The sequence below is a fragment of the Xiphophorus maculatus genome, chromosome 14, assembly GCF_002775205.1.
Source record: "Xiphophorus maculatus strain JP 163 A chromosome 14, X_maculatus-5.0-male, whole genome shotgun sequence".
Lineage (NCBI taxonomy): Eukaryota > Metazoa > Chordata > Actinopteri > Cyprinodontiformes > Poeciliidae > Xiphophorus > Xiphophorus maculatus.
Window position 1 is genome coordinate 20,659,747 of NC_036456.1, and position 136,812 is coordinate 20,796,558.

The 136,812-nt window shown below is 46.2% G+C and overlaps 13 protein-coding genes, 2 long non-coding RNA genes and 1 pseudogene across 16 annotated transcripts in view; 6 read left to right on the top strand and 10 right to left on the bottom strand.

Moving 5' to 3' along the window:
• The window catches only part of LOC102232936 (C-type lectin domain family 10 member A-like), a 3,440-nt gene extending 2,649 nt beyond the window's left edge, over window positions 1–791 (bottom strand). The window contains exons 1-3 of the mRNA XM_014475271.2: window positions 304–791; window positions 138–226; window positions 1–37 (exon numbers count right to left, since the gene is read on the bottom strand). The exon at window positions 1–37 is cut by the window's left edge and continues 71 nt beyond it. Of these exons, the coding sequence (XP_014330757.2) occupies window positions 1–37; window positions 138–192 (92 nt within the window). The 5' untranslated portion in view covers window positions 193–226; window positions 304–791. The remainder of the gene's footprint in view (window positions 38–137; window positions 227–303) is intronic.
• A 417-nt stretch (window positions 792–1,208) lies between these two features.
• LOC102233887 (cytochrome b5 domain-containing protein 1) lies at window positions 1,209–3,778 on the bottom strand. The gene is made up of 4 exons (XM_005815933.2): window positions 3,432–3,778; window positions 2,521–2,597; window positions 2,160–2,378; window positions 1,209–1,722 (listed from the first exon to the last, which is right to left on the bottom strand). Exons 1-4 carry the CDS (start codon window positions 3,553–3,555, stop codon window positions 1,492–1,494), a joined length of 651 nt encoding a protein of 216 aa, XP_005815990.1. The 5' UTR covers window positions 3,556–3,778; the 3' UTR covers window positions 1,209–1,491.
• A 1,112-nt stretch (window positions 3,779–4,890) lies between these two features.
• LOC111610941 lies at window positions 4,891–7,503 on the bottom strand. The gene is made up of 4 exons (XR_002753824.1): window positions 6,934–7,503; window positions 6,590–6,691; window positions 6,071–6,224; window positions 4,891–5,992 (listed from the first exon to the last, which is right to left on the bottom strand). It is a non-coding gene; the product is annotated as an uncharacterized LOC111610941 (long non-coding RNA).
• Window positions 7,504–7,902: 399 nt separating this feature from the next.
• LOC102223949 (procollagen-lysine,2-oxoglutarate 5-dioxygenase 3-like) lies at window positions 7,903–13,727 on the top strand. Its single transcript, XM_005814114.2, has 19 exons — window positions 7,903–7,984; window positions 9,307–9,398; window positions 9,465–9,601; window positions 10,001–10,164; window positions 10,232–10,344; window positions 10,419–10,482; window positions 10,618–10,715; window positions 10,819–10,920; window positions 10,992–11,123; window positions 11,227–11,348; window positions 11,423–11,527; window positions 11,594–11,719; window positions 12,130–12,271; window positions 12,350–12,463; window positions 12,540–12,611; window positions 12,704–12,808; window positions 12,877–13,023; window positions 13,373–13,498; window positions 13,572–13,727. The coding sequence occupies exons 1-19, from the start codon at window positions 7,903–7,905 to the stop codon at window positions 13,725–13,727; spliced, it is 2,199 nt and encodes a 732-aa protein (XP_005814171.1).
• Window positions 13,728–15,640: 1,913 nt separating this feature from the next.
• Window positions 15,641–18,308, top strand: znhit1 (zinc finger HIT-type containing 1). Its single transcript, XM_014474565.2, has 6 exons — window positions 15,641–15,736; window positions 16,249–16,346; window positions 16,590–16,665; window positions 17,260–17,339; window positions 17,420–17,589; window positions 17,658–18,308. Exons 1-6 carry the CDS (start codon window positions 15,712–15,714, stop codon window positions 17,677–17,679), a joined length of 471 nt encoding a protein of 156 aa, XP_014330051.1. The 5' UTR covers window positions 15,641–15,711; the 3' UTR covers window positions 17,680–18,308.
• A 45-nt stretch (window positions 18,309–18,353) lies between these two features.
• On the top strand, window positions 18,354–21,876 carry LOC111611097 (pectinesterase inhibitor 10-like). Its single transcript, XM_023346727.1, has 4 exons — window positions 18,354–18,495; window positions 21,474–21,589; window positions 21,658–21,807; window positions 21,860–21,876. Exons 2-4 carry the CDS (start codon window positions 21,481–21,483, stop codon window positions 21,874–21,876), a joined length of 276 nt encoding a protein of 91 aa, XP_023202495.1. The 5' UTR covers window positions 18,354–18,495; window positions 21,474–21,480.
• A 1-nt stretch (window position 21,877) lies between these two features.
• On the top strand, window positions 21,878–23,466 carry LOC111610939. The gene is made up of 3 exons (XR_002753820.1): window positions 21,878–21,930; window positions 22,400–22,518; window positions 22,620–23,466. It is a non-coding gene; the product is annotated as an uncharacterized LOC111610939 (long non-coding RNA).
• A 139-nt stretch (window positions 23,467–23,605) lies between these two features.
• Window positions 23,606–33,316, top strand: LOC102224459 (serrate RNA effector molecule homolog). Its single transcript, XM_023346068.1, has 21 exons — window positions 23,606–23,712; window positions 24,469–24,587; window positions 25,286–25,396; window positions 25,472–25,615; window positions 25,704–25,764; window positions 25,828–26,125; window positions 26,202–26,398; window positions 28,716–28,781; window positions 29,868–29,970; window positions 30,041–30,153; window positions 30,298–30,359; window positions 30,444–30,522; window positions 30,596–30,760; window positions 30,832–30,987; window positions 31,089–31,242; window positions 32,097–32,209; window positions 32,310–32,390; window positions 32,455–32,605; window positions 32,696–32,797; window positions 32,866–32,977; window positions 33,054–33,316. The coding sequence occupies exons 2-21, from the start codon at window positions 24,469–24,471 to the stop codon at window positions 33,127–33,129; spliced, it is 2,463 nt and encodes an 820-aa protein (XP_023201836.1). The 5' UTR covers window positions 23,606–23,712; the 3' UTR covers window positions 33,130–33,316.
• A 592-nt stretch (window positions 33,317–33,908) lies between these two features.
• LOC111610934 (gastrula zinc finger protein XlCGF49.1-like) lies at window positions 33,909–35,515 on the bottom strand. Its single transcript, XM_023346085.1, has 2 exons — window positions 35,378–35,515; window positions 33,909–34,531 (listed from the first exon to the last, which is right to left on the bottom strand). Exons 1-2 carry the CDS (start codon window positions 35,447–35,449, stop codon window positions 33,971–33,973), a joined length of 633 nt encoding a protein of 210 aa, XP_023201853.1. The 5' UTR covers window positions 35,450–35,515; the 3' UTR covers window positions 33,909–33,970.
• A 2,537-nt stretch (window positions 35,516–38,052) lies between these two features.
• Window positions 38,053–49,402, bottom strand: LOC111610931 (neural cell adhesion molecule 1-like). Its single transcript, XM_023346072.1, has 9 exons — window positions 49,261–49,402; window positions 49,091–49,135; window positions 43,901–44,030; window positions 43,628–43,773; window positions 42,787–43,020; window positions 42,440–42,715; window positions 40,629–40,865; window positions 39,321–39,473; window positions 38,053–39,250 (listed from the first exon to the last, which is right to left on the bottom strand). Exons 1-9 carry the CDS (start codon window positions 49,292–49,294, stop codon window positions 39,123–39,125), a joined length of 1,383 nt encoding a protein of 460 aa, XP_023201840.1. The 5' UTR covers window positions 49,295–49,402; the 3' UTR covers window positions 38,053–39,122.
• Window positions 49,403–51,057: 1,655 nt separating this feature from the next.
• On the bottom strand, window positions 51,058–60,794 carry LOC102224713 (sodium/hydrogen exchanger 9B2-like). Its single transcript, XM_023346071.1, has 15 exons — window positions 60,777–60,794; window positions 59,877–59,942; window positions 58,923–58,994; window positions 58,047–58,140; window positions 56,705–56,875; window positions 56,480–56,622; window positions 56,273–56,400; window positions 56,003–56,084; window positions 54,903–54,996; window positions 54,731–54,837; window positions 54,505–54,654; window positions 53,914–54,022; window positions 53,703–53,839; window positions 52,802–52,976; window positions 51,058–51,926 (listed from the first exon to the last, which is right to left on the bottom strand). Exons 2-15 carry the CDS (start codon window positions 59,940–59,942, stop codon window positions 51,841–51,843), a joined length of 1,614 nt encoding a protein of 537 aa, XP_023201839.1. The 5' UTR covers window positions 60,777–60,794; the 3' UTR covers window positions 51,058–51,840.
• A 1,525-nt stretch (window positions 60,795–62,319) lies between these two features.
• corin (corin, serine peptidase) lies at window positions 62,320–85,935 on the bottom strand. Its single transcript, XM_023346058.1, has 24 exons — window positions 85,711–85,935; window positions 84,003–84,144; window positions 81,376–81,633; window positions 80,042–80,153; window positions 79,420–79,524; window positions 76,076–76,317; window positions 75,870–75,983; window positions 75,283–75,390; window positions 74,842–74,952; window positions 74,629–74,751; window positions 72,774–72,875; window positions 72,315–72,546; window positions 72,101–72,243; window positions 71,914–72,021; window positions 71,728–71,841; window positions 70,788–70,898; window positions 70,487–70,610; window positions 70,246–70,374; window positions 68,722–68,771; window positions 68,468–68,654; window positions 68,232–68,394; window positions 68,053–68,161; window positions 64,875–65,008; window positions 62,320–64,806 (listed from the first exon to the last, which is right to left on the bottom strand). The coding sequence occupies exons 1-24, from the start codon at window positions 85,765–85,767 to the stop codon at window positions 64,621–64,623; spliced, it is 3,264 nt and encodes a 1,087-aa protein (XP_023201826.1). The 5' UTR covers window positions 85,768–85,935; the 3' UTR covers window positions 62,320–64,620.
• Window positions 85,936–87,911: 1,976 nt separating this feature from the next.
• nfxl1 (nuclear transcription factor, X-box binding like 1) lies at window positions 87,912–98,998 on the bottom strand. Of its 2 annotated transcripts, XM_023346064.1 has the most exons (25): window positions 98,909–98,998; window positions 98,369–98,531; window positions 98,113–98,298; window positions 97,933–98,042; window positions 97,708–97,838; window positions 97,540–97,584; window positions 97,324–97,457; window positions 97,129–97,214; window positions 96,913–96,988; window positions 96,023–96,120; window positions 95,703–95,817; window positions 95,503–95,627; window positions 95,177–95,299; window positions 95,001–95,091; window positions 93,730–93,850; window positions 93,507–93,663; window positions 93,332–93,423; window positions 92,486–92,507; window positions 92,095–92,217; window positions 91,871–92,025; window positions 91,729–91,798; window positions 90,892–90,996; window positions 88,698–88,778; window positions 88,564–88,617; window positions 87,912–88,422 (listed from the first exon to the last, which is right to left on the bottom strand). In XM_023346064.1, exons 1-25 carry the CDS (start codon window positions 98,954–98,956, stop codon window positions 88,228–88,230), a joined length of 2,706 nt encoding a protein of 901 aa, XP_023201832.1. In that variant the 5' UTR covers window positions 98,957–98,998; the 3' UTR covers window positions 87,912–88,227. The 2 variants fall into 2 exon arrangements, with proteins under 2 accessions (XP_023201832.1, XP_023201831.1); XM_023346063.1 differs by having other exon boundaries at window positions 91,871–92,217.
• A 506-nt stretch (window positions 98,999–99,504) lies between these two features.
• Window positions 99,505–108,365, bottom strand: LOC102227575 (cyclic nucleotide-gated channel rod photoreceptor subunit alpha-like). Its single transcript, XM_005815830.2, has 15 exons — window positions 108,062–108,365; window positions 105,076–105,206; window positions 104,872–104,943; window positions 104,739–104,792; window positions 104,531–104,653; window positions 104,346–104,450; window positions 102,881–102,987; window positions 102,629–102,803; window positions 102,088–102,224; window positions 101,834–102,006; window positions 101,421–101,546; window positions 101,053–101,205; window positions 100,740–100,971; window positions 100,492–100,667; window positions 99,505–100,411 (listed from the first exon to the last, which is right to left on the bottom strand). Exons 2-15 carry the CDS (start codon window positions 105,189–105,191, stop codon window positions 100,169–100,171), a joined length of 1,992 nt encoding a protein of 663 aa, XP_005815887.1. The 5' UTR covers window positions 105,192–105,206; window positions 108,062–108,365; the 3' UTR covers window positions 99,505–100,168.
• Window positions 108,366–109,721: 1,356 nt separating this feature from the next.
• LOC102227313 lies at window positions 109,722–111,911 on the bottom strand (annotated as a pseudogene).
• Window positions 111,912–115,626: 3,715 nt separating this feature from the next.
• On the top strand, window positions 115,627–120,809 carry LOC106700229 (SLIT and NTRK-like protein 5). Its single transcript, XM_014475233.2, has 7 exons — window positions 115,627–115,841; window positions 115,956–116,051; window positions 116,912–117,103; window positions 117,211–117,306; window positions 117,880–118,059; window positions 119,063–120,153; window positions 120,241–120,809. Exons 1-7 carry the CDS (start codon window positions 115,680–115,682, stop codon window positions 120,473–120,475), a joined length of 2,052 nt encoding a protein of 683 aa, XP_014330719.2. The 5' UTR covers window positions 115,627–115,679; the 3' UTR covers window positions 120,476–120,809.
• The last annotated feature ends 16,003 nt before the right edge of the window (window positions 120,810–136,812 follow it).

Sequence of the window (136,812 nt, forward strand, 5' to 3'; positions counted from 1 at the left end):
AACCTGAAGAGACCGGAGACAGAGCCAGGAGGACTCTCTGGGACGGGGACAGACAGGAGGACAGACAGGAGGACAGGCAGGTCATTGGAGGCAGGAAAAGCAGAAACCATCCTCCACCCTCTCTGTCCCCCTCTGACCTTTGACCCAGAGGGTGCAGGTGTCCATGTCCTTGTCCCTGAAGCTGTTGAACATGGCGGAGACGCTCTTCTGTCTTCAGTCTTTGGAGCTGCATTGGCAGAACAATCAGAACGTTACAGCAGGAGGACAGGAGGACAGGACCGGCGCCTCCTGCTGGTGTCTCACCTGTTGAACACCTGGAGATGAGCGAGACGCAGCGTCTCTTCGGTCCGTCTCTGGAGGAATCTGACCGGCCGAGTCCAGAACCTCCTGCAGCTCCTCCTCCTCCCAGCAGGAACCGTCTGCTCAGCACTTTGTGGTTTTGTAACGTCTCTGTTTTTCTCTCTCTCTGTCACTCTCTCGCCCTCTCTCTCTCCCCCTCTCTCTCGCCCGCTGTGTGGCCAGAGTTTCTCCTTCCACTGAATCTCCTCAGCTTCTCGTTTTCAGCAGGACAGATTGCAGAGGAAGGAAACGTTCTGCAGGCCTCGCTTCCCTAAACCACCCGGAGGTTCTGCAGAGACACGCCCTGACCTCTGACCCCTGGCTCAGTACAGAGCTTCCTGACCTGGAGAAGCCAGGCCTGCAGACGGAGGGGGCCACGAGGGGCCCGGACCCCCAGCATGTTTTAATCCATCAGCTCAGCTTTGGGTTCCCTTCATGTTTTCACACAGAAACCAGGTGAAGTTCTCCAGCTGTTGAGTTTCATGTCAGAATATAATCTAAATGTTTTTGATTTTATTTTGTTGCGATTTCAGGTTTTGACCATTTTACACGTCTGGTTAAATTTTTAAAATGATACTAAACTTGTTTAATATCAGTGTTTGTCTGCTGATTGTGCCTCCACATTCATCACCACTCCGCCTCAGAAAGCTGATTACAGCATTTTACTAGTTTGTTTTTCCTGCACTGTAAAAACACAAAATCTTACCAAGTATTAAGTTTAGTTTCTAGTCTGAGTACATTTGAAATAAGACAAAACTTATTATTTAATTATTTCACTTATAAAACTTCTTATCAGTGAAAAAATTAAGAGGTTATTTGTAAGTTAATTTTGTTTTATTCTAAGTGTGCTGAGATATTTGCAATAGAAATCAAACTAAAAAGCTTTTTATTGAGTGTTTTTGCAGTGCATTATGCTAACACCAACACCGTTATGATGTCAGCTAATCATGGATGATGCTAACAGTAGCAGGTTAGCTGCATGGTGTGAGGAGTGATGGAGCATCTGGTGTGAACATGCTGGTCTGGGGCCAGATTAAAATCTGCCTGGGCCCCAGAGAGCCTGGGGCCGGCCCTGGAAGGCCTGGAGGTTGAGATGACAGGACCTGCCAGGTGCAGCAGCAGGAAGTTTAATGTGATGTCACAGCGATGAGGTCATCCCTCGGTGAGGTCGTCGTTGAAGTAGAGCAGGATAGCGGGGACGAAGAGGTCGCGGTCCATCCTGAGCTGCTCCAGCTCCTGGTCGTCATCCGTGACGCCGTTATTGCTCAGCGTCTTCTGCATGTCCAGGACGACTCCGTGGTACTTCCAGGTGTAGCTGTTGGCGTGGGCGTTGTGGCGCAGGTAGCGCTGCAGGATCTCCTCCAGGGTCTCCTCCGAGCACACCTGAAGAGGGCAGGCCGGCTGAGCTTCACTACGTTACCCAGGATGCACTGAGAGCTTCGCTATGTTACCCAGGATGCACTGAGCTTCACTACGTTACCCAGGATGCACTGAGAGCTTCACTACGTTACCCAGGATGCACTGAGAGCTTCACTACGTTACCCAGGATGCACTGAGAGCTTCACTACGTTACCCAGGATGCACTGAGAGCTTCACTACATTACCCAGGATGCACTGAGCTTCGCTATGTTACCCAGGATGCACTGAGAGCTTCACTACGTTACCCAGGATGCACTGAGCTTCACTACGTTACCCAGGATGCACTGAGAGCTTCGCTATGTTACCCAGGATGCACTGAGAGCTTCACTACGTTACCCAGGATGCACTGTGAGCTTCACAGGACAGACTCCATTACCCATAGTGCACTGGGCCTCTCTCACCTCCAGCAGCTGCTCCTGTGACGTCAGCGTGTTGACCACGCGGATCCAGCGCGTCTTGGCCGACAGCAGCCCCACCTCGTAGCGGCGTTCCTTCCACCAGGGCTGGCCCAGGTCCGTGTCCCAGTCGGAGCTCGGCCCGCTGGGCGGCGTGTGCACGAAGCGCCCCCTGGGGGTGTAGTACCGCTCGCAGCACGTCACAGGGTCCACAAACCTCAGGATCTGGAAAAACCAGGAACAGCTCAGCTCCCAGCAGGGTCAAAGGTCACTGCTGAAATACATCCATGATGGAAGCCAAACCAGCGACTTCAGCTGGTTTCACTGAAGGTATCAGAGTAAAGGGGCTGGACAAAATAAAACTCACGTCTCTGGTTTTTGGGTCGAACCAGCTGCTGATGTCCTTCCCAGCACACTCCATGATGGGCAGCAGCAGCACGTCACCTGCAGAGGGGAACACCGCCAAGGTCAACCAAGGTCAACCGGGGTCAGCTGGGGTCAACCGGGGTCAACCAAGGTCCATGACTCAGATGGTCGACAAAACAAAATATTCATATCAACATAAATTCAATCAAATCTCCTCATAATTATAAAATATTCCATCTGTTAACATGTCAAGTAAAACAAGTTTTAGGTTATGGATTCCTTTAAAAAGAATAAATAAACATATCTGTACACCACAGGAGCAGAAATATAAATAAAACAGAATTATTAATAAACTACATGGAGAGAGGCTTACGTTAACTGGGAAGTGATGAAAACGATTTTTGGTTTTTAAACTTTGTCCAAGGAAAGTTTCAAAAGATGAAGTTCCTGTTTAGCAATAAATCATAAATGCTTACATTAGCCACATTTTCAAATCCTCATGTTATTAATAAAATATTCAACTGTTTATCAGATTTCTTTCCCTATAAAACCATTTGAGAGGAGAAGAGATGTGAAGGTCAGAAAGTTTGAGTTTTCAAATTTGTTTCTTTATATTTTGGTGGGAGAACAAACCTGAAAATGTAGATATTAATTTTATTTTCCATTAATTTTCTTCTTATGAGACCAGGATAAATTTGTTTTGTCAAAAATTTAAAAAGTTATAATCACATTACTACTACTAATCCAGTAATTGATATTCTGTAACGTAGCTGTTTGTTTTCTTTATGAGCTGAACACATTTTGTATTATTTTATTATTTTCTCACAGGTTCACCGTCACATCCGGTCTGAGCTCGGCCTGGGGCCCAGTTTGAACCAGAACACCCATCCAACACCTGCAGCCGGAACTCACCTGAGTGCTGCTTCATCAGCGGGGTCAGGTCGCACACTTTGCCCAGGAAGGACACCCACAGGTCGCCCGCCGTGAAGTGAGAGGCCACCTCCGCGGGGGTGAAGAACCGGGGCCGCTTCTTCATCTGAACGGGCTGAAACCAAACGGATAAACTGGGACAAACCGGGTTGAACTGGGACAAACCGGGCAGTTCGGGCTCGGTTAAACTGTCAGGAAGAAGTTTTCGCTCTCAGCAGTTGCGTTGCCATGACAACAGGAGGTACGGCGGTTGCCAAGTACACCTCGCTGCAGCAAACAGAATGGGGCGGGGTCGGACAACTGTCAGTCTCATACCTTATATGGAAATGGTGGGGACGGACCACTGTCCGTCTCATACCTTATATGGAAATGGGACTATTTCATTCCGGAAATGAAGGGGGCGCTAGTGACACTATTTCCTGTACCGATCGTGTTATAATAATTATACTAATAATAACGTATTTTATTTGACAACGCCTTTTAAAACACCCAAGAACACTTTCAACATTAAAAATACAAATTAAATAGTAAAAAAATGGCTACAAAACGTGATATGTCACGTGGTATGTCTGTCACGTGGTAAGTCACTTTTTTATTTCCAAATCTTTATTAAACCTTTATTTAAAATTATATTAGTAACAAACAATCTAGAATAAGCAATAAGGAAACATTATGGAGATGTATTTATCTATCCTTACACCCAATCTATCTCAAACAAAAGTAATAAAACATGAATCAAATCAATATTTTGGAGACAAATGTACATTACATTAAGAGCACATTTATCCATCCATTAATTATCATGAATTATCCCTATAGTGGGTCATGAGGGCTGCTGACCCTGGACAGATCGCCAGTCCATCGCAGATTAAGAAAACAGATATAAACAAATGAAGTTCAAATAATATATTTTGATGTTGTGAATGGTACTCTTAAAATAAATAAGTTAAAATCTAAAATATAATAGCCTCTGGCTTATTAAATAAGAACTAGATGGTAAAGAGGTTTGGTCTGTAAAACATTTAGTCAACAATTTTGGCCAACTTAGTACGTCCATTCCCAGCGCACTTTTATTGTTTATTTGCCAAATATTTTTCTTATTATTCACATTGTGAATATAATTTACAAACAAACCAAAGGACTTTTGAACTTCTAACAAGTGAAGTTCAGAAAACTAGAATATTTTTGGTTGCAGGTGACCTGGCTCAGCTATTATCATTGTTTACCATAATGTCTCATTGGAAACTTTTGCTATAAGGACTCCAGTTCAACCAGTAAACTGATTGGTGTCCCACTATTCCATTTATAAATTCCATATCAATTCTATCAATTGCAATCGATTCATAAAATAAAGCCCTTAAATATCCAATTGTTGCAAAACCCAAAGAGATTAATTAAAACTTTAAATGTAGCTTCAACCTGGAAAGACTCACACAGAGAGAAAGTTTTAGAAAGTTTATTTGACAAGAAATAATCTTTGGCGCTCGGACCCCGGCAGTAGACACTGCACTGGTAACTGCCAGAGAGAATGATCTTTGTTCTATATGAAAACCTTTTTGAATAAAGTCACTGGTTACATAAATTAAACCAATGTGTAAATTCTAACTATAACTGTCTTCATCTCAGCTGCTCAGCCAATCACCTGATCATGTGTCTCCATCCCAGCCTAACGGCGCCGGGCTCATCTCCTCCACCCTTCATAAAGTCCGGCTTGATGTGTGCAACTGCTCCTCATCTGAGCTTCCATCACCTCCACCCCGACTACACCTTCGCTCTGCTCGTTTAATCTTGTTTGTAACCGAACAATATGTTTCTGTATGTGCTACTTTATTACAAAAAACCCCAACAGTTGATTCTGACTGTTAAAACATAAACAACTTGGCTGTATGTCAGGTTTGTAAAAAAATTTGTATTGATTCCAGTCATTGTTCAAAATGTATAGGAAACATTGTATTTACACATATAAAATATTGCAAGTTATTAGCTTTGCTTGCATTTAAAATTTTTAAAACAAGGTTATCCTATTGTTAAACAACGCTGTTACAATATATTTACAACTACTTTATTGGTTCTACTCTCTCCAACAAATTACAGCCACAATGTAACTTTGTGTGGAAACGGCACCATTTCTATGAAAACTAAATAATGCAAATCAACTGAGCTACAACAAAAGGAACATTCAAAAATGTAAATAATATTGAAAGAACACATTATTAAAAAGGATGACTGCACAAGTCAAAAATTATTTAGCAGAAATGATTTAAAATGGCATGTCACAAAAAAAACGAACAATGTGTGACAACTGAAATGTGTGAAAGACTGAGGAAAGCAACTAATATTCTCCTTGCATTCAGTATTGACAGTCAGTGCAGTGTCCAGGTCGGCCATCACAGTAGTAACCAGGGTACTCTCCTCGTCTTCCATCGCCGGTGAAGCCCACAGTCTTTATATTACCGGTTGCAGGAAGAACACGTTACAACCGCAAAAGGAATCCGGTTTTCTGCCGTGAATGTTTTTTGAAAATTTGCCCCAGTTGATCTCACCTGTTAATGAAAAATCGATTTCATGTAGTTGAAATCTAATTTCACATGTTTTAGGTGAAAAAAGTCAAAGGTCCTTACCATCCAGCCAAGCAAAGTGAGTCTTCTTCCTGAAAACTGGCTCAGACTCAACGGCTTCAAAGCACTTGCAGGTCAATGCCAAGGTGAGATAAGCTGAGTCTCCCTGTGCTAGCGCCACCTCCTGGAGAACAGCTTCAAGAACATTCAGAGGCATCTGAAAATAACAAAAAACCAAACAAAATAAAAAATCACATTGCACATTATGATCAGTAAAACAGTAGTTAATAATATCCATTTCACCAAATACTTTGTTACTCTTACTTGTGTAGTTTATTGCAGTTACTTACTAAAACTATATTGAAGTAGTGCTACTCGTCATTAGAGTATCACATCTGGGTACTACACCCAACTATAATGGCTGCTGTTAGTTTATAAAATATATTAGACTTTCCAGAAATTTAACATTGGTGTACAAAACATATTTAAAAAAGATCAACCTTTAAAAATAAAAGAGAAACACTAGAAAACTGGTAAGTATGTAAAACATATTTTATATTTTTCAAGTGTAGTTATACATACCGTTATGTTGAACTATAGCAGTTTGTGCTAAATGGTTCTGTAGCTTGTATTAGCAAAAGGGACAGCAGTATTTATGTTCATGTTGCAAATAGATACGTGGATCTGTATAATGAAAATAAAAAACAGTTTGAGCATAAAATACATTTCTCAATTATACATGTTATCTACTTTTCTATTTTTATCTAATGGTGCCCTGCGGGATAATAATTAGCTATGCTACATGCTAAAATTAGCCTTCCCCTGTATGAATTACGAATTTCACTTGCTCTTAATTATATTTTCAACCTAATCTAGAAAAGCGTATTGATTTACTATGTGAAAAAATGTTAAGAAGATAAAAATACCTTTTGTTGACTTTGTGAGTTTTGCATTGTTGATCGTGAGCCGAACACCAGAGGAAGAACCTCTCAAACTTCTTTCTTTCTTCTTCTGTTCCTCTTAACTCCGCGTCTTAAGGTATTTATACTAGTGATTATGAAAATAGCGCCCCCTTCATTTCCGGAATGCAATAGTCCCATTTCCAAATAAGGTATGGGACTGACGGAAAGGTCCGTCCCCGCCCCTTTCTGTTTGCTGCAGCGAGGTCCTTCTCGCGGTTGCCACTCGGTTTGTTTACCTTCCTGGCTGCAGACCGAGGGGGCTGATGGGAGTTGTAGTGAAACACCAGAACCCACCAAAATTAAACAAAAAAAATATGTCATTGATCCGAAAGGGGAATTAAATGTTGTTCCAGCTCGTATTAATTCAGAATTGTTAGTTATTGTGGATAGTGATGCCTGTTTCCCTTCTCACCTCTTTGTTTTATTTATAAAATCTTAAATTATTGCTGATAAACTGATGTCTATTTCTTCATTAACTGTAAGCCAGAATCATCTCAAACTGAAATAAACACTATAAATAATAAATAATCAATGTTCCTCTACGTATTGGTGTTTTACGGTCTCATTTTAACCCCCTCTCTCCTTGTCTCCCTTTCCGTGGAATGTCACACACGTGGCACAGATTCAGATCTTTTTCACGAAGTTTCTCCAGTTGGACAAATCTGAACAAAACCCCTCTCTCCCACCAATTCCATCTGTCGACTGCTGATTGGCTCAGCACCGTGTCACTCAAACATTCTGGGCTGCTGATTGGCTGAACCCCGAGAACTGCTGTCCGCTGCGGTCTGTGTTGATGTTGGGACATCTCGTTGCTGATTCATCGCGATATTTGGACCGTAGGAAGCTGACAGAGTCTGAGAGAAGAAGCGGATAAACTAACGGTTCTGTTCTGCCAAACCGAACGGGTTCTAACCGGGTCACCAAGCGGAACACATGGCGTCCTGTCGGCTTCTCTGGCTCACTGCCGTCTGCTTCCTCAGCTCCGCGTGGGCCGAACAGCGGAGGCTCTCAGCAGGTAAGGCCGCTCCGCAGGCTGCTCTAGTCGGCCAGGAGGAGGACGGTGGGCCGCTGGAGCTCCGGAGCTAAACAGATAAACTGCTGGTGAAACTGTGAAAAATGAGAATATTATTATTAATAAATCAGAAATAAACTGTGACATCAGCAGGAATGTGAGGGGAAAATACGTTAAGTATTCAGAACTGAATAAAAATGGAGGAATTTTATGATCAGGATGTAGAACCTGGAAAGTTCTGGTTTTAGGATGAATCACGGCTCTTCAGAACCATTCTGGACCTTTTCAGAACCGGTCCGGTTCACATGCAGCCAGTTGTTAACGCTGCTGGTCTATTTAGTATTTAATCTTAATTTATTACATGAATTTTCCTAAAAGTCTTCATTGTTTCAAACCGGATCGATCCGGAACTTTTGGGTCTTTAAAACTTCATCACTTAAACTGTTATAGAGATCTATAACAAAATGGATTATTGGTAAAGACTGTTACCATGGCAACCCACAGGTGTGCATGATTCAGAGATGAAATGTTTCTTATTCTGTTGTTTTAAATCTGAGAGTCTCTTTAATCATGTTTCAGTTGTTTTAACTGATGATGATAATAAATATTATTATTATTATTATTATTATTATTATTATTATTATTATTATCCAGTGAATGATAAGTGAGGAGCAGAATAGAACTGCATGAGTTATTGATGCCCAGCTGCTGAGCAGGGGTCCGTCTGGTTCTGGTTCTACTGGTTCTGGTTCTACTGGTTCCCAGCAGATCACCTGGAGGACAGTAGAGGAGCTGATTCTGGGTCAGATCAGCCTTCCTCCTCCTCCTCCTCCTCTTCCTCTGCAGGTTTCTGGTTTCAGACATTCAGAGAAACTGGAGCTGCAGGACAACCAGCAGGTTTATTCACCTCAGCTCCACCTTCATCCTCCTCCTCCTCCTCCTCCTCCTCTTCCTCCTCTTCCTCCTCCTCCTGCAGGAGGAGGTTGAGCCGTTCCTGACTTGCAGCTGGTGTTCTCCTGGTTCAGAAGTATTCATACCCCCTGACTGCTCAGCCGTGTCGCCTCCTCACACGCTGCCCCCTACTGGGCAACATGGTGGCAGTTGGACTGATACCAGATATTGAAAACAGATCAATAATTATCAGTATTGACCGATATTAAATGCTGATGTCATAAGTTCCTCCTCCGTGTCGTCCAGCCAGACGTTCAGGTCAGAGGTCGGGGATCAGCTCCAGGTGTGGGCGGGGCCTCCAGCAGCCAATCAGAGGGAGGATCAGCTCTAGATCTGCAGCATCTAGACTGACTCTATGTGTGTCTCTGGTGTAGAAAATCTGCTGGTCGTTACCGCGGCAACAGAGAAGACAGACGGCTTCAGGCGCTTCGTGAAGACGGCGGCTCAGTTCAACTACAGCCTGAAGGTGAGACCAGAACCAGAACTCTTTGTCTGGGCCGGCTAACCCCCGCTGACCTCTGACCTCTGGCAGGTGCTGGGCCTGGGGGAGGAGTGGAAGGGCGGAGACGTGGCCCGGACGGTGGGCGGAGGTCAGAAGGTCAGGTGGCTGAAGGAGGAGCTGCTGAAGCACTCGGAGGAGCAGCAGCTGGTGGTCATGTTCGTAGACAGGTAGCCTTCATCCTGCTCCTCCTCTTCCTCTCTGCTGACTCACCTGTGCAGGTGGATCAGTGACTTCATGATGTTTATTACTTATTGATTAACAGAGGGGGCGGGGCTTAGAAATGCTCTGATCGTTCTCACTGTGGCGGTGGCAGCATCATGCTGTGGGAACCTGGTCAGAAGAGCTGAGACTGGGGTCACCATGGCAACCAGCCTGCAGCCAGAGGCATTATGGGATGGTTTAGATCAAAGTGGCAGCGACTCGTTAAAATACAAAAAAAGATTTAATATTTATTTAGAGACAAATAATTTAATTTATTTAAATATTCCTGATATCAGGTCAAACCGGGTCAGACTCGGTTCTGGCTAACCGGACCTCCTAACCGGGCCTCTGTTCCGTCTCTGCAGCTACGATGTGATCCTGGCGGCCGGTCCAGATGAGCTGCTGACCCGGTTCTCCTCTCTGGGCCACTGGGTCGTTTTCTCTGCCGAGGGGTTCTGCTGGCCCGACCAGCGCCTGGCCTCCAAGTACCCCCAGGTGCATTCTGGGAAGCGCTACCTGAACTCTGGAGGTGAGGTTCTGCTGTCCTGGGGTTCTGTGGTCCCGGTGCCGGTCCGCTGACCTGCGGTTCTGTCCAGGATTCATCGGGTTCTCCTCGGACCTGGCCGCCATCGTCCAGCAGTGGAAGTTCAGGGACAACGACGACGACCAGCTGTTCTACACCCGGATCTACCTGGACCAGAAGCAGAGGGTAACCGGGTCAGAACCGGGCCGGGAGGCGGGAGCAGTCGGACAGAACCCGACTGATGTTGTGGTGTGTTTCAGACCCGGTTCAACATGACTCTGGACCACCGATCCAGGATCTTCCAGAACCTCAACGGAGCCATCGGTGAGTCTCTGGACGGTTCTGTACCGGTTCTGGACCCTTCCAGACTGGACCTCAGTGGTTCTGGTGGAGAGTCATTGGGCCTGGAACCGGGTCAGAGCTGCTGGTTCTGGTTCTGACCCGGCTCTCTCTCCCCAGACGAGGTCGTCTTGAAGTTTGAGAGGTCAAAGGTCAGAGTGAGGAACGTGGCCTACGACACGCTTCCTGTGGTCATCCACGGCAACGGACCCACCAAGGTAACGGCCAATCAGAGGGCTCCGCTCGCCCCATGTGACAGCAACAGGAAGTGCAGCCGGTGTACCGTTCAGTTGCCATAGCAACACCTGTCTCCATCCTCAGCTGCAGCTCAACTACCTGGGAAACTACGTCCCAACGGCCTGGACCTACGAACACGGCTGTGGAGGCTGCGACGACGACCTGCTGTTGCTAGGCGACCAACAGGTAAGGGGGGGGGGGGTTGATGGGGGGATTAGAGCCAGTCTGACTCTCTCTCCCCCCCTCTCTCTCTCCAGGATGTAGACCTCCCTCTGGTCTTCCTGTCGGTCTTCATCGAACATCCGACTCCCTTCCTGGACGAGTTCCTGCAGCGTCTGGTCACCATGAACTACCCCAAGACTCGGATCCGCCTCTTCATCCACAACAACGTACGGCCCGCCGGACCCGGCTCTGGTTCTGGTTCTGGACCCGGCTCTGGTTCTGGTTCTGGACCCGGTTCTGGTTCTGGTTCTGACCCGTCCTGTCCTGCAGGTGGTGTACCATGAGCAACACATCCAGCGGTTCTGGGAGCGCCACAGGGTTCTGTTCCCGGATGCGGTTCTGGTGGGACCTGAGGAGAACCTGCCGGAGGAGAAGGCCAGAACCATGGCGATGTGAGTCCTGAACCAGAGCCGGGTCTGGACCGGTTCTGGTTCTGGACGGCTCTAACCCCTCCCTGTGTGTGCAGCGAGGCGTGCCAGAAGAACCCGGGCTGCGATTACTTCTTCAGCATCGACTCGGACGTGGCGCTGACCAACCCGGACACGCTGCGGATCCTCATGGAGGAGAACAAGTAGGTTCTGGTTCGGCCCGGTTCTGTCTGGGTCGGGGGCCGCTCTAACTCCGTGTTCTGCCCCAGGTCCGTCATCGCCCCCATGCTGTCCAAACACGGCAAACTGTGGAGTAACTTCTGGGGCGCTCTGAGTCCGGACGGGTTCTACTCGCGCTCCGAGGATTACATCGAGATCGTCCAGGGCAAGAGGGTGTAAGTCCTGCTGCTGTCGCCACGGTAACGGACCCGGACCTCACCGCTGGGAGGTTCTGGTCAGGTCTGGATCATACGATCAGGTTCTGATGGTCCAGTCAGAACCAGAGTGGGCGGGACAGGAAGTGATGTCAGTTCTGACCTGTGTTTGTACCGGTTCTGTTCTGTTTGGACCGGTTCTATTTGGACCGGTTCTGTTCTGTCTCTGACCCGGTCTCTGTGTTGGGACTGGTTCTGTTTGGACCGGTTCTGTTCTGTCTCTGACCTGGTCTCTGTTGGGATTGGTTCTGTTTGGACCGGTTCTTACCCGGTCTCTGTGTTGGGACCGGTTCTGTTTGGACCGGTTCTGACCCGTCTCTGTGTTGGGACCGGTTCTGTTTGGACCGGTTCTGACCCGTCTCTGTCCCCAGCGGGCTCTGGAACGTCCCCTACATCACCCAGGTCTACCTGGTGAAGGGCAGCGTCCTGCGGTCCAAACTCTCCCAGGTCAGCCTGTTTGTGGACGAAGGAATGGACCCGGACATGGTGTTCTGCAGAACCATCAGAGACCAGGTAACGCCACGGGCTTTGTACCAGAACCCGGTCTGATTCCTCTGGACCGGACTCACCGGCGCCACCGTGTGTCCTCAGGGCATCTTCATGTTCGTCTCCAACCGAGACGAGTTCGGCCGGCTGGTGGCGTCCGCCACCTTCAACACCTCCAGACTCCATCCGGACATGTGGCAGATCTTCGACAACCCGCTGGTCAGAACTGGACCGGAGGTCCACCGGGTTCTGGTGGGACGGCTGGGACTGAGTCTGTCTGTCTCTGTCCCTGCAGGACTGGAGGGAGAAGTACGTCCACGAGAACTACTCCAAGATCTTTGAGGAGGCCAGCGGCATGGTGGAGCAGGTACCGGAGCGGGAACTGGACCGGGCTGTGGGCCAGAGCCAGGCGGTTCTGGTGTCATCTGGGTCTCTAACGTCCTCTGTTGTGTCCTCCAGCCCTGTCCAGATGTCTACTGGTTCCCGGCCTTCTCTGAAAAGATGTGTGACCATCTGGTGGAGACCATGGAGGACAACGGCCAGTGGTCCGGAGGGTCCCACAAGGTACCGCCGCTTCCTGAGAGCCATGAGGTTCCTCAGGGGCCTGACCGGTTCTGGTTCTGTCCCTCCAGGACGAGCGTCTGGCCGGCGGCTATGAGAACGTCCCCACCGTGGACATCCACATGAACCAGATCGGCTTCGAGAAGGAATGGCTCAAGTTCCTCAAGGATTACATCGCCCCCGTCACCGAGAAGCTGTACCCTGGATACTACCCCAAGGTAGGAACCCAACCGGGCCTGGAGGTGGTACCCCAAGGTAGGAACCCAACCGGGCCTGGAGGTGGTACTGTAAGGTTAGAACCCAACCAGGCCTGGGGCTGCTACCCTGAGGTCGGACCGGAGCCAGTTCTGGGGAACCTTTAGGTTTATAGTTTTCTGATCCTCCCAGAACCAGAAACTTTTCTGTTATGTTTATTTTTTAATCACTTTTATTGAGTTTTTTTCCTTTCCTGCATTCAGTTTGTGAAAACATTAGCATGCTGATGTTAGCATGAAAGTAAAACTAATTCTTTATAAATGCTAGCATTGTAGTGCAAACTTTAAGCTAGCATGCTAATCCCCCCCCCAGGCCCACTCCATCATGAACTTTGTGGTCCGGTACCGTCCAAACGAGCAGCCGTCTCTGCGGCCGCATCACGACTCGTCCACCTTCACCATCAACATCGCCCTGAACAGGAAGGGCGTCGACTACCAGGTACCCCTCTGTCTGACCCCTACCTGACCTCTACCTGACCCCTACCTGACCTCTACCTACCTGTGTTTTCCAGGGTGGAGGCTGCAGGTTCCTGCGCTACGACTGTAAGGTGGAGTCTCCCAGGAAGGGCTGGTCCTTCATGCATCCCGGCCGCCTCACCCACTACCACGAGGGCCTGCCCACCACCCAGGGCACCCGCTACATCATGGTGGCCTTCGTCGACCCCTGATGACCTCGGGGGGGTGTGAATGTGTGATGGTGGACCTGAACGCGTCATACGGGTTTCTGCTTTTCCGCTGTTCATGGTTCTCCGACTGGAACCTGAACGCATCATCAGCATCAAACAGACAGAAAAACACGTCACACTTCCTGGCCCTGAACACATCGTGGCCGGGCTTTTCACAATAAGAGTCTTTAATTAGAGGTCACCATGATGCCTTACCTGAGTCTATGCAAGAAGACACTCCAGGTGTGTGTGTGTGTTCAGATGCACATCGGGACTTGAACTCATCACTGCAGCTCCCTCTGTCCAGCAGGGGTGCTCCGTCACCATGGTAACCTGCAGCAGGTTACCATGGTGACGCTCCAGGATCCAATCACCATTCAACCCGACCGGATTGAACCAATCAGAAGCCTGAGACTCTGATTTTAAAATCTTTATTATTTATGGGACTTTTAGACTTTGTGGTTACCGGGGCAACGCTAGAGGGTTTTATACTGTTGTAAATGTTTAGCTGTGAGGTTCTGGTTCTGGACTGGTTCTGTCTGAAGGAAGCAGAACAAACCGCTCTAAGTTATTTGTTTCAAGGAACTGAATAAAGTTTTAGTAAACTGAGCTCTGATTGGTCGGTTTCGTCCCGACAGTTAACCGTCTCCAGTTTGTCCTCCATGTTTTCTGCTGGAATATTTCTGGTTTCAGAACCGACCCGCCGGATCTGCTGGTGGAGAATGGAGCAGCAGCCGGGTCCAGTTTGGTCCTCTGGTTCCCTCTGCTCAGCACATGGATCCAGACTGGACCTGCGGTTCTGGTCCAACTCCAATTCTGGTTCTGGTTCTGTCCAGGAGTCCGGCTAGCAGCAGATATCCAGCTGCTAATATGTCTGTCCATTAAAATCAGGGGTGTCCAAACTGTGGTTCTGGGGCCATTTGTGGCCCAGATCGCAATATAAACGGCCTGTTTATATTGTAAAGTTGGTTTTCAGGTCAAAGTTTAAAATGTAAAAAAAAAAAGCCAGAAGCAGCTTAGAAATCATTAAATATTTGTTTGATTAGTTAATTTTCATTTTGAGACTGTTTTAGCTCCATAACTTTATGGAGTTATAGAAACTCCATAAAGTTACTATGGAGTTACTCCATAGTAACTCAAATTCACTGAGTTAAAGTGAATTGAACTCAAATAGCCTCTTGACGCACCGCAGGTTTCTGGTTTACTCAGTTCCAAAAAGATCAAAAATGCAGTTCTCTGTTTATTCCACAGTTGCAGGTAAAGCGTGGCACAAGCACAGGAACCCTGGCGGTGTTGTTTGGATACCTGACTGTCTCACCTGCTGACTGACTGGCTGAGTAAACTGCTAGAAAACCATGTGACCACCCACATGCATAAAGAGCCACCAATAACCTACATGAAACACCCAACTGAAATTAACTAATCAAACAAATTACTAGCCAACAAACTAAATGTTTTTTCTCCATGTTTGGTGAGATTATTGAGGCATAAAACTAAATGTTGGTCCCAGTTCTGGGTTGAGTTCTAGATTTGTACATTAAAAAGCTTTTAAACTTTAGTTTTTCCCCATTTGGCTTAAGGTTTTTAACATTACTGCTGTAAATGTGGCCCACCCATGGAAATGATGGAGTTATTTAATATATTTACAAGGCAAGCATGTTTCAGAGACTAATATTTGTAGAGAAGCAGAATCTGTGTAATGTTTGTATCTGTTGTCTCTCTAATGACGATCTGCAGATCGACCACCAGGGGGCGGCAGAGAAGCTACAAACGCGCCCGAATAATTCTTAAGTAAATATTCGTAAATTATGTAACTTCATCATCTCTGTAGGTGGTAAATGTTCCGGATAGAGAGGAGTTTTCATTTAACTGTTCAAAGTATATTTAGGTTTTGTTTTTATTTATTTTTTCCTCATTGGGTCAGTAACAGTTCCTGGGACATTCGCGTTTCGTTTAGTTTGACCCCTGCGACTGCCGTTCAGTCAAGATGGTGCTGGAGAAGAAAAGCTCCGGTGAGTTGGTCTCTTTTTATCCTGATTAATGAGTAAACGTGACCCTGCAGCTGCAGCCTGGTGTCCGTTAGACCCACCGGCTGGAGGACGGAGCGGATCCCCGCTGCTGTCCCCTTCATGCGGGGTTCCGGCTGAAAACAGCCGCTCCGCTGCGGACTCCACTAAGAAAACCACCAGTTTGAGCTCAACAGCGGTTTAGTAAATCATTATAATGGTTGTATAAACTAATTTTACATCGTAACTATTATTTTTTGTTATTCTACCATACGGCTGGTTTATAGTGTTTATAAACTGTACATTTATTGAAATAGTCTAACTTTAAACCCCCAGGGCTGCATGTAGGTGTTTAACTTCAGAATGTTTACAGACTAAATTCAGCCAAACAGTTTGACCCGCTAGACTTTTAGTTTAAAATGAACAGTTAAATATGAGGGTCTTATGGGACGTTTGGTCCAGTTAATGGGAAACGGTGGTCCAGTCCAGAACCTGTAACCGGTTCCTGTGTGTTTCAGCCCGGGTCGAAGCGGGTCAGCGCAGGGTTCTGGATGAGGCGACCCGGCAGAGGAGGCTGACCCGGCAGCTGGAGGCTCTGGAGAAAGACAACTTCCAGGTTGGTTATGGGACTGGGCCCAGCAGGGGTTCTGGTGGATCTCAATGGTTCCAATGAATCCAGAACCGGACAATAACCGGCTTATACCGAACCGGGTCAGTCATTGATGTAACAGACTAGGATCTGATTAGTGACATCATCATCAGCTGACATCAGGACAAACTGAGGGGTCAGAGGTCAGATGAGGTCTCGATGATGATGATGATGCTCTTCCTCACTCTCTCTACCTGTCTCCGTCTCCAGGACGACCCTCTGTCCTCCCTGCCCCCCCCTGGTCCCACGGCCCGACTCCCAGCCTTCAGTGAGACGGAGGAGCCAGGTGAGTGTCCTCCTGATGGACGTTCTGTCCTCCTGATGGACGTTCTGTCCTCCTCTCTGTCCTCCTGATGGACATTCTGTCCTCCTGATGGACGTTCTGTCCTCCTCTCTGTCCTCCTGATGGATACTCTGTCCTCCTCTCTGTCCTCCTGATGGATACTCTGTCCTCCTCTCTGTCCTCCTGACGGACGTTCTGTCCTCCTGATGGACGCTCTGTCCTCCTCTCTGTCCTCCTGATGGATACTCTGTCCTCCTCTCTGTCCTCCTGATGGACGCTCTGTCCTCCTCTCTGTCCTCCTGATGGACGTTCTGTCCTCCTGATGGACGCTCTGTCCTCCTCTCTGTCCTCCTGATGGACGCTCTGTCCTCCTCTCTGTCCTCCTGATGGACGTTCTGTCCTCCTGATGGACGCTCTGTCCTCCTCTTTGTCCTCCTGATGGATACTCTGTCCTCCTCTCTGTCCTCCTGATGGACGCTCTGTCCTCCTCTCTGTCCTCCTGATGGACGTTCTGTCCTCCTGATGGACGCTCTGTCCTCCTCTCTGTCCTCCTCTCTGTCCTCCTGTCCATTCAGCTCAGTGTCTCTTTGTCCTCAGAGAAGAAGAGGAGGAAGACGAGGGGCGATCATTTCAAGCAGCGCTTCAGGAAGAACTTCACCACCCTGCTGGAGGAGGAGGTAGCTGCTCTCTGATTGGCTGATGGTCACCTGCTGCTCTCTGATTGGCTGATGGTTTCATGCTGCTCTCTGATTGGCAGAACCTGTCGGAGAGGGCGGAGCCTAACTACCTGTCAGCTGCGGCCCCGCCCTCCTCTCTGCCGCCACGTCTCTTCTGCTGCGTCTGCGGCTTCCCGTCCCACTACACCTGCACCACCTGCGGGGGGCGCTACTGCAGCAGCAGGTGTCTGCTCACGCACAGGGAGACCAGGTAGGGGGCGCTGCAGAGAGGGACACCTGGTGTCCTCTGTCCTGCTCACCTGTCCACTGTCTCTGCAGGTGTCTGAAGTGGACGCTCTGAGGACGCTTTGGACCGGACTGGACCAGATCGGACCGCAGGACATGTTGGACTGCTGCTGCTGGACGGAGACGCTGCTCTCTGGGTCAGGAAGCTCCAGAACCTAGACGACCCGGTTGGTTCTGATGGTTGGTCTCAGTGTGGACCCATCTCTGCCTTCACTGCAGAACCAGAACCAGCAGAACCAGAACCAGCAGAACACTGAGGTTCCACAGGAGGACACCTGAGTTTGTTCCAATTTTCAGGAACCAGAACCAGAACCGACCCGGATCTCCTGGATGTTTTAATTTCATTTTGTTCTGAAACTGAAATAAATGTTGTTTTTCTGACCTTTCAAAATAAAATGTTCTGTCTCTAAACCTGCACTTCCTGTTAGCGCTGCTGCAGCTACTGACTGACCTCTGACCTTTAACCCTCAGCCACTCACAGGTCAGAGGTCAGCTCCCAGGTTCAGATCTCCTGAGGTGTTTACGTCTGTGCAGCGTCCTCAAAGTCCAGCCGTCCTGGTCGCCATGGCAACCGCACCATAAACACCAGTCAATCATTACAGTGGACTTTAGATTCATCTGAGCCTTTACCTGCACACACACACACACACAGACACACACTCACTGCTCACACACACACACACTGCTCTCACACACACACCTCACACACTCTACTCACACACACTCACTGCTCACACACACACCTCACACACTCTGCTCACACACACACACACTCACTGCTCACACACACACCTCACACTCTCTCCAGCCGCTCGCCTCTCCGGCTGCAGGACGCCGTCGCTGTGAGGAGCCGCCGCCTCTCAACCAGTCAGTGAGTACCAACTGGGAGCACTGGGCTGGTTCTGGTTCTGGGATTAACTGTAGGTCGGATCCAATCCGGTCTCTGGTTCTGGTTGTTGCTCACCTTAGGGCCGTGAGGCTGGTGTGGAACCAGCAACCCGGAGACTGGTTCTGGTTTTGAACCGGGTCATGAAGGTCAACTCTGATGTGGGAGCGGTTCCGACCCAGATCAGTCTGTAGGCAGTCCAGAGAGGTCCAACGTCTTTCAGAGGTTCTCCTCCATCTCAGTGACCTTTAACCCTAAAGTTTCTGATTGACCCAGGTTTTCAGAACCATCAAGTTCTGCTGGGTTCTACTGCAGAACCATTTACTCTGCTGCTCTGGGTCCAGTTTAACCAGGCTTGACTCTTGGTGTGCATCAGAGCCGTAACTTAGATTTAATCCTTCAGGCTTCTAGAAGAACCATCCAGAACCAGAACCTGGTTATCCTCCAGAACTGAGGTTCTCCTGTCATCAGGTCTGGGTTCAGGTTCTGGAGAACTTCTGATGTCAAACTGCCTGAACCTGAGATCCAGCTGCTCTACTGTCTGACTGAAGAAGCAAATAGCATTAATGGAGCAACAGCTAAGCTAACAGAAACAGCAGCTAACTTTCCTTTTTGTTTTGTTGGCCTTTATTTGAAAGTAGTCAGACAGGAAAGATGTTGAAGACGTGCAGCAAATGTCACCAGGCCGGGAATCGAACCTACAACCACCGCGAGGACTAAGGCCTCCATACGTGGGTGGTGCTTTGCCCCTGTGCCACCAGAGCGCCCCGACAGCATCAGAGCAGTTAGCTAGCAGAAACAGAGCAGTTAGCAGCTAGCTAACAGAAACAGAGCAGTTAGCAGTTAGCTAGCAGGAACAGCTAGCTAGCAGCTGCTGGAACATGGGCTAGCCGCTGTGTTCCTCTGCATCCTGGCCCAGATGTTGCAGCCTCAGGATTTTAATAAGGAGCTGCGGATTATAGAGGACGGATTTACTGATTCCTAATTCAGTGCATCATCTTAACTGTTGGATAATAAATCATAACCTCTCAGGTTTGTTTTGAACCATGAGGACTGATGGATTTCAGAGTTTTGTATTCAGTTATCATATTGTTTCATTTCAGCTGCAGCAGAACTGCCTTTTCTACAGTTTTGATATTTTTTATGATTCTAGAAATAACTTGACAGAAAAAAAAGTTAAATTGATGAAATTATCTTTTTATGGTGTTGCTTCCCATAAAACCCGGAGAACAGGAAGTAAACTTTCTCTGTTTCCTGTTCCCAATAACACATGGACTATCCTCACACACACACATCACGGACTGTTTTCTTCACACACACATACAACCTGTAAATTTTATCTGCCATTATTTATCTATAATCCATTCCCTAACATTCTGTATATTCTATATAATCTGTATAATCTGTGCATATAGCTCCCATATTTATATTTATACACAATATCTATATCTCTTGCTATAACCCCTTATAGTCCATACATACATAGTCTTGTACATCTGTAAATAAATATCTATATCTCGTAGAGCACAGCTGGATAGATGCAAACTACATCTTGTTGCTTGTACTTGTGACAGTGCAATGACAATAAAGTTGAATTCTATTCTATTCATTATTAACAATCAAACTCAGGTTATTAAGAGTTAAACTCAGGTTAGAACAAGTGGACCGGTTACCAGACGGATTCAGAACCAGAACCTGTCCTGCAGGTGAGGAAGACTCGGTCCTTCATCGGGTTCAGACCTGCTGATAATCTGAGACAGATTTTAGTTTGTTGTTTGATTCTCTATTCATTAGTTTGATCTCCTGACCTTTACCCTTTCACCCCGTCTCTGTTCATGACTCCACGTTAGTTTCCTCTGCGGTTCTGATCCGGTTTCATTTTCTGCCAGTAATCAGGATTTTGAACTTTAACCTTCAGCTATCAGTGGAGTTATCTCTGTGTTTTGATTATGAAGATAAAAACTCATAAAATCTAATGTAACTCTTTATTTAGTTATTATTCTCTGAAGACCTTTTGTTGGACTTGTGTTCTGGTCCGGATCAGTTGGTACTGGTCGGTTCTGATCCGATGGTAGAGGAACCTCCTCCTGCAGAACCAGAACCGTTTAATAACGAAACCAGTTTAATATTTAATGAACCTGAACACCAAACTTTCTGTTAGGAGAAATTCATTAATATTTACTGTATTTAGTTTTGGATTTCCGTCTCTGCTTTCCTTCCTGATTTGGTTCTTCTCTTCAGAACCGGTTCTGGATGATCAGCCTGTTAACATGAAGCCCAGAAATTAACAGGCTGATAAATGATTTATTAAATCTGGTCATTTAAAGAAAATTACAAATATATTTTTCATATTTTTTGTAAGTATATTTTGAAAACCTCATTTTGTTATTAAGTTAAATTAAATACACTTTTTAAAAATAACTTCTCATGTCATGAATGAGATAATTGAAATGATTAAAGTTTTCTAATAACAAGTCCTCTCATCTGATTGGTCGACCCGCCCAGCAGCTCAGCTGTGGACCAATCAGCTTCCCTGCTGAGTGACCTGGAAGGCGGAGCCAAAATAAATCAGGATGTTTGCATAAAATCATCAAATGAACACGAAATAGTTTCTAATAATTTACATTTATTTACGATAAATAAGGTTTATCTATTTGATGCATATAAAGTTAAAACATTTATTAATTTACATTAATAATCATTTACTGTATTGAGTTTTGGCCCTTTTGGCTTTCCGTACCTCTAAGCTTCTGCCTATGTCAGAGGTTTGGACTGTCCTGACCTTTGACCTCCAGCCCAGGTTCTGTTCATATGGTGAGACACTGTAATACCGGCATCCAGCTGGTTCTGATCGGTTCTGATCTGCTCTACTACTGGACCTTTAACCTTTAACCTGAACCCAGCAGGTCGGTTCAGGCTGGTTCTGATCCGGTCTGTCTGACCCGACCTTTCTTCTTCTGCAGCGCCACCATGAGGTCTGTGGGAGGCCCTTCCTCGCCCGTCTCCTCTTCCTCAGAGGAAGCTCCGCCCCCGCTCTTCTCCATCACCAGCCGGCGGCTCCAGGACGAGTTTCTGAAAGGTGAGAACCGGACCGGACCGGAACCAGAACCTCCGTCCTGGCCCTGACCTCCGTCTCCTTCCTTCCAGAGCGCCTGAGGAGGCTGGAGTCCCGGAGCGACGCCTCCTCCACGCTAAGCTCCTCCCCCTCCTCCGGAAGCCCCGCCTCCCCGGCTGCCTCCCCACTACGCTCCCCCTCCCCGCAGGCTCCGCCCCCTCCCTCCCCCTGCTCCCCCGGAAGCACCGCCTCCCCGCTGACCCCGCCCCCTCACTCCCCCTGCTCCCCCGGAAGCCCCGCCTCCCCGCTGACCCCGCCCCCTCACTCCCCCTGCTCCCCCCCCAGGCAGCCCGACGCCTCCACAGGTGAGTTTAGACCAGGTGATCAGAACAACTTTGACCTCTGACCCCACAGACCAAACATTGAAACAAACTTTACTGTTTATATTCAATAATTATTACATTTAATCAGCATAAATATTATCTTTGGAGAGAAACGTTCCATTTCTAGCTAGCTAAGCTAACCGGAGGAACCGGCAGCCAATCAGGAAATGAGCTTCAGAAAAACATTTTAATTTATATTTTAGTTAAAAGAACGATTGAGAAACAGAAAACAAAAACTAGAATACAAGATAAAGAAATTATAGGATTCAAATTTTATTATTTTTGCTTTAATTTTTTTTCTCTCATCTTCCACCTCCTGAGCCTCCACAGCGCCCCCTGGCGGCTCCCCACGTTGGAAAACACTGGTTTAGACCCTGATGATCCCAGATAGAGGGGCCAGTGGGTTCTGGTTCTGTTGGACCCCAACTGGTTCTGACCCGTCTCTGTCCAGGTCTGTCCCTGTCCAGTCCAGAGCTGCTGTCGGAGCTGACAAGGAGACAGACTTATCCTCTGAGACGCGTCCAGAAGCACAGCGGACTGACCACCGTCTTCTCTGGACGAGGACGACAGGTCTGACCCGCTGCAGGGCGTCCATCTGTGTCTCTGCTGTCCATCTGTGTCTCACTGTCCCTCTTTGTCTCTCACTGTCCCTCTGCTCCTCCCTCCTCCAGGTCTCAGGCTCCTCCCCCTAGGCTGAGCCAGCCAATAGGAGAGCTGCTGCTCCTCTTTCTACCTCCACATCAGGCTGAACAACTTGAGCCAGAAAACTGAACCACTGAGTCCATGGAGCTTCGCACACAGAAGCCCCGCCCCGTTTATGACCACGCCCAGTTTAAACCCCGCCCCTCTAATTCCGCCTCGTCTCAAGCCCCGCCCCCTGCGCTGCAGAAGAGCTGCGGATGTTTTTGATCCGAAGAGATAAAGATCATAAAGTTTAATTTAAACATCAACTTGCTAATTTCAGATGAAATTTGAAATGAATATCTAAAAGTAAAGTTTAAACGACGGCGATTAGTGGATGCTGTTCCAGTTTAGCTTCCAGAATCGGGTCATGTGACTGCTGTCATGTTTCCACCAACCCAGAACCAAGATGGTGGTTCAGCAGAACCTCAGGCCCAGTTCAGAACCCTACAGATCCAAACTGTTCAGTTACGCTTTTAATAACTCTGCCAATTCAGTCTGATTTGATTCATTTATGAATAAATTGGCTCAATAAATAGTTTAGCTAATTAATTAATGAGTTTATAAATGAAACAATATGAAAAGAAAATAATAAAATATACTTATCTGGCATAAATGTATTTTTTCAGGTTATTTTCAGATATTATAATTTATCTTTGCGCGGTCATTGTGGTTTGATTTTGTAGATATTGTAAATCTATATAGATTTACAATATTAAATCTATGTAGGCTGAAAAAAATGCACATGTTGGACACTTAAAATGATAAAAGCCTTTTAAAAATGTATGAGTTTTTATGGAAACTTGTTTAATTGTGTAATAAATATGTAAAATAAAACGCCCTGGGGAAATACATTTCTTTTTAAAATCCCATCTGTCTAAAATGAAGCCGCAGAGGAAGGTTTACTGTTTGTAGTTCATCAGCCAGCTTGTAGTTCCTGATTTTACCGCTAGGTGCTAAGCTAACTTTCGTACGCAGCTTAGCTCAACCGGAAGTGTCGTTGGTCCACAGTGATCTGTGGCGGCACTCTGTTAGCTTAGCGGCTAGTTTGTGCTTCTGGGAGTCGAAGTGGAGCTTTTCCAGGTAAACTGAACTGAAACCTCCTGATAAAGTTTGATTCTAATCAGGAGAAAATGCTGATGAACGCAGATAAACGCATGAATCCCGCATGGAGAAGTTTATTCAGTTAGCTCTGATGCTAAGCAGCCTGTTAGCCTCAGATCTAAACTGATGCTAACATTCTGCAGCGGGAATCTCCCTCTTAATAAATGATTTTATGAAATATTATTTGTTACTTTTTATATAAAATCTGCTGTTAGTTATTGGATGTTTCTAGTTTAACACCTTAACAAAAACAGCCGCGGCTCGCGAGGAGCTAACAGGCTAACAGAGCTAGCAGAGGAGAAGAAGAGCTCAGATCTGTTTATTCATTATGATCACAGATTAATAATCTGCTTCAGTTTATTGGAACATCTCAGGATATTCTAGATGAGAAGTTTCTCCGTTGTCTTGGTTCCAGGTTGATTCATCTGCAGCTCCTCAAACTGAATCTTTCAGATAATCGAACAATAATCATAAATATTAGTTTCAGTCCGTTCGCTGTGTGCAGCTGCTGTTGATGCTAAAGCAGTGAATTAGTTCACCTGCTGCAGCTCCTGCTGATCACTGATTAGCTATGATCAATATGTTGGAATCCACATATCAATAAATAATAATAAATCTTTATGTTTCTGCTGGTGTCTGAAACCTCAGAGTTTGTTTTGGTTTGAACAGTCAACAGGCCAGAGTTTCTGGTTCTGATCCGGTTCTGGTCCGGTTCTAACTGTGTGTCTCCCTCAGATGGGCGACAGCGATGACGAGTTGGACCGTCGGAGACGGGACAAGTTCAGGCGGGAACGCAGCGACATGGAGCGGTCCAGAGAGAGGGAGGAGCGCCGCAGGGACGACTGGGCCGACAGGTCCGAACGCTGCAGAACCAGAACCAGGCTGTGACTCCTGTTCCTGGTTCTGGTTCTGACCCGTTTAGTTTACTCTGTGGAGAACCAGAACCAGTTAAAGTCATTTACTGATCCGGAGCAGAGTGAATGAACAGAACCGTTTCCTGTTTGGGTCAGCGTCGTCATGGTGACGGTACTGCTGGGCGATACGGACTCAAAGTTTATTGTTGTGGTAACGATCAGTGATAATAAGACATATTGATGATTGATTTGTCAGTAGCTGTGTCACACTGATTCCAGTCCCACCAACACAAATGCTGCTCAGTAGAAACGTTCCGCGTTCCTCAGGTTCTTCATCAGGTTCTTCCTCAGGTTCTTCATCAGGTTCTTCCTCAGGTTCTTCATCAGGTTCTTCCTCAGGTTCACCATCATAGTGACTTTATTTAAAATGTATTTTATTGAGGATAAAATGCTAAAACTGTCCTGACAGTAAAACAGTTCAGACATTAATTTTGATTTATTGTTGAAACGAAGAATCAAAATTGACGTCATGATGAAAAATAAAGACCTTCAGGTTCCAGTTAGACTAAAGAACCTGGTGGTTCTGATTGGACCAGTGGGTGACTCTGGTACCGGCTCAGTCTGGCTCTGCAGTTCTTTCAGTGTTCTGTGTTGCGTTGTTGTGGACCCTCTGATGGTTCTGGTTCTGTCGGTCTCAGGGAGTGGGAGCGCGGCAGGGAGAGGAGGCGGGACTACGACCGCGGCCGCAGGGACCGCTTCTCCCCGCCGCGACACATCAGCCCGCAGCACAAACGGCTGAGGAGAGACTGGTGAGGTTCTGACCCGGTTCTGATCCGGTTCTGATCCGATGTGACCCAGCATGCTAAGAGTCCGAGTGTTTCCAGGGACGACCACCGGGGGGAGCCGTACCGCTACGAGCCGCCCTACGGAGGAGGCGGGGTTCCGTTTCCGGGGGCGGGGCCTCAGACCTGGCACCATGACTTCCCCCACCTGCACCCCCACCCTGGAGGGCTCCCCCTGCAGGGCAGGTGAGCTACTGCATCGGGTCAGAACCACTGGGCCGGACCGGGTCAGAACCGGGTCGCAGGTCAGCTCATGGTTTTGTGTTGTTTGCAGGTTGGGGCTGCTGGACCCGGACCTGCCGCCTCCAGGACCGCCCAGCATGAGGAGCTTCAAGGTGAGGAACAGAACACAGAGGTGACCTCTGTGTGACCTCTGTATGACCTCTGTGTGACCCCAGGAGTTCCTGCTGAACATGGAGGACAGCGTGGACGAGACGGAGGCGGTGAAGCGCTACAATCAGTACAAACTGGACTTCCGGCGCCAGCAGCTGCAGGACTTCTTCATCCAGCACAAAGAGCACGAGTGGTTCCGGTCCAAGTACCACCCTGATGACATCACAGCCAAGAGGGCGGAGTCTCTGGGCGCCCTGCAGACCCGGCTGGCCGTCTTCCTGTTCCTGCTGGACAACCGCTGGCTGGACGGCGTCTCTCTGGACATGCAGCACGAGGCGGCCATCATCAAGCTGCTGGACGCAGGTAGGGAGGGGCATTCTGGGTAATGTGGTCCTGACTGGGCTTCTGGGTAACGCGGTCCTGTTGGTTTCTTGATCAGCTGTGATCAAGATGGAGGGAGGGACGGACTTTGACCTGCAGGTCCTGGAGGCTCCAGCAGGGGGCGGCGGAGACGCAGCAGAGAAGAGCCAGGCGGCTCCAAAGGAGGGAAGCAGTGGCGCTCAGAGCGGATCGGAGGCGGCCGGCGGTCAGAGGGACGGGTCAGACGGCGCTGAGGGAACCAAGGAACCCGACAAGGTCAGAACCAGAACCAGAACCAGAACCATGAGGCGGTTCACTGCTGACTTAGCAGAATCTGAAACCAGTAGACAACCTGAAACCAGTAGACAAAATTGAAATTAAGGAAATAGTTAATCAATGCAACAATAAAAAATCAATGGACTGGAAGGACATTAACATGTCACTTATAAAACAGATAATTGATGATGTGGCAGATCCTCTAACTTACATCTGCAACTTGTCATTCATATCTGGAACATTTCCAAATGCAATGAAAATAGCGAAGGTTATTCCTCTATTTAAATCTGGAGATAAGAATATAATTAGCAACTATAGACCAGTGTCACTTCTCTGTCAATTTTCAAAAATACTAGAAAAAGTTTTTAGTAAAAGGTTGGATAATTTCATTGAAAAGCAAAACATTCTGACTGATTGTCAGTACGGTTTTAGAGAAAAAAGATCAACTTCGATGGCACTGATGGCATTAACAGAAGAAATTATAGACAATATGGATAAAAAGAAATGTGCAATTGGTGTATTTCTGGATCTCAAAAAAGCTTTTGATACCATCAATCATGACATGTTATTAAAAAAACTGGAAAGGTATGGCATTAGAGGGGTGCCATTAAACTGGATTAGGAGCTACATTGGAGAAAGGAAACAATTTGTAGAATTAGATGGTCAGAAATCAGACGTACTCAACATAACTTGTGGAGTTCCGCAGGGATCAGTTTTGGGACCCAAATTGTTCATTTTGTATATAAATGACATAGTCAAAATATCAAATCTTATAAAATACATTATATTTGCAGATGATACAAGTATCTTCTGTACCGGAGAAAACATTCAACAACTCTCTAAAGTGATCAACACAGAAATAGAAAAATTACAGCATTGGCTCAAAAACAATAAATTATTTGTAAATTTAGATAAAACCAAATTTATGATATTCGGAAACAATAAAAAACAGGAAAATAATCCAATTAAAATATCAATTGACAGTGTTAATTTAGAAGAAGTACATGAAATAAAATTCTTGGGTGTCACATTAGATAATAAATTCAGCTGGAAAACACACATCGGACAAGTAAAATCTAAAATAGCCAAGAGTGTTGCTGTTATAAGAAGAATTAACTTCGTACTAGACTATAAATCTTTGTTTACTCTATATAATACACTCATTGCACCACATCTGACATATTGTGTGGAAGTCTGGGGGAATACATACAAAACAAATTTACAGCCATTATACCTCTTACAAAAACAATCCATCCGAATATTACATAAAGTGGGATACTGGGATCACACAAACCAGTTATTTATTAAATCAAATATACTGAAATTCTGGGACCTGGTAACATTTAAAACTACACAATTCATGTTTAAGGTCAGACATCAAAAACTTCCACACAGTATACAGGAAATGTTTGCTGACAGAGAGGGTGGTTATTATCTAAGAGGTGAAGGATATTTTAAAAAACAACATATTAGAACAACCAGGAAGAGTTTTTGTTTATCTGTGTGTGGAGTAAATGTCTGGAATGGATTGAATGATGAGTTAAAACAAATTACAAATGTAAACCAATTTAAAAAGCTGATTAAAGCAGAGCTCATTTCAAAATATGCTGTATAAGATGTTTAATATCCAATAGGCTATAATGTAATTGATGATATAAATAGTACTTAAAATAATTTTGTATAGTTATACATGATGAAAAAATGGAAAAAATTTTCTTTTTGATGTTATGACAGTTCATTGTAAATACATTGACAAGTAGGAAAGGGGCAGGACATTATAAGATGTATCTTCTACCTGCTCCTTTTCGAACAGAAAATTTTGCATGTCACATGGGCATAATAATTTGTTTCATATTTTATTTCTTAAGTTTGTTTCATTCCATTTTATTTTATTTTCTTTTTGATTGTTTTAAAGTCTGTTCGAAATAAATAAATAAATAAATAAATAAATAAATAAATAAATCTCTTCTTCTGTTGTTGAGTTTTCTATAGAACTATAAGCTGAGTTAGTCAGGCTGTCTGCTCCGGTCCAGTTCTGTTTATCAGTTTAAATGATTCTGTTGGACCACAAGAAACCAACGTCTGGTTTTCATTCATTCTATTATTTATCATTTATTATCATTTATTAATGTTTTCTATTGTTATTTATCAAGTTATTTCAGAGAACGTTGAGATTCAGTCAGAGGAGCTAAAACTTTAGACCCCGAGTCCAACGGGACGAACCGGGCCGGGTTTCAGAACCAGATCCAGCTGGTTCTGATCCGGTTGGTTCTGCTGGGTCCATCAGAACCTCCTGACGGTCTCATGTCGTCTCCAGAACCACGAGGATCCCGGCGGCCTGAAGGAGGAGAGAGAGGAAGAGGAGGAGAAGACGATGAAGAAGGTGAGTTTCATCATCGTCATCATCAGTTGTTCTGGTTCTGACCCGCGGATCCTCCTGGTTCTGAAGGTTCTGTTCCTGATGGCTGTGAAGATCATCTGTAGATGATTTTATTCATTGACTAGAAATAAACAAATTAGATTTAAACTAAACTTATATTTACACATTTAACTCAACTGATCCAGATCTACTGATCTATTGATCCAGATCTACTGATTTATTGATCCAGATCTACTGATCCAGATCTACTGATTTATTGATCCAGATCTATTGATTTATTGATCCAGATCTATTGATCCAGATCTACTGATTTATTGATCCAGATCTATTGATTTATTGATCCAGATCTATTGATCCAGATCTACTGATTTATTGATCCAGATCTATTGATCTATTGATCCAGATCTACTGATTTATTGATCCAGATCTACTGATCCAGATCTACTGATTTATTGATCCAGATCTACTGATTTATTGATCCAGATCTATTGATCCAGATCTACTGATTTATTGATCCAGATCTACTGATTTATTGATCCAGATCTACTGATCTATTGATCCAGATCTACTGATCCAGATCTACTGATTTATTGATCCAGATCTATTGATTTATTGATCCAGATCTATTGATCCAGATCTACTGATTTATTGATCCAGATCTATTGATTTATTGATCCAGATCTACTGATCCAGATTTAACAACATAAAATAAACTTGTTTATTGAAATGTCTGTTTTATAAATAAAAATAGAAAAATTTACTCCAGGTTTTAAGTTGTTTTGTAGTTTGTTAAACTAAAGCAGATTAAAAAAAGTTGAATATATAAAAAATATCCTGAAACTTATAAATATTTTAAATGTTTGATTTATGCATCTGAAGCTCTGCTTGGTGGTTTAATCTGAGCTGAATGGTCACAGCGCCCCCTGCTGTCCTGGCGCACTCATTACCCAGAATGCACTGCTGCTTCTGCTCAGCTGAGAAACAAAACGATTCTGTGAATCAGTTTTACTCCAAATGTCTGCAGTTATTAAAGGATTTTCCTTCATCGTCATGGCAACCACTGTCAGTAACCCCGCCTCTTCCTCTCAGGGCAGGAAGAGGAAGCGCAGCCTGTCGGCGGACAGCGGCGAGGGCAGCGGCTCCGACTCCGACTCCTCCCACTCTGACAAGGAGGAAGAGGAGGAGGAAGAGGGTCAGTACCCCAGAGACACGCCGGAGCTCCGCTCTAAAGGTCAGAGGTCACAGTGCTCCTGTTGTTTCAGAGCGCCATCAGGAGAGAGAGGAGGCTCCGCCCACGCCCCGCCCCCTGCACCTGACCACCTCCCTGTTCATCAGGAGCATCGCTCCAGAGGTCGCCAAGGACGAGGTCACCGCCGTAAGAACCGGAACCGGACCAGAACCCAGACCAGACTAAAACCAGAACCAGAGTTATCTGGCTCAGACTGACCTCTGACCTCCGACCCTGTCCTGTCTCAGCATCTTGTTGACCTCTGACCTCTAACCCACTTCCTGTCTGCAGCTGTGTCGCAGGTACCCCGGCTTCCTGCGGGTGGCGCTGTCGGACCCTCAGCCAGAGCGGAGGTACTGGTTGTCTCAGCTGGTCAACTCGGTTCTTGCCAGGCCAGAACCGGATCAGAACCGGCGTCCTGACTGTCTGTGTTGCAGGTTCTTCCGGCGGTGCTGGGTGACCTTTGACCGCAGCGTCAACATCAAGGAGACCTGCTGGAACCTGCAGAACGTCAGGGTAACCCAGAGCTCCGTCAGAACCGTCAGAACCTCCAGAACCGGGCCGCTAACAGCCGGTTCTGCTGTCTCAGCTCAGGGACTGTGAGCTGGCGCCGGTGGTGAACCGGGACCTGAGCCGGCGGGTCCGGACCGTCAACGGCCTGACGCACCACCGGCCCGTGGCGAGGAACGACGTCCGGCTGGCGGCGCGGCTCGTCCACAGCCTGGACCAGCGGGGGGCGCTGTGGACCACACAGGTACGGAACTGTCTGGACCCGACCGGAACCAGAACCCGACCCGCTCACCCAGAACGCCTCTGTTCCTGCAGGCGGAGACCAACCCGGTTCTGCAGAACATCACCGACTATCTGATCGAGGAGGTCAGCGCCGAGGAGGAGGAGCTTATCGGGGCCGCGGGGGCCGGCGCCGACGACGACCCCAAGGCCGCCGACGTTCCCGTGGAAACGGACCAGAACCTGCTGCAGGTGGGCGGGGCCTGTGGCGGTGTGTGTTGTGTTCAGGTTCTGATTGAGTTCAGGTTCTGGACCGGTGCTGTGTTCAGGTTCTGACCCGGTGCTGTGTTCAGGTTCTGGACCGGTTGCTGCTCTACCTGCGTCTCGTTCACTCTGTGGATTACTATAACTTCTGCGAGTATCCTGCTGAGGACGAGATGCCGCACCGCTGCGGCCTCATCCACGTCCGGGGCCCGCTGCCGGTGGCCCGCATCACTCCAGCAGAGGGTGAGCCGCACCACAGCACGGCCTAGTTAAAGTACGGGATCAACTCCACATTTTTCCCTGGAGTTTTGATTCTTTCATGTTTCAGAAATCCTTTCATCTCCATGACAACCATTCAGCTGTTGAAAACACCTCGGTGGACCTAGCCCCGCCTCCGAGCCGCAGCTCCTCCCCTCAGCTCCTTCAGACTAGCCAGCAGCAATTAGCAAACATCTGCTGAGCTCATTACAGGAGCTGCTGCTCAGAGCAGCTGGTAAAAACCTTAAAGGGTTAATAGAGGAGCCATGTTGGGAACGACTTCCTTGAGGCGGAGCTTCAGAGAGAGCAGGAGCTTCTTAAAGAGACAGAGGTCCAATTTACAAAATTAATTTTCTGTTAAGTCATGTTTGATATATACATCATTTAACTCAGTGTTTCTCAGTTCCGGTCCTCAGGCCTCCTGCCCTGCATGTTTTAGGTGTTCCCCTTCTGCTACACACCTGGGTTGAATCTGTGGGTCATTAACAGGTTTCTGCAGTTCTTGATGCAATCATTTGGATCAGCTGCTCTAAAATAGAGACACATATAAAACAAGCAGAGCAGGGGGGCCTGAGGACCGGAATTGAGAAGCGCTGATTCAACTGAAGGTGACCTAGTTACTGATTATGCAATAAAATGGAGCTGTGTGTCTGAAAAACACATAAATAAATAAATGTAACACCGGCCCTTTAAAGTACAGGGAGGCTACAGGAGAAAACAGCAGGAGGTTGTTTACCCACCCTGAGGTTTTCCACTGATCAGAGCTTAAGACCTCACCTGAACAGTTAATGTGATGATGATGATGATGATGAAGGTGGTGCTGTGCTCTGATTGGACAGTGACTGAACACCTGAGGATGTGTGAGGAGCGTCTGGCTCCTCTGTTCTCACCGACGGAGACGCTGAGCGAAGAGGAAGCAGTTCGGCTCGGAAAGAAAGACCCGGAACAGGAGGTACTGTACCTGTCCACCTGTCTGTCTCTCTACCTGTCCACCTGTCTGTCTCTCTACCTGTCCACCTGTCTGTCTCTCCTGATGCGTCTCCTGTCCCCAGGTGGAGACGTTCCTGGCGTCCAACACCCAGGAGCTCAGTAAGGACAAGTGGCTCTGTCCTCTGAGTGGGAAGAAGTTCAAGGTGAGGCCCCGCCCCTCTCTGGTTGCCACGGTAACGGTGCCTGACGGTGTTGTTGTTGTTTTAGGCCCCAGAGTTCGTCCGTAAACACATCCTGAACAAACATGGCGAGAAGGTGACCGCCGTCAGACAGGAAGTGGAGTTCTTCAACAACTTCCTGTTGGACGCCAAGAGACCCGCCCTCCCTGAGCACAAGCCCCTCCCACCGCCTGCTCAAGGTACCTGATTGGCCTCTGATGGAGGCTAGGCTAACGTTAGCATGCTGTTGGCTGGTTGACCTCTGACCCCTCCTCTGGCTCCGCCCCCAGCCGGTCCTCCAGGCATGGCGGCGTTTCCTGGTCAGTCTCCGCAGCAGCAAAGCCTTCTGGGATACCCTCCAGGCGTCAGGCCGCCGCTGCCCGGATTCCCAGGTAGGTGAGGCTCCGGGTCGGAGCCCGCAGGGGGCGGAGCCGGGCTGACGCTCTGTTTGGACCTACAGGTGTGGGACCCCACCTGGCGCCGGGCCAGTTCGGGCCGGGCCGCGGTCACTATGACAACTTCAGAGGAGGAGGAGGAGGAGGAGCGTTTCCAGGGAAACAAAGGAGCAGCAGGTACATAGAACCGGGCCGGTGGTCCAATCAAAACCTCTGTCTGTTTGGACCAATCAGAACCTCTGTCTGTGTTTAGGGGCCTGAGGGGCGACCCGCGGTCCATCATCGAGTACCGAGACCTGGACGCTCCGGACGACCTGGACTTCTTCTAGCACAGCTTTCTACTTTTTTATTCCTGTATGAGAGACAGAGAGAGTGTGTGTGTGTGTGTGTGTGTCAGGGTGTGTGTATGTCTGTGTGTGTGTGTCAGGGTGTGTGTGTGTGTGTCTGTGAGCAGGACCAACATCATGATCTGATCCAGGAGAGTTTTTCCAATAAAGAACAAAAACTCCAGACCAACTCCTCGTTTTCTTCCTCTGGACTTCCTGTCCATCATCTTCATCATCGTTTCTTTACCAACCAGTTGGCTGAATTAGAAATAGATCAGAAATTAGAAATCAATACCCTTTTGGCTCATTGATTGATCTATTTAGTACCATGAAAACAGTTTAAATGAACATCCAATAATCCAAAGTTTTGATGTTTTAATATTGTTTGATCTTTACTGAATCACTGCAGCCCAGAGCTACGTCCAGTTAGCTACCGTTAGCTTTAAGAAGACGGGACGTTTATTTTATGTAACTCAGTGGCAAGAAAAAGAAGGAAAATGAGAGCAGCTCACCTGAAACACTCAGACTGAAGTCTGAACTGGAGTTAGCTTTAGCTGCTCTGTTTGTAATAATTCTGTAAAAACACAAAGAATAATAAAACAGATAATGTTTTTATCTGTCCAGAGTTCTGATAAACAAGGAGAATTAGCTGCTCTGCTAGCTACGTCTGTTAGTTGCTAGGCTAACAGCCTGCACTGTGTTTTCAGCTGGGCTACAGTTAGCAGGAGCTACATGTACCTGCAGGTTCTGATCTGGAAACAGAAGACTTGGAGAATAAAATCTGAGATTTTAAATCTTTATTTTGGTTCAGGATGTTGTCCTCTTTGGGTCAGAACAGAACATTTCATCTGCAGAACATGTCGCAGCAGTACGGTCTGTCCCTGGTGTGGCTCCTCTGGTGTTTCCTCAGGGAACCGGGCCGGGTGAACGTCTTCCCACACTCCTCGCACCAGAAGGGTTTCTCCCCGCTGTGGGTGACCCGGTGGTTCCTCAGGTGGCTGCGGTCCCTGAACCTCTTCCCACAGGCCTCACATGCGTGTGGCTTTTCTCCGCTGTGCAGCAGCTGGTGGACCTTGAGGTTGCTGCGCTTGGAGAAGCGTTTCCCGCAGTCCTGACAGCCGTAGGGCTGCAGGCGGCCGTGGACACGCTCCAGGTGCAGCTTCAGGGTTTCCTTCTGGGTGAAGGTGTTCCCACACTGCGGGCAGAGGAAGCTCTGCTCCGCGCTGTGGATGTTCTGGTGCCGCTTCAGGTGGGCCGCCTGGCCGAACGTCTTCCCACACTCACCACAGCCATACGGCTTCTCTCCTCTGTGGATCTTCTGGTGTCTCCACAGGCCACAGGCTCTGCTGAAGACCTTCCCACAGTGGGGACAGCAGTGGCGTTTCCCCTCCTGGTTCTCAGGTTTCTGGAGGAGACAGAACAAAGAGCGTGATGGTTTCCATACATCAGAGCCTGGTTGGTATTATCAAGCTGAAGTTGGTGTCTGATTCCACCTCATTTTGTTTACTACTTTGAGCATATTTAATGTGCTCTACTTTATAAAATGTGTAACGATGGTGGGTCGCCTTCAACCCCCCTGACCTGAGCAGGAACCTTCCAGCTGCAGCCTGTGGATCACAGCAGGGAGCCATGATCTGAGAGGAGCGAACGTCAACAAGAACCATTCAGTCAGGCTGCGATGTTTTAATCAGGCATCAGCGCAGACAACCCTCATAAACCCTGACAGCAGCAGATAAACTGATGACTAAAATCACTACAACACCAGTTCTACTGATAACCTGATCAGCTACAAGGTCAACCTGACTACCAAGCGAACTAAAACACCAGTCAGACTGTTATCAGTGTTTTAATATGCAGATAAACTGATGTCCAGATCAACTAAAACACTAATCTGACCCTAAATCCGCTAGAGCATCAGTTAAACTGGTTACCATTTTAACTAAAACACCAGTAGAAATTATCAGTGGTTTGAAGCTCGTGATTTAATCAGGCATCAGAAGGACACCTACAAGCACCAGGTAACCTGAAGACCAGATTAACTTTAACACTAGTTCCCCTGATAACCAGCTGATCTGGAACACCAGTGAGCGCGTTGCTCGCTGTGACTCTGATGTTTTCATCAGGCATCGGCGCAGACACCTACATTCTGTCGGTAGCAGCGTTTTAACCAGAGCCTCAGTTAATCTGATGACCAGTGCAGCTAATGAGCTCCTTGTTTGCCCACAGAGCTCCCAGTGTGATGAACTCTGACCTTTGGGTCGGTGGGACCAGAGGAGGAGACCCATCTGGTTCTGGTGGAGCGGTTCCGGTTCGGCGGGTCCATTCCGCGGTATGAAATAAAGCAGCTAATCCAGTCTGAGGTTTCCCAGCTGAGTTTAGAGGTGTGAATGCGCATGCGCACGGAGCGAAGGAAGCTGTTTATATTTTCACAATAAAAGCCTCTAGCTGGTTAACAGATTTTCAGAACTACAGAGAAAAGTTTAATCAGGAGAAAATAGCAAAATAATAAATATTGTTTACAATTAAGAAATAAGAAAAAAACACGTAAATTTAGGAACACAACTATAAATATACAAAACAATTAATTTATTTAAAGATAAAATGCGAGGGAGAGATTTTATAGATTTTCACTCCATAATAAAGCAGGAAGAGTTTAACAGATTTAATTACATTAAATTAATTTTTAATTTAATGTAATTTAATGACTGTTCTGGTTGAATCCATGCGGGACAGGATGGATGACTTCCTGTTTATTATACAGATATCAGATATTATTGCCCATAAGGTTATTATTCCTGTTATTGATATTAATTTATTTCTTGGTCTTTCTGAGAATAAATCACTTTAAAATTTGAATTTTCTGTAATTAAAATCCACCAAATAAATTTCATCAGACGGATGAAATTTATCTTTTAAAGGAAACGTGAATAAATGTCAGAGGAATCAGATCCAACTGTTGATGGAGAATGAGTGATGATATCAACCAGAACCCGACCAGAACCCAAACAGAACCTGAACAGAACTTGACCAGAACCCAAACAGAACCCGAACAGAACCCAACAGAACCCGACCAGAACCCAAAGAGAACCCGAACAGAACCCGACAGAACCCCATAACCCGACAGAACTCCAGAACCCAACCAGAACCCGACCAGAACCCCATAACCCGACAGAACTCCAGAACCCAACCAGAACCCGACCAGAACCCGACACAACCCCATAACCCGACAGAACCCAACCAGAACCCGACAGAACTCAATCAGAACCCGACCAGAACCTGACAGAACCGCATAACCTGACAGAACTCCAGAACCCAACCAGAACCCGACCAGTACCTGACCGGAACCTGACCAGAAACTTGAACTTGGTTCTGATCCGATCTTCTCTCTAACTGACCCCTGTGACCTCAGTGACCTCAGGGGTCAAAGGGTTCAGGTTCTGGACCCTGGATCCAGGTTCTGGATCAGAGCCTCAGGTTCTGGTTCCAGCGACTCGTCTCTCACCAGTCCTCCCAGTAGATGCCACTGGTTTGTTCCTGGTTGGATTCTGGTCTCTTCCATCCAACCAGTGGCTCCAGTCCTCCCAGTTTCCTGTCTGGGTTTAATTTCTCACAGGTTGGTGGTCATAATGTTCTGCTGCTGTTCTGGTGGGTCCGGTTCTTCTCCGGTTCTCCAGTTTGATTAAACCTGATCGATCGATGATTTTCAGAAAGAATCTGATGATTTAAGACGCAGTACCTCGAGTGGCCGCTGGGTGTCGCTGTGGTTCAATAATAAATGAGAAGAGGAAACAGTTTATCTGCGTTTTATGAAACATTTTGAACAACGTGGCAAGTTGTACAAGAAGAAGGTTTACAGGCTGAAGGCAAACATGAAAATATAAGATGACAGTAAAAAAAAAGTCAGACATCAAACAGGGAAAAGAAAAACAACAAAAGCAAACAGAAAAGGTCAGAGGTCAACTAGTTCTCATCAGATAGACTCAGTTCATTATCAGCTGATTTCCTGCTTGTTTCCCATCAGTTTTAAGGGTTTTGTCCATTTTTACAAGCTGAAGTCAGGTTTTCTATTTCAGCAGGTTGTTCAGAACCAGGTTCTTCTGTCCAAATATTACATCGTCTCTGTTGAAGGGACGCGGAACCAGATCCAGACCTGAACGTTCCCCAAAACGTTCCAGTGAGAAAACGATCAAAAAGATGATCTGTTGTTGGAAAAAGTCCAGCTGTTGGTGTCAAAGTTGAAACTTTGAGGTAAAAGTTCCCTGGATGGAAAAACATTACTGAGGATTTTAAATGAACTTCTTCAGCTTTAGGACTCAGAGGAGATTTAAGGTCAGCGGTTCTGACCTCTGAGTCAGGAAACGAATTTAAAATGGAGTTTTTATTTGGTCGGACAGGAAAGATAAAGTTAGTTAGATCCGTCTGTTAGAAATACAAATCCAAAAGTTGAAGTAACTGAAGATTAGCTGGTTGAATGTTTATATTGAACCAGATATTTGACCTCAGAGGGGTCAGAGGTCATTACTGTTAAACTGAGAGCGAGTGGTCCAGATTATACAATAAACAAAGTTTATCATAAAACAATAAATCTCCATTATCATTAAGAAAATGTCTAATGGACCAGATTCCTTTTTCCATCCAAACACAGAGATTTATTTTACTGTGGATAAAATCTGTTCCAGTTTGATGAGGACCAAAATTATTTGTTCACAAGTTTCCAACACAACAAAACCTGCTGGTGACAGGAAGTCTGTCGACACCAGAGTCACATCTAGGAACAAAATCTCTATATGACCTTTCAAGCACATGGTGGCGCTGTCCCGTTCTTCCATAAAAATATCTGTCTCAGTTTTCAGAGAGACGAAGATTTGACCAGCAGAAGGTTTCAGTCTGGGCTTGAAAAGGAGCAACAGAGGTTAAAATAAAAGTTTAAGGTTTTGATAAAAGTTTCTAATTAATTTTCCAGTAGCAGTTTGGTTTGTTAATAAGGGACTGATTGTGTTTTTAACTTGCTATATAAACTAGTTTTTCTCTTTTCCTTCACAGATTGAATCTAATTTAGATTTTAGGTCAGAAGGTTATTATTGTTTAACACACAACAGGTTTAACTCTTTAACTAACTTTACTTCTGCAGGTCATTGATTCTTTAAGGTTTTGCTAAACGATACAGAGTAAGCTTGTATCTTATATTTTAGGTGTAGGTTATTATTGAATCTTTTTCACTAGTTCTTTGATTTTCCTGCTCATATTTTTAAAAGATTTGCATTAAATTTCCAGAACCCTTCATGTCTCAAACTGTCAGGAAAAGGAATAATTAATAAATTAAAGCTGCAGTGAGTTGGAGACATATTACAGTCTGATGTTAGTTTGAGAATATTATCTGTTCCCAGCCATAAATCTATTCTAGATCTGCTCAATGCGTCTGATTTAAACCAAGAAAACTGATTTATTTTAATGTTTGTCTCTCCATAAGTCAATAATTCCCAAATCGTTACAGAAATCAGATCAAATCGGGTTTTTGTGAATTTGTTTGTGGTCAATAATCAGATTCTAATCCCACCAAATATTTATTCTGTTTAGTAGGAAAAACTAAAATGCTTAAGTTGTTTGATATTTAATTCAATAATTGAAGCTCTTTATGTTTGGAAATGTTACAGTAAGCATAAATATTACCTAGGATTATTAATGAGTCTGGAAACTGGATGTCAACCAGACTGGAGCCAGACTGGTTCTGATGGTCCACCTGGACCGGACCGGTTCTGTTTTTATCCCTTTAGCTCCACAAAGTTAAACCGTTTTTCATAATTTAGTTATGAAACTGAACTTTAAGCATTTATTAATGAACATGAACATTTCTAGGAACGTTTTGGCCTCAGTTTCCTTCCTGAACCATGAAAGTTAAGAAACTAATAAAAAAATAATTTTATTCTTTGTTCTTCATACAGATTATATAGAAACAAACGACACAGACAGGAAAACGTTCAGAGATTAAACCAGATTCAGAAATGATGCTGAGTGGTGACAGGAGCCATGGCGTCGTCATAGTCGTCTCCACCTGCTGCTGCTTCTTCTTCTTCTGCGGCTCGTCTGGGTCCAGAGGTTCTGGTCCGGCCCGCTGGGCTCCAGCCTGCAGACAGGAGGTTTTACTGAGACTGGGTTTGTTCCTGCAGACAGGCAGCAGGGGGCGCTGTGGTCACCTGTGGCTCTGTGTCTGAGCTTGTAGATGAAGACGCAGGTGGGGATGAAATAAAAGATGGAAACCGGAGCGTAGAGGATTTTCCACAGGATGGAGCGAAGAGGAGAAGAAGAAGAAGAATCTGGATCTGGATCTGGATCTGGATCTGGAGGAGCTGAAAACATGAAACATCAGAAATAAACCTTCTGATCTCAGAGATGATGATGAAAATCTGTTTATTTTGATTATTAAAACTCTGAATGATCTGTTATTATTGATAATAACTTCAATCATTACAGATTAATTATCTAAAACTTTCTGTAGAAACGTTTTTAACGTCTGAAGAGAAACTTCTGGTTCTGATCTCCATTCCTGAGATCAGAGGAGATTCTGCAGAATAAACCCGAGTCGCCCTGCTGCTGCTGGGATTAACTGGTTCCGGTCCGGTTCCAGTCCGGTCCCAGTCTGGTCCGGTCTGGGTCCAGTCTGGTTCCAGTCCAGTTCCGGTCCAGTTCCAGTCTGGTTACAGTCCGGTCCAGTTACAGTTTGGTACCAGTCCGTTCCGGTTCCAATCTGGCTCTATTCCAGTTCCAATCCGGTTCCGGTCCGGTTCCAGTCTGGTTCCATTACAGTTCCAGTTCGGTCCAGTTCCGGCCTGGGTCCGGTCCGGTTCCAGTCCGGTCCGGTTCCGGCCTGGTTCCGGTCCGGTTCCAGTCTGGTTCCATTCCAGTTACAGTCCTGTTCTGGTCTGGTCCCGGTCCTGTTCCAGTCCGCTTCCGGCCTGGTTCCGGTCCAGTTTCAGTCTGGTCCCGGTTCCGGTCCGGTTCCGGCCTGGTTCCGGTCCAGTTTCAGTCTGGTCCCGGTTCCGGTCCGGTTCCGGCCTGGTTCTGGTCCGGTCCGGCTCTGACTCTCTGCTCTGTTAAACTCGGTGATTTTTCAGATAAATGAATTTACAGATTCATCGCCGTCTGATGGAAACCAGACGCTGATGAATCTTCAGTCTCTGATTTTACATCCAGTTTATTAAATATGATGTTAAATTACTGACAGATTATAAAGTTGAGCATCACAGCCTCCACTAGTGAAAATGTAGCTGTGATGCTAATTAGCGACACTCAGCATTTAGGGAATGAAACTGTTATATTTAACTTTGCTGATTATTTTATTATTATTATATTTTTGATCATAAACTTAAATTAATTCACTTTCTTGTTTCTGAACATTTTAAACTAAATCCTGAAGAATTTGCTGAGCAGCTTTTCTGTTTTATTCACCAGCTGCACAGAGAAACACAGAAATCAGCAGTTTCTCCTTCATGTTGACCTCTGACCTCTGACCGACAGCCAGCCAGGCGGAGAGACTCCGCCTCCCGTCCTGCAGCTGTAGGAACCTTCATCGTCCGTGGAAACGGATCTCAGGATGAAGGACCAGGATCCCGACCCGATGAAGGAATCGTTTCTATAGAAATCAGCCGAGGCAGCAGACGGGCTCCTGGTCAGGCAGGTCAGATTAACGTTTCGTCCAGACGCCACAGGCAGAGCCGGGATCAGCAGAACCACCGGTCGGTCTGCAGACAGACAGAATCTGGGTTTGGTTCTGGTGGAGGGAAACATCATCCTGCAGGGTTTCTGCTTTACTAAAGAGTTAAAGACATAAGATTTAAGATGAAATGTTTAGACACATTTTTACTGTACAGCAGTAAAACGACGAGGGAACAGAGAACCAAAGTTTAGGGAACAGAGAACCAAAGTTTAGGGAACAGAGAACCAAGGTTTAGGGAACAGAGAACCAAGGTTTAGGGAACAGAGAACCAAAGTTTAGGGAACAGAGAACCAAGGTTTAGGGAACAGAGAACCAAAGTTTAGGGAACAGAGAACCAAAGTTTAGGGAACAGAGAACCAAAGTTTAGGGAACAGAGAACCAAAGTTTAGGGAACAGAGAACCAAAGTTTAGGGAACAGAGAACCAAGGTTTAGGGAACAGAGAACCAAGGTTTAGGGAACAGAGAACCAAAGTTTAGGGAACAGAGAACCAAGGTTTAGGGAACAGAGAACCAAAGTTTAGGGAACAGAGAACCAAAGTTTAGGGAACAGAGAACCAAAGTTTAGGGAACAGAGAACCGAGGTTTAGGGAACAGATCAAACACCAAATATACATTAATATGCATCAAAACCACAACAGAAACCATCACAGCATCAGAAGCTCTTCCTCTGTGGCTCAGCCAATCAGCTCCAAGTTAAATAAATGAAGCTCCTGGATTGGCTGCTTTGTAAAGTGGCTAATGGCTCCTTTATGCTAGCCATTAGCATAAAGGAGCATTTATCTGAGAATAGAATAAACTAACCTCCATGTGAAGCCAAGCCCCACCCAGTGGGCGGAGCCAGGAGCCTGAGGTTCTCCTCCCTGTAGCTCCTCCCTGTAGCTCCACCTTGTAGCTCCACCCTGTAGCTCTTCCCTGTAGTTCCTCCCTGTAGCTCCTCCGTGCAGCTCCACCCTGTAGCTCCTCCCTGTAGCTCCTCCCTGTAGCTCCTCCCTGTAGCTCCTCCCTGTAGCTCCACCTTGCAGCTCCACCCTGCAGCTCTACCCTCAGCTGTCCATTAACGATCACTATTCCACCTCCTGACTCGCCACCAGGGGGCGTGTCTGAGTGAAAATGACCTGAACTGGTTCCAGTGACATAAAGCTGAACTTTTGGGAACAGAAATAATCGGCTGCAGTAACTGCTGTTCATCCTCAGGGGGCAGCACTGAGACTGCAGTCTGCAGTCAAATATTTCACTACTAAACAAATTTTCACAAAACATCAAAGTATAATCCTAAACAACATTTAGACAGTTTATCTTTATAAAAACTTGTTAGTTAGACTTTAAATGAACTTTAAACCAGGAACTAAATGTTTCAGAGTAAAGCAGCCGTTTCTCTGTCGCCTCAGGATGGTGAAAATTAAAATCTTTCTGAGAACATCAGCAGAGTTTCTTCCACTCATTTGCTGCATTAAACTCTGAAATCTTACAGGAAGTGGACCTGTGTTTGGATTGGTTCCTTTGTGGCCAATCAGAGCAGACTGAGCGTTGTGGGAGGAGCCTTAAAGCGACAGCACGGTTTGTGCTAATGGTGTAGCTAGTTCCAGCTGTGGTACCTACCATACACGGTAATCTGAACCGTGTTGCTCCGCTGCATGGTGGGAGACTCACACCAGTAGAGGGCGCTGTCAGACTTCTTGGCCGTCTGCAGCCTGCAGACAGAGGAAGACAGGACGCCCCAGTCCCCCCCACAGCTGGACGTCTTCCTGGTGTTCTCAGAGAAGCGTCTGATGGTCCATCCTGGAGCCGAGCTGCTGCAGCTCAGACTGAAGGACTGATACTCCAGAACCTGAGACGAGTCCGGACTCACGCTCAGAGACGCCGGCTTGGACACATCTGGGGACAAACATGGACACTCAGTGGAAACAGTTCTACTGTAGATGTAAAACACATAGAAGGTGACGGACCTTTGATGAGCAGCCAGCTGGTCTCAGATGAAACGCCGTTGACTCTACAGGTGTAGCCTCCTTCATGGGCCCTGGAGACGTTACGGAGGATCAGGCCACCTTCAGACGCCATCTTGGATCCGTCTTTGAAGAACTCAGCGTTTGAACCTGGAGCGCTCTTATGTTGACAGGTCAGAGTGATGTCATCTCCCTCCGTCACAGGAAGGACCGGACCGATCAGGACCACCTGTCCAACTCCACAGAGACACAGAGGGACGATCAGCCGATTCCTGTCCAACCAGCGTCTCCTAAACGTCCAGAAGACGTTTTGATCTTCAGTCCGATCGTTTGGTCTGAACCTCCAGCAGACGGGATTCTTTCCATCTGGTACCGTTTTCTTTTACTTTAAAGTTTCATTGCTCCTATTGGACAGAAATGATGTGGGCGGGACAGAGACACAGGACGTAAACAAACATGGCCGCCCTGCTTGCTGCATTGTCTGTTGTTCTCATTTGATCTGTTATTAAAACTGTAATATGATTTGAATGCTAAAGCAGCTCATTGTGATGTTTCTAATCTTGGTCAGTAAATCTGCTTCAAGCTAAACAACAGAACCTTCTGAGTTCTGCTTCAGGCTGATGGACCCGTCGTTCTCTGAGACCGTCTGACCCTGAAACACCAGGATGTCTGGAAGTGAAGCGTCAGATAAACGTGACCACCAGGAGAGCCGACCGTCACAGCCCCAACCTGTGGATCATTCAGCTGGAGGTTTCTAGGCTGATGGTTTGGTCCCAGTAAGCTGGATGGTCTGACTGGTCTGACTGTGGTTCCCTGAACATCAACATGCGATTCTGACTCTTACTGGTGACGGTGATGTTGACGGTGTGGCTGCTGTCTCGGTGTCTGGACTCGCACCAGTACACGCCGCTGTCCGTCTTCTTCAGGGTGCTGATGGTGCAGGTGGAGGAGGTTTGACTTCCCCACACAGAACATGGAGACACCTGCAACCTGGACACACAGCGGACATTTCCCTCACACCTGGAGCCACGCTGAGGCTTCAGCTTCCAGACGAAGGTCCATTCACCATGAAGGACGTTCCTTTAACTGGGACTGAGGAGGATGAAGGTGAACTCACCCCGATGCGGTTTGTCTCCACACCGTCCATCCGTCCGGTCCAAACTGCTCACAGCTGAGGGAGACAGAACCGTACTCATAGAACTGAGACTGGTTGGGGGAGACGACCAGGGAGGAGAGACGGGGCGCGTCTGTTTCAGAAGGACGCAACGTTAGCAACGTTAGCAATATTAACAATGTTAGCAACGTTAGCAACATTACCAGTGTAAGCAAAGTTAGCAACATTAGCAGTGTTAACAAAGTAAGCAGTGTTAGCAATGTTAGCAATGGTAACAATGTTAGCATCATTACCAATATTAGCAAAGTTGGCAATGTTAGCAACATTAGCAGTGTTAGCAAAGTAAGCAGTGTTAGCAATGTTAGCAACATTACCAACATTAGCAATGCTAACAATGTTAGTAACATTAGCAACATTAACAACATTAGTAACATTAGCAGCACTAGGAACATTAGCATTGTTAGGAACATTAGCAGCATTAGTAACATTAGCACTGTTAGTAACATTAGCAGCGTTAAGAACATTAGCAGTGTTAGTAACATTAGCAGCGTTAAGAACATTAGCAGTGTTAGTAACATTAGCAGTGTTAGGAACATTAGCAGCGTTAGGAACATTAGCAGTGTTAGGAACATTAGCAGTGTTAGGAACATTAGCAGCATTAGGAACATTAGCAGCATTAGTAACATTAGCAGTGTTAGTAACATTAGCAGCATTAGGAACATTAGCAGTGTTAGGAACATTAGCAGCATTAGGAACATTAGCAGTGTTAGTAACATTAGCATTGTTAGGAACATTAGCAGTGTTAGTAACATTAGCAGTGTTAGGAACATTAGCAGTGTTAAGAACATTAGCAGCATTAGGAACATTAGCAGTGTTAGTAACATTAGCAGCATTAGGAACATTAGCATTGTTAGTAACATTAGCAGCGTTAGGAACATTAGCAGCATTAGGAACATTAGCATTGTTAGTAACATTAGCAGCGTTAGGAACATTAGCAGCATTAGGAACATTAGCATTGTTAGTAACATTAGCAGCGTTAGGAACATTAGCAGTATTAGTAACATTAGCAGTGTTAGTAACATTAGCAGTGTTAGGAACATTAGCATTGTTAGGAACATTAGCATTGTTAGTAACATTAGCAGTGTTAGGAACATTAGCAGTGTTAGTAACATTAGCAGTGTTAGGAACATTAGCAGCATTAGGAACATTAGCATTGTTAGTAACATTAGCAGCGTTAGGAACATTAGCAGTGTTAAGAACATTAGCAGCATTAGGAACATTAGCAGTGTTAGTAACATTAGCAGCGTTAGGAACATTAGCAGCATTAGGAACATTAGCATTGTTAGTAACATTAGCAGCGTTAGGAACATTAGCAGCATTAGGAACATTAGCAGTGTTAAGAACATTAGCAGCATTAGGAACATTAGCATTGTTAGTAACATTAGCAGCGTTAGGAACATTAGCAGCATTAGGAACATTAGCAGGATTAGTAACATTAGCAGCGTTAGGAACATTAGCAGCGTTATTAACATTAGCAGTGTTAGCCACAGGTTGGCACTTGAGTCATTAAAATTCAGACTTTAGGTTTGACTGGAAAAAATGTTCAAAGACTCGGACTTGGCTTTTACGCCAATAACTTGGGATTTGAATTGGACTTGAAGCTGTTTATGTCATGAAATGCGGTTGGTGAGTATTGAGGCAGATGCAGTGGATCCAGGATATGGAGAGAAAATTATGAGTTAATGATGAAAATACAAGAATCCAGTCGGCACATAGTGAGCAAAGGCTAGGAGCTAATCTCTGATAGCAACTGGTGTAGCAAAGACAGGAACAGACAACAAGATGGGAAAACATGAGACTAAAAACGCTTGAAGCAGATATGATCTGCCAGTAATTTATTTTGGTTCATCAATTATTAAATATCTATCTATAAACAGAGCAACATGTAAAACCTGTAAGAAGAGAAACTCGGCTGGAGATTCAACTTCCAACTGATTCAGCGCTACTTTTCTTTTGCTGTCACATAGCTTTAGCTAACTTCCTGTTATTAGCAGGTGAACTCCAGGCTACTTTGGTGAGCATGAAGCTTAGCTTTCACCTGTGTGCTGTGTTTAGTCATGCTGGATAAATCCGGGGCTTCAAAGCCAGATATGTGCAGCCTGTTAGCTCTGGATTAAATGTAGCCTGTTAGCTATGGATTAAATGTAGCCTGTTAGCTCTGGATTAAATGTAGCCTGTTAGCTCTGGATTAAATGTAGCCTGTTAGCTCTGGATTAAATGTAGCCTGTTAGCTATGGATTAAATGTAGCCTGTTAGCTCTGGATTAAATGTAGCCTGTTAGCTCTGGATTAAATGTAGCCTGTTAGCTATGGATTAAATGTAGCCTGTTAGCTATGGATTAAATGTAGCCTGTTAGCTCTGGATTAAATGTAGCCTGTTAGCTCTAGATTAGGGTTTTTACAGTGTACAGTTTGACATTACCAGCAGCTACATTTCAATGAACTGTGATATAGGGTTAGGGTAGGGTTACCCTAAGCTGCATGCTGCATGTTTTATCAAGATTAGAGATAAATACACATTTAAAAAAGACACATGGTTTATTATTTACATTTAACATATAAATGTAACATTGTTAAAAAAATTATTCAAAAAGACTTGAAAGTAAAACTTTCAGACTTGACTTTGACTTGTCCTGACTTGAGACTTGCAAAACACTGACTTGGTCCCACCTCTGGCAACATTAGCAATGTTAGCAACATTAGCCACATTAGCTATGTTAGCAATGTTAGCAACATTAGCCACATTAGCTATGTTAGCAATGTTAGCAACATTAGCCACATTAGCTATGTTAGCAATGTTAGTAACATTAGCAACATTAGCTATGTTAGCAATGTTAGTAACATTAGCAACATTAGCCACGGTTAACATCAGAAGTGAACCTCAGAGGTTCAGCATCAGATCTGCAGCTGATCGTTTAAAAAGCTCATAAACTAGAAATGAAATATTTAACCTTCCAGGTTTTTTATCTCAACAGAGGATCAGAAGTTTCTCCTCATCATTTTATCACACATTGAATGTTTCTTCACAACATGGACGTTTGCTTGTTCATCTGCAGTAAAACTAAACAGTTTTATCACATCATATTTTAGAGAAATATACCGTCTTAGGTTTTGAGAGTATTTAACAATATCTTAATAAATCTTTAATGGTAACCGGCCGTGGAGGATTTTATTAAAAAGCTACAGGATTTACTGACAGTCGTTATGATTCAGCAGCTGGAGGAAACGAAACCTGAACCTGATGTGAACAGAAATAAACACGAATCTAAAGGTAGAAATCAAAAACACAAAGAGAACAAAACGAACCAACACAGGAATAAAACTGAAAAATGGTCAAATATAATAATATTTTATCTATAAAACTTTTTAAAACAACAACAAAAAGCTGGACGGAAAAAAATTGGTGAAGTTTAGAGGTAAAAATCGGTTTTTAAAAAAAATCTAGTTTAGTGACGGTCGGTTTCCTGAGAGGCTCCCGCTCAAGGTCTAGATCTCGATCTAGATCTAGATCTAGATCTAGATCAGCCTCTCAAGATTAGATGTGGAAAACATTTTCCCCTTCCTCCTTTTTTTCTTTTTCTTTTTTGAGTTTTATTATATTTTATTGTAATGCTGTAAATAGCAAACAGGCTTCTGTGACACTGTTTTGGTTCCAGTGTTCCAAAACACTGGAACCAACCGAGGCAGAACAGAACCACCAGCAGAACCTGACGGGTCAAAATGTTCAGCTGGACTTTAAAAAGCTCAGAGTCACTGAATCACAAGATCAAACTGATCAATCAGCTGCTGATCGATCAGTTTGATCAGGAGATCCAACAAGAAGCTCATCAACATGACGACTCAATAAACTGTAAAAATATGAATAAATAAATAAAAGAACTGAAGCTAAACATGTTAATGTTTAAATCATGACGGATCCAGAATCAGAGCCATGAGCTCACCGATAATCTGGGATTAAACTGATTGATGAGGATTAATCTGGGATTGAAGCTTCAGTCGACACCTGACAGAAACACGAACCAGATGTACAGACCAGCCTGAAGCAGCGGAGCAGAAAATGGCTCTGCACTGAACGCAAGGGCGCCATGATGGAGGGGGCGCCATGATGAAGGGGGCGCCATGATGAAGGGGGCGCCATGATGGAGGGGCGCCATGATGGAGGGGCGCCATGATAGAGGGGGCGCCATGATGGAGGGGCGCCATGATAGAGGGGCGCCATGATAGAGGGGCGCCATGATGGATGGGCGCCATGATAGAGGGGCGCCATGATGGAGGGGCGCCATGATAGAGGGGCGCCATGATGGAGGGGCGCCATGATGGAGGGGGCGCCACGATGGAGGGAAAAGCCAAAGCCACACACAGTAAAGGGTAAAGGTCGTACGCTGGGCGGCCCTTTTGACACTGGACCTCCATCTTTACCCCCATCAGAGGACGGGGGGTAAAGACGGAGGGGCAGAAAACAGAAAACATCAGATCAAAAGTATAAAGGTGTTTTAAGGATGAAAAATGTTTTCAAAGAGAAGAAACTTTAAATATTCATCTGAAATGTTCAGTCACTGTAAAAATACAGGAAGTAGTTTCTGGTTATTTCCTGTGAAGCTTTTAATCTTTTAGAAAAGATCCAACAGTCAAACATTAATGTTCTCCCGCTGAGTCCAGGTTCTGATCCAAAACCCAGAATGCATCTCTGGCTGGTTCTGGTCCAGCTGGACTGGATCCTCAGAGTCCAGAACCGTCCTGGACTAATAGTTACAGATAGATACAGGTTCTGATCAGCCAGACTGTAAACCGCTGGGTGTCATTTCTGTGCTCCGTCAGGTAGTTAGTTAGTTAGTTTGTTTGTTTGTTTGTTTTCTTTTTTTTTTGTCTGAGTTCAGTTTTTGTTTCTTTGATCTCTTTTAGTTTTCAGTTTATTTTTTAGTCATTTATAATCTTTGTGTTAAAATAAAAAACAAAACTATTTTTCTGTCCTGTGACTGTTTTTAACTCGGTCCATCACAACCCATTAGAAGGTTCTGAACCTGTCAGAACCGGGTCCAGACAGGATGTATTGTGTCGGTTCTGCTCATTCTAACTCTCTGATGACTCAGCAGTAAACAAGTTGTGTTTGTGAGGCCGGTTCTGTTGGACTCACCGTGGCAGGAAACCGTCTGGCAGCAGCTGAAGCTCAGAGATAAACCTGTGGAAACACGAGGAGCCGGAACACGTTACTCTGAAACCTTCCTGAGTTACGCTGAAATGTTCCTGAAATGTTTTAAGTTTCTCTGAAACGGCTCAGAAAAGCTGCGGTTGTTTTGAACTCACAGAGCAGCAGCGGCGGCGCGGCGGCGGCGTTCATCTCGTCTGCAGCTGAAGCCGTTCTGTCCGTCCGTCTCAGAGCGAAGTTAAGAACATCCTGTTGAGCCAAACCGCAGCAGGAGGATGTGAGACTGAGACACGACAGAATCAGCCTGTTGGCACCAAACTGCTGCTTTTACACAGCAGCTTCATCTGATGAACGATAAAAGTGAGCAGAACTCAGAACTGCAGCCTGGAAACAAACCAACATTTCTGAACGTTATCAGAGCTCAAGAACCACAGATAATGTAACTGATCAAACCTGGAGTCCCTCAGGGCTGAGAGCTCAACTCACTGATGTTCATGTTGAAAACTCCTCAGCAGGAAAACCTGACGACCAGAGAAACGTTGGAGTCTCCATGGAAACGAAGAGGAAATAAAACTGAGCCTGAGAAACGATCAGCCAGGATGAAGGCAGAGAGTTTATGAATTTAAATATGTTTCTAAGGCCTGAAGGGGCCAGAGGAATGCTGGGAGTTAATTTAATAATAATATAATAATAATAATAATAATAATAATAATAATAAAATAATAATAATAATAATATAATAATAATAATAATATAATAATAATAATAATATAATAATAATAATAATAATATAATAATAATAATAATATAATAATAATAATAATAATCATTTTGACTCGTCCCACTGCAGCTGCTGGAGCCTCCAGCTGTCCAGTTGTGAGAGGTGGAGTCACCTCCAGGTGACCTGCCATTTTTCCGGTTCTGGTCTGGTTCTGGTTCTGTGGTTCTGGTGGCTCAGAGCCGCCTCTCTGTGTGACGTTGGTTGATTTCTGCTGACTCTGTTTTTGTGGCTTCGTGATGTGAAGCTTTTCCACAAAGTGAGTTTCACTCTGATGGTTTGAGGATGAAGAACCTGAACTCTGGTTCTGGTTCTGGTTCTCAGCTGCATGTTGAAACCAGAAGCTTCAGCTCTGAGGCGAAACTGAACTTTAGTTTAAATTTGTTTCAGGTTCTGGTCCCGTTGGTTCTGGACCTTCTGGCCGGTTCTGGTTCAGATGGAGGTGAAGCAGCTTCTCTCCCTGCAGAGCCCAGTTCAGGTCCAGACTGGGTTCAGCTGCAGAACCAGAACCAGAACCAGGTCAGGGTCAGCGGTTCTGAGCGGTTCTGTGGTTTCTGAAAGCGTCGCTGTGGAAAATCTGAGTTAAAAGCAAAAACAGGAAACTGAGACGAGAGGCTGAAGGTCCGACGGTTCTGTTCTGTTCTGTTCAGATGTTTACAGGATGTGATGAGCTGCAGGAGACGGTCCGGTCCAAACCACAGCCCGACCCGGTACTGTAGGCTGCAGAACTTCACGGGTACCAACCTGATGGACCTGATCTGGTCTGGATTCAGTGGAAGGATGAAGAATCTGAACACGTCTCTTCCTGAGGACACGTCCTCTCCTCAGGGGGACGGGTTGGACCAGAGAGGACGTGTCCTCCTGTCCGGCATGGCAGCCATGTTGGAGTGTCAGTTATTTGTTGCCGTGGAAACCTGCAGGAGCTGCAGGTGTGTTAGAAACTGTCCAGCTCTGATTGGTCCATTTCCAGCTGGATCAGCAGTTTGTTTCGTCAGACAGTTTCTAAATGTTTTCACGGTTGCTATAGCAACAGGAAGGAGAGTTATCAGCGCATCGTTTCTGTTCAATTATGAATAATAAATGAAGATATAATCTGTTTAATTTAACCGTTAAACACGGTTAATTAAAATATGTTGCACTGTAAAACAATAACTGGTCAGATTAGATTAAATTCAGATTTTATTGCTGCAGCATCAAAAGGTCCAGTTCTGGTTACAAGAGCAGAACTTTGATCTCTGACAGAAACACACAGAACCTGTTAGGAGGAGCCGGTTCTGGTGGAACCGGGCCCGGTGCAGGCTGAGGAACAGAACTGCAGGTCCAAACATCTGGACCTATAAACATCTGGACCTGCAGGATTTCCTATAATAACCTGAGTTCATGTTTTATGAAATAAAGTTACATTAACTCAGATTTATTTTGATGTGAAGGAAAAGTTACAACCTGCTCCTCCCACCAGCCCCAGACCTGAACATGGTACCAGTTTGACCCGGTTCTGATCTCAGAGTGTTTGAAATGAGGTGTTGGTCTGGTGGACGGAGCGGTTCTGACCCAGAATCGGTTCCTGTAGACGCCTGCAGCTTCAGCCTCAGCCTGACCGCAGAGCGACTTCACTTCCTGTAGTTCCCTCCACAATAAAACATCAAACTATAACAAAGTTCATTTCTATCCACAGCAGAAATAATAAAGTTAAAAACATCAATAATATCCACTAAAACTGAAACTATTAGTAACTTTTTACTGACAGCAGAATAAATCTTTATATAAAACAATAAAAATCAAACAGAGATGAAAACATCCAGGAAATGAAGAAGCTTCTTTTCATTTTCAGCCATTTTGTTTCTGCTTCTGTTTTTTCTAACATGTCAAAACTTCATCCTAACGTTCAGGAACCAGCAGTTTGGGTTTGTCCTGCTGGGAGAACTGGGCTGGTTCTGATCGGTTGGACCGGTCAGAACCGTTACACTTTGGTCTCATTGATCACGTGACTCTTTTCCTCAGCAGGTGCGTCAGGGCTGGTGGGCGGGGCTTCTCTCTCCGTCTCACCTGCTGGGTTTAGAGAAAACAACGTAAACATCCAGAGCAGAGGAGGTACTGATGGTCAGAGGTCAGAGGTCAGAACCCTGCAAACAGCACACAGAGGTGGGCACTGCTAGCTAAAAGGTTAGCTATGCTAACTCTAAGGCGCTAATCATAAATATTAGTTCTGCTAACGTTAAAGCAGTATATTAACATGGTACTTAACAGATGCTAACGCTAAACCTCTGTACCAATGTAACATTTAGCAGAAGCTAATGTACTAAATTCATTAGCTACCCAACATGTGTCTCCCTCTACGGGTCTAATGTGTCATTACAGCTGAACGGGTTCAGGAAGTGATTCCTGTAGTTTCAGGTTTATATTGGTTGAGTTTTTTCACGCTGTTGCTGATTTTAGCTAACCGACAGGGCAGGTGTTCGGCCAGAACGCACTCAGGTGGACGGTAAACAGAAATGCATTCTGGGTACAGAATAAACGTCATTGGGTGGATAAAATGAGGAAAAGAAAAGGAAGTGAAAGTTTTCAAAACAGACGAGAAAACTTTAGAATTGATCTAAAATTAATTTAGCATAAAGTCAGCGCACGAAACATTTTAAATTAGCTAAACAAAGTTAGCTGTGCTGTTAGCATTAGTGTTTAGCCCACAATTTGGTACATAATCAGTGGTTGGTCTCATACCAGCTGAATTCGACCCGACTGGACCTTCTCCTGGTTCTGAAGGACGTTTCTACTCCTTTAGGGTCTTTAGTTCTGACCCACTGACCTTGGGTTGACCTTCTCATCAGTTTCACTGAAGAACCAGTTCAAAGTCCAGTCAAACCAGAACCAATGGACTGGGTTGTCCTTTGGGTTCAGTAAAAACCTCCAGACCGTGAGCTGACCTTTGACCTGTCGGGCCAGGAGGCGCGGCCCAGCCAGTCCAATCCCCAGCGCCCCGATGGGAGCCGTGATCAGGATAGCTAGCACCGCTAGCGTTAGCACGTCCAGACCAAACTGGATCAAAGTCTCATCGCCTTTGTCCCGCGCCAGGTCCAACGCCTTGGAGCCGATCGCCGCCTGGAGGACAGACAGACGGACAGAGGGTCAGTCTGGGAGTTCTGGTGGACCAGACCGGTTCTGATGGACCAGACCGGTTCTGGTGGAGCAGACCGGTTCTGGTGGACCAGACCGGTTCTGATGGTTCTGATAGACCAGACTGGTTCTGATGGACCAGACCGGTTCTGATGGTTCTGATAGACCAGACTGGTTCTGATGGAGCAGATCGGTTCTGATGGACCAGACTGGTACTGATGGAGCAGACCGGGTCTGGTGGTAGTTTGGATGTGGGGGTCAAGAGGTCAAGGTCACTCCAGAGGGTTCAGATGTTCCCACTTTACCTTCCAGGTTCATCATCAACTCATCATGAAAAAGTTTTAAATGTTTATAATGAAAAAAATTTCTGATATTTTTCGTCTGCAGTAAAAGTTTCTTGGCTGATCAATTGATCAATCGATCAGTCGATCAATCGATCAGTCGATCAATCGATCGACTGATCGATCTGAATCTGCTCCTGGTTTTTCTCCAATGTCTCTGATAAAATGTATTTTATTGAGACTTTATAATATCTAAATGTTCTCATGTCTTCTGGTTTATTGGTTTATTGGATAAGATGATTATTAACTTTTTATTATTTTATGTTCATATGATGATATGACAGCAGGAACATGAGGACATAAAACCATCTGAACCAGCAGTTCTCAGGCCAGAGGTCAGAGGTCATTGACGTCAGTCGGCTGGTTAGACCTGAACGGTGGCTTTAGGCAGCCAGGCCACGGCGATGAAGAGCTTCTCCTTCAGGGTGAAACCTCCCAGATGGACCAACAGGAAGGTGACGAGAAGACGGACCAGCAGACCAATCAGGATGCAGGCCACGCCCAGCCCTGACAGGAAACAGGAAGTGAGGTGCAGCTGGGAGGATCAGAAACATGGCCGCCGTAACCCTGAGCGTTCTTACCCACAGTGCTGGGGTTGAGCGACGTGACGGTGATCTCAGCTCCGATCAGACCAAACAGGAGCGGCTGGAAAACGTCCCAGCAGCGGCCGACCATGGCCGCCACCGGCGCCTGGAGACACGAACATCCATCATCAGCTCAGGTCCGACTGGAGGACGGCTGACTGGGAACACTGGGAAGGTTTGAACTGGGATCTATTCGATCTTTTTCCATCACTTCCTCTTCCATCCTTCAGGAGGCGGAGTTACGTTAGCTTTAGCTCCTGGATGAAGAGACTCCAGGGTCGGGTTGAAGGTCACAACAAGGTGACATCAGGATTCAGAGGTAGGAACCGCTAACCACAGAGCTAGCTGCACTAACCATAAACATTAGCTACACCAATGCTAAAGCGCTATAGCAGTAGCTAGCAGTAGCTAATGCTAAAGCGCTAACTTCCACCATAATGATATGACTCAACATGTTGCAACATTTATCAAAAAATGCTAAACTGCAAAACTAAACATTAGCTTTGTAATTAGCGGATTAGCGAAGCGTTTCCCTCCCTGTCAGTGCGTAACGTCTGCAGAGGAGCAAAACGTCTGGATGTTCGTCACCTTGTCCGTTTTCCAGCCCAGAGCAGCCAGGAAGGACAGCACCAGCGTGCAGAGGCCGCCGGCGCCGGCGAAGCCAACAACATGGCTGAAGAAGACCGAGAACACGGAGAGCCCCACCAGCAGGAGCGTCCGCCGCAGCACCAGGTCCTCCTGCAGAGACACCGACAGCTTCACACTGGTCTGATCTTATTATGGTCTGTCTGGGTTGTTTCTGAGCAGGACGGACCTGGTCGCTGCTGGGGAAGAGGCACAGGAACAGACCCAGGATCAGTCCGGCTGCGACTCCACCCACCACCTCCAGCAGACCTTTCAGGATGTTCATCCAGGTGGAACCTGAACAACAGACAGGGTCAGAAAACAGCACAACCGAGCAGAACGCTACAGGAAACGGGTCTGACCCGTGGAGAAGGCGATTCCCAGGCAGGTGGAGAACCCGGTGATGGCCAGGATGTCATCAAAACTCCCAGCAGCCATCAGCAGCGTCGGGATTCCCTGGAAGGAGACAGAATCTCAGCATCGGCTCGTAGGAGCGTAACCTGCTTCTTCAGGTTCTCCTGGCTCCTCATCGGATCGTCCACCAACAGATCCGGTTCCACTTCGTCCCTGTTATGGTCCAGAACCTTCACTTTATTCTGAGGATGTGTCTGGTGGGGTCAGAGGTCGTCACCGGACCGCAGTGTTTACCTGCTGCAGGCGGGTCCAGGTTCCTCGTGTGGTTTGGCTGGTTCACAGAAACTCAGAGCTTTTAAAGGTTCAAAGGTTATAGAGAGCAGAAAACCTAAAGGTTCCTGGATCCTTTCATGACTGAAGTCCTTCTGGGAGGGTGAAGATGTTACAGAGGAAGTTTTAAAGTGTTAAAGCGTTAAAGTGTTAAAGTTTTAAAGTTTTAAAGTGTTAAAATGTTAAAGAGTTAAAGTTTTAAAGTTTTAAAGTTTTAAAGTTTTAAAGTGTTAAAGTTTTAAAGTTTTAAAGCGTTAAAGCGTTAAAGTTTTTAAGTGTTAAAGTTTTAAAGCGTTAAAGTGTTAAAGTTTTAAAGTGTTAAAGCGTTAAAGTTTTTAAGTGTTAAAGTTTTAAAGCGTTAAAGTTTTAAAGTGTTAAAGTTTTAAAGTTTTTAAGTGTTAAAGTTTTAAAGAGTTAAAGTTTTAAAGTGTTAAAGTGTTAAAGTTTTTAAGTGTTAAAGTTTTAAAGCGTTAAAGTTTTAAAGTTTTAAAGTGTTAAAGTTTTAAAGTGTTAAAGTTTTAAAGCGTTAAAGTTTTAAAGTGTTAAAGTTTTAAAGTGTTAAAGTTTTAAAGCGTTAAAGTTTTAAAGTGTTAAAGTTTTAAAGTTTTAAAGTGTTAAAAACACGGCTGTTCTTAGAAACCAGAGGAAGTTTATCACTAAAGAGGAACCAAAGGTCTCTTTGGGACCCCGATGACTTTGACTCCTGTGTCGATGTTGAACCTAAAGGTCGGGTTTTAATTGTTCTGGCGGGTCGGTGTGTCCAGAACCGAGACGTTACCTTCTCCACTCCGTATCCGTCCCTCTGCAGCAGCAGCATCGAAGGAACAACGACCGCCGGAGACACCGCGGCCAGAACGAAGCTGCACAAACACACACCGACTCAGAGCTGCAGGCCTCACACACCGCTGCAGACGTGTGTGTGTGTGGGTGTGTGTGTGTGTGGGTGTGGGTGTGTGTGTGTGTGTCTGTGTGTGTGTGTGTGTGTGTGTCTGTGTGTGTGTGTGTGTATGGGTGTGTGTGTGTGTGGGTGTGTGTGTGTGTGTTTTACCCCAGGATGAAGCCCCAGATCCAGGGCAGGTGAAGCAGGAAGTGAGAAACCACAGCCACGACGCAGGCCTCCAGCACGCAGGGCCCCACCGCCACTCGCACACACACCGCTTTGAGGCGGCGCAGCGCCTGCAAGGACACACACACTGACAGCTGAGGGCGAGCCGGGCTGAACGGAGACGGGTCGGGGCGGTTCTGATGGCGGTACCGAGGGGTTGAGGCCCAGGCCGGCTCTGGTCAGGATGACGGACAGGGCCACGTTCCTCAGAGCCGCAGACCAGTGGGGGCTGATGAAGACGGCGTCGCTGACGTAGGGGACGTTTCGCAGCAGCAGGCCGGCCAGCAGCATTCCTGCAAACACACACGGTCAGGCCGGCGGCGCCGGGTCCAGCAGGGACCGGTCAGGGTCAGAACCGGAGAGCGGTGGGTTCACCCAGCAGTGGAGGGAAGGGAGGCAGCGTGGGCAGCTGGATCAGACCCAACAGCTTCCCTCCCAGGACGGAGCAGATGAACAGGATGATGATCCCAAACAGATTCCCTCCAGGAAGACACTCCTGACCCGTTATGGACCAGACGGTTCCGAACAGCAGAACCAGCAGGAACGCTGCGGCAGAGACCCGACATGGTGAGAACACCGAGTCAGTCAGGAGAATTTAATCTGGAGCCCAGCAGCAGGAAGAACGATCAATATTTTACCACAAATGATCACTGATTAATAACTGATCAGAATCATAAATAAATAAAACTTTATGGTTTTATTTTATACAAATTATGACATGAAACAGGAGCAAACATGAAACAAGTATTTCATCCTTCAGATAAACCACCAGAATTATGGAAATAAATAATATTATTCATCATCATGGAGGAAAATGACCAGATTATAAGGGAGATTAAAACAAACAAATCCAATAAATTAAACATAAAAACATTTAATCCAGAACCAGAACTCACTGCTGTTTGAATAAAACTTTATTTTTCATCTGTTTTCACTTTTCAGTTTAATTCAAACCTTCAAAAACACCAAAAGGAGAAAACTGAGCAGATAATTATGATTCATTAGGAGGATTTTATTAAACCAGGAAATCATCAAGACTTTTAAATTCAAGTTAAATAATTATTTTAAATGAACCGATTTAAACTGAATCATTAAATCAGGACAAACTGAATCATTTCTCATAACTTTCATTCCTTCATGGAGATTTAATGTTTCTTCAGTGGTGAACATGGAAAATCAGGCTTTGCTGTTTTTTTTTGTCTACAACAGTAAAATAATTCAGTTAGTTTTTCTCTGCAGCTCAAACTGAGAAACTTTCATCAGAGACAAACTGTCAGGAAATGAAACAGCAGAAACACAGAAGGAAGTAAAACATCAACTGGTTAAATCAACTCCATTAAAATGAAAGTTAAAGTTTGATCAGCAGTTAAACTGACAAACTGTAAAATATGAGTTTAGTTTCATTACTGGATGATAAATGATCATATAATCATTTAGTGACTCAGGTTTTCTCTCTGAAAGATCAATAAACTTTAACTTTGTAAAAAAAATCTTAAACCTGAAACTAGAAAATATTTTAAATATTTTAAAGATAAAAACTAATAAATAAACTGAAATAAAAACAGAAATAAAATGGATCATGAAGCTCTTATCAAAATGAGCAACTTGATTTTAATCGATCAGCTGATTAATTGATTATTGTGACATCATGGCTCTTACAGCCGATCGGTGCTGGTTAGTGCGGCTGGAAGCCGTTTTACTGTCCAGGTGTTTTTACCTTTAGTGAGCAGCAGGTTGAGGAATCCTTTTGGTCGCGGACATCGATCCTTCACTCTGAGGCAGCAGGACGAAGACGAGTCCAACGTCCTCATCTGAGGACACAGAGGGACAGACAGACTGAGGTCCGGCTGGACTTTGTCTTCTGACTTTGACTGAAATAAATTAAAATGAATCTGAGCCTGAAGGATGTTCAGCAGAGAAAACATTCAGATAGCTAATCTATAATCATCTATAATCATCTATAATCATCTATAATCATATCGTATTTAGAAACAGTTTGACGGTAAAACCAGAATATCTGAGAACATTTAGACATCCTGTGGAGACATGTTGGACATTTAGACATGTCCAACATGTCCAACCCTAACTTCACATCCAGCCTGGGATCAAACTGAAAACCCAAAGAATTGCAGTAGAAACCTGGACTGTCCTCACCAGAGGACACAGTCAGGACTGTCCTCACCAGAGGACACTGTACTGTCCTCACCAGAGGACACTGGACTGTCCTCACCAGAGGACACAGTCAGGACTGTCCTCACCAGAGGACACAGTCAGGACTGTCCTCACCAGAGGACACTGGACTGTCCTCACCAGAGGACACAGTCAGGACTGTCTTCACCAGAGGACAGTGGACTGTCTTCACCAGAGGACACAGTCAGGACTGTCCTCTCCAGAGGACACAGTCATTGTCCTGATAATCAGACTGTACTGGTATCAATACTAAATATGATAAATAATGTCTAATGATGATTTATATGGAAAAAGCAGAAGCTCCTGGATCTTTACTCTGATCTGATTAGAATAAATTCTGGTTTCATGGATCATCTGAACTTATCTGAGCCGAAGGAGTCCAGATGTCCTCCAGCTGTCTCACCTCGTCCTCGTCCGTCCTCCTGCTTGGCAGAATGCTGATCTCTCTCTCCTCCTGGTGACCCTGAGCTTTAGTCTGGACACACACACACACAGTCAGAGTGTGTGTCAGTAAAGTTGGACTTTGACCCGTTCTGGTTCAGCCTAACCAGCCGGTCCCTTCAGCAGAACCGGTCCAAGAGGTTTGGAGAAGAACCAGACCTGGTTCTGGTGGTGAAACATGGTGGAGACTCTCCAGAACCCAGCGGGTCCTGAACAGGTCCAGACTGGTGAACCGGGCCTGCAGGAGGTTTCAGGCTAATAGAACCAGTTAGACTGAGGAGCTGAGAGGAAAGTGGAACTACAGCTGGTCGGGTTCTGGATTCCTGGTTTTTGTTCTTCTGGTTTTCTAGGTTTGTAATTTTAATCAGGTTTTACAGAAATTTAAATAATTCCTCTTTATTTATTATTGTATAATGTATTAATTGGTCATTAAGTTGTTTATTCTCACCATTCAGTTATTATTTTACTCATAAAAAGTAAAATATGATTGCGTCTCAAATGAGACACAGAGCGCTGTGCGCAGGCGCCCCCTGGTGGACAAACTACCAGCTGTGACTTTCTGACGTCATTATTCAGCAATAAATAATAAATAAAATGTTAAACTGGTTTGTATCCAGTTAGTAAATCTGTAAACATTTCCTGATAAAGATTTTATATCTTTGTGCAAATAATGATGTATTTCAGGTAAAATTATGATCCTGATTTTAACATTTTATAAAATTTTATACTTTATTTTATAACTGATTCATGTTTTCATTAAATGTTTCTGCATCAGGAATAAATTCAGTTTTCTGTTGCTTTAATTACATAAACTGTTACTGTCGGTCCGGGAACGCAGTGAGGCTGCTGTTGTCATGGCAACAGCCGGTTCCGGTGGTGGGCGGGGCCTCAGGGTTCTGGTGGGTTCGGGTTTTACCTGAGCCGGGTTCTGCCCGTCCTCCGTGGGCCGGACGTAGCGCTTTGTAGCTTCTTCATCCATCATCTGAAACACAAGCAGACAGTTTGGACCTCAACCGGGATGAACCAGAACCAGATGCAGAACCAGAACCATCTGGTTCTGGTGGAAACATGAAGGTGATTTATCTCCCCACTGCAGCCAGTCACGTCCTGCTTTCTGCAGGAATCACTGGTTCTGAAGGTTCTGATGGGCTTTTATTCCCTGTTCCTGTCAGACTGGGAAAGTCCAAACTGGACCCAGTAGAGAGTAGATCGGTTCCTGAGGTCCAAAATGTTCTGATAAAGTTTAATTTAATCATGTAATTCTTGTATTTAATAATTCATTTCTGTATTTTTTTCTTGTTCTTTATTCTTCGGGTTCTTCTGGACCTTTCAGTGAAACGGATCAGGAAGTTTTTAAAGATCAGAATAAAAATCCCATTTCAGAACCATAAAACATAAAATCCATTTAATAAAAGACTGAAGTCGGATCAGAACCAGAGCCATACACGTCTTAATAAAAATGTTTTTCATAAGCAAAAGTTTATAAATTTACCAAAAACTCCAGCAAAAAATTAGATAAATGTGTAAAAGTCGGTTTTTACTTGTTATAAAATGTAAATTTACACAATTTTATGACTGATTTTGTGTTGATATTGTGACTAAGTTGCTTCATTCTAGAGATTTATTAAATATAAATTAAAATGGAGCTGAAGTAGATTATTTTAATTTGTTGACTTTCCTCTAAATTTCCTATTTCAGCAGCTAAACAGAATTAATGTTGAGTTTTATTCAGATTTAAAACATTTATCTGATTTGATTCTCAATCTAATCATTTAAATATTTCAGGTGTTTTTCTCTAGTTGGTTTGTTTTCTTACCTTCGCTGGTTTGATGCGTCCGGAACCGACAGGAGAGCAGAACTGAGTCAGAGAGCCGGACGCAGCGAGAGAGAGTGTGTGAGCAGGGTGTGTGTGTGTGAGCAGTGTGTGAGCAGTGCGTTTGTTTGTAGTACCTTGTGGGGACCATTTCCTGACACTACGTTGTGGGGACTCACTGCTCCTTGTGGGACCGAAGCCTGGGGGGAAACACTGTTTTTGGGTCAGGGGTCAGATTTAGGACTAAGGTGTGAATTGAGTTTTGGTTAGGGTTAGAGGTTAGGGTTAGGTATATAATTGTTAAGGTTAGGTTATGGGTAAGGTTCAGGCTGTAGAAATGAATGGAAGTCAATGGAAAGTCCCCACAAATATAGCCTCACAAACATATGTGTGTGTGTGTGAGCTGTGAGCAGTGTGTGAACAGCATGCGTGTGTGTGTGTGTGTGTGTGTGTGTGTGTGTGTGTGTGTGTGTGTGTGTGTGTGTGTGCGCTAGCAGCTGGTTGTCGCCCGTTGTGTTTGTCGCTGTGCTAAATCCCAGGTATCAAACCTGGCATTACCTCTCAGTATTAACGGCCTGCAGACAAACAACCTCCATAATGGCAGGTTTTCCTGTCTGAGCTCAGAGATTCTGACGTCGGCAGAACCGCTCTGCGTCTGGGTCAGCACCAGACACAACGCGGGTCCACCGGTAAGGTTCTCCAGAACCTCCTCCTGCTGGCCGGGTCACCTGGTTCCTCCTGGTTCTTACTGCCCACCGTCGCCCAGAACTTGGTCAGGATGAGTCATCGATCCATCTGGAACCGGGTCTGGACTGTTCTGGATGAACAGATGGAGCTGATGGACTCGGACTGAGATCCCTGCTGGTTCTATAAGAACCAACATTAAAACGCAGATCAGAACCGTGGGCAGAAACGGGTTTCTGGACCTGAATAGATTCATCCACTCGGCCTGTGGTTCTGGATCGACCCAGAAATATTTAAGTCGTGACCAGAACCTTCATCATAAAGGTTGGATCAGAGATGGATCTGCTGACCCGGTTAAACCTCCGACCATCAGCAGAACAAGCTGGACACAGAACCAGAGATCATGATTAACAACCATCAGGTTAGAAGATGAAACCTCCAGCTGAGCTCCAGCAAACCAAACATCTGCAGGTCAAAGGTCAAAGGTCAGAGCTGGAAGGATGAGCTTCATCTGCAGGTAGGAACATCAGGAGGCACCAAAACGTTTTGGTTCGACTCTTCAGATTGGACCAGAGGCAGGATGATGAGTTTCCTCATGTTCTGTCCTGATGGCTCCGCTGATGTTTTCACATGTTCACTTAAATAAAATGTGAAACATTAATATTCAGATTAAACCAAAACCTGGAGACAAACTCCTGATTGTTTTAGTTTATTACATGATAACTGATCTGTGGACGTTTTATATGATGGTTTATGCCAGTAATAATAATATTTCTGACACATCTTCAGTCTGATCCCGTCTATAAAAAGCTGCTGGTTTCCTTCCTGCTGGAGAGGAAGTGGAAAGATGTGCAGACAGGCGGTGAGTCAAACCCACTGACTGTGGGACCATTTATTAGAGCCATAAACAGAAAATACAAACAAATATTCACCAAAACACCAGAGGCAGCAGATCAACAAGCCTTTCAGACGCTACCTGGTCGTCATGGCAACAAACTGATCAGGGCTGAAACAGGACGCAAAACACGACCTGAACGCGTGACTGGGTGACCTCACACACACACACACCCGCACACACCTGCACACACACACACACACACACACACACACACACACACACACACACATACACACACACACACACACACACACAGAGACACAAACAGTCCTGTGAGAAGCTCAATGTACAAAAATCTGTAGCAAACACTGACAGAAACCCAAACAGCGGAGGAATGTTCTTAATGTTCTGGATGTTCTGAATGTTCTGGATGTTCTGAATGTTCTGGATGTTCTGGATGTTCTGGATGTTCTGAATGTTCTGGATGTTCTGGATCTTCTAAACATTCAGCATCCAGTCGAGTCCAGAACCCAAAGCTTTAATAAATCTGGAAACTACAACATGGATTCAGCAAAACGATGAATATTTACCAGAACAAACAGAAAACTTTACTTCATCAAAGTATTTATATTATAAATACTTTAAATATTTGTAACTAAAAATGATTTTAACTGTTATGAATCATAGTGTCAGTCAGATAAACACACTGATCTCCTTTATTACGGTTCATTTGTGCCAAAAATAATAAATTGTGCTGTTTTAAACTGTTACAACTTCTGTGTGTTTTATGACTGAAGATGTTCTAAATGAAAATGTAAAGATTTAAAGACGAGTTTGTGTCGCTTTTTTCTGCTAAAACAAACTATTAGCATTAAGCTAGTTGAGTTAAATGCTAACAATCTCAGATAAAATTAAACACGGTGTTCATTTTCATTCAATTATTCTGTTTGTGAGAACAATAAACCTTAATTAATGATTATGATTAAAATCAATCTGCTGGTTTTGACAGAGCTACACCATCACAGCTAGTACTAACAGAGCTAACACTAACAGAGCTAGCGCTAACAGAGCTAGCGCGAACAGAGCTAACGCTAACAGAGCTAGCGCTAACAGAGCTAACACTAACAGAGCTAGCCTTCATATAAAACAGGAAGATGGTGTCAGTTTGCTACATCTGTTCTTCACATCACAGAGAAACGGTTTCATATTAGTGATATATTTATAAATGAAACGCAGAAAAATATGATTTAGCAGTAAAGTTTAAATAGTTAGCTAATTTAATAGTTTGTTAGATTTGTTTACATTTCTCCTTATCTATAATGTTCTACTGTTACTAATAAACGGGTCTGAATGTCTTTTTGCTCTTGATTATTTGATCAAATGAATATTTTAGATAAACCGTATTAACATGATTGTGTAGGAAAGATGTAAATGTCGAGAATTTCTTCAACTTTTCTGCATGTCGGTTTCATTCATAACTGTTTAAATATTGTGTTTATGTAAAGATGCTTAATTAGCTAAAATGATCAAATATTCACGTGATTTTGAAAATAATTTTTAAATTAGAAATGTTTTTTTTCATTTCAGTTGATTTTTATTAATTAGCTGTTATTATAACAAGGTTCTGTTATATAAAACAGGCTGGTTTTACCTTTGATCACAGTCCCTACAGAGTGAAGCATTGTGGGAAGTTGAGTCCTCAGTGATTAACGTTGTTCATCAATTCAATTAGTCAAATTTCAATAAACAAACTCAAATGGAGAAAATTTCAGGAACAAGTTGGAAGAGACAGAAAGTCGTTTCTGATCATTTAAGTTTTTCTGGAAAAATAATTTTTAATCTTAACAAAAATAAAATTTCTATTAAAAGAAAATGTTCCTGTTAAAAGACCTTCCAGGTCTGAATGGAGGCTTTTTAAATTATTTACTATTTAAACACCACAGAGACATTTATGCTGGACTTTAAACCAGATTAAATTTATAAAAATAAAGATTTTAGTTTTGACTTAAATTTTTCTGAAAACTGGAAACAAAATGTTTCAGAATCAGGAGCTTCAACACAACAAACATAATTAATAAAAACATTCAGGATGTTTTTGTGACTGAAATACAGCTTAGATTGAGGAAAACGCTCTTAATTTGAAAATAAAGGAAGTGGGACCAGCCGTTATTTACTGCTGGGACCCATCTGGTTGGAAATGAAAACATGAATGTTTGTGTGTGAGGTGGTCCAGTGTGACGGATGCAGAGGTTCTGGTTCTGGTTCTGTGGTTTCAGGCACAGTCAGAGGGTCTGACGCCAGCAGTGACATCACTTCCTGCCGGCGTCAGTCGGACAGGAAGCCGTGTACATAGATCTGCTGCTGGATCCAGGCCGTGAAGTGGGTCACGTTGCTGTACACGCCGGGCCCCAGCACCTTGCTGAAGCAGACGCTGCCCCAGGACGTCAGGCCGAAGAGCGTCCAGCGGAGACCCTCGTCTTCCTCACACACCAGCGGGCCGCCGCTGTCGCCCTGAAACACACAGCCGGTTCTACAGACGGTTCTGACCCAGAACTGACCACACTGAGAGCATCTGGTACCATGCAGGAGTCCACGGTTCCTGCCTCATATCCGGCACAAAGCATCCTGGGAGTTATAGTCTTCATGTCGAAGTAGGACTGGCACTGCGCCATGGAGATGATGCGGACCTCGCCTTCCTGGAGCTTAAAGGGCACTGAGGACAGAAACACACCGTGAGGCGTTCAGGTGCTCAGGACAAAACAGGAAACATGACTCTCAATCTGGCTCTTCAGACTCTCCTGTTTGACTTTTAGCAAATCATCACAGAGAAGCTGAAAGGTTTTCTCTGCTGTTTCTCTGCAACATGAGGAGAAAACAAAGAATCTGATGAAAGGAAGGATAAACTCCACAGGGACAGGATGACCTTTAACCCTTTACTGCTTAAAATGTTCTGTTTGGTTTTATTGTTTGTTAAAATAAAGTGAAGTGGTGAACGGCTGAGTGATGTGGGAACATTAAACTGATCTTCTGATACTAAAGCTGCTCTCCTCCGTTTCCGGTCCAGTTTCAGCTCAGACCTGCTGCGACCCAAACATCACAGAGAGAAACATGAGCAGAGAAACAGTCAGAAAACAGTCAGAAAAAAACAGTCAGAGAAAAACAACCAGAGAAAAACAGTCAGAGAAAAACAACCAGAGAAAAACAGTCAGAAAAAAACAACCAGAGAAAAACAGTCAGAAAACAGTCAGAGAAAAACAATCAGAGAAAAACAGTCAGAGAAAAACAACCAGAGAAAAACAGTCAGAAAAAAACAACCAGAGAAAAACAGTCTGTCATGTTTGGACCTGATGAACGTTTCATTATTTCTGATGAAACGCTGAGAGGAAAACAAGCAGCTCTGCTCTGCAACCTGCAGCTAAACATGTTTATTATCACTTTATTAATGATGTTATAATAAACACAACATCTCTATTTGTTTTTGTAGCTGACAGAAAATGATCCATGTTGTTTACTTCATCATGGCTCATGAAATAATAATAGTCTAAATCTTATCACTAAAATCAAAGCTAACATGGAAACTTGGAACAAGCTGCATTTGACATAATGTATGATAAATATAATAAAGATGGCTCCTTTAATTAATTATTACTGGACTGATACTGATCCGTAAACCCAACAAATTATTTTTAGATACAATAATAAGATCAAATATTTTCTTTAGAAAAGCAGCAGAAATCATCTCAACCAGAGTAGAAAGTAGAAAATCCTGACAGAAACATTTAAATCTAATAAATATACAAGTTTTATTGAAAAGTTTAATCTGGAGGGAAATAATCTGGAGATATTTATAACTGAGAAAACATATGAAAGACAGAAAGACGTTTTCTGGGATTATCAGAAAACTGTTTTATAATGTTTATAAATGTTTTATAATGTTTATAATGTTTATAAATGTTTATAATGTTTATAAATGTTTATAAATGTTTTATAATGTTTATAATGTTTATAAATGTTTATAATGTTTATAAATGTTTTATAATCTTTATAAATGTTTATAATGTTTATAAATGTTTATAATGTTATAAATGTTTATAATGTTTATAATCTTTATAAATGTTTATAATGTTTATAAATGTTTATAATGTTTATAAATGTTTATAAATGTTTTATAATGTTTATAATGTTTATAAATGTTTATAAATGTTTTATAATCTTTATAAATGTTTATAATGTTTATAAATGTTTATAATGTTTATAATGTTTATAAATGTTTATAATGTTTATAAATGTTTATAAATGTTTTATAATCTTTATAAATGTTTTATAATCTTTATAAATGTGATATAATATGAACCCATTGGTCAGAAATAGTAAAATTCAGAATAAAATCTGGGAAACAGATCTAGATTATGACGGAGGAACTTGGACTCGGTTGGTTCTGATAACAGGCTGTGAGTCAAAGAGGCCAAAGGAAAATGTATTAAATATAAAGTTAATAACAGAAACTTTCTTAGTCTGTCCAGGATTCAGAAATAGACAGAAGATGAGCTGGAAAACTGTTTTCCTCCTGCAGGTTTCTGGAAACGTCCCGTCATTCCTGGCTAAAGTTTAAACCACCGAGACTGAAACTCACTGGAGACGGAAACGTTTTAGAGACGGAAACGTTTTGCAGACTGAAACGTTTTGCAGACTGAAACGTTTTGCAGACTGAAACGTTTTAGAGACTGAAACGTTTTAGAGACTGAAACGTTTTAGAGACTGAAACGTTTTAGAGACTGAAACGTTTTAGAGACTGAAACGTTTTAGAGACTGAAACGTTTTGCAGACTGAAACGTTTTGCAGACTGAAACGTTTTAGAGACTGAAACGTTTTGCAGACTGAAACGTTTTAGAGACTGAAACGTTTTGCAGACTGAAACGTTTTGCAGACTGAAACGTTTTGCAGACTGAAACGTTTTGCAGACTGAAACGTTTTGCAGACTGACGCTCGGTGTCACAGTTGGACTCAGCAGCTGTCAGAGCATCAAACTGGTTTGTGTTGATATTATTATTATTTTGTGGATTTTATAAAACGTGAATCTGAGTCTGACTGAAAATGAGAATCTGCCTGGAGAGAAACGTCAGAACCGAGGTCACCAGGACTAACGGGTCGGTTTGGGTCGGTTTGGGTCGGTAATCTTCACTGTGTGACTGAAGAAACTCCAGGTTTAATTATTAATTCATAAATCTGTTCACTGCTTTTGTTTTGGTTTATAAATCCAGTTAAAACTGTTTCTGATAATAATTTAATGTTGATGTTTAAAGATTAAATATTTATTTATCTGTAAACCAATAAAAAGTAAAACTTTATAAGATCCTCATTTAATATTTTATTTGTGTAAAATTATTACTTTATTCTTCTAAAATAACTTTTATTAATACTTTATTGTTGTATTACTATTCTAAATATTATAACTTTATTCTCATATTTTGATGTTATTCTGGTTTAATTTTGTTATATTTTTGTATTCCTTTATTCTTTATTGATAATTAAACCAAAATAATCTTTCAGTCCTAAAACTGTCAGTTTATAAAGTATGAAAACATCGTGACATCATCGATTTACTGCCGTGTGATTGGCTGAATGTGACAGGTGGAGCGTCTAGTGGGAGAATATCTACGTACATCTGTGTATATCTACGGTGTGTATATCTGTGGTTCTGGTTGTTCTGGTCCGGGTCTGATGACCCCATCGCCATGGCGACCAGCCTCTACTCACTCCGGTTGCCCATGTGACCCCAGCCGGTGATGTAGCAGTAGGAGTCCGGGGTCGGCAGCTGACCCGGCCGGGGCAGACACACCGGCCTGACGTGGGCCGTCTCCTCCACCTGTAAGGAGCCAGAACCGGTCAGAACCGGCCGTCTCCGTCTGGGTCGGAGCGGTTCTGGAGGTTCTGACCTCAGAGTCCAGCTGCACCACGCTGATGTCGTAGTCCACCACGGCCCGGTTGTAGCGCGGATGGACGACGATGGAGCGAACGCTGCGGGTCTGACTGTGGGCGCCGGGGTGGTCCAGGTTGGTCAGGCCCAGAACCACCTTCCACAGCTCCGCGTTCTCCCTCCTGGTGGACAGAACCGGGTCCAGATGAGCTGGGATCAGAAACCAGAACCGGACGCACGGAGCCGGCCTCTCACCCCTCGAAGCAGTGAGCCACGGTCAGAGCCCAGCGCCGGCCGATCAGGACGCAGCCGCACACGTGTCCGCTCTGACCGCTCTGCAGCGAGCACTGCCAGGGCCACGCGCCGCGCCTCGACACCCGGCCCCCCAGGATCCGTTTCTTCCTGTGAGGACGGAGGGCCGGCGCCGGACGCAGACCGCACTCTGAGGGTGACAGAAGGTCAACGTCAGGATGAACCCAGGTCAGAATCGTCCTGCGGGAGGCGGTTACCTGGTCTGGAGCAGCCGACAGAAACTCTCCTCCTGGAGTGGCAGGCGTGGCTGGAGGAGACCAGACCACCACAAACAGGAAATACACACAGATTAGACATCACTTTACTGGAGAACATCACAGGAAACCAGTCTGGACCAGTCAAAGGCTGGCTATAGATCTACATAAACCAGACTGAACGTAGAGATTAGACTGAATAGAAAAGTTACAGCAGGTTTCAGAAACAAGCAGCTGAGAGAAACATTTCATTAGCTCAGCGTTTCAGCAGGTCAGCAGTTTACTGCAGTTTGTTCCAGATTACAGGAGGATCAAGAAAACTTTATGTGGCTCTGGAGGCTCAGGTCAGAGGTCAGAGGTCAGAGGTCATCACTGCTCCCAGGTTTTGGACCTGATCTCTAGCTTCTAGCTATAATAACTGAAGCTGCATGCTGACTCTAGATCTACAAATATAGATCTACAAATATAGATTTACAACTCTAGATCTATGACTATAGATCTACAACTCTATGTCTATAACTATAGATCTATAACTCTATATCTACAACTCCAAATCTACAACTCTAGATCAACAACTCTAGATCAACAACTCTAGATCGTTCCTCTTTAGGTCCAAAGAGCTCTACTACTCTAGATCTACAACTCTAGATCTGCATCTCTATATCTATAACTCTAGATCTATAACTCTAGATCTAATTCTCTAGATCGTTCCTCTTTAGGTCCAAAGAGCTCTACTACTCTAGATCTACAACTCTAGATCAACAACTCTAGATCGTTCCTCTTTAGGTCCAAAGAGCTCTACTACTCTAGATCTACAACTCTAGATCAACAACTCTAGATCAACAACTCTAGATCGTTCCTCTTTAGGTCCAAAGAGCTCTACTACTCTAGATCTACAACTCTAGATCTGCATCTCTATATCTATAACTCTAGGTCGTTCCTCTTCAGGTCCAAAGATAAAAACTTCAGCTTCTGTTCTCCAGCTATAGAAAGTTTTGTCTCATCCACTCATTGATCTGTTCTCAGCATCTGTTCAGTGCCTGGATGGGGTCAAAGGTCACCTGGTGACATCATAATGTAGAGCTGAGTGTCATGTGCGTAGTTATGGTGATTAAACTTATTTCTTGTTAAAATCTAAATTAAACGGAAAGAGAACCAGAACTGAACTAATCAGATCTGATTGTCGGTTTTCTGTGTTTTCATAGAAATATGATCAAAATCCAGACAGAACCAGAGGATTTATAACATGAATGGATCCCGGACAAGCCCCCGATATTTGTATCTCTGCTGTGTTTTATAAACTGGGGGCTTGTCCGGGAAAACGTGACTAAGAAACGAGATATTAGAGACAGAATTTGTTTCTTGTTTGATTAAATTCAGTTTGTTTTAGTGAAAAGAATAAATCACAGTTTATAACCAACCAGAACCATTTGATCCGTTAGTCCATTCCTTCACGTCTGAATAACTCCACAGTAAAGTGGCACAGCTCTTCACTGTGGGATAAACTCAAGTTTTCATCAGTGGTACCTTCTCTTCTCCAGTCGGGCCTGCAGAGCAGAACCGTTTCTGAGGTTCCACTCTGGATGGACGTGTAACCAACGGCGCCGGCCCGGTACGCCAGGCTGGTCAGGGACCATGGACACCGAGGACGGGGCCCTGAGGAGGAGCTCCGTACAGTTACTCTGCTTTAGACCGATGGATGAACTGGTAACGAACCAGTGCTGAGGTGAGGGAGCCACTGGTCTGACTGGTCTGTTACTAACCTTACCCTAGTCCCAGCTGGTTGCAGGTCAGTCTGCTCAGGTCCGGGTTCCACTCGTCGGCACAGACCTGATACTCTGCTGCCGTCTTAAACACGGTCAGAACCGAACCGGACCGATCCGACAGAGAGACTGCAGAGACAAAGATCGACACAGGATCCGTCAGCTAACAGCTGGTCACTACAACAGCGCCCCCTACAGTCACTAAAAACCACTACTTCACTCAGTGCATGTTTATCTCTGCAGCTCTAATTTATCCACTGATCTATTAGGAACCAACTTTAATCATCTGAATAAATCTGACTGTACCACAGTTCCACTCATCAGAGCTGTCAGAGCAATGCTTGGTCCCGTCGCACCACAGGGTCCGATGAACACACTGGTGGTTGTTACAGGCCAGTTCGTTATCGCTGCAGGCGGCTGGAGCCATAAAAACAACAAGTTATTCTATAAACACATCATAAAAACAACAAGTTATTCCATAAACACATCCATAAAAACAACAAGTTATTCTATAAACTCATCCATAAAAACAAGTTATTCCATAAACACGGCTCTACCTGCACCAATATGAAGAGATACTTTGTGTTACTAAAGGTCAGAGGTCGCCACATTCTGCTAATACGCTAATAGCTAAGCTAATCTTCTCGTTAGCATTTTACTGACTGATACATTTAGCGAACTTAGCTTCCCTTAAATTCATTTTCTGGATACATTTTGAAGTTGGCTGGTTTATAAACTTTCAGTTAAATAAAATTTGACGTCTGTTGAAGTTTTGGTTTTTCATTTCTTCCTCAAGTAGTCAGATGTCTATATTCATGCTCTTATTTTAAAGGGGGATAAACTGTTTCCTTTTCCTTTTCTTATGTTCATTTTTTAGGAAACGTTATTAAACAAATAGAAAATATACAGATGAGTTATACAGAAGAATCTGTTCAACCAGGCTGTTCATTAAATTCCTGCCATAATGAACGTCTGAATAGTTCTGAGTTTTCTCACTTTGTCACATGCAGCGAGAATCAACATGGTTCAATATAATGCTATAAAATTAGCTTCTGCTAAAAACCATGTTAGAAAAGCACCTTAGCCTTAGCTGCCACTAAGTACTGTGTTTAGCATTTAGCATTTAATTCTGTTAAATGCTAAGGCAGAGCAGCTTAGCATTAGCAGAACTAATGTTTAGTGCTTCAGGGTCACCTCACTTAAAGTTCAAAGGTCACATGAGTCTATGAAGTGGAAACAGCCTCACAGCAGTTGGCTTCGTCCACCTGCAGGGGGCAGTCTGGGAAGCCGTCACAGATCATGGTGGGCTTGATGCAGAGCGTGCTGCCGGGACACTCCCACAGAGCGCGCTCAGAGCAGCCTGAGGCAGAGACAGCAGCAGGTCAGACTACAGGCAGCAGGACAGGAGGACGCCGTCTGCACTCCGTCCCACCGCAGTTGTCCTCGTCGCTGTGGTCGTCACAGTCCAGGTGTCCGTCGCAGCGCTTGGTCGCCAGGACGCAGCGGCCGGACCGGCACTTGAAGTGGCTGGGGGAGCACTCTGTAACCATGGCAACGCAGCAGCATCAGGGTTTCAGAGTTAGATGAGACGCCGTCGTCATCATCAGGACAAACCGTACCGTCGACTCCGTCCTCCGGCAGCAGGCAGGTGGAGTTTCCTCCGCCCTCTGGGAACTGGCTGCAGTCGGAGTCCTCAGGCCACTGCAGACCCACAATGCCGAGCACCGACTCACATTTCTCCTTGGCGTTGCGGCACAGCGACCTGCAGGACGGAGGACGGGGGACTCAGCTGCAGCCGCCGCTAACCGGGTAGCAGCGGCCGCAGCCACTGACCTGCAGGGGGGAACCTTCTGCAGGCTGAGCGGGTCGCACTTAGGGACCAGCAGGGTGCAGGCGTAGAACATCAGGTACTGGTAGCAGCCCGTCTGGACCAGCGCCGGGAACAGGGACGACTCCCAGGACACGGAGCTCTCTCTCTGGGACAGGTGGCCCAGGAAGTTCGGGAAGCTGGTCTGGTTGTAGGGCAGGTTCATGCACAACTCCAGGGTGATGGACTCACAGCGCGCTGCAGGCCAGAGAGAAGTCAGGACCAGAACCACCACCAGGGGGAGACAGGCTGCAGTTACCAGAACCACCACCAGGGGGAGACATGTTATCCAGTCAGACCTATAGGGGGCTCCACCAGCTGCTATCTGAACTGTAAACCAGGGAGTTTTACTCTCCAACATCTTCATGTTTCCCTCAGCTGGTCTGGACCCGACTCAGGTGGCGACCGGTTCTCTCTCTACTCACAGCAGTTGTTGCTCCGGGGATCACAGGCGACGGTACCGGCTCCACACGCTGGACAGGAGGAGGAACTGCAGCCAGACTGACTGGGGAGGCAACTGGCCGGGTCTGGAGGAGACAACAGCAGAGGAACCATCAGCAGGGGAACCATCAGAAAGGGGACCATCAGCAGGGGAACCATCAGCAGAGGAACCATCAGGAAGGGAACCATCAGCAGAGGAACCATCAGGAAGGGAACCATCAGGAAGGGAACCATCAGCAGGGGAACCATCAGAAAGGGAACCATCAGCAGAGGAACCATCAGGAAGGGAACCATCAGGAAGGGAACCATCAGCAGGGGAACCATCAGCAGAGGAACCATCAGCAGGGGAACCATCAGAAAGGAAACCATCAGGAAGGGAACCATCAGAAAGGAAACCATCAGGAAGGGAACCATCAGCAGGGGAACCATCAGAAAGGGAACCATCAGCAGCATAATGAATGTGACTGTAGTGTAAAATGCTCTGAATTGATTGGAAAATCTCTACAAAAGTTTAGTCTGTTATCATGTTAAAAGTTCAACATGTCATGCTAACCGTTAGCTACGGCATCATGAGGTCATCAGGTTAGATTTCTGTTTAAAACTAAAACATGGAATAAAGAAGATGTGTCTGATTGGTGCTGAATGCAGAACGATATTCCAGAATATTACGATTTTTTCTGTGATTTTCTCATAAATCTTTTGGTTCTACTTCAGAAATATAGAGGGGAAAGTTAGGACAGCTCTAAGGGCCCCTGACCACAGGGGGTCCTCCACTATTTTGTTTATTTTTATTTATTTCAAAAAGAAATAGAGAGAGAAAAAGGTAAAAGTGTTCATTTATAACCCAGTTTTTCTCTGAGAGGTGGGTAGACTGAGTGAGATTATCACCATTTAGCATAGTTAGCTTAGCTACAGGCTGTTTGCCTCCATTTCACTGACATTTAATGAATTAAGGAAAGAAATTATAACATATTCATATATTTAACTTGAACCTTTTACCTCTTAACACCAGGTGAGTCAGTCAGCAGCAGCTCTGACCTCCTGACCTGTTTTAATTAACAATTAAAACTGCAGTATGTAACTTGTTTTTCCACCATTAGCACATTTAGCAGTGAGTGAATGAGGATGATTGACAGCACTAAGACCCTCCTCCTGGTTCTGATAGGTTGTTTTGGTCGGAACGTTGCTTTACTTTAGCAGTAGCAGTTCAGGTGGAGGAGATTGTTTTCACAGATTATCTGACAGATTAATAAATATGGAGAAAACATATTTTTATTAAAGTTATAAACTGCAGCTTGAATAAAATGTAACTATATAACATTTTTAGAAGTCTGGATGTTTCATGTATATTTTGCATGTTGCCTCTGATTGTTGCTGGTGGGGAAACATTTCAGTACCTAAAACTAATAGAAGAAATGAAATCAACTTATTTACAAACTGTATTTGGACTGTTGGAGGTAAAACTGTAAAATATTGAGCTAGTTATCAGTACTGGACCAAAGAAAGCAAGACTTTAAAACTGAGACACTTTTGATGAGTCAGATAGACTCAACAAACTTTAACAGCAGGTGCATGGGGCCCAATTTAGTTTTTTGTCATGGGGCCCAAGATTCCTGGCAACGCCCCTGATCAGGACATTAATTATTCAAGATTTAAAAAGAATCATTTTCAGTTCATCAGCCTGGTTTGGGTCAGATCTTCTCTAATAAGTTTAAATCTATCAGGTTGTTTAAGATCAAAGTACTTTGATGATCTGAAGCTTAAAGGTTGAGTCTTAATTTCTCATGTTTGAACAGAGGAAAGAAGAGCAGAGATGAGTGAAATGCAGAGATGTCTCACTCTGCTCCCGGCCGCAGTGCTCTTCGTCGCTGCCGTCCTTGCAGTCGTCCTCGCCGTCGCAGCGGAAAGCCGAGGGAACGCACTGACCGTTCCTGCACTCCAGCAGGCCCTGGCTCCTACAGGCTGCGGACACAAACAGAACCAGAACCGGGTTTCTGCCGGGTGGAACCAGAACACCCCGACCCAGAACTCATGTTTCTGACAGGAACTCACAGCAGTTGGTCTCATCACTTTTGTCCAGGCAGTCGTGGTCTCCGTCGCAGATCCAGTCCCTGGAGACGCAGCGTCCGTCCCCACAGCGGTGCTCCCGGGACAGGTCACACACTGAAACACACACACACAGAAACACACACACACAGAGAAACACACACACAGACACCCCAACACACAGAAACACACACACACACCCCAACACACAGAGAAACACACACACACACCCCAACACACAGAAACACACACAGAAACACACACACACAGAAACACACACACACCCCAACACACAGAAACACACACACCAGTTACCACCAGGATCCAGCAGGCTGTTTTCTCCTGCTGCTTTCCCCTCTCTGGCCTCCAGGTGGCAGTCTGTCTGCTCTCTCCTCTCTGTTTCCTGGTTGGTTCAGGTTAAAGGTTAAAGGTTAAAGGTTTCCTCACCACAGTTCAGTTCGTCGCTCAGATCTCCACAGTCATCATAACCATCGCAGACCAGAACCGGACTCAGGCAGCGGCCCGTGTTGCACCGAAACTCTTCATCAGGACATTCTGCAACAGAGACAGACCATCATCATCCTCACAGTCTGACCCGGTCCAGATTCGGTTCAGATTATTTATTCTGGCCCTGATCCTCCACCGCGGCTCCGTCCAGCGGTTCTGACGGACCCGAAATTCCTGCAGCATGAAGGTAGGGGTCAGGGAGAGGTCAGGAGAGGCGTTCCCACGGCAACACGCTGATGTCACACACACAGGAAGCCCCACCCTGCTGTCAGCCAATCAATTACCAGCACACACATCACCATGGCAACGGGCTGAAAACTTCCCGTGCTTTTTAAACAAGAGACAATCAGTGTGTGTGTGTGTGTCTGTGTTGGGATGTGTGTGTGTGTGTGTGTGTGTGTGTGTGTGTGTGTGGGTGTGTGCGTGTGTGTGTGTGGGTGTGTGTGTGTGTGTGTGTGTGTGTGTGTGTGTGTGTGTGTGTGTGTGTGTGTGTGTGTGTGTGTGTGTGTGTGTGTGTGTGAGCTCACCGCAGTGTGTCTCGTCGCTCCAGTCGTCACAGTCGTTGTAACCGTTGCACACCAGTTTCTGAGGGACACAAATTCCAGTCGCACACAGGAAGTTGTCCTTCCCGCCGCACACAGCTGCCGACCAATCAGAGAGCAGACAGACAGGTGATGTCATGGTACCATGTGACGGTTTACCTGCAGCAGCAGCAGGTGTGGTCGTGACTCACAGGGTTTTCCCTTGACCTGACGGGGTGAGAAACAGGCAGGAGGCGTGAGGACGCTGGTTGCCACGGGCGACGGCGATGACGACGGCGATGAAGGCGATGAAGGTGATGAAGGTGACGAGACGTTCTTGTTGAACTGGGAGCATCGCAGGAAGTCGGGCCAGGAGGCGTTAAACATCTGCAGGACGGGTTCACAGCCTTCTCTGGCCGCCTCACAGAACGACGCGCAGGGCAGAACCACCTTCCTGCAGGAGCACAGCGGGTCAGAACCCGGACAGAACAGAACCAACAGGACCTGGAGGGAACCAAACCGACAGGACCTGGAGGGAACCGAATCAATAGAACCCGGACAGAACAGAACCAACAGGACCTGGAGGGAACCGAACCAATAGAACCCGGACAGAACAGAACCAACAGGACCTGGAGGGAACCGAACCGACAGGACCTGGAGGGAACCGAATCAATAGAACCCGGACAGAACAGAACCAACAGGACCTGGAGGGAACCGAACCAATAGAACCCGGACAGAACAGAACCAACAGGACCTGGACAGAACAGAACCAACAGGACCTGGAGGGAACCGAACCTAGATCTCTGGTGGTCCGTTTGGCCAAAGTTTCATTTCGACTCTAACTCTAAGCTGGGACTAAATGAATCTCAGGTCCAGTCATTCGCTGATGATGCTCTCATGTTTACCGGTTTTAAATCTAAATGTTTTCACATGTTGTCTTAAGACACATTAGTTTGACCAACAGCTGATCGTCCCGGTAACTGGCTGAAGGATAAACTCTAGAGTTTATCCTTGGAGAGAGGACCCTGGATCAGATGTGAAGCAGTTCAAGAACAACCAAAGCTCAGGCCGTCGGCTAACAGGAAGTCGCTGCATCATCCATGTTCTCCACAGCGACGCCATCTTTAACCCTTTCATGCATGAATTATGATCCTTTGTGTCAGAATTTTTTTTCCATTTTTAAAAAAAATTTTCTTAAGGCATAAAAAAAGGTAGGAACTTTTGTTTGTAAAAATTATTATTTTTAATTTTTTTATTTTTATGTGATGAATTGTAATTTTGTCCAAATACAAAGTTGTTATTTGAAAAATACATCAGTAGTATTGTTCCTTAGGGGTTATCTGATGTCATAATATTTTTTTTACTTGCAAGAGTCGTCTACAGTAGAAGGAGGGACCGGGTCGGTTCTCATGCTTTTTTGTCTGTCGGCCATATTGTATTTAACAAAAATAATTTCTTGCATTTGCAGCTGATGGCCAGTAGTTGATGGTATATTTTATGATGCATTAGTGTCCACTTCAGTGGTCTGTGTGCATTTATAACATAAAAATCCACAGGAAGCACAAAAAAATGGCTTTTAGATAGCTGTCCACTGTAGTGACCACTATGCATGAAAGGGTTAAACCGCTGCTGAACAGGAACTATTGACCCAGAACCCTAAACATTGTCCTACGGAGCCAGAACTGAAGGGAACCCAGGAGCTGTTCAATAAAATCAGACAAACGGCATACCGACCCAAACCAAACGGACCTGATCAGGAGAACATCAGATAGAGCACATAACAGCAGTTTTAAAGTCCCTCCACTGGCTCCCTGTAGCTCAAAGAATAGACTTTAAAATACTGTTGTTAGTTTATAAATCACTGAACGGCTTAGCACCACAATACATTAAAGATCTGCTGTTGTTGTATCAACCTTCCAGACCTCTCAGGTCTTCCGGTTCTGGTCTGCTCTGCATCCCCAGAACCAGAACCAAACGAGGAGAAGCAGCTTTCAGCATCTATGCACCACAAATCTGGAACAAACTTCCAGAAAACTGTAAAACAGCTGAAACACTGACTTCTTTTAAATCTAGACTAAAAACCCACCTGTTTAGGATTGTATTTGAAACGTAATCAATTACAAATTTATTGATGGAACTTGACTTAATGATTGATTCTATATTGCATTGTGTTTCTGTGTTTGTAATGATGTAAAGCACTTTGAAATGCCTTGCTGCTGAAATGTGCTATACAAATAAAATTTGATTGATTGATTGATTGATTCCTTTGAGGATCCATTAATCTAACATCTAGCAGCCTGTCCTGTCAGTTGTCATGGTAACCAGGACATTTAAACCTGCTGACCCAGCAGTAACTGATTTCTAACAGGTACTGGTTCTAGTCTTGGGTTCCAGGTCATAGATCCATCTGGACCGGGACGACCAGATGCTCCCAGCTCCATTAGATTCACATTCTCTGGAGCAGAACTCAGAGGTCAGAGGTCATGTGGAGTTGAAGCTACTGTTACTGACGGTGTGTGTGTTTGTGTAAATGTGTGTGTTCTAATTTCAGACGGTGTGAGTGTGTTATTCTTGGTCCTGAACTCCCAGCTGCCGGATCGTTTTCTGTCCCAGCAGCTGCTGGGGGACGGCGCCTTGCAGGGCCGGATCTACTGGGGTGGCAATGGGGGGGCAGTGTCCACCCCTGCTGAGGGCCCTGCCACCCCTGCTGCCACCCCCCGCTGCCACCCAGCTGGCGACGATAAATTCAATAAATAGTTATGGCATTAAGCGCATGAATCTCTTTTTTCCTTCCACATTGAATGCAACACAATGTAACCTGACACCTACTGCTGAGCAGCAGGAAGTGAAGGACAGAGCGCGAGGCAGCAGCATTAATATATATATATGGATATATATTACTGGACTGGACATCAGTGACTCATCCTGCGCCACTGCTGTTCATTGGGTCAGAAATATCGGTGGTCAGGAAAATACCACAATCATGCAAAGAATCAGAAAAAAGATCACAATATTTAGCGGCTAATTCAACCATATGACAGCCATAGATAACAAGGTTCAAAGGTTTCACATTTAACAGGTGAGGAAAAAGTTTTAATTTATTAAAAAAGTGAGCAGTAAGCTAGTTATGCTAGGCTAACTTGCTAGCTGCTATTGACTCTGATAACCGTAACATGCTGCGCAGTTCGCTGTGTTTTGGTTCCGTTAGCACTAAAACAGGACAAGCTGCTCACCAAGTCATCAGTAGAGCAGGAGTTTAAATCAGCTAATCTGTGTTCAGGCCAAAATAGATTAATAATCACAATATAGACATCAAGCCTGACAGCATAATGTAACAGACTGGATGTTCTGTTTGGTGGTTCTGATACTTCTTTGTGTGGGAAACGTTAGTTTCTGGTATTGATTCCCCTGATAGGTTTGAACATAATCTCTGCTGGTTGAACTGTTGTCTGTCGGTTGTGAGAATGAGAGCTGTTTGGATTTCATAGCAGAGCGACTACATATCCCAGCATCCTTTGGGGAACCATCAGCAGGTCTCTAGGATAAACGGTCTTACCTGCTGTTGGTCCCGTCGGCCTCCAGACACTCGGGCAGCGCCAGCGAACAGCCGAACAGCAGGATGTGTCTGTAGCAGGAGAGTCTGCTGAGGTAACTGAAGAACCTGCAGCACAAAACGCCCGGGTTCAGGTCCAAACCCGCCAGAACCGCCCAACCGACCCGCTCCGAGGTTAAGAACCACTGACCTGAGAAACAACAACAACCCAGCAAACTGGAAACATTTAATCCATTTACAGAAAGATGTTTAGGATCCATCAGAAGCTTCAGTGATTCTGAACCCAGTTGACCCAAAGATGAGGAACCAGAACCAGAACCTGCTGATGTTTCAGTCCAGTCAGTTCAGCTCCAACAGAAACCATCTCTACCTGCAGTATTTGTCCTGATGTCATGACCCAGAGGGAAAGCTAACTAAAAACTAAAAACTAAAAACTTTATTTAGCTGAAGGCTCAGGAGACAACCAATCAGATTAGAGCTCATGAATTTATCTGTAACATTATTTTAGGGGAAGCTAAGTGCGCTAAATGTTTTCAAAGTTAGCAAAAACGCTAAAGTGCTAAATTAAAAATTAGCTTCGCTATTAGCAGAAGTGTGCTGAGTCATGTCAGTGTGAACTGGTTACCTTAGCAACATGTCGACCTCTGAACTCTTCACCACGGCGACGGAGGAGGACAACCAGGTCTGATTGTAGGGCAGCATGTGGCACTGAGGCTCCAGGACCAGCTGACACCGACCTGCAGGAACCAGAACCAGAACCAGAAGGACGAGGCTGCAGCTCCAGGAACAAATTCATGGAGAGAATGAGCCTGTTGACCAGCAGGGGGCGCCACCACCCGGCTGGTCTGCCTCAGTTCAGGCCTGATTCTGCGCCATCAGCCTGACCTTTGACCCCCTGAATGTTTTCTGCAGAGTAACTATGCTAGCAGAGAAGCTAACGCTAACCTCCAATCACAGCCTGATGCTGCAGAACCTCAGAGGACCCGGTCCAGTCTGGTCCGGTTCTGCTCAGCAGCTTTGAACATCTGCAGGTTAAACATCCACTGAGTCTGATGAGCTCCCAGCAGCCAATCAGAGCTCGGCTCCCAGCAGCCAATCAGAGCTGAGGACAGAGCCAGGCTCATTAGCATTCACCTCCATGTCCCGTTGAGACAGAGACACAGGAGGACAGCAGAGGCACGGAGACGAGGGGAATCTTAAATCAATCGATCATCGATCAGAAATAAACTCTGCTCTGTTTGCTGCTTATGGACCTGAACCCAGACCCGGTCCAGGTCCTGCTGGTCCACCTGTGTCCCCACAGAGACAGACGGACTCAGCAGAGGACAGCGGATCAGAATTCAGCTCAGAACTTTATTGGATCAACAACACAGACAGGAAGTGGCTGCAGCCCTGAAGGATTCTGGGAATCGTTGTCTTCCAGCTCTGCTGCTCCTGAAGCTCTACAGCACAGGAGTCAAACTCAAGGCCCGGGGGCCAAATCTGGGCCCCTGTAGCTGTTTATGTGGCCCTTCAGACTCCAGATGACACCAATAAATCCTCACAGTTTTTCACAAATCAGCAAAATTCACAAAATCAACAAATCTCCATTTTTTCTGGCTTTACTGCAAACTTTTTCCAAATTGGTGAGAAAGTTTGGTGCCGGCTGCATCAGTCTTTGGTTCCCTGGTTTTATAATCCATCATGGACCCGAGTCACAAAACGTCCCACTGAACGTCTTCCATCCATTTTCTGACCCTGGTGGGTCGGGAGGTTCTGGTGGGAGATTAACGTCTCACATCATCACAGATATCAGAAAACCTCCTGACCAACATTTCCTCTTTGGCACCAGAACATCTGTGATTTTGATTCAAAACAACCAATCAGAGAATAATGAGGAAGATCGATTATTGATTTATTAATGATTTTTATCAAACATTCAGATTGTTGATGTTGACGCCCTGCTACAGGTAGGCTTACCTGCGTCCGGCGCCGGGGTGGAGCTGCTGGCCGGCCCGACGGTGCTCAGTGATGTCACCGAGGCCAGCCAATCAGGAAGCCCGGTGGGCGGAGCCTGAGAGGCGGGCGGAGCAGCAGGTGTGCTCTGGCTGTACGCTACCTGTCCCACCTGGCTCCTTACCGAGGCCTTGGAGGGGGACGCTGTGCTGTTGCCATGGTAACCATGGCTGCCGTTGGAGAGGAGGAGCCTGGAGTCCAGGGGGGCGCCGCCGAAAATACCTGAGGGGAGGCAGGGAGGGGTCAGAGCGGGACCCGACCAGAACCGGAACCGGAACCAGAACCAGAACCAGAAGATGAACCAGAACCAGAACCAGACCTAGAACCAGATCTAGAACCAGAACCAGATCTAGAACTGGAACCAGAACCAGAACCAGAAAATGAACCAGAACCAGACCTAGAACCAGAACCTGAACCAGAACCAGACCTAGAACCAGATCTAGAACCAGAACCAGATCTAGAACTGGAACCAGAACCAGAACCAGAAAATGAACCAGAACCAGACCTAGAACCAGAACCAGACCTAGAACCAGAACCAGACCTAGAACCAGAACCAGAACTAGAAACAGAACCTGAACCAGAACCAGACCTAGAACCAGATCTAGAACCAGAACCAGACCTAGAACCAGAACCAGAACCAGATCTAGAACCAGACCTAGAACCAGAACCAGAACCAGAACCGTAACCAGATCTAGAACCAGAACCAGAAAATGAACCAGAACCAGAACCGTAACCAGAAAATGAACCAGAACCAGAACCAGAACCAGAACTAGAACCAGAACCAGAACCGGAACCAGATCTAGAACCAGAACCGGACCCAGAACCAGAACCAGAACCAGAACCTGAACCAGAACCAGAACCAGAACCAGAACCAGAACCAGACTCTCTGTATCAGAATCAGGTTTTTTCTGCATTAATTTCTGTTTTCAGTTTTTTGCTTCCTGACATTTTATCAAACCCACAAAGAAACAAAAGGGCCCGAAAAGCCGGACCTGTTACCATGGCGACCCGGCTGAGTGTTTTTGGTGAAATCAGAGAATATAAAAATAAATGAGTCATTGACAGATCTGCTCCTCTTCCTCACTGACGAAGGTTTCTGGAGAAAACGTGAAAACCTTCATCATCATCATCATCATCAGTTACTGATCAAACTCTTATAACTAAATAAAATGTAACTTTGAAGTTATTTTTGTCTTATAGTTACTAAGATATTTGCACCAGAAACCTGATCAAATGTTGATCTACAGAAAACAAAACCAGATTCTGGATGTTTGGAACAGTTCAATGAAACTATTGATTTATTTCTTATTTCTGATCAGCTTAGAGCTCAGACTGAATCACTGCCTCTTTGGATGCTATGCTAACATGCTACATGTTTCACTGTATGCAGATGATACTGGCCTCCCAGTAACAGGACAAGCAGGAATAAAACCAGTAACTCTCAGGTCCAGATCAGCTGATTGAAGGTCAGAACACGAGTTCTGCTCCAGAACCTCAGTCCTGATTTCCTCCGTTTGGTTTTAACTCCAGAACCGAAGATACTTTACTGCTTTATGTTCATAAATATCTTATTAATGTCAGGTTTTAGGATTGTGTCAAAGTTCACTGAGGTCATACAAGCGGGACAAGGTTATAAAGAACCAGCTGATTACTGCTGCCCCCTGCTGGTCAGGAGGCCTAACTGCAGTCTGTCCTTGCAGCAGCAGCAGCAGATCATCATGGTGAACTTTCTGCAGGTTTAGTAGAGCAGGTATCTGTTCACTAAACTCCCTGATGGTCCAGATGGGTTGGTCCACAGAGGTCAGGGGTCAGTTGGTGGTTTGCTGACCTTTGGCGGCTCTGTGGATACATTTATTTTCTGAGTGTATTTTCAGAGATCAAATCAGAGGAACATCTGCTGAGCATCTATGGCAACAGGAGCTGCTTTGTCCTGCTGCTGGAGCGAAGGCTGGCGGCGGCAGAGACACGAGCAAGAGGAGGAGGAGGAGGAGGAGGAGAGGCGTCACGCATCATTAGGCGTCTAATGGAGAGACTCCATGAGGGAGGAGGAGCAGCAGGAGATACAGAGCAAGAAAAGATTAAAAACGACAGGAGAGGAGGATGAGGGAGGACAGCAGCGTCTGTTTCACTACCTGCCTAAATGTTTGACATTCCTTCACTGAGCCTGGCTCTGATTGGCTGAGGGACTCCCCGCTGTCATGGCGACCAGATGAAGCACGCACAGAGAAACAGAAACACGGCGTTAAATCAACACGGCATGTGTGTCATCCCACCTCCTCCACCTCCTCCACCTCTCTGTCCTCCAGCAGAAGAACTGGAGATGGAGGGATGAAAGAGAAGAAGTGAGGAAAACAGGGGAAGGATGGTTGGTGGGTTGAAGAAAGGAGGAAAACTGATGGAGGGACAGAAAGTGGAAGAATGAAGAAACGGTTGAAGGAAAGAAAAGAAACAATAAATGTAGAAAGAAAGAATAAAAAATGACAGGATGAACTGGAGTGAAAACATGAACCTGACACGTTAACCCTCCTCTCCCTCTGTGGTTCTGACCCGGTGCTGCGGTTCGGACCCCCTCCCCCAGGTGTGGCCCCTACCTGTCAGGGCCAGGCCCAGCAGCAGCAGCAGCAGCGCCCCCAGCAGGCTGACGGTGGGAACCAGGATGTAGAGCAGCAGCAGCCGCAGGTGATTGGAGGAGCCCAGATCCTTAGGACACGCCCCCTGGTCCATCCCGGCCTCCTGGGGGGGGGGGGAATCATCATCATCATCGTCATCATCATCATCACCATCATCATCACACCGTCTATTTATACACTCAGAGTTTCCACTGGTGAAGTTATTTTAGAGGTGAAGAGACGAGGAGACACTCAACACCCCAACACACACACACACACACACACACCCACACTACACACACACACACACCCCCACACTACACACACAAACTGCAACACACACACACACACACACACAGTACACACACACTGCTGATCCCTCTGATCCTCCTGCGGTCAATAAAATGATTTATTTACTTCCTGTGGCGTTTCACCTGCAGCTGGAACAACGAGATTAATAATCTGGTTTAATCTGATTCACTGATCCAATATTAGACCATCAGAACCGATCAATAATCAGTCAGACCCTAAAATCTGATTTAAAGACAGAAACATTTAACGGCTCCAAGCTGCTGATTAATTCATTCATCATAGAAATACGACACAGAGGATATTAATTATATTAATTATATTAATTATATTCTCTGCAGCAGTTTAATTATCTTTATTAAAATAAAACAATGCTGGTGTTACATTTCTGATTAATATGATTAGTTTCATATTTCTTCCTGTTTCTACCCCATAATAAACTGTATTTATGGGTTTTTATTCCCAGTATGGAAGAAAATTATTTCAGAGTTTTTGGTTCTCAAAAGGCAGAAAATATTAATTATTTAGTTTTTTAGTTTGTTTTTAATAAATAAAAAGTTTAAAATCTACCAGAATCACCTGATTAAAGGAAGACTATGTTTACTAATATTAGACAGTCAGTATATTTAAATAAATACATAAAATATTTATAATATATAAATAAAATAAACAATAACTAATAAAAATAAACATATGAATAATAAAAGTAAATGAATAAAAATACAAATTGCTTAGTAATAAAAATAAATAATAATCTGATGCAGGTTTCTGTCTATTCTGGTCAAATTAATGTTAAATTGATGAAATTTTAATTAAACGGATTCACAGGAAAATTCGCGTTTATGCTGTTTTATCAACAAATGACATCCACTCTGATGTTTTATAAGTTTTATTCCACTGAATGAGTTTAGCTTTAATTGGAGCAGATTAAGTCCTCAGTGAACCTGCAGAGCTGCTGCTATAAATCAGATTATTTCCGGGTTTAACGGGTTTTAACGGCTGTTTGACCGGAGAGAAAATTAACCAGAACAATGGCTGATTATTGTTCTGATATTTAAGATTTATTTTGGTTTCAGGTCGGAAACTGATTACAGAAACAGCAGAAATCGAGTTGAAACCACAGAATAATAACATGAGGTTAAAAAAGTAAAGTAGCAATAAAGAGCATCTTTTCACTTAAATATCCAGATTATTAGTTTAACTTCAGGAAAACCGGTTTGAGTTTTTAGGCTGAATCTGTCAGATTTAGATGCTGAATAATTAGAGATTAATTTATAAAGATAAAGTCAGAATAATAACCGAACATCTGGGCTAAAGTAGCTGCGATGCTGAACCGGAGGCAGAGGACAGAGACACGGACACGGACACGGACAGGACTCACCGCCGGCGCTCCGCTGAAGGTGACACCCGGGAAGGTCTCCCTCGGAGCGGACAACATGAGCTGCTGCTGCCGGCCGCGGAGCCCGAGACCATGGCTCTGCCGGCGGGGAGCTGCAGCTGGCGGGGGACTAGCGGGGCGGAGCGCGGGGGCTCCGCCCACTGCACACACACTGAACACGCACTGAGAACACACACTGGACACACACTGAGAACACAAACTGAGAACACACACTGAACACACACACACTGAACACACACTGAGAACACACACTGAACACACACTGAACACACACACACTGCACACACACTGAACACACACACACTGCACACACACTGAACACGCACTGAGAACACACACTGAACACACACACACTGGAAACACACTGAGAACACACACACTGGGAACACACACTGAACACACACACACTGAACACACACTGAACACACACACTGAACACACACTGAGAACACACACTGGACACACACACTGAACACACACTGGACACTGCTCTCTCTCTCACACAACGCCTCCGCTGCCATCAGACCCACAAACCGAACCCGACCTGATCTGAACCCGGCCAGGTTCTGTTGGGCCTCAGATGTTCTGGACACCAAGGACCAGAAACCTGGCACAGATTAGTGGCCCAGAACCTCCAGGTTCTTCTGGACCAGAACCAGGGCCAAACTGGGCCTGGATTAACAGGGTGAGGCTCCAGGTTCTTCTGGACTCAGTACCGGACTCAGGTCCGGATTGATACTGATTCTAAAGGTTTGGGTCCAGATTAAAGTTTGAGTTCATATTTGGACTCTAATCTGGAGTCGGATCTGGAACTGGGTTGTAATCCGGGTCCAGTTCTGGACTACAGATTGGATTAATATCTGGATCTGGTTCTGAACTCCAGATTTAAATCTGGATCCATATTTATACAGAGACCAAACACAATCAGCTTTGGGTCGGTTCTGACTCGGTTAACGGTCTGGATTCAGTTGATGCTAAAATCCAGATTAAATGTAAACTCAGGTTTAATCTGGATTCAGTCGGACATCTGGGTCCAAACTCAGGAACCGGTTCCTGTCTTGGTCCAGGTCCTGATTAATGGCTCCTGGTTTCCTCCTCGGGACTGGATTAACATCAGAACCTCAATCTAAACCCGACTCCAGATTAAATCACAATAAGATAAGATTTATTTGTCATTGTCATCAACAGATTACGAGATTGAGATTCCTGATTAACATCAGAATCCAGATTAAAGCAGACAGATTGGGTTTCAATCCAGATCCAGAGATTAGTTTTAGCTCGATGTGAACATCTGGTTCTGGATTGGTTCTGGTCTAGAATCATCCCTGAGGTCAGATCTAGATTGGTTCTGGACTTTAATCTGGATTAAAACCAGGATTCAGATCTGAACTCATGTTGGGCTCAGAATTGGGTCAGGTTCTGGATTTTGATCTAAACTGAATATTTTAATCTGAATTCAGATAAAAACTGGTTTCGGAACCAGAACTTGGAATCTAGGGTCCAGATTAAGGTTGGAAATGTGGCTAATCTGTTTTTGCTTTGTTCTGGACCAGCAGAACCAACAGAACCAGTAAAACCAGTCTGAATTTAAACTGGGATGTTCAGAACCGCAGATCTTTGCTCTGCTCTGGCGTTGCGTCTTGGCAGAGACTGACGAAACGATTCACTCGCCAGAACTGATAAAGGTTCTGGTTCTGGGTCGGTCTGGTTCCTCAGCCTGTCCCAGTCAGACCCAGTTGACCTAGAGACCCACTAACCAGTGATGGAGGGTGGACCTCTGATGTTCTGAAGGTTTGGTCTGGGTTGGTGTGAACCAGAACCAGAACCAGAACCAGCAGCTCCAGAGGAGCAGAGGTCGGCCTTCATCAGCAGACTGGAACAGATTACATAACGGACCTCGGTCCCAGCAGGCTTGGACCCGGCAGAACCAACAGAACCATCGTTGATTGGACCCAGCAGAACCAACAGAACCATCGTTGTTTGGACCCGGCAGAACCAGAACATTCTGCTGCTTTACAGACATGACGTCTGTTGAGGCGTATCTCAATGCTCCACTGCTGATCGTCGCCCCCTGCTGGCCGACAGCTGCAGGTCCAGATGGGTCAACTAAAGGTCAGATTTAAACCGGACTGCTGGGGTCAGGAGGTCATGATGGTTAATGATGGCAGCATGGAGGTCAGAGGTCAGAGTTTATGGTTTATTTCTCCAAAACAAAAAGAAAATCATGAGATTTTACAGGAAAACCATTTTCTGCAGTATTGTGTGAAACGGCGTCTCTGATTGGTCAGATCACAGATCACCTGACCTCTGGAGCTCCAGGGATCATTTTCAGTTTGATACGCAAAAAAAGTTACAAAGTTTACAGGAAATAAAGAAAAGAAGAAGAAACATCAGCTGGAGGACCAGCGTCTGATCTGGAGGATTCATTTAAACCAACGAGGAAGAAAACATGAACCGTTCCCGTTTGGCTTCTCGGTCAGAGAGGTGACCTTTGACCCCTCAGGCCAGGCTCAGCAGGTAGTAGGCAGCGGCAGACAGCAGAGCGCCCCCCAGTGGCAGCAGGAGGAAGGTGGTGCACCTCCTCCTCCACCTCCTGGCCCTCTCCTGCTCCTCGTCCACCTCCTCCCTCCGGCCGCGCCGCTTCGACCTCCGACCTCCTCGCTGCTGCCGCTTCTCAAAGGCCTCCAGCTCCTCCTGGTGGAGCAGAGGGAGAATGTCAGGATGAAACCTCTGGGCCAGAACCGGGTTAATGGACCAGAACCGGGTTAATGGACCAGAGGTCGGATCAGCAGAACCAAACCTCCCTCTAAGAACCTGGCCGTCCTCCAGACTCACCTGAAGCTTCTTCTGCTCCTCCTCCAGGGCGGCTTGTTGCTCCGCCTCCTTCACCTGGAGAACAAACAGTCAGACAGTGACCAGGTGTGTGTGTGTCTCCAGGTGTGTGTGTGTCTCCAGGAGTGTGTGTGTACCTGGCTGGCCTTCCTCTCCTGGTCTTTGCAGACGAGGTCACACTGAAGTTCACTCTGAGCCGCCAGAGAACACGTCACTTCCTGAAAGGACAGCTGGAGGTCACATGACGCTCTCAGCCAATCAGGAGGCTGGTTTATGACTTCAACGCTTTGATTTCCCGCCTTTTTAATTTCACATAAGTTGGATATTTTCACATAACAACCATAAAGTTAATTGTAAATAGTTACGCTAAAGCACTAAACCAACATGGTATCTAGCATTAGCTAATGCTAAAGCGCTGTAACAACATGGTATTTAGAGTTAGCTGAAGCTAGGCCTGTCGCGATAAACGATAAATCGATTAATCGTACAATAAATTAAAGCTATCGACGTCATTTTAATTATCGGCTTTATCGTCTCTTTCGACCTTTTTCTCTTTCAGCTAATGAGACCGAATGAAAAAAGGCTCAACTCCGGTGCTCTCCACTGACCTCTGACCTCATTTCCTTAGTGTAAAGCCCAGCGCAGACTACACGATCTTAGAGCTGTCGGCCGATTGTCGGCCCATTTTTAAAACCTGACAGACCCACACATTAGCCGACAGAAATCCTAGGTATAACGGTTCGATCGGGTTCGGTCCTGCCATGTGGTGTCCAACAATGGGCACAAAATAATGGCTACAAGTTCAGTGAACTAATTTTAAAACCAGGCATTAATCAATGCTTTACTACAATCTACCTGCAATGCATGTGGCTAGTGCAGGGGTGGGCAACTCCAGGCCTCGAGGGCCGGTCTCCTGCAACTTTTAGATGCATCTCTATTTCAACACACCTGAGTCAAATAATGAGGTCATTAGCAGGACTCTGGAGAACTTGACTGCACTTAGGAGGAGGTGATAGGAGGTGATTCAGCTACTGGATTCAAGTGTGTTGGAACAGGGAGACATCCAAGAGTTGCAGGACACTGGCCCTTAAGGACCAGGATTGCCCACCCCTGGGCTAGTGTCAGCGTAAAGTCCTGACTGAATGAAAATCATTAGAACCTATTTACGTTAACGAAGAACAGCTGAAAAGTTACCGGGTTTATCAACTGCGGTAGCAATTTCGCTCCAACTCCTCCTCTTGTCATTTCTATATTCTTTGCATGTTGAATAAACATTAATGTTGTTTCCACTATCATCTCCAATGTCCGCTGGACTTCGGGTTGTGCTGTGTCAGCTGTTTGGGATTCCCCTCCATAATTTACCCTCAGAAAGCAGGAGGAGAATCTGAGCTTTCTGATTGGCTGCCTGTCACATTCAACAGGCTGCGTTAAGATCCCAGTCGGGGAAAAACCCTGATTTAGATCAGAGCGGCAACGACGATCTACCGTAACACACCACACAATCTTAGAAAGATCAACGATCTAAGATTGTTGTAAGGGGAAAAATAGGAGCAAAAAATCATGTAGTGTGAACTATTGCATCAGGTAGTCGATGTGCCCATCTTCTCTATTTAAATCTAATTATTACTGAAGGGCAACATAATATACAGACTTCATAATCTGCACTCTTTTAGTTGAATGCAGTATTTATTTCCACTTTGGCTTTATGTTGTTTAGTTTTTATCAAGTACATTTTTTATTAATAGAGACTGAGAATCCATTTTATTTTTGGTTGTTTTGTTTATTTTGTTTATCAGCTCCAGTGTTAAATATTCTTTTGAAAATAAAGTGTATCTATCTTTGGCAGGAAATCACATGCATTATTACATCATTTCCATTAAATCAGTGTAAAAAGGTCTTCAAACAATATTATCATTTATCGCAATAATTTTTGAGACAATTAATCGTTGAGCAAAATTTGCTATCGTGACAGGCCTAGCTGAAGCTAAAACGCTATAAGAGCATGAATAAAACTACTTCAAGAATTAAACAGTCAACAAACCAAAACTTCAACACAGATGTGAATTAGAATTAGAGCTTTAGAATCTGGAAAAATAATTTATTTAAAGCTAAATTTACTAAATGTTACTAAAAATGAGCCATTAGCTCAGCTACAAGTGGATCAGCTGAGCTACTGGGAACCAACAGGGACTGAGAAAACACTCTGCTGGTTAAACCGCTGCTTCTTGTGTTGACCTTTGACCTGCTGGCCTCCAGCAGCGTCTCCATCCGTCAGACAGGAATCAGAACCAGGAAGTTAGAACCAGCGTTTAAATGTTGGCGACTGTTTACCTTCTTGATCCTCTTGCATGGACACCTGAGCTTCACCTTCTGCTGACACGTCTCCTCACACACACCTGGATGGCACACCTGCTTACAGCGATGGCCGCAGCTCAGCTACACCCAGAGAGAGAGAGAGAGAGAGAGAGAGAGAGTCAGCGCTCCAAACACAGCAGAGCAACAGAACCGGGTCCAGCCTGAGGGTTCTGGTCCAGTGAAGGCAGAGAAAACAAACCATGTGTCTCTAAACGCAGCTGTTAGATCAGAGACGCTCCAGAGGTCTGAGAGCAGACCCCCCCCTCTGACCACCTCCAAACATCCTGCCCTCTGATTGGCTGCAGCTCTGGACTCGCTCCAACAGGAGGAAACCTTTAAAGGGCCGGTCTCATGTTTTAGACCCATTTTACAGCACAAACCAGTAACTGTGTTACCTTCAGTTGTTAGAAAATGCTGTATATATATCAACATATGTAAAAGCTCCGCCTCCAGGAAGTAATCCCAACATGGCTCCTCTATTAACCCTTTAACAGCATTTCCACCAGCTGAGAGGGCGGGGCTAGGTCCAATCAGGCGTTTATGAAAGCTGAATGGTTGCCATGGAGACTACAGGATTTATCAAACATGAAAGAATCAAACTCCAGGTTTGTTTTTGATGAGTGAAAAACATTAAAACATGAGTTGGTTTTACGTGACACTGGCCCTTTAAGATCTCTTGGTTCCACATGTAAACAGGAAGTGGCTCCATAACGAGCCAATCAAAAGCCTCCCTGTGTGTGTGTGTGTGTGTGTGTGTGTGTGTGTGTGTGTGTGTGTGTGTGTGTGTGTGTGTGTGTGTGTGTGTGTGTGTACCTCTTTAGGACACTGGTTGCTGCAGGAGCCCAGCTGGATCCTGGTTGGCTCGTCGGCAGCCGTCAGCTTCCTGCAGACAGCTGATTGGTTCAGACCCGGCACGGCAACTGATGGACGGCGTTGCCATGGAAACCCCACTCACCTGCACTCCAGGTAAAGCGTGCTGATCCGGCAGTGGCAGCGCTGGCGGAGCATCTGGCTGCAGGGGGGGCAGTCGCCGGGGTGACAGGGGCGGGGGCAGGGGTGGGGACAGCCGGGGGGGCGGGGCTTAGCGCAGCCTTCCTCACACGCCTCGCACTGCGGGGACACCCGATTGGTTAACGGGGCCCTTCCCGCTGCGCTCTGACCAACGAGAGGCGGTCTCACCTGGTTGCCGTCGGTAACCAGGTGGCACTCCCGGCTGCAGCCGTGGTTCAAGCAGGCCAGCGGGCGCCCGCAGGCCCGACCGCAGGAGAAACGGCCCTGGCGGTGACACGGGACCGGGCTCACCTGCACACACACAGAACCAGCAGCTGGAGCAGCAGACGGGCCGGGACGCAAAGGTCACGGAAGGTCAGAGAAGGTCAGAGAAGGTCGCAGCAGATAGAGGAGCCGGGAGGACAGCGGCTGACATTTACAGCGAGGAACAGAAAACAAAGAGCCGAGATGGAGAGATAGGAGGAGGAAGATACGGACCGGAACCGAGTCGGACTCAGCAGAACTCTGCTGCAGAGTAAAAAGACAACAGGAGGAAACAGGTTCTGGTTCTGGTTCTTACCTCGTGCTCTCCGAAGCAGGACCTGAAACACAAACAGAGAAAACATCAGACAGGAAGGAACCGGTCCGGTCCGGTCCGGTCCAGCTGGGAGGAACACGGTTCTGGACCTTGGTCTGGCCTCAGAACTGTTCTGGTTCTGTTTGACCAGAACCTCTGACCCAGTTACTACTCTGCAGGCTGACCAGAACCCAGAAACCGGGCCAGAACCTAACCCAGCTCAAGTTCTGTTCTGGACCTGGATCACAGCGGTTCTGAAGGCCCGCCTCCAGCTGCTGACGCCACCGTCCCTCTGATCCGACTGGGAGGTCAAACAGAACCGGTCCAGATCCGGGCCTGGCGGGGAGTCAGAACTTTGTTCTCACAGGACAAACAACCCCAGGGTCCGACTGAGCACAGCTTCAACCAGAACCAGAACCAGGCTGTCGCAGGGCTGGGTGTCTGGACCAGAACCAGAGTGGAAGCTGCTGCTGCGGCGCCTCCAGAACCAGATGGCTGCTGTTTGGGTCGGAGGTGAACTAATGACTGCTATCAGAACCGGCAGGCGGGCTCAGCGCTAATGGGTCATGACAGAACCGGGCCCAGCAGAACCTGACTGCTGTTCATCTGGCTTCTGGCCCAGTTTGACTCTAACAGAACCAGAAGCTTCCAGCATTGGGTCGGGTTCAGTCAGAACCAGATGGTTCTGGTTAAAACATTTTATAAATAAATAAACATAGAATGAGACTGAATAGATCCGCCTGCTGGACCGACCAGGTTAGTAACGTAGATAATCAGCATAGATCAGCCCTCACAGTGTTGCTTCAGTCTGTGTGTTCTGACCCGGACCAGAACCGGGTCGGTACCTACGTGGGGATGGGGACCTGGCAGGGTGGGCAGGGCAGCGCTTTCTTCGTGAAGGTCGGTTCCGCCGGCTGCTCCCAGGGCCCGGCCAACTGGACCTGGACACACAGAGGTGGAGCGGTCGGTTCCGATCGGACCCGGTTCGGACTCGGCCACAGCGGTTTCCACGGCGACGGCATACCTGCTGGGACCGGACCAGCACCAGGTCGTGGCAGGGCCGGGGGCAGGCGTGGCGGCAGCCGGGCAGCGGCAGCAGGCAGGGCCGCGCGCAGGGCGGGCAGGGCCCCGGGTGGCAGCGGTGGGGATCCCCGTCCCGGTGGTGGCAGCTGGGGGGCAGCCTGCGGGCAGAGACAGGGCTGACGACCCGCCGGACCTCAGAACCGCCGGCCCGGTACGACGCCTACCTGCAGGGCTCCCTGCAGCGCGGCGGCTTGGTGCTGCGCTCTCGGCCGCACGGAACCACCAGAACCGACGAGCCGCAGCTGCAGCGGACCGGAACCGTCTCCGGACACGGGTAGCAGCTTCCTAGGGACGGACAGCGGGTCAAAACCGGACCGCCTTCAGAGGTCTGTACAAAACTGTCCAGGTTCTACAGACACCTGAACCAGACCAGTCGGATCAGAACCAGAATATTCTTGACTAAAACTGACTTTGGACCAGAACCCAGGATGAATTCTGGTCCAGAACCTCAACAGAACTTCATGGACCTGCAGGAGAAGGTTCTGGTCTGTGATCAGAACCGGTCTGGGCTCAGCCAGTTCTGTTTGGACCCGGTCAGAACCACTGCAGGCCTCATTAAAATGCCTCAGAGGCAGCAGCTGATTGGCCCGGCTAGCCTGCTCCAGTTAACAGATGGGTTCTGGTTCTGATCCGGCTCGCCTGCTCCAGATAACAGACGGGTTCTGGTTCTGATCCGGCTCACATCAGCACTGCAGTCTGAGAGGTCAGAGGTCACACACTGACTAACAGGACGGACCCGGCATCAGAACCAGAACCAGGCTTACACAAACATGAAGCGCCACGCGCTCAGCGCTTATCGGTCAGGCGTTGCCGCAGCAACGGAAAGGTCAAAGCAGCCAATCGGCACGCAGACGGCTGAACACTGCCGGGAACCAATCAGAGGCTGAGATGGTTTATCGGGAACAATGGAGACACACACACTGATACACACTCTCTCTCTCCTTCCTCTCAGTGAGGGTGTGTGTGTGTATCAGTGTGTGTTTATCAGTCGGGGGAAATGTCAGCTGAATGAGCTGCAGAAGGCGTCAGAGGTCAGAGTTCAGACCTGAGGCTCTGAACTCTGAACAGAAAACAGAAATTTAGTTTCTGAAAGAAATAAAAAATAATTTATTAAAGAAAACAAAGATTGGTTCTGGTCCAAATACTCCTGGTCAGAACTGATTATCAATGAAACACTGCTGGCTGCACAGAGCGCTGTGATCCAGGTATATTACTGGAAGGTTGAGTGGAAGGAAAAACTACAGCAGGAAAGTAGCAACAGTAAGTTTCCCTTCTGAATGTTCTCAGATTATTTTCTGATTCACAGATGAAGTTAAAGTAAATTTAACTGGCAGTTTTTCATCTCACTGCTGGCAGCAGAACCAGATCAATGATTACTGATCGACTGATCGGATCATTATGGACGATTATGTAACCAGGTGGTCGGTGCCGTTACCTTGGTGACAGACGGAGGGACACTTATGGTTCCGGCAGCCCAGAGTCCGACCACAGATCTGATCGCAGGGGGGGCAGTTACCAGGGCAACACTGAGACACAGAGCATCATGGGAAAGTGAGTTTAAACCGGACTGCTACCTGGTCATTAGGTAAGGAGCTAAAGACGACCTCTGACCTTCCTCCTGCACTGGTGTCTCTGGCAGTTCCTGGTCTGAGGACACTTGGCGTCACAGAGGTACTCCTTATGGCACGCCATCGGCTTCCTGTGGCGCCCGCAGCGGCACGCCTTCTCCACCTCCTGCAGGACGACAGCGGTACTGCAACAGCTGCTGCAACGAGCGTGTGTGTGTGACAGAGACGGTGTGTGTGTGTGTGACAGAGACGGTGTGTGGGTGTGTGTGTGACAGAGACGGTGTGTGGGTGTGTGTGTGTATGACAGAGACGGTGTGTGGGTGTGTGTGTGTGTGTGTGTAACAGAGACAGTGTGTGTGTGTGTGTGACCTGTCTGCAGGTCTCGCAGCTCCCTCGGTGGCATCGCATCGAACACGTGTGCTTCAGACACGACAGGCGGCGGTCACACGTGTCGCCGCAGGGCAGCACTTCCTCTGTACACGGCAGAGACGACTCTACACACACACAAACACGAGTTTAACTCCAGAACCAGAACCGAACCACAGCAGAACCCGTTGTGTGTCTCTTACTGGTCTTCCCGCAGGGACAGGACCTGCTGACGGACCGGGGACATGGAGGACACGCTCCATCGTGACACACGTCCTCACAGGTGTGATTCCCACAGGACAGCCGCGCTCCACACACCTGACACACAAACACTGGATCAGAAACCCGACCCAGGTCCAACCGAGACAGAATCGGGTCAACTGGACCCAGGAGACCTTATATATGCTGATTCTAGCCAGCAGGGGGCGTCAGAGCAGCGTTAATTAGTCAATTTGTTCCAATGAGGATGAGCCGTTAGAGCTCTGGCTCCCCCTGGTGACCGGAGCTGGTACTGCACCAATACCTGCTGGCAGGTCCAGCGGGGGCTGGCACAGGGCCTCTCTGCTGTCTGCCGCCCACACACACACCTCTGGAGGCTGACCCTGGGACAGGGGGGGCACTCTGACACACACACACACACAGAAGGTCAGTCTGAGGTCACAACAATGTTTCATAGGATACAATAATCTAACTGGGATCAGAGCCACAGAAAAATTCAACATGGCCGCCATGTTGAATTTGACAATATTTATCACATGAATACATCTGGTGTCGTATTATCCAAACTGGACCCATAAAAATCAAATTTACTAATAATTTTTGTATTTTTCAAGATGGCCACCATGGAAAACTGTTTTTGTGTGTGGTGGATATTCTAGTGGATATTTGTCAAGATGGCTGCCATGATTGTATTAGAGAATGCGTCTAAAACTTGCTGTACTTATTGCCGGCTAGCCAAAAGTTAGGTCCACTGATCACTAATTCGCTAAACAAGAATTTTAGCTACAATATCACCAAACATCAATATATTAGCAGAAGAGTTGGAAAGAACAAAAACGATGCAGAAGCAAATGCTAAAAAGCTAAACACAAAAATATTAGCAGAAGCTAAGTGTCCTTCCAGACAAGCACTTTGTGAAACTAGCTAACAAAGTGCTTGGATTCTGATTCTGCTGCATATTATTACCTTATAGTTGTATGAAATGGATGAGCAAAGTGGAAAACATCTGATGTGACACAAAGTTCATCCATGTCATGAAATGGGAAACATTTTATGACAATTATTGGTTTAAAAGACTCAAAACTGATTCCATCAAAAGAATCCTGATATTGAAGGAACTGATATGCAACCTGAGGGGTTAGCATGCTAATGCTAACATTCACACCTGAAAGATGGGTACAGGTGTGTGTTTACCTGTATGACAGGGCTGGGTACAGGTGTGCTGCTTACAGGCCAGCAGCTTCCCACACTGCTGCTGGCAGGACCAGGACTGGAGACGGAGAAAACAATGTAAAACTGAGGCAAGAACAAGATGGCCGCCTTGGCCGACAGCAGCTCCTTCATCCTGGAGCTGCAGGTAACATACTGACGGCTCATAGGAGCCTGACACGACCACCTTCGGTCAGTTACCTTGTTGCTACAGCGACGGGGGAGGGGCTTAGCTTTGCCACACAGGCAGGACACAGACACCATCTTTGGACATGGCGGACATGGACCTGGAGACACGCAGAGACGGAGCGGGTTCAGGCTGGTTGCCATGGCGCCCTCTGACTGAGGACTGGTTCTGGTCGGTAACCAGCATCAGAACCAGGTGTGTGCGGTTACCAGGGTGACAGAGCAGCAGGCAGGTGTGTCCACAGCTGGGTTTGAGCTCCTGCTGGCAGACAGAGCCGCAGGAGTGAGGAACCAGCCAGGGGTCGGCTGGAGGGTCCTGCAGCTTCCCGCAGTAGCACATGTACCTGAACGCAACACGGAGACAAGAGGGCCCAGTGGGTCAGAACCTCAGAGCCAGACTCTGGACCAGTCAAAGTAAAGGCCTACCTGTTGGGTGTGGCGCTGGGAGGATATTCGGTTCTGCACTTTGGACTGAGGAGAGAGGATGAGGAGAGCTAAAATATTCCTGCAGGCAGTGAACGCACCACAGGATGACCTGAATCAGATGACTGAAACGGTAAAACCAGCCTGAACGTAGCAGTCTGTGTTCCTCACCACGGCCAGGGATGCTGCTTCTGACCAAAGTCTTCATCTGTGGCAGAGGAGATGAGGAAGACCGAGTCTCTGGCCCACTTCTGGATGCAGGGCAGGTGGAAGAGGGAGAAGCAGCCGGAGCAGCTCCACACCTGGACAGGTGGAGTAAACCCTGAGTTCAGACTGACAGGTGGAGAAAATGCTGGGTGGTTGTGTGTGTAGGTGTGTGTGAGGGTGTGTGTCTACCGGCTGCGTCCTCTTCACCGAGGCGATGCAGATCAGGCAGGTTAGCGCTCCGGACTGAAACATGTCGCTGAGGTACTGGCCGGTTCTGGTCAGAGCCGACGCATCGCCGCCTGATCAGAGGGAGAACGGGTCAGAACCAGAACCAGACGGCGGTCCAGCTCAGCGCAGAATTGGGCTCACCTGTCTGGCTGGTGTAGGAGGTGAAGGTGGACTCCAGGATCCTTCCTCTCTGTCCGTCTCCATCATCATCATCGTCGTCGTTATCTTCGTCGGAGGAAGAGGAGCTGACCCGACTCTCCACCAGGCGCAGGGCTGCGGCCTGGTTGGACCTCCGGATCTCCTCGAACTTGGACTGGACCGACTCACCTGCGTAGAGAGGGGGACAGTTCAGGTTCTGGATCGGTTCTGACACGCAGGGCTCCCAGATCTTCATCACCTTTGGCAGGTCCAGGGTTCGTCTTTGCCCCCCGTCCTGCTGGGACCCCCGGCCTGTCCTTCTGCAGGGGGCGGGGCCTCTCACCTTGACCCTCCTGACCCCGGCCCCGCCCCCTGCCCTGCTGTCTCCAGGCCGGCTCCATGGCAACGCCACCAGGCTCTGACTGTAAAGGCAGAAAAAACCTGGAGTTACAGCTAACTGGACCAGTGCGCATGCGCCAGGTGTGTGGAGCCGAAACTGGGCTCGGTTCTGCTCCACATGGACCCCACCACCAGCCTGGGTTCTACCTCTGTCCCGGACCGGGCCGTTTCTTCTCGGAACCGGCTTAAACCAGCTGGGTCATATTACCTGCCAGCCAGGCTAACAGAGGCAAGCTAACAGGAGCTGAGGTTCGGATGAAAGCCGTCGGAACCAGCCGAACCCCGGCGGTAACCGCCTCACAAACACACACAGAGCAGTTAGCTGAAGCAGCGGCAGCAGCAGCTTCAGCCTCGGAGCTCAGAAACAAACAGAAGAGCCGCAGAAAGAAGGAAAACTCACCTCAGCAGAGCGGAGAGGAGCCGCTGGACGCCGCTCACCGCTGCGCATGCGCACTGACCGGCAGGGGCATGCTGGGCCTTGTAGTTCTTAAAGGGCGGTGCCTCATAGATCAATGGTTAGACTAAAACTACATTTCCTATAACTCCACCAAACTCGCGCGTGAAGACACAAACTGTGACGTGTCCTTCGGTATCTGCGCATGCGTGTTTCTCTGCTGGGTAAATAAATCTGAATAAATCTGTTTCCCTTCAGTAAAACCAACTTCAACTGGCAAAGTAAGTGCACCCTGGTTCTCCGTCAGGTGGAAGTTAGTGAAGCAGATTTGTGTTTTTCAAATCGGGGCCGCCAGAGGGCGCTAGAGAGGACACAGAAACCTGGGGATGACAATGTTATCAGACATATTAAATAATATTTTTACAATAAAATCTTATCGGGTTTTCAGTCATTATTACAAAACATAAGCTAAAATAATTTATTTAAATGTTGTTTCCTTGCTCATGCTTGTAGTTTTTCTATCTATAATATTTAACAGGATATGAAATGAAAAGAAGTGGGTGTTAACTTTCTTATAAAATATATTTATTTCAGCACAGTTTCTCCATCACATGTTGCATCATTAAAAGCATCAGGTAAAGCCCAGAAGACCTGGTTCTGAATCCGCCTGGGTCAGGAGGAACATGCCGGTCTCTGGTTCTGCAGCCGATAAATGGGAAACTAAATCATACCTGGAAAAAATGGACTTTGGTTGAATTCATGTCATGAAATCTAGAGGGTTTGGTAGAACTCAGGCAGTTCTGGATGGACCTCAGACCGACTGGCATTCGGGTCTCAGGTGAAGATTCTCCGCTACAAGCTAGCAGCCTGTCTGAACGTAGACAACTTACGTTCAGACAGTAAGTTATTGTTTCACATTTGTTACATAATAATTACAACAGTTTATGTTGTAATTATTCTCAGACATGAGAAAGAAAGTCTACATGCAGGTGAAACCTTCTACTCTGAACTGCTGCGTCCTTCAGGATCCGCTGAGTCTCCTTTCCAACAGGATGTGTTCCCAGTGTTCCCAGTGTCCCCAGCACCAGGTCATTAATACTGTACAGTCATTAACTCAGAGGACTTTAAATCTAAGGATCCATAATTACATATTTATTGACTTTAATTTGAATCTCGTTAGTTTATGGATTTATCTAATTTCTCGTCTCCTTCAAGTCCTTCTATCCTCAAACTAAAACTCAAATTCTTCTGTCCTCCACCATCTTCTTATTTCTTCTCTTCTTCTTTGGTGGTCTCAGGTGTGGGAGGGGGCGGAGCATCACCAGGTGCATCCTCCCGTGGCGGCGCCAGCTTCTTCTCCAGTCGGGTGACTCGGTGTTTGAGTTTGCTGTGAGTCGCATCGTGTTCTGCCAGCAGCCGGGCGTACTGGGTCTGCAGCGTGTCCAGGTTGCTCGTCATCCTGTCCACCTTCTCCTCCATCTCTTTGGGGTCTGGGCCCTGGGCTGCCACCTAGTGGACAAATAGAGAACATTTTACTTTCAGGAACACTTTAGTAGCTTCCTGTCCTAAGCCACATCCTGTGGCCATACCTCCAGATCCAGCAGGCCATCCTTCATCAGAATCTGCCGTCCCTTCTCCTCCAGCAGAGCTTTAGCATCAGGATACTCTGTCAGCGCCTCCATCAGGTCGTCTTTGGAAAGACAGAAGAGGTCGGAGTACCCGATGCTCCTGATGTTAGCTGTCCTCCTGTTTCCTGCCTTACTACCTGTTTGACATCAAGAAGAAGTGTTTCTAATGGTTCTGTAGAAGAGACCTCCAGTCCATCGTGACCTCTCACCTTTGATAGCCAGGATACTGATCTCCCCAAAGTAACTTCCTTCACTTAGAACAACAAACTGCGTGATGCCATCATCAGCAACCACAGCCAGTTTCCCTTCCTTGATGATGTACATCTCCCTGCCGATGTCGCCCTTCTTGCAGATGTAATCTCCTGGACTGAAGACCTGCGGCTGCAGCTTCAGCACCAGCTCCACCAACAGACCAGCCTCGCAGTCCGCAAAGATCCGGACCTGCAGAAGCAATCAGAGGAATATTTACCAAAGGTTTGTATCCGTCCGTCTGCAGAGGAGGAACTTGAAGCAAGAACAGACCTTCTTCAGGGTGTCCAGATGTACGTTGATGGCGATCTCAGCCCTTAGCTTGTCAGGAAGGTACTTCAGAACCTCTCTCTCATCCACAGCCTTCTTATTGGTCCACAGGAAGTCAAACCACTTAATCACTCGCTTTTCCAGGTCTTTAGTTACCTACAGAGGAACAAGAAAATGTTTTAGAATAAGTCCATTACCTTGACATGAGGAAATGCAGTTATGGTTCACAGGTATAGATGTTGTTTGCTGATTAACTTTACAAATGTTGGAACATTTCCCAAACCAGTTGCTTCAAGTTCCTCTAGTGACTTTGCAGACAATAACTTTGAATAGGTTTACAGAATGGGAAGCCCATGAAGAGGGAACTCCACCTTCCGGAAACTCATGTACTGCTTGATGGCGTCGATCCGGGCCTGGAAGTCGGCTCTGGCAGCATTCATGTTAGTGATCATCGAGCCAACGTTACCAACAATGGTGGCAAAAATCAGCACACCCACCTGGAGGACAGAAACAAGTCATGTTTGTAATTCCTGACAGGTAGATCTTCAGACTTTGCTTTGAAAAGAGTTCAGGATTTCTGACGAATCCGGAACCACAAGCTTCAACAAAGCTTCATCATGCTTTTATCAGGGAAGGTGCGTTTTCACATCCATCATGTTTGTTCTTTATGAAGTAAGACACGGTCACTCAGCATGACACATTGCAATTCTTTTCCAAGTTGTAAATATTACAGAACTAAGAATAAAGGCAACTAGAATCTATGGTTCTGTAAGGAATAACCCACCAGGAAGTCCGTCACAACGAAGAAGTACTCCGAGTTCTCCACAGGGGGCGGCGTTTCTCCAATGGTGGTGAGCGTTAGCGTGGACCAGTACATACTGTAGGCGTACTTCCTCACCAGACGGCCAAACTCAGGATCTGTTGGGTCGGGATACACGAACCTGTCAGAACCAAAACCTGGAGGGAAAAATTGGTAAGTAGAGTTAGAATAAATTACAAAGAAATTTCAGAGGAACCAACATGTGCAACATGACCTACCGATGGCTTTGGAGAAGGAATAGTAGAGGCAGGCATTCCAGTGGATGATGATGAGAATGTACATGACAAGGTTGGAGATACGTAGAGCATTGGGGTAATTGGTTCTGGTCTCAGTGCGCTGGAAGAACTCCATCATCCTGAAATGGAGGCATAGGAAGTGTAACCAGTTCAGAGAGCCAGGAGTTAGAAGCTCCTGCTGCAGTAAAACAGGGCTGACAAAATTATGGACTCAACTCAACCCTACAGCACACTGTGGTCCCAACTTTGGAACTGAAGGTGTATGGATAAAAATTTTTTCAGCAATGTTATCACAAAAATGTAGCTAAAACGATCTTGAGACTGAATAATGGGAAATCCTTGAAAACGTGGGTTCAATGGACCCAACTGAAGCTTGAACTTTCTTAGATAATAAATCTGACCCCCAGTGTTAAGACTGTTTCCATGTGTATGGTGGTCAGCATTTTGTCTGCTTGGATTCATTTCCCACAACTTGTGACTAGAAACTCGAGTGTTGATGAACCAGTAAGAGAGTCTCAGTTACCTGTTGAATCTTAGAAGCTTGTTGAGGCGGATCTCAGGGTAGGTGGTACCAAGAATCAGGTACAGGATGTCAGTGGGAATCATGGAGACCAAATCCAGTTTAAACTGGAAAGTTTTCATGTAACGTTCACGTAGTTTCTGCTCGTCTTTCACCAGTAAACCCTGCTCCAGGTAACCTACGGTCACATGTATGCTTCGTTAGTACACAGGTGTGAAAACAATTACTTGATTATGAGTCAGTGTTCGTTCAGACCTGTCCTGGTTCTGAAAACCATGTCCATGATATAAATGACGTCACAGATAAAGTCCACGATGAACCACATGATCAGGTAGTCAGTCTGAAGCTCCTCAAAACAAGCCCTGAAAACAGACACAGTATACGACTTCTTCAGTATGTCAATTAGACTTGGAGACGCTCCAGCTGTGAACATCTCTTACGGAGCTGAAACTAAGAATGGCTGTGAAAAGTAGGGCTTGAATGTAGCATCCCTGTGGTAGAGAATACCTGGTGCCCACTGACTGGCCTTGACTAGGCAATCAAAGGCTTGGACTGACTTTCAAACTGCATTTATCTTCAAATTTTATTATACAAACAAGTCTGTGATCTAATCCATTGTCCCAGGTCTCAAACTGACAATGAGGGAACAGCTAGTCTTTCTGCAGCCCAAAAACAAGGTCAGCAGAATTATACCGGTACTTTAAGGGTAACATCTGCTGTCCTTCAGGTTGATTTACCTGATAATACCTGGAGACTGACGGACCCCAGCTCGGTCTTCAAACCTGCTAGTATCCATTCAGATCGTGGGAAATGAAGGAACTTGACATGAGACATGTGGGCAATCTCTATGCTCGACTATGAAATCTCAACCATCCGTTGGACAGAGTCTCTTGGACCACACACCTGAGTATGGTCTAAGTCTACCCTCCCTGTTAGATTAAACTCATTTGAGCTGATGATTTCTCCATTCACTGTCTGTCAGCCAGTTCCTTGGTTTGATTCATGACCAAACCAAGGACAGAGGATGTAGATCAACTTTTGATTCATCTTCTCAAGTCATTGCCCCATGATGAAGTCGGTGCTGGTATTTCCTGTCCGCTCCACCATGGCAGACTGGTGTTGCTGGTCTCAGTTCTCAGTTTGAGCAAGAGAAATTCCTTTACTGGAGTCATTCCTGATCTGAAGGCACCACTCCACCCTCGTTTGGCTTCGGTCTCAGACTAACTGGACCAGATGGTACCTGATGTTCAGTTGGACTCTAGAGGAACCAGATGGTACCTGATGTTCAGTTGGACTCTACAGGAACCAGATGGTACCTGATGTTCAGTTGGACTCTACGGGAACCAGATGGTACCTGATGTTCAGTTGGACTCTACGGGAACCAGATGGTACCTGATGTTCAGTTGGACTCTACGGGAACCAGATGGTACCTGATGTTCAGTTGGACTCTACGGGAACCAGCTGGTACCTGATGTTCAGTTGGACTCTACGGGAACCAGATGGTATCTGATGTTCAGTTGGACTCTACAGGAACCAGATGGTACCTGATGTTCAGTTGGACTCTAGAGGAACCAGATGGTACCTGATGTTCAGTTGGACTCTACAGGAACCAGATGGTACCTGATGTTCAGTTGGACTCTACAGGAACCAGATGGTACCTGATGGTGACAGACCTTGCTGTACCTTGTTTCTCCTGGACAGGCTGCTGTGTGTCGGGTACCTGGCTATGATCAAGGTCCAGTTGTACATGACTGGGATGGTGATGATGAAGAGCCAGTTGTAGTACGTGTTCCCAGCTGGATCGATCACTGTGATCTCTTTCGCCCTACAGACAGAAACCATGACAGCATGTCAATCACGATGCATCGTTTTACCGTGACGAGTTCAGGGCTCCAGTAAACCTACGCCTCCTCTTTGGCTTTCTTCTCTTTCTCCAGCTTCTCCTTCTCTTTCTGTTTCTCCTTCTCTTTCTCTTCCTTCTCCTTCTGTTTCTGCTCCTTCCTTTCCTTTTTCTCCTGCTTTTCCTTTCTGAGGAACAGAGAAGACAGACGACTGAACTTTGATGAAATCCACAACAATCATCACCGTCCTGATGAAAAGCAGTCAGACTTACTCTCTTTTCTCCTTTTTCTCTTTCTTCTCTTTCTTTTTCCTCTTCTTCTCCTCCCTGAGAAGCAGATTAAAACATTAGTTTCAAGTGACTTGGTGTCTTCTTGATGAATTGTATCTACATGAACATTTCTCACTCCTCCTCTTCCTCGTTGTTGTTGCTGTTGTTGACGTTGAACAGAGCTCCAGCTCCGGCTCTTTGGGATCTTCTGGAAAACAAAGTTACACATCAGGGTCCAACCCTGTTACTGCCCCCTGCTGGCCTGGAGGGCCAACCAGGCCTGATGTTCCCACCTCCTGTCTGCCAGGACTCAGAGAAATGAGCTTCAGCAGCGACTCACCTGAGCCCCTCTGTGATGTCACCTGGCTCCGCCCCCTCCTCCAGGTCCTGCAGTACGATGCTGGGAGGGTTTAACCCAGATGAAGGGCCAGGGATTAGCGGCGCTACCTTCGCCATGGTGATACAGTTGGTCTGGTGAGAGGAAGGAACGTTGCTCTTGGTTAAAATCTACGTTAACATTCAGGTTTTGGTTCTTTTAGAGAATATGCTGGTTTTTCTGGTGAATTTGAACTGGGACCAGTTTCAGGAGCTGATCCTGATCATAACTGATCTACATGGATTATTAAAATTCAAATTAAAATCAATCATCCCTGAGCATGACTCCTCTAATGCAACCTCACTGATCACAACAGGAGCAAAGACTGAAGGTTTCTAATGGTTCATCATTTCTGATTCCCAGCGGATGAAGCAGGATTCCTCCAGTCTGCTGTCCTGCAGCGTTAAACGTCTCTGCTTCACCTGAATCCATTACTGGCTCTTTATCAGAGCTGGACTGCAGCTGGTGAGGCAGTTGGACATTTAACTCAAGTGTGTCTGGCCCTCGAGGAATGAAGTTTATCGGATTAAAACAGGAAGATTTGATAAACTGACAGACCAGAAACCTGCTGACTGTCTTTATCTCTGAAGAACCCTGAGGGGTCAGAGGTGAAACGTCAGGACTCCAGTCTCCTGTAGATGACTGAGGACTGTCTGGTTCTGGTCTCCTGGGAATCAAGGCCTCAGTCCAGATGCAGCTGGTTCTGGTTTCAGAGGTTCTCCAGAGAACATCCAGCTTCATGAAGGAACCTAGCAGAGGTTCTGGTTCTGCTTAACGCCAGGTTTGGTTCTATAGCATCCAGGCTTTGACCATCAGAACTCTGATCGATGATCATCTGGACACAGAGAACCTGGACGCCCATCAGACACATGATGGGTCGAGAGGTTCTGTTCACCAGAACCCACCCTGGAGACGAAGCGAACCTGGAGAAAACTGGAGCCAAACACTGCCAGAGCTTTTTCTGGTTCTAACAAACCACCAGCACAGTGAGGCCTGGCGGTGGCAGCATCATGCTGCGGGGATAAAGAAACTGATCAGAGTTGATGGGAGATCAAGATGGAGATGAATCAGGACAATCCTGGAGGAAAACCTGCAGGACAGGTGAGACTGGACCGCAGGTTCAGCTTCCAGCAGGACAGCAGCCTGAAATATTATGGGATGTTTCAGACCAGAGCAGACTCAGCAACGGCCTAGTCTAAGGTGGGCACACTCTGCTGATCTGATAATGCGCTAGCAGCAGAGCTGATTTTAAATTTAGAGCTTTAGCTGTTTAGCTAACTTTGAAAACTTTAACTTCCCCTAAATTAGTTTTCCTGGATAAGATGTGAAACACAGATTCAGTTTTGAAAGGGCTAACCGTAGCCCTCAATGCTATGGTGGGATAGCACTTTAGCATTAGCCTCTGCTAATTACCATGTACCGCTGTAGCGTTAGCTTCTGTCTAATACTACAGTGGTATGGCTCCTTAGCATTAGCTTCTGCTAAATGCTATGCTGGCATAGCACTTTAATGTTAGCTAATGTTTATGATTATTGCTTTATGTTTATAGTTATTGAATACAGAGACTGACTGTGTGGAGGAGCATGATGGGAAACGGGTTGGTTGATGGTTTGAGTCTCTCCTGGTGGAAACATCTGAACATCTGGAGCTAAATGAAGGAGCTAAATGAAGGAGCTAAATGAAGGAGCTAAACGAAGGAGCTAAATGAAGGAGCTAAACGAAGGAGTTAAACGAAGGAGTTAAACGAAGGAGCTAAATGAAGGAGCTAAATGAAGGAGTTAAATGAAGGAGCTAAACGAAGGAGTTAAACGAAGGAGTTAAACGAAGGAGCTAAATGAAGGAGCTAAATGAAGGAGTTAAATGAAGGAGCTAAATGAAGGAGTTAAATGAAGGAGCTAAATGAAGGAGCTAAATGAAGGAGTTAAACGAAGGAGCTAAATGAAGGAGCTAAATGAAGGAGCTAAATGAAGGAGCTAAACGAAGGAGTTAAATGAAGGAGCTAAATGAAGGAGCTAAATGAAGGAGCTAAATGAAGGAGCTAAATGAAGGAGCTAAACGAAGGAGTTAAATGAAGGAGCTAAATGAAGGAGCTAAATGAAGGAGCTAAATGAAGGAGTTAAACGAAGGAGTTAAATGAAGGAGTTAAATGAAGGAGCTAAATGAAGGAGTTAAATGAAGGAGCTAAATGAAGGAGTTAAAGAAGGAGCTAAATGAAGGAGTTAATGTTGAACCCAGCAGGTTGGTGGAGATATCTGGAAGCTGGAATACGTTTAAAATCAGATTTAAAAGATGGTTTCCTTCATGGTAGAGATGAAAACTGGATGTTATTTATTGATCCATCTGGACTCTGGTTCCTCTGAGGTTAAACTGATGATTCATCTCTGCTGTCCTCAGAGTCCAAGTTTCAGTTAAAACACAGATTATATGTCAGATTTATGAATAAATCTGAATATTTTAGACGTCTTTAAATCAGATTATTTCCACAGGAAGTTCTGATGGAGTTTGACCGTCATTTTCTCCTGCAGTCGAGTCTGTCGGACTCAAACCTGCTGAAGTTTCACTAACCGGACCGGTTCTGTTCAGGTCAGACTAACCGGACCGGTTCCCTTCAGGTCAGACTAACCGGACCGGTTCCGTTCAGGTCAGACTAACCGGACTGGTTCCCTTCAGGTCAGACTAACCGGACTGGTTCCTCTAAGGTCAGACTAACCGGACCGGTTCCGTTCAGGTCAGACTAACTGGACCGGTTCTGTTCAGGTCAGACTAACCGGACTGGTTCCTCTAAGGTCAGACTAACCGGACCGGTTCTGTTCAGGTCAGACTAACCGGACCGGTTCCCTTCAGGTCAGACTAACCGGACCAGTTCCGTTCAGGTCAGACTAACCAGCAGCACGATGAATAAACTTGGTTCTGTCCGTATCGTTTCTCCCTCTGCCTTTTATCTCCTTACCTGTCAGCTGATAATCCCGGGTTCTGCGGCCTAGATCCCCTCCAAACACATCACCATGGAAACAGCGGGGCGACCCCCCGACCAGAACCTCATAAACACTTGGAGGAACCCAGAGAGGAAAGACCAGGAGAAAATGGGAGAAACCCGAGAGGAGGAAGGAGAGGAGGAGCCGATCCTGCAGGGAGTCTCTGTCACCCTGACAGGGATAAACGGATTATAGCAGGGATGATACGTCTGAGACCGGACCGGACCGGGACTGGACCTGGAATGGACCTGGACTGGACCGGGACTGGACCGGGCCTGGACCTGGACTTGACCGGGACTTGACCGGGACGGACTGGACCTGGACACTGGGCAGGTTAAACAGGATCCAGGTTCTGGTCGGCAGCTGCAGCTCTGGGTCAGAACCTTCCTGTGTGTTTAAATTAGCTGAATGTTATCAGACGTTCAGCAGGTGGAGGAGTGAGATGATGATGATGATGATGATGATGATGGAGTTAAAATGACCCAGAAGAAGAGAGAATCTCAGAAAGCGAGAGAGAGAAGGAGAGAAGGAGAGGAGAGAAGGAGAGAAGGTGAGGAGGTGTAAAAAGTGAGGATGGTTGGATTAGAGAAATCCTGCTGAGTCAGCGCTGGACTCTAATAACACACACACACACACACACGGTGGGGGGCAGCTTTGATTGGCTTACTGGGAATTATCTGAGTGTAACGAGGCTGATGAAGTTAAAGGAAGCAGAAGCAGTGTCGACCAATCAGAGTCCGTCGTTCAGCCTGAGACTCCAGCAACGTTTCCTCATTTCTGGTTTTAAAATAATATTCATATTCTGACTTCCTGTCAGCCGCTGCCTCAGCCGCGCCCTCTAGTGGTAAACTAGGCAAATAACACACACACACACACATACACACACTGGCTGCTAACACCTACAGTTAGTTTTACCAATGTTTCTTTAATTAGTTTCTAAATTCCTGATAAATTGTGATTTTTAGGAACAAAGAAAATGAAACATTGTTTTAGTTTTTAGGTTTTTATTAAATGATTTCTATGAATCAGACATTAATAATCGCACCACGAACAGTTTCAGCCTCAAACCAGAAACTTTTTCCCTGCAACCCAAATATTAATAAACTAAATGATTTAAACCCATAAATGATCAGAACCTGAACCCAAAGCCTCGACCCGCCGGGCCTCGACCCGCCGGGCCTCCCTTCACCGCATTCCTAAAGAAAACCACCTGACCCAAACCGCTGCAACACACCCAGACTGGATCAGAACCAGAACCATGGTCCCATCAGAACCATGGTCCAATCAGAACCCTGGTCCCATCAGAACCATGGTCCAATCAGAACCCTGGTCCAATCAGAACCTTCGACCCATCAGAACCATGGTCCCATCAGAACCATGGTCCAATCAGAACCCTGGTCCCATCAGAACCATGGTCCCATCAGAACCATGGTCCGATCAGAACCATGGTCCGATCAGAACCCTGGTCCCACCTCGTTGGTCCAAACCATGCTTATGTGAGCCGTGGTTCCGGATCTGGACCTGGTGGATCTGCGTCTCCTAGATCTGTTATATTTCTGGAGAATCAGGACAGAAGGAGACAAAAAGCAGAAAGTTACAGAGCAAAAGGAACATTTCTGGGTTCAAAGGTCAGAGTCCAGAACCTCAGAGACCAAACAAACCCAAAGCTTAAATCATCTTGATATTCATCAGATGCTAGCAGAGGTTCTGGCGGTTCTGGAGGGTTTACCGGGATGCAGCCGTTCCCCTCCTCGATGCAGACTGCAGCTTACAGTGCATGAAGACGTTCCCGGACCGCCCAGAGAACTGGAACATGTTGAAGGAGAAGAGGGTGGAGGTTCCCTCGCCGTTCCCTTCCACCGTCACAGTCGGGTCGGCAGGGTTGGCACAGCTGGTCCAAAACAAGAAGACGTCAAGAATCTTTAAGAATCCAGAATCTGGTCAACTTCCTGAAATCACCAGAAAGTCGACAGCAGCTCCTGGATGCTGCTCAGTGTACCAGGTTCCCTAACTCATACTAACCCCACCCTGTTCACCCCCACAGGGTGGGGTTGGGTCTGCCAATGGAGATGGACCCAACCCCTCTAGAACCAAACCAAATATTAACCAACCAGAGCAACACAAGACGTGAAGGAGCTAAAGCCGTCGGAGGGATCTGTAAGTCAGAATATAACTACGCCTCCTGGTGGCTCAGAGGGGAACCAGGTTGACTTTAACCCCCTTTCCCTTTGGTTCCTTACAGAAAACATTCAGACCCACTGATGACTTGAACTGTTCAGTGAAACCGGTTTCTGACTGCTCCTCACCCGTTCCTGATCAGGTCATATCTCAGGCTCCCGCTGTCTGACTCCTGATTGGCCGCCCAGCAGGAATCGGTCACCACGGAGATCAGCTCTTCATCCAGCCCGTCGGTCTTCAACTCCACCCAGAGCTTCTCGTCCAGCCAGACCTCGGTGTTGGACTCCCCAGGCTGGGTGTGGGTGGCGTCGGTCTAGGCCCTCATGGTCAGGGTGTAGCTCCACACACCAGAGGTGCTGAGCTGCAGACCAGACAGAGACATGAATCAGCATCTCTGAGGGATCATAGATGAGCATCTGCACCTCACACACCTGCCATCATCACCGGTCTCACAAGCCGTCACACACCTGCTTGTGATCTTAAAAGCCTCGATGGCATCCTGAACGTAGACGCAGGAAAGGTCGATGAAGACCTGGTCTCTGCGTGTGATGAGGTTGGAGGAGCCGTTGTAGTTTAGTTGCTGATGGTGTTCTGGTAGATTATCTGGTTGTTGTTGCTCTGCAGGATGAAACATTGGGACCCATCAGGACCAAGCCCAACTTTAAAGAACGATCTCAAACTAGAGACTGAACCCACCATGACCTCTGTCCCACAGCGGTTGGTGTTGTTGAAGCTGAACGTCACCATGTGGGTCTCCTCGTCCATGCGCCCCCTGCAGGTCAGGTTTTTCAGGTGTAAGTTAATGTAGTCAACATGTTCGTCCTTCAGGAGACAGTTGACCAGCGTCAGGCAGGCGGAGGTCTGGTTGCAGACTGTTGGATCTCCTGAAGGACATAAAGGTCTCAGTCACCGCCAGGTCAGGTCTCCAGTAGTTCAGGCCTGTCATCGTGTTTTCTCAGACGTTGGACCCAAAGCGTTTCTTTCTCGGTTTTTGGAGGCAAAGATGGCTCGACAGAAGCAGCGAGTGTCTCTGCTGACCGTCTTCTCTCCACAGAACTCATGGTGGCTGCAGGGCCGGTCCTGGCAGAAGGCTTCAGGGTTCACTGCAGAGGAACACCAACACTGTTAGACTCATGAATGGTCTCTTTGCAAGGCGGGACGGTCGGGTGAAGCGGGTCTTACGGCACACGGCTTTGGACCTCAAGCCGACCAGCGAGACGTTACGCTTCAGCCTGCAGGTTCTGGCGTAGGCCTCAAGAAACTGGCACTTAAGGTCATCCAGGTCAGGATATCTGCAGAGTGTGTCGGTGCAGGCGGTGATGTAGGGCTCTGGGTCGAGGTCACAGGAGGAGAACGGCGCCTCCTTCAGGAGGTTACAGCTGGTGAGGAAAGACAGAAGGAGTCATGAACTCCTGAGGCAGACGGAGCACAGCCTGATGTTTGTGGTTGAGTCTGATTACTGTTCAGTCATCCTGGTGCAGTTGATCATGGAGTCGTTGGTGTCGTACTGCGTCTCACAGCTGTAGGAAGGGAAGAGATGCAGGTGGAGACGTTTGATTGGACAGAGTAGAAACCAAACCAGAACATGAAGGACTTGATGTTTCCTTCAGAGCTGGGAGTTTTCAGACGCACTTGTCCGGCGGCCATGTTGGAAATGTCCTACATTTAATTAGCAATTAGCTCATTAAATACTTTAGTTTGGGCCCAAAACTTTATCTCCAAACTAAATATTTGATTCTGAGCTAAAAAAAAAACAACCAACCAAACAAAAAAAAAAACCTTTAGCTCAGAACTAGTAAATATTTAACTAAATATTTTAACTAAATACTAAGCTATAGATATTTAGCTTTGAGCTAAATATTAGCTAGAAAGCTAAATATTAAGCTAGCAAACTAAATCTTTTATTCTTTTTTTTTTTTTTACCCCTCCAGGGGGTATTTTGTGGCTCTAGTGTCCCTTATATGACAGCAGACTGACAGGAAACAGGGAAGGAGAGGGGGGGGGGAAGACATGCGGCAAATGTAGTCGGGTCCGGGAGTCGAACCCGCGACGGCCGCGTCGAGGACTCAAGGCCTAAAAATACGGGTCGCGCTAACCGCTACGCCACCACGGCACGCCCTAAATCTTTTATTCTGAGTTACTTGAATATTTAGTTAACAAGTTAATTATTTTGCTTGCTAATTAAATATTGAACATTAATTTGAAGTTGCAGCAGATTAGTAAATATGAACAGAATGATGGGCTGAATCAGCCATTATCTGTTATTAGAGACATTTATAACATTATATATATTAATGTGTATATTAATATGTCAGTGATAAAAGATAAATTTAATTTAATAATCTAAGAAAAATCAACTTTCAAACATTTTAAAACTTGAAGGTTTCTGAAAATTTCTAGAAAATCTAGAAAATAATAAAAGTTTTTAAAAAGGTTGAACTTCCAGCCGTTGTCATGGTAACTAAGAGGAATGGCCCGCTCCACCAGAACCCGGTCAGTCCACCAGAACCCAATCAGTCCAGCAGTAAGTGTCACCTGGAGGATGAGGAGGATGAAGAGGAAGAGGAGGAGGAGTCCAGGTGATGGTGGGAACTGAAGACGTGACTCTGGTCTCTTTCCCCCGGCGCCAGGCGGGTCCAACACCCCCAGGTGTCAGGGCTCAGATCTATAGATCTCTGCAGCGGCACGGGGTGTGTGTGTGTGTGTGTGTGTGTGTGTGTGTGTGTGTGTGTGTGTGTGTGTGTGTGTGTGTGTGTGTGGGTGTGTGTGTGTGTGTGAGACCTTCATGGCTGCTGAGGAATGCTACCCAGCGAGAAGCGATGTGGGAAAGTTCTGCATCAGAGCCAGAGGTCACCAGAACAAGAGATCTTCCCAGGACCAGATCGGTTCTGATTGGTTCTGGTTGGTTCTGATCCCACAGAACCTCGGTCCCCTCCTGGACTCCTGCTCTCCTCAGGTGATATTTGAGACCAGAGGAGTTCTGTCGGTACCAGACCCGGAGGCGGTTCTTTGTTCTCTGACTGACGGCGACCCGGTCCCGCCTACAGGTGGGGAAAGGTGTGAACTCTGACACCTGAGCATCCAGGTGGCCCCGGGCCTCCAGACGGTCCTGGTACTCAGGTTCACAGGCGCCATGGCGACGGCCCAGAGCGTCCAATCAGAACCGGGTCAGGACCACGTTCCTTCACCTCATCAGGTCGATGAAATATAGATTAATGCAGCTTCTTCAGCGTTTATTGAGGCTCATAAAAGATTTTATTTATTTAAATTGAAATGTTTTAAAGTGTAGTGTAATCCAGAACCAGAACTCTGTCAGAACCGGACCGGTTTCAGTTCTGGTTTCATGGTTTTGTTTGAAGGAAACCTATAAAAACATTAAATATGTCAGACTTTTAGAGGAAACTGACCAGATTCATGTCAGGTTCTGTTTTAAGATAAAAGATTTAATAAGAGAAATTTATTAAAAGCAGAAAATCCTGAAAATCTGCAAAACGTTTTTCACACGAAGCTGAAAGTTTATTCCAGATGAACCGACTGAAACTCTGCAGATCAGAATAAATCACTACTCTAGTTATGAATATACAATATTTAAATAAACTGAATCAAACTTTAGTTATTTTGTCTACAACAGTAAAATAATTGATCCTGATTCTCAGAAACATGAATCTGATCAGATCCGTCGTTCTTCCAATATTAGTTACATTTATTTCAGTAGGTTTTTGGAATAAATATATTTTTTATTAGTATTTTTACTATTCTGTACTTTTTACTTTTACTTGAGTGATTTTATTTTGTAGTTCAGTTTTTTTAGTAATTTCACTGGATGAAGAATAAAAGATTCAGCAGAAACTCTCAGAACTTTAAAGTTTCAGACGTTTTTTATTGATAAAAATGTATTTATAAAATTTTCTGCCTGATTTTATTATTTAGTAATTATGTTATTTATATGAATTATTACTATTTTGTTTTTTAAAATACCATAACTTTATATTTCATCTGTCTGATCATTTTTAAATATTAAATCATGTTTTGATCAGTGAATCAGAACTTCGGTCGACTTGTAACAAAATATTTTTTTATTTCTTGGATGGTTTTGATGAATTTTGATGAATTTTGGTCCAGTGGTTATTTCTGCTCTATAAGTCGTGTGTGTGTGTGTGTGTGTGGGTGTGTGTGTGTGTGTGTGTGTGTGAACCCAGAACCAGTTGAGTCAGCATTACAGAACCAGAACCAGAACCAGAACCAGATCACCAAAATCCATTGCAGTTTCAGACCCACATCCACAGCAGTGGATGAGGAAAGATGTGAAACGTGTCGGTGAATGTTTGAGTTTTCATTGGTTCACGGTGGACAGACTGACGGACAGAAACAGCAGAAGAAGAAAATCAGCCACGTTTCTTCATCATTCATTCATTTCCTGTCACTGATACATTATGATGATGATTTGATTGGTTGATCTTAAATGATTGTTTATTTAATATCCAGCAGTATTATCCAATATAATATAATATAATATAATATAATATAATATAATATAATATCATATAATATAATATAATATAATATAATATAATATAATATAATATAATATAATATAATATAATAGCTTTGTAAAGAGCTATCCTAATAGATGAGCAGTAAATATATAACATATGCAGAGCAGCAGAAACGTGGAGGAAATGATGAATATTATAATGAAGAACAAAAATCAAACGACAGGATTTAACAGGAGGAACCAGGAAGGAGGGATGAGAGAGGAGTGAATGATGAAGGTGAACAGAAGGAGCGAGCTGATTGGCTAACAGGCTGCAGGTGAGAAGAGAGAAAAACCAGAACCAAGACAAACAAACTAAAGTAAAACAGAAACTGGGCTGATCTGATCAAACCAAGGTAACAATCACTACAGTTATGAAAAATGATTCATAATTTCACCAAAGGAAACATTACAGATTCATTCCTTGCAGACAGAAGTTTCTTTATTTCAGTTAAATGATTTTCTGCCTACAGTGATTGAAAACATTTAGCTTTAGAATATCAGAATGAACAATATTCTAGTTCATTTCAAAAGGCCTATTTAAAGTACATGGAGCCTCATAATGTGTTGAATGTGTTGAACAGCCAGCAGTGTTAGTTTAACCAGTTACCTCAGGCAGCAGCAGCTGGTGGTTTCCTCTGAAACGGGTCAGAACTTGATGAGCTTCCTGTCTGCTGCTGAGCCTCCGTCCATCTGAGCAGCAGGAAGTTTGTTTCTCCAGATAATGCAGCCGCAGCGACGTGGAGGAACTCAGCAGGAGACCAGGAGCCTTATCTCCCTTCCTGCTGCCCATCAAACCGCCTGCTCAGAAACCAGGCGGCTGGAGGTTCTCCTCCTGCACCTCCTTCACTTCTCCTCAGAGCCGCTGAGCCTCAGTCAGCATGCAGCTCTTCCTCCTCCTCCTCTTCCTCCTGCTGCACGGAGCCATGGCCGCCTCGGTGCCTGGCTGCCACGGCGACAGAGACAAGGACCACCGGCCGAGGGAGAACTGCAGCCGCTCCGGGTTCAGCCACATCCCAGCAGGACTGGACCAGGAGACTCAGGTACCACGACCCGATTCTGTCTCAGAACATCTGGACATGCTAACATCTCAGGACAAACATCTGGACAAACATCTGGCTGGAACCTGACCTTGAACGTTGCCGTTTCTTCTCCAGGTCTTGTTGTTTCCATCCAACCTGTTCTCCAGCCTGTCCTGGAGCTCCTTCCAGGTGTTTCCAGGCCTGTATGAGCTGGACCTCACAGCCAACCAGGTCTGTGCTGCTGGTCAATGTCGCTGAGCGTGTTAAGATGTGTGTGTGTGTGTGTGTGGCCTTCCAGGTGAATGTGGCATATTAAGGTGTGTGTGTCTGTCTGTCGGTGTGTGTGGCCCTTATTAAAAAAGAGGATCATTTAATGCTAGCTTTGGACAAAACGTTTGGCTCCTTCTTCCTCTTTTAATTTTGCCCGGGATCGGCGAGTGACGCTCTCCGTGGGCAACGTGCAGCGACCGCGTGCTGGTAAAACGAAACAACAACAAAGCGTGTTGACGTCACAGATCACAGAGTTTAATCTCATACAAAGCAATCGACAACAAAGCTGCAGAGGAACAGAAATATGCATTTTTCATAAGAATAAAGACACACAAGGGGGAAGACAGACAAACACAAAACAAATACAAAAAGGCAAAAAATAGCGGCCGCTCTCTCTCTCTCTGCGTGCTCCGTGTACGTAATTTTTATACCAAAATAGGTGTTTCCCTATTTAATTTATGCAGCCAAGGCGTTCCGTTCTTTGACCAATTAGAAACTCCCTCAGCACTCAGAGAACTTGGGAACGCCCCTCATTTCAGCTCCGATGTCTGGTTTTTATCTAAGTGAAAGGGCGGACCACTTCGTCTTGGGCCGTGCCAGGTACGGGGAGAGGCGCCAAAGAGTCTGTGACTCCTATCGGAATGTAAATTTTATTGCTTTGTGTCTGTCAGCGGGGGAGGAAAAAAGGCCCTGCTTTGTCTGCTTTCCGCATCTCAGACGAGACTTGTTCCAAATAAGAGTATTGTATAGAACTGTTACACATGTCGTATATTGGCTATATTAAACACCAAAAAATAATCATTTTTCTTAACACCCTCCAGGTTCCGGCCGTGGCCCCCAGCTCCGCTCCGGTTCTGGCCGGCCTGGCCGTCCTCCGGCTGGGCTCCAACCGCCTGACGTTCCTCCCTGACGGCGCCTTCGCCGCCTGTCCCGCTCTGACCGAACTCTACCTGCAGAACAACTCCTTGGCGTCTCTGACCGACCGCAGCTTCTCCGGGCTCAGCGTGTTGGAGGTCAGCCTGTCGCCGTGGCGACGCCATCTGAGGGAGAGAGAGGATAATTAGAGCTAGAGATCTGGACGATGTCCCGATGGAAACTGAAAAGTGTGTCCGTCCTGCAGATCCTGGACCTGACGGCCAATCGCATCTCCATCCTTCCTGCTCTCATGCTCCACCCACTGACAGCCATAGAAACCCTCTACCTGGAGAACAACCAGGTGAGCATCTGGAGCCCAGCCATGCTATCACACCATGCTAACACATCATGCTAACACGTCATGCTAACACATCATGCTAACACATCATTCTAACACACCATGCTATCACACCATGCTAACACATCATGCTAACAGATCATGCTAACACAGCATGGTGTGTTACAGCACAGAATATTTCCAGAAAAACTTTGACTGAGCCGTTGGTAGAGGTTCTGATGCTGATGAACTGTGAGGGTTAAAACCCAACAGCCCAACGTTTAGACCGATCCACTCAGCACCTTGAACTTAAACTGCAAAATAAAAATGGCCGATTCTCCAAACTGGTCAGCAGATCTGTGATGTAATAAATAAAATGTAACAATAAAGAAAAGTGAACAGAATGAAACATCTGACCAAACAGAAGATAACAGATCTTTGGTCCATCAGGACAGACTAGATTCAACGATTCTCCTCCAAGTGAAAAACTAAACGTGTTGAAGGTTTAAAGTTTTCCTGACGTCCCTAAAGGCTGCAGCTGCTGCCTGCTGCCTGCAGGGGGCAGCAGTGAGCTGACGTCTGGTCCTTGGTTGTCAGATCCAGGTGATGCCTGACGGCTGGTTCAGCCAGAAGGAGGACGTGCCGTACCTCTACCTGTCCCTCAACCCCTGGGCCTGCTCCTGTTCCCTCGGTTACCTCCGCAGATACCTGGACGACTTTGAGCTCAACATCTACGTCAGAGACGGCGCAGAAATCAGGAACGGCGTGGACAGCGTGGTAAGACTTCCTCTCCTCACTGCTTCTTCTGGAATAACTCTGCTCTGATTGGATGAAACGTCCAGCATGTCGACTTCCTGGAGGAAACCCAACGTCACCGGGTCGGCTGAGCCCGGACGCTTCATGTTGCCACGGAGACGGTTTGTAAACACAGCCTTTATCCATCCAGGATCCACTGAGACACAGTTTACCCAGTTTACTGTACTGGGCTGAAGCCAGTAAAGCTGGGAGCTCCAGTCCAACAGGCTGAGATTAACTGGATGGAGGTCAGGAGGAAAACCTGAGCGACGATCCACAGGCAGAACGTTTCTATTTATGATGAAATGAGATTTTTCACCAAAATGTGTCCAAATACAGAATTTAGAGAGGCCAGGTTCCACCGAGAGCAAAAGTAGAGCTGGAAATATTCCTCAAAAAACAGAAAAAAAACCTAAATATTCCTCAAAAAACAGAAAAAAAACTAAATATTCCTCAAAAAACAGAAAAAAAAACCTAAATATTCCTCAAAAAACAGAAAAAAACCTAAATATTCCTCAAAAAACAGAAAAAAACCTAAATATTCCTCAAAAAACAGAAAAAAACCTAAATATTCCTCAAAAAACAGAAAAAAAACTAAATATTCCTCAAAAAACTAAAAAACAATTAAATATGGAGTAAACAGGAAGTAGCAGTTGCTAGCTAACATCCAGCACACAGATAAATGTCACGGTTTCCCGTCTTTGATTCAGAGGTTTGGACTTTACATTTTTCAGTTTGGTGCCTCTGGTAAGGCACAGACCCACCAGTAGGTGGCAGTGTTTGCTACAGCAGAGCTTATTCAGCAAACGTGTTTCCATCTCCTCTTCAAGTCAGATGTTGCCGCTTCCATCAGCCGTTGCTTCAGAACGTTTTTATAAAAGCCGTAACAGTGAGGAGGATCTCTTCACCCAACGTAGACATACGTCACTCAGACGCTGCTGCTGCTTGGCTCATCTGGAAGCTAAACTCTAACATTTGTTCCCAGGTGTGCGATTCTCCGCGGCACCACCAGGGGAAACCTGTAGTGACTCTGGAAGAGTCCGATCTCTGCTCAGCAGACGGAGAACCAGAACCGCCTAGAATGACCTCACTTCCTCCTGACCCGACGGCTCCAGCTGCTTCGGTCCAACCGTCCGGCCCAGAACCTCCAGCTGCAACCTCTCCTCCTCAACCCACGACCCCTGACCTCATGACCACGTCTGCAGAGCGGGCCTCAGTCCGCCACAGAGTCACACGGTCCTGGTACCGGACCTTCACCAGTCCGAAGCAACGCTCCCATCACTCCAGCTCAGAGACGCAAACAGGAAGTTCATCAGTTGGCTGGTTTAATCAGACCGCACACCCGACTACTGAAGTTCCTCTGGCTCCTGATGTTCCCTCAACTACAGATGTTCCCCTAAATACAGATGTTCCTCTGGTTCCTGATGTTCCTACCAGCAGGGGGCAGCATGTCAGCGTGGTTCCTGCCAGCAGGGGGCAGCATGTCAGCGTGGTTCCTGCCAGCAGGGGGCAGCATGTCAGCGTGGTTCCTGCCAGCAGGGGGCAGCATGTCAGCGTGGTTCCTGCCAGCAGGGGGCAGCATGTCAGCGTGGTTCCTGCCAGCAGGGCGGCGGTGTTGTGCGTCTGGCTGTCTGCAGGCTGTCTGCTGCTCTGCGCGGCGTCGGCGGCGTCGGTCCTGCTGACTCTGCTGAGGTTCTTCTTCTGCTACCAGAAGCTCTACAAGCCGCTGAGGCTAACGCTAGCAAGGAGGGCAAAGGCCATGGAGGGCGCGGCTCTGCTGAGGAAGGAGGAGCAGGCAGATGGAGGAGTGGTGGCGCTGTACCGCTCTCTGCTGTTTGTCCACAGAGAGGGAGGAGGCGCAGCGGGGAGGGAGGAGGGAGAAGGAGGACAGACGGTTACTCTGAAGCTAGCAGGAGACGGGACAGGAGGGGAGGACAGAGGAGTTTACAGGAGGAGCATGTACCGCCTGGTCAGCAGAGAGGAGGAGCTGGAGGGATGGAGGGAGGTGCTGGAGGAGTGCCGGGTCTCTGCAGAGGATGGAGGCAGGAAGAGAGGGAGCAGGAGGGAGGAGGCGGCAGGAGGAGCAGCAGCAGGAGCAGCAGGAGGAGGAGCAGGAGGAGGAGCAGGAGGAGTAGCAGCAGGAGGAGGAGCAGCAGGAGGAGGAGCAGGAGGAGCAGCAGGAGTCTCCAGGAAACGCTACAGCGTGATTCTGAGGGAGGAGCGGGAGGAGGCGGGGGGAGGGCGGGAGGAGCTGGACTGGGTGGTGGGAGGATGGGAGGCGGGCCGAGGAGCGGAGGAGGGGCCGAGGAGCAGCTGGGGGGAGTGGCTGGCTGGCTATTTACCCAGCATGCTGTGGGGCCTGGCTGCTCCTCCTGAGGAGGCGGCAGCAGCAAAGTGAGGAGTCAGCGTTGGCCTCCTGTTGCTCTGCTGGTTTCTCTCCCAGTTAAAGTTGTTCTGATTATTTTAGCCACATTAGCAGATGAAGGCGCCATCAGGAGTCACACTAGGCCCACTGACCTCTGACCTTCAGTGACCTTCACCCTCCAGATTCTCTCTACGCCTCTATGCAGATGACGCCGTCTTTCGTTTCACTGAAAGCAGAAACTGTAGATGACCTGCAGGCTTCATGGACCAGTTATCATCACCGCTTCCACTGAACCACAGCAATGCAGCGTTTACTGCCGGTTACCATGGAAACGGCCTGCACAAATTAAACCTCCACTGAAACCAAACCTGTTCTCCGTGTCTTCATTGAATGTGTCACTGAATGTTTTCAGCTCAAGGTCTAATGTTTTGTGACAGGAGTGGGTAGGACTTTGACTAGGCCACTTCAGACTGTGTTAGCATTAGAAGCTACATTTAGGCTAACATCCTCAGTGTTAATATGAATATTCAGTTGTTTAGACTTTCAACCAAATTCCTTCACCAAAATGTTAAGAATGTATAAACATGTAATAAAACTAACATTTGTTCTTCCTGCTGAAATGATTTTAGTTTTTAATGTTCTTAAAATGTTTTTAGTGTTAAATATGAATAAGTTCATTATAGTGGGTCTGTAACAGTGAGAGCTTCCTGTGGCCTTCAGTGCTGCCTCAGACTGGACCAGAGATTCACATCCAATCCTGGACCTGCTGCTGATACTCTGAACTGTTTTGTTGCTTAATAGATAAACTGATTGATACTTAAAACAGAAATTACTGATTGGGTTTTAAAGAGGGAATGAAAAACTGTGACTTTAAGTTCAGAACCAGATATTTTATCTTTGTGTAAATCTTCAGTAAACCTCTTGGTTCTGTTCAGAGTTTCTGCTTTTCTGTTTAACAAACATTGGATTAAAATTAACGACTGAAAAGTGAGTTCAGTGGCGATAACCCTAAACATCAAAACCTCAACAAAATTAGAGTGAAAGTTGATTTAATCTGTTTGGTAAAATAAAAATGATCAGGAAATATTTATCTTACAAACTGACAGGATCCAGTTTCTGATCCTCCACACCAGCAGGTGGCGGTAAACATCGTCTGCTGTCGAACAACTAATCTGATCCAATCAGAGTCCAGCGCGTCCCGGTTCCGACAGAACTCCGAGGGGAAGAGGGAATCCCCCCTCCCCGACCTGTAGCTGGAAGCTCCGTCCAGTAAGTCCTAAGAGTCTTTTTAACAGACCTGGTTCCGACAGGCCGAGGTCAGAGCTGGAGCTGAGCAGCTTCGGTTCGGGAAGGTTCTGCTGCCGGTTTCCATGGTAACGGGTGAACTATTTCTCAGGTAGAGAAAGGTTCTGGTTCTGAACTTATTAATGCCTCTGGTCTGGTTGAGCTCATGTTCACTGTTAAACGTGTCTACAGCATGACGTAGCCCGGAGGTGACGTCATGGTGCGTTCAGGTACATCAACTACGTGACTTAATCATTCGAGGCGCCATGATGGTCGTGTGACGTGAGCGACTGAATTTTCCCAGGTTGTTTTTGTCTGTTTCTCTCCGGGTTTTCTAAAAGTTTATAACAGCTAGCTTACAAACCGAACCGAACCTTCTGCCTCCTGATGTGTTTATCAAATTACAGACTTTTCCTGAATTCACACCACATCATTTATCTCTGACCTAAACGGCGTTTCCGCTTAAAACGGAGCAGCATTAAAAACCTATGAGATGCTAACCAGTTTTTTTTTTAACTCTATGATGCTAACCAGTTTCTGTTGTACATGCTAGGCTACGTGACGGCGCGTCTCCTTGGTTACTAGTGGTTACTAATGGTTACTAATGGCTACACGGTCCCTTCTCCTTAATGTTTAATTTGATATCTTTCTAATCATACTTACTTCCAGAGGATATGAACGTTAATCTTTCTACCGTGTAATAAGTTTCGTTTCTGAGGGCTGACGTCATTAGGTTTGACTGCTGCTGTCCGTGGCGGCCATCTTTCTTCATTAAAAGTTATAAAATAAAATGACAAGTTTGGTTTCCATCGTGTGAGCATTTTTAAAGTGAAATCAACTAAATAATAGAACATCAGGTAACAGGTCTGTTTTTAGACAGGCTTTAAAGAGGCGCATCGGTTGTTCTGACGTCATGGCGGAGTTCTGGGGAGCGTGACGTCACGGCCAAAGGGTCAATAAATGGTGGCTCGCAAAAGTAATCAGAATCAGTAAATCAGTATTTCATTGGAATTTAATGTGAAAGAACAAAACAAAGTGGGAGTAGAAAGAAAAATATACGATTCAAAATATTTTACAAATATTTCCATCCACCAGGCTGTAGTTTGATAAGAAAAACGAGTTTATTAAATTATACTAAAGAAATAAAACCTGTAAAGGGAATTAGAAACCAAATTAGATTAATGAAAACCCAAAAATAAGCAAAAGCCAAAACAACCCTAACAAAAACCCACCAAGACAATCAAACCAACCAAATGTGTTTCTGAGGAGGGAGAGGAAAGAGCCTCCTGTCTGCTGCAGCATGGCAGCTTTACTGCAGCTTTACTGCAGCTTTACTGCAGCAGTCAGGGCAAACAACAACACCCACAGAAAGCCTGCTGTGTCCAGAACCTGTAAGAGACGAAGGGCAGAGACCTGCTGGAGCCGCAACACAAATAAACTAAAGTTTTCAGCCCCCTTTTCTCTGAGGGCAACAAGTTGCCTTCATAAGTTGCCTGATGTGTGTGATCTAGTCTCAGTACAAATCCAGCTTCCAGATCGTCCATTTGGAGTGAAAGGTGGATTACAAGGTGTAAGTCACCTTGGTAAGAATAATGAATAAGTTTAGAGTTTAGTTAAGTTTTGCAAAAATCATATTTTTATGTCCTGATCCCTGAAAAGGTTTATCGTCTTTAGTAGCTAAAAGTTTAATGAACCTCATCAGCTGCTGTTTCTAACAAAGTGTTTCTCCAGAAACTTCAACTGAAGACCTGAGAGTTTATCAGGCAGGAGCAGAATGAAGGAGGAGAACCAGGAGAACCTGGAGAACCAGGAGAACCAAGAGAACCTGGAGAACCTGGAGGACCAAGAAATTAAGACTGAGGTAAAGGTTGAGGAAACTGAGGAAGTTAAACTGGCTGAGAACCATGAGGACCACCAGGACCCAGAACCGGACCACCAGAACCCAGAACTGGACCACCAGGACCCAGAACCGGGTTGCCACACTCTGGACACCACCCAGACCCAAACGTCTGTCTCCTCTGGTCTACAGGTCAGTGTTTGGGTGCAGATACCAATGATAGCAACGATAAAGAAAGAAAAATTACAGTAGAAAATATTTTCTGTGATTTTTTGCATAAAAAGGAGAAAAACTTTGAGATTTTTAGGCTTAAAAGAAACAAATTGTTGTTCAACTAAAACTCTCCAGAAGTTTTAATCCGTCCTAAAGAGCAGATTTTCTGTAAAGTCAAAGTTAGTCCTCATCAGCGGGCAGAAGAGAAGGTCTCTTGGCTCTCTAGTGCCACCATCCTGTGGATAATGACAGTACACGTCTCTCTGGTTAAGTTTGTATTGGTGATTAGGTGAGGCCTGTGGGGCACTAAGACTTTTGCCCGTTTTGAGATACTTGCTGTGTAAACTCACAGCAAGTATCTTTTGATATTTTTTTTTTAATACTTATTTTTTATTGAACATTTCTGAACACATACAGTGGAGAGGTATCAATACATTCAACTTCATATACAATGTTGGACAGCCGTGTCCATATTTAGCTGGATACAACAATGGCATTCTCCTTGCGTCTGTAGTCGCTCCATTTTTCCCATTTAACAACAAACTTGTCCTCCTGCAATCTTAGTCTATATGTGATTTTCTCCATTATGAAAATCTCTTCCACAATGCTCAGCCACTGCTCCACTGCAGGAGGGTCTCGTCTATACCATAATTTTGTTTTCCTTGATGCAGAAAGTAATATTTTTAACAGATATTCATCATCCTTTTGAATTACATCGTGTGTGAGGCATCCCAGGTAGAGTGTTTTACATGATCTGGGTATTCCATATCCCAATATGTTTAAGGCTAACATTATGCCAGTATGTAGTTAGCTTTTGACAAGACCAGAATATGTGTGTGTGGCCTACATCAGTCTGGCCACAGAGTCTCCAGCATGGTTGTGAACTGGATACCATCCCGGACCTGATCTTTGGTGTTATAAAAAATCTAATCATGTTTTTCCAATTAAATTCCCTCCACACACGGGAGCAGGTGGCCGTGCACTGCATCTTACAAATATTAAACCATCCCTCCTCGCTTATATGCTCCTTCAATTCGTCCTCCCATTTTTCTTTGATGTACATAGTAGATGTCTTCCTGCCTGCCATCAGTCCCTGGTATAGTGCTGAAATAACCCACAATTTATTCCCCTCGTAGGCCTTATGAAATATCTCTATTGTTTTACTTACGTTGGTTTTTATCTCTTTCTCATAATAATCTTTTATTTGCAGGTATCTATACTGGTCTTGATCCTCCGGCTCATATTTTTCCTTTAAGCTATTAAAGCTCAGCAGATTGCCCTTTTCAGTTAATTTACATATTGCTGTGGCACCTTTATTTGCCCATTGTTTGAAGCCTGTATCATAAATACCTGGTTTAAACCTCGGATCCCAAGCAAACCAGCTCAAACTCCTTGTTTCTTTCTCTAAATTGTATTTATCAATTACTGTGTTCCATATTTCAATCGTAGTTTTAGTTATTGAATCTAGCTTATTGCTTAGTTTGCCTAAGAGTATTTTATGTGCTATTAAATTTTTAACTTCTATGTCTTTGTATCTTTTGATTTTATGTCAAATCCTGTTTGGACCTTCAGAACCGGTCCTCTTCATCAGGTTGTTGAGCCTGATTTAGGCTCTGATGCCAACAGAGGAGTTTACATTCACACCTCCCCAACCTAACTGGACCTTTTACAGCTGGGCTGCAGGATGAACCCTGACCTTTAGTTTTGGTTGTGAAGTTTCAGGAAATGTCTTGCACCCTGCTGTGCTGTCCCATCTGCCAGTCCTGCCTGTGGAAACATCTGAAGGATGTTCACCATGTGAAAAATGCGTCAAAGCCACAGCTGACCTGGTCGAGCGGTCGCACCGACATTCAGTCACATCCAGAGCCGACTGTAGATGAGAGGGGCGAAGAGTTGAACCGGGCAGCGACCGCCGAAGCCCCTCGGCTGGAGCAGAGGAGCGGGACACGGCCAGGCTGCACTCAGCTCTTCAAGGCGTAAGCAGCTTCTCCTGGTGTGGAGAACCGCTGGAGGGGAAGGAGGTGGAACCTGACTGGCTGGGTGTTGTTTTGCTTTCAGAGTCAAGTCACGACTCAGAAAGCTGGAGTGGGACAAGAGCGTACTGGAGGCAAGAGTGGGTCAGCTGGAGCGGGTCCTGATGGGGGCGCGGCGCAGCGCTGCGGCCGACACGGCGGAGGAAGGCCGTCAGCCGGCGGGTGGACCGTCGGACCCGGGTGTTTCTGCAACGCAGCGCAAGAGGCGGAGGCAGCGGAGGCAGCGGGCACTGGGCGAGGCAGCGGCAGCGGACGGCGCCTCGTCGGGCCGTTCCTCCGGGACGCAGCCTGACCAAGGAGCAGGAACCACGGTGAGATCATCAGAACCACGGTGAGATCATCAGAACCACGGTGAGATCATCAGAACCTCACGTCTCTAATGGTGACCCTCTCCTCTGCTCACTCTGCTGCTCCTACAGTCTGACCTCACCAAGGTCGTCACAAAGACTCGGACGGAGAGGATCTCGTTCGAGGGCCAGAAGGTCGCGTCAACGTTGACCTCTACAGGAGATCCCAGTCGGGCCCAGTGGATCTCTGAGACAGGAAGAGGACATCTGATGAAACGCCTCCGTCTGCCCAAGTCCATGAGTGAGTTTTCAGCCACGTTTCCTCACAGAGCTTCTCTCTGCCAACGACCTGCAGACTAGTGACTCCTTGTTCTGTCTCTGCCATTTTAGACGAGTCCCTGACCCGGTTCCAGCTGGTCCTGCAGCCGGGTCTGAAGGCCACGCCAAGAGCCAAGAAAGAGGCTTTGACCCGACTCAGGGGGGTCAAGGCTTTCCTCCACTTTATGTCTGTGGGATACTTGAGGCTGTCGGACTGGAGCTTCTTACACAATGTGGCCAGGATACGTTGGTGAGCAGCAATCAAGTTCATCTGTGTAGCTCATTTCAGCAACAAAGAGCTTTACATCATAAAAACACAAAGTCATAGAAACAGAATCAACAACCAAACATCTAGTCCAGTTCCATCATTAAATTATTAATCGATTATGTTTCTAAATCAGCTCTAAGCAGATGGATTTAAAGGAAGTCAGGGTTTTCAGCTGTTTCTCAGTTTTCTGAACGTTTGTTTCAGATCAGTGCTGCATAAAAGCTGAATCCAGAACCAGGAGGTTGATCCAGCAGCAGCTGGTAGTTTAGTGAAACTACCAGTGGATGGTGTAGAACCGAATTGTGTAGAACTAGATGGTGTAGAACTAGATGGTGTAGAAAATACGTAAATGTGTGTATCACACAATAAATTGGATAATTATGTGATTTAATTCTATTCAACAAGTTTAATAAACTCATTATCTAATAAAAATCATCAAGTTGAAGAATATCAGCTCAAAATTCGTTATGTGTGTTTTAATTATCCAAGAATTCACAGTAGTAAAAATAATAAGTAACAATCAGTCCAGCTTCATCCAGGTGGGCAAAACAAGCAGCTGTCTAAATGACCTCCTGCTCTACAGCTGGGTCAAGGTGATGCTCAGCAGAGGGAAGAAGTTCAGCAGGGTCCGGTCCTACCTCAGCAGCGCCTGTCGGTTCCTGGAGTTCCTGCAGGCTGCTCGCCGCCGCCGCCCAATTTCAGCCACTCAGACGCAGGCGGCGGAAATCGTCCAGGTCCTGAAGAAGACCAGGAGGGGCACGGGCCGCAGAAACGTCTCCCACCTGAAGCTATCGAGTCCGGACGCCATCGCCACCTGCCTCCGACTGGCTCCAGGCTGGGTGGAGAACCTCCTGGGTGGGTCTCCGCTCCCTTTACCATTTTTGACCTGGCCGACCTCTGACTAACCTCTGGCCGACCTCTGACTGACCTCTGGCCGACCTCTGACTGACCTGTGGCCGATCTCTGGCTAATCTCTGGCCCACCTCTGACTAACCTCTGGCCGACCTCTGACTAACCAATGACCGACTTCTGGCTAATCCCTGGCCGACCTCTGGCTGACCTCTGGCTAATCTCTGGCCGACCTCTGGCTAATCTCTGGCCGACCTCTGGCTAATCTCTGGCCGACCGCTGACTAACCTCTGGCCGACCTCTGGCTAACCTCTGGCCGACCTCCGGCTAACCTCTGGCCGACCTCCGGCTAATCTCTGGCCGACCTCCGGCTAATCTCTGGCCGACCTCCGGCTAATCTCTGGCCGACCTCCGGCTAACCTCTGGCCGACCTCTGACTAACCTCTGGCAGACCTCTGGCCAACCTCTGGCCGACCTCTGGCTAATCTCTGGCTGACCTCTGGCTAATCTCTGGCCGAACTCGGACTAACCTCTGGCCGACCTCTGGCTAATCTCTGACTAACCTCTGGCAGACCTCTGGCCGACCTCTGGCTAATCTCTGGCCGACCTCTGGCTAACCTCTGGCCGACCTCTGGCTAATCTATGGCCAACCTCTGGCTAATCTATGGCCAACCTCTGTCTAACCTCTGGCCGACCTCTGGCCGACCTCTGGCTAATCTCTGGCCGACCTCTGGCTAACCTCTGGCTGACCTCTGGCTAATCTCTGGCTAACCTCTGGCCCACCTCTGGCTAATCTCTGGCCAACCTCTGGCTAACCTCTGGCCGACCACTGGCTAATCTCTGGCCGACCTCTGACTAACCAATGACCGACCTCTGGCTGACCTCTGGCTAATCTCTGGCCCACCTCTGACTAACCTCTGGCCCACCTCTGACTGACCTCTGGCCGACCTCTGACTAACCTTTGGCCGACCTCTGACTAGCCTCTGGCTGACCTCTGGCTAATCTCTGGCTAACCTCTGGCTGACCTCTGACTAACCTCTTGCCCACCTCTGGCCCACCTCTGACTAACCAATGACCGACCTCTGGCTGACCTCTGACCGACCTCTGACTAACCTCTGGCCGACCTCTGACTGACCTGTGGCCGATCTCTGGCTAATCTCTGGCCCACCTCTGACTAACCTCTGGCTGACCTCTGGCTAACCTCTGGCCGACCTCTGACTAACCAATGACCGACTTCTGGCTAATCCCTGGCCGACCTCTGGCTGACCTCTGGCCGACCTCTGGCTGACCTCTGGCTAATCTCTGGCTGACCTCTGGCTAATCTCTGGCTGACCTCTGGCTGACCTCTGGCCGATCCCCTCTGGCCGACCTCTGGCTAATCTCTGGCCGACCTCTGGCTAATCTCTGGCCGACCTCTGGCTAATCTCTGGCCGACCTCTGACTGACCTGTGGCCGATCTCTGGCTAATCTCTGGCCCACCTCTGACTAACCTCTGGCTGACCTCTGGCTAACCTCTGGCCGACCTCTGACTAACCAATGACCGACTTCTGGCTAATCCCTGGCCGACCTCTGGCTGACCTCTGGCCGACCTCTGGCTGACCTCTGGCTAATCTCTGGCTGACCTCTGGCTAATCTCTGGCCGACCTCTGGCTGACCTCTGGCCGATCCCCTCTGGCCGACCTCTGGCTAATCTCTGGCCGACCTCTGGCTAATCTCTGGCCGACCTCTGGCTAATCTCTGGCCGACCTCTGGCTAATCTCTGGCCGACCGCTGACTAACCTCTGGCCGACCTCCGGCTAACCTCTGGCCGACCTCCGGCTAACCTCTGGCCGACCTCCGGCTAATCTCTGGCCGACCTCCGGCTAATCTCTGGCCGACCTCCGGCTAATCTCTGGCCGACCTCTGGCCAACCTCTGGCCGACCTCTGGCCAACCTCTGGCCAACCTCTGGCTAATCTCTGGCTGACCTCTGGCTAATCTCTGGCCGAACTCGGACTAACCTCTGGCCGACCTCTGGCTAATCTCTGACTAACCTCTGGCAGACCTCTGGCCGACCTCTGGCTAATCTCTGGCCGACCTCTGGCTAACCTCTGGCCGACCTCTGGCTAACCTCTGGCCGACCTCTGGCTAATCTATGGCCAACCTCTGGCTAATCTATGGCCAACCTCTGTCTAACCTCTGGCCGACCTCTGGCCGACCTCTGGCTAATCTCTGGCCGACCTCTGGCTAACCTCTGGCTGACCTCTGGCTAATCTCTGGCTAACCTCTGGCCCACCTCTGGCTAATCTCTGGCCGACCTCTGGCCGACCTCTGGCTAACCTCTGGCTGACCTCTGGCTAATCTCTGGCTAACCTCTGGCCAACCTCTGGCTAACCTCTGGCTAACCGCTGGCTAACCTCTGGCTAATCTCTGGCCGACCACTGGCTAATCTCTGGCCGACCTCTGACTAACCAATGACCGACCTCTGACTAACCTCTGGCCCACCTCTGACTGACCTCTGGCCGACCTCTGACTAACCTTTGGCCGACCTCTGACTAGCCTCTGGCTGACCTCTGGCTAATCTCTGGCTAACCTCTGGCTGACCTCTGACTAACCAATGACCGACCTCTGGCCGACCTCTGACTAACCTCTAGCTAACCTCTCGCCGACCTCTGGCCCACCTCTTCCTTGTACCAGCGGAGCTGGAGACGGACTGCAGTGCCACCCGGAGCCTCTACCTGCTGTATGGCTTCCTGGCGGCGTACTGGGCCTGTCTCAGCGGACTCCGACCCAGAGTGTTCACCACCTTGACAGACGCCGACGTCTCCAAGGCAGAGAAGGAGATGACGGAGGAGGGCATCCTGATCAGCGTACGTAGCTCACACACCCTCTGTACCGAGGCGGGCCGCACAGGAACTCTCTCTCTCCTCCAGGTGGCCGAGCAGCAGACGGCGCCCCGGTCCGGTGAGGCAGCTCTCGCCTTGACGTGCCGGGAGTTTGCTTGGATGGAGCGACTCGTGGCCATCAAAGCTCAGCGGGGCGGCACCAGCAAATACACCCTGTTCACCACAGGGATGAAGAACTTCAGAAAGATAAACCGCTACGTGAAGCTAGCCTGGGCAGAGATGGGCCTGAGCGGCAAGATCAACATCACTCTAATCAGGAACATCATGGCCGACTGCGTAAGTATCACTGCGCTGTGGTGCATCTTCTGGTAGGCTGCCTGTTCGCCTCGGCCCTGACTTCAGCCGCTGTTCCTGTTCAGGCACAATCCGCCCCGATGAAGGGTTCTGGGAAACGGGTCGGCACAGCCAAGGCTCACCGGCTTAAGGTCAACCTGTGCGCCGCCTCTCTGCCGGACGCCATGAAGGTGAGGCGGTTGGTGGCCTCCAAGCTGGCGGCCCAACAACACCCAGAGCCGCTCTCAGGTCCCAAACCCTCCACTGCCACCAAACCCTCCACCGCCCCCCAGCTCTCCACCGCCCCCCAGCTCTCCTCCACCCCCCAGCTCTCCTCCACCCCTCGGTGCTCCTGGAGCAGCAGAATTCTGCAGGAGGACTCCGACTCCGACCTGGAGGAGTTTGGCTCCTCAAGCTTGCCGTCAAACTCCAAAGCTGGCAGATACGATCTGAAGTCTGAGGGAGCAGCTGGCGATGCCTCCAAGAGAAGAAACATGGCCGCCTGCTTTGTCAGACTGAGCCCCTTAAAGATACCAGCCAGAGACTGCAGCCAGCAACCTACAGGTCAACGGGTCACCAGAAAAACATATGCCCTAAGGAAAAGAACATGCCTTAAGAGGAAATATACGTTTTGAGGAACCAGTTGGCTGAAAAAACTTCCCACAGTTTTGGTGGTTTGAGTTGAATTGTTTTCCTGTTAGCACTGGTTTGGTTCTGGTTCTGGTTTAATCTAGACTCGTTTCCTGTTCCTGCAGGTCAGATAAACCTTTTGTTCTTTCAACTGCTGGAGTCTCTCCAGTTTGGAGGGTCCAGGTACCGACAGGAAGGGCGGTTCAGACCGCATGTTCCATCAGGAAGTGTTTGGGGGCGGGGCATCAACAGGAAGTGTTTGGGGGCGGGGCATCAACAGGAATTGTTTGGGGGCGGGGCATCAACAGGAAGTGTTTGGGGGCGGGGCATTAACAGGAAGTGTTTGGGGGCGGGGCATCAACAGGAAGTGTTTGGGGGCAGGGCATCAACAGGAAGTGTTTGGGGGCGGGGCATCAATAGGAAGTGTTTGGGGGGCGGGGCATCACCAGGAAGTTATGGACGTTCAATAATCGACTGACTTTATTTTATTTCTGTGACATCATTAAAATGTCTGAGCGTTCATGTTTAAACAGTTTTAGGAGGATTTGAAAGGCTGCCTTAAATAATTACAGAATAATTTTAAATAGTTTAATAAAAGCCTTTTTAAATGCCTGGAAGGTATTTTAAAAAGATTCCTTTTCAGAGCCTCCTCATGTTTCTACTTCTCCACTTCAACAGAGCAGAATCAGAACAAACTGATGATTCAAACTGAGCCTCCTGTCCTCCTGCTGCAGTAGCTTCTCAGGTCATTAAACTGCTTCTCTTCACATAACTTCTCCGTTTTTATGCAACAAAATGAAGAAAGAAAGGTCACATATTCAGATAGTATTCTATGTGATCTCCACCAGTATCTTTATGTGTCAAGACAAAATCATCAGCCAACACTGCAGCTTCTGATACAGTTTTTACCTTCTGTTCATTAATGTACTGCAATGCATTGAGAAACAGAGTTCTTAAATTGTTCCAGAACCATTAAATTACAGAGGTCACCAAATGTTTTAACCTCAGAGGAAGTGCACCAACGACTGAAATGAATCTCCCTGCAAACTCTACATAAGTTTTGTCACCTTGTTTCCAGTTTCTAAACTTCTGCCTGTATGTAGGACTAATTCATACGCTCTCAGTATTGTAGCTTTAGCCTTGGTATAATCCTGGCCATCATCTAAGCTCAACATAGAAAAAGCTTCCTGAGGACGACCAACCAAAACACACTATGCGGTCTGAATCAGACCAGTCTCGTGTCTCTGCAACCCTTTCAAACAAAGTGAAAAAAGTTTCAACATCCTTTTCACTAAACTTAGGCACCAAACGCAAGTCACTTAAAATGTCAGAGGCCTTACATTTTGAGTCCATAACACAAGATTACACTAACAATTTGTCGTCTTTCATCAGATTTAATTTCTCACTTTCTAAATGTATTCTTGCCAATTCAGTTTCCTGTCTTAGTTTTTCCAAAGCAAGAACCTTTTCCAAATCTGCTTGCCGTCGTAAAGTCTCCAAAGCCAAACTTTTCCTTCTCCAGTTGCATTCTTAACCTTAACATCTTTTTGTTGTTCAAAATCCAGAAGTTTAGGCTTTACAACCTCTAAATCCAAATCTTCAGGCGTTGAAGGCAAAGACAAAACGCCCATTTCAATTAAGTTTTCCCTTAAAATTGCTTTAACATTTTCTTCCAACCGTTTATCACCAACACTTATTTTAAAGTGCTCAGCGATTTTTACTAATTGTTCTCTAGAACACAGATCCAGAAATTCTGCTGATGGATTTTTATTAAAATCTTCAACAGACATAATTAAATTCTTAATCAGAAAACAATGTTTCAGAATTTAAAGTAAATTGCTGACAATTTGTGCAACACAAAACAACCAACCTGAACCTCCCCTCTAACTGCCTATCAGACACTAACTAGCTCAGCCCCAGTCTTCAGAGATCAGGGACGGTGGGAACTTATGCACTAAATACCAGTAGAGAGAAAAAAGCGACCAGAAAACTGGCAACCTTCTCAACACTACAGCTGTTCCCCCGAGACAATTGCTCCAACCATATGATCTCACACTATTACTTTTGAGCACATGAATCCCAAAGGGGAAACACTGAGGCCTAAAGGAGAACCAGTTCAGATCAGTCATACTTAATTGCACAAACCAGTCAACAATCACACTTACCATTAGAGTCGTCAGAAGAAATGAAAGCAAACTACTTACCCCAAACCAGAAAAAAGAAGAGAAAAAAAAAACATTTCTCTAAAAATAACTCAAGATTCCCACACTAACTTCCCAATTAAATTAATAACCAAAGCTTACTAACTGAAAAAACTGTCGCGCCAAACTATAACATAAATTTGAACGAGCCCCCAATTTGTTCTGGTCTGGCTCTAGTACCATAACAAATGAAAGGGAAGCAACGCGTGGGATAACTTAAAATAGGATTTATTTAACAAAAGTCATAACTGGTTGGAGAGGAAAGGGAAAAAAGAGGAGAGGTTGACAGACAAAGAGAAAAGGGACAAAAAGAAAAGGGCTCCTGGTGAGAAAAAGGTGGTGATCTGATGTCATTCATGGAGACACTGACCAGCTGCCTCCACTTCCAATCAGCACCAATCAGAAGATCTGGAGCAGGGATGCTGAACCCCAAAGGAATAGCCTTGGGCCATAACAATGGTTATTAGGCCCGAGCAGCAAAGCGCTGCGAAGGCCTATTGTATCTGTACTGTTTATTATTAGGCCCGAGCAGCAAAGCGCTGCGAAGGCCTATTGTATCTGTACTGTTTTATTATTATTCTTCCACCCATTTCGTGGGCCCATTTGGGGGCTTTATCATATTCAAAAACTCACCAAACTTGGCGGAAGCGACTAGGCGGTTTAAAAATTTTGAATTTTAAGGTCGCCGCAAAAATCGCAAAAAAAATTGCTCAACGGCAGCAACTAGCAATTTTCAACAGACCCATTGCTATTCACTTACTTCATCGTAGAGACTTGAAATTCGGTACAGTTGTAGAGCTCACTAAGACGCTCAGAATTTACAAGTAATGTCATAGTGCAACTATCACAGAAAGTCGGCCATTTTGTATTGAACGTCCATTTTTTACCTCGATTTTGACGTTTACAGCCTTCGTATTTGATCGAACTCCTCCTAGGGATTTCGATTGATCGGCTTCAAACTCGGTCAGTCTGATCATAAGGCATGTCTGATTTAAAGTTATCAAATTGGTGAGTTTTGGAGCATGTTGAAGGGGGGTTACCAGGGGTCAAAGTTCACCTACTCGCCATGAAACAAAAACCTCTTATATTTCCTATACAAAAACACATAGAGGGACCAAACTTTCAGTGATTGATCGACATCGGGTGTCCTAAAATACCCTGCAGTGAAATTTTTTTTTTACGTAGGCCACGCCCCCTGAGAGCAGGAAGTGTAATGTTTTACTGTGAACGGTCGCTATCTTAGCCCTTTGACCTAATCAACATGAAACTGTGTCCAGAGGCAGAAGACATGTTGGTGTGTTGTGGATTCCAACCCCGACCGGCTGCGATGAAGCAGGTGGGCGTGGCGGCGTTGCGAACGCCGTCGAATTTCGTTTGGCTCTGAATTCCACAGTTTCGGGGTGAGCTGCTCCAAACTCACTAGGATGGATCCTTATCCATCCCCGAACAGGAATCCATAGCGATATTTGGTGGGCGTGGCCTAATTTCTCTATAGCGACCCCTAGAGTATTTTAAATGAACAGCCCCAAGCCATGCTTAAACCTAGAATTACGAAACTTGGTACACATGTGTATCTTGTCAGGACGTACAAAAAAGTCTCTTAGAGCCATGGTCGAAACCCAACAGGAAGTCGGCCATTTTGTATTGAAGGTCCATTTTGGACCTCGAGTTTGACGTTTACAGCCTTTGCATTTGATCGAACTCCTCCTAGGGATTTCGATTGATCGGCTTCAAACTCGGTCAGTCTGATCATAAGGCATGTCTGATTTAAAGTTATCAAATTGGTGACTGTATGAGCTTGCTGAAGGGGGGTTACCAGGGGTCAAAGTTCACCTACTCGCCATGAAACACGAAACTCTTATATTTCCTATACAAAAACACATAGAGGGACCAAACTTTCTGGGATTGATCGTTATGGGGTTACCTAAAATACCCTGTGGTGAAATTATTTTTTTACGTAGGCCACGCCCCCTGAGAACAGGAAGTGTCATGTTTTACTGTGAACGGTCGTTATCTTAGCCCTTTGACCTAATCAACATGAAACTGTGTCCAGAGACAGAAGACATGTTGGTGTGTTGTGGATTCCAACCCCGACCGGCTGCGATGAAGCAGGTGGGCGTGGCGGCGTTGCGAACGCCATCGAATTTCGTTTGGCTCTGAATTCCACAGTTTCGGGGTGAGCTGCTCCAAACTCACTAGGATGGATCCTTATCCATCCCCGAACAGGAATCCATAGCGAAATTTGGTGGGCGTGGCCTAATTTTTCTATAGCGACCCCTAGAGTATGTTAAATGAACAGCCCCAGGCCATGCTTTATCCTAGAATTACGAAACTTGGTACACATGTGTATCTTGTCAGGACGTACAAAAAAGTCTCTTGGAGCCATGCTCTAAACCCAACAGGAAGTCGGCCATTTTAGATTGAAGTTCATTTGACCTCGATTTTGACATTTAGAGCCTTCGTATTTGATCGAACTCCTCCTAGGGATTTCGATTGATCGGCTTCAAACTCGGTCAGTCTGATCATAAGGCATGTCTGATTTAAAGTTATCAATATGGTGAGTTTTGGAGCATGTTGAAGCGGGGTTAGCAGGGCTCAAAGTTCCCCTGTGATCGACTGTGTAATATGTAATTACAAAGGGGATCCTTTATCATTCCGTAGTGCAATGCTGCCCTCTGGTGTCGAATTACTGAAATTACTGAAATAGTTTCATTATTTTAGTAATTCGACACCAGAGGGCAGCATTGCCCTACGGAAAGACAGAGTTCAATTTTGTAATGTAGGAAAAAATTAAAAATTTGTAATTCTACTGTGAACGGTCGATAGCTTCTGCACCAAACTTTGCACGAGTGACCCTGGCGGGACCCTGACGACCCTATGTCATCATATTATGACGTCATCTAAGCCCCGCCCCCTCAGAACCGGAAGTGCCGTTTTTTTCCTTGGAAAGCTCTGTTTATGGCTCTCTTGACCTAATCAAGGTGATTCGGATGATAAACTCTGTCAATGCTCGCTGCTGGCTGAACCGTGTGGGCGTGGCCAAATGGCGAATATCAGTCCCTCGCCATATGCATACGTTTGGCTCTAATTCACGCATGGATCATCCGATTGGCACCAAACTGGATATGTATGATCTTTGTTCACCTCTAAAGAGCCCGACGGGTTTGAGATGTAATTTGACTCCACTGCGCCCCCTAAGGTAAGACATCGGCCGTATCTCCTCGACGCATGGACCGATCTGCACCAGATTTTTCGACAGTCGTCGGGGAGCGCCGCCGAACGCATTCACGCGT

What these genes read in the sequence shown, in the direction of transcription:
- LOC102227575 (XM_005815830.2), bottom strand. Translation starts at nt 105,191, where the DNA reads ATGGCGAAGGTAGCGCCGCTAATCCCTGGCCCTTCATCTGGGTTAAAC. An exon ending in GACATCACAGAGGGGCTCAG is followed by an intron (nt 104,944 to 105,075) that starts GTGAGTCGCTGC and finishes TTTGTTTTCCAG; the next exon opens with AAGATCCCAAAGAGCCGGAG. An exon ending in ATGGCCTGCTGGATCTGGAG is followed by an intron (nt 100,412 to 100,491) that starts GTATGGCCACAG and finishes TTTGTCCACTAG; the next exon opens with GTGGCAGCCCAGGGCCCAGA.
- LOC102233887 (XM_005815933.2), bottom strand. Translation starts at nt 3,555, where the DNA reads ATGAAGAAGCGGCCCCGGTTCTTCACCCCCGCGGAGGTGGCCTCTCAC. An exon ending in GCTGATGAAGCAGCACTCAG is followed by an intron (nt 2,598 to 3,431) that starts GTGAGTTCCGGC and finishes TCCCCTCTGCAG; the next exon opens with GTGACGTGCTGCTGCTGCCC. An exon ending in CACAGGAGCAGCTGCTGGAG is followed by an intron (nt 1,723 to 2,159) that starts GTGAGAGAGGCC and finishes TGCCCTCTTCAG; the next exon opens with GTGTGCTCGGAGGAGACCCT.
- znhit1 (XM_014474565.2), top strand. Translation starts at nt 15,712, where the DNA reads ATGGTGCTGGAGAAGAAAAGCTCCG. An exon ending in TGGAGAAAGACAACTTCCAG is followed by an intron (nt 16,347 to 16,589) that starts GTTGGTTATGGG and finishes CTCCGTCTCCAG; the next exon opens with GACGACCCTCTGTCCTCCCT. An exon ending in CCACCCTGCTGGAGGAGGAG is followed by an intron (nt 17,340 to 17,419) that starts GTAGCTGCTCTC and finishes TCTGATTGGCAG; the next exon opens with AACCTGTCGGAGAGGGCGGA.
- LOC111610931 (XM_023346072.1), bottom strand. Translation starts at nt 49,294, where the DNA reads ATGAACGCCGCCGCCGCGCCGCCGCTGCTGCTCT. An exon ending in CGCGCCGCCGCTGCTGCTCT is followed by an intron (nt 49,136 to 49,260) that starts GTGAGTTCAAAA and finishes GTGTTTCCACAG; the next exon opens with GTTTATCTCTGAGCTTCAGC. An exon ending in CCAGACGGTTTCCTGCCACG is followed by an intron (nt 44,031 to 49,090) that starts GTGAGTCCAACA and finishes CTTCTGAAACAG; the next exon opens with ACGCGCCCCGTCTCTCCTCC.
- LOC111611097 (XM_023346727.1), top strand. Translation starts at nt 21,481, where the DNA reads ATGAGGTCTGTGGGAGGCCCTTCCTCGCCCGTCTCCTCTTCCTCAGAG. An exon ending in CCAGGACGAGTTTCTGAAAG is followed by an intron (nt 21,590 to 21,657) that starts GTGAGAACCGGA and finishes CCTTCCTTCCAG; the next exon opens with AGCGCCTGAGGAGGCTGGAG.
- LOC106700229 (XM_014475233.2), top strand. Translation starts at nt 115,680, where the DNA reads ATGCAGCTCTTCCTCCTCCTCCTCTTCCTCCTGCTGCACGGAGCCATG. An exon ending in TCTACCTGGAGAACAACCAG is followed by an intron (nt 117,307 to 117,879) that starts GTGAGCATCTGG and finishes CTTGGTTGTCAG; the next exon opens with ATCCAGGTGATGCCTGACGG. An exon ending in GGAACGGCGTGGACAGCGTG is followed by an intron (nt 118,060 to 119,062) that starts GTAAGACTTCCT and finishes ATTTGTTCCCAG; the next exon opens with GTGTGCGATTCTCCGCGGCA.
- LOC102224459 (XM_023346068.1), top strand. Translation starts at nt 24,469, where the DNA reads ATGGGCGACAGCGATGACGAGTTGGACCGTCGGAGACGGGACAAGTTC. An exon ending in GCCGCTGCCCGGATTCCCAG is followed by an intron (nt 32,798 to 32,865) that starts GTAGGTGAGGCT and finishes TTGGACCTACAG; the next exon opens with GTGTGGGACCCCACCTGGCG. An exon ending in GGGAAACAAAGGAGCAGCAG is followed by an intron (nt 32,978 to 33,053) that starts GTACATAGAACC and finishes GTCTGTGTTTAG; the next exon opens with GGGCCTGAGGGGCGACCCGC.
- LOC102223949 (XM_005814114.2), top strand. Translation starts at nt 7,903, where the DNA reads ATGGCGTCCTGTCGGCTTCTCTGGCTCACTGCCGTCTGCTTCCTCAGC. An exon ending in ACCTGGACCAGAAGCAGAGG is followed by an intron (nt 10,345 to 10,418) that starts GTAACCGGGTCA and finishes GGTGTGTTTCAG; the next exon opens with ACCCGGTTCAACATGACTCT. An exon ending in GGTCCGGAGGGTCCCACAAG is followed by an intron (nt 12,809 to 12,876) that starts GTACCGCCGCTT and finishes CTGTCCCTCCAG; the next exon opens with GACGAGCGTCTGGCCGGCGG.
- corin (XM_023346058.1), bottom strand. Translation starts at nt 85,767, where the DNA reads ATGTTGTCCGCTCCGAGGGAGACCTTCCCGGGTGTCACCTTCAGCGGA. An exon ending in GCCGACGGGACCAACAGCAG is followed by an intron (nt 76,318 to 79,419) that starts GTAAGACCGTTT and finishes GTGCTCCTGCAG; the next exon opens with GAAGGTGGTTCTGCCCTGCG. An exon ending in GAGCGACGAGACACACTGCG is followed by an intron (nt 75,391 to 75,869) that starts GTGAGCTCACAC and finishes TCTCTGTTGCAG; the next exon opens with AATGTCCTGATGAAGAGTTT.
- LOC111610934 (XM_023346085.1), bottom strand. Translation starts at nt 35,449, where the DNA reads ATGGACCCGCCGAACCGGAACCGCTCCACCAGAACCAGATGGGTCTCC. An exon ending in CTGGTCCCACCGACCCAAAG is followed by an intron (nt 34,532 to 35,377) that starts GTCAGAGTTCAT and finishes TGTCTCCTCCAG; the next exon opens with AAACCTGAGAACCAGGAGGG.
- nfxl1 (XM_023346063.1), bottom strand. Translation starts at nt 98,956, where the DNA reads ATGCGCAGCGGTGAGCGGCGTCCAGCGGCTCCTCTCCGCTCTGCTGAG. An exon ending in CCCGTCGCTGTAGCAACAAG is followed by an intron (nt 96,989 to 97,128) that starts GTAACTGACCGA and finishes CTCCGTCTCCAG; the next exon opens with TCCTGGTCCTGCCAGCAGCA. An exon ending in AGGAGCAGAAGAAGCTTCAG is followed by an intron (nt 88,423 to 88,563) that starts GTGAGTCTGGAG and finishes CTGCTCCACCAG; the next exon opens with GAGGAGCTGGAGGCCTTTGA.
- LOC102224713 (XM_023346071.1), bottom strand. Translation starts at nt 59,942, where the DNA reads ATGATGGATGAAGAAGCTACAAAGCGCTACGTCCGGCCCACGGAGGAC. An exon ending in ACGGATACGGAGTGGAGAAG is followed by an intron (nt 54,997 to 56,002) that starts GTAACGTCTCGG and finishes GTCTCCTTCCAG; the next exon opens with GGAATCCCGACGCTGCTGAT. An exon ending in TGGGCTGGAAAACGGACAAG is followed by an intron (nt 54,023 to 54,504) that starts GTGACGAACATC and finishes TCGTGTCTCCAG; the next exon opens with GCGCCGGTGGCGGCCATGGT.